Raw genomic sequence first — 144,179 nt, 5'->3', positions numbered from 1 at the left:
AGCTCAGCTAGATCTATTGGTAGAGAGAAACCCTTGAGGTATTACCTTGTCCAGAGGTGGCTGTAGCTCCAGGGTTCCTCTACCACCACCTCTGGACAAGGCAGTAGCTCCAGGGTTTCCTCAGCACCCTGTGCCAATGGGTGCATGAATTACTTATATGGCAAATATAGGGGATCAGAGGACTCTTTTCCCTGTTTCTCTGTCTGTGACATCACCCAGCTCAGTTACAGACTGGAGAGAGATATGATTGCTGGGAGCCCCAGTGCATCTCTGGGAGAAAAGGAGGATCCAGGGAGCGCCTGGCTGGAGCCAAAACACAGGTCGGGCCAGCAGGTTATAAAGGGATCCCTGCTGCAGTGCCAGCTAGAGAAAGGGACTGATCCGGAGAGCTGTGAGAGTGTAAACAGCTAAGGGGTGCTCTGCTTGGTAGAAGCATTGAGCTCCAGCCATATAAAGAGCGAGTTCTGCTTAGCTGTCACAGTGAGTAATCCATCTGAGGGAGAGGTATTGGAAGGCTCCAGTATGTGTCTACTGTGTAAGGACAGGTGTTTTTTGAGTGCCTGCTACGTGAGAGAAACTGCCCATCCAAAGGGAGAGGTACTTTGGGGCAGGTAGCACTACCTGCAAAGCTTAAGAGCTCTTGGGAAAGGGACTTTTCCAGAGACTGAACTGGGCAAGGGTATTTCCACCAGGAAAGGAGTGTGGGACTGTGCCCTGCCAGAGACTGTGTCAGAAGTTTGACTAAAACCACAAGGGTTTCCCAAAGCAGGAATATATTGTTTGCATTTTCTAGTTATCACATTTTCTAAACTGCTATATAAAGTTTATCTTTGCTGCAAACTGTGTGTGATTATTTCCTAGTGAATTCCCCTGAGATGTGCTCCTCAGTGTCCACTAGGTAGAGGTACTGTGCTGTAAATTCCAGTTCCCAGTATCTTTTATATACAAAGGGGTTTCAGGGGTCTGCTGATTGAATGAAGAGAGTGAGTGTAATCCACTTCTACAAGGGTGTGCCAAAAAAGGGTTACACAAACACTGGAAATTATGGCAAAGTTGATACGTCAGCTGCAATTGCATCAGACACAATGACAGTTTGAAACAATACTGGAATTCTATGGGAAACACATGCCGTTTGCACTCAAAATTGCTTATTGCTCTCTGCACTTGTGGTTGCAATTGACTTCTTTGGTATCTCATTGTTGGCCATGTTCATCCTAATAAAACTGGGGCTGAATTCCCAGTTTCCTAGTTTTTGTAAATTCAAGGTAATTAGGGTTTTACCCTAATTCATAGGTAACTGAATCCCCCCCCCACCCCGTCATCCCCGACCCAAATACTGTGCAGTGTCTAGGTATCCCATATGGGAAAGATCGCTGTAGACATACGTTAGAATTTTCTACCAGCTTATGGAGGGCCAAATCACATCTCTGATATAATCAAGATGGCATATGGTCCAATGTAGATGCTCCACCATAGCAACCACCGACTATTGAGTTACTCTTCCATGAATGAACCTGTTTACACTCTTCTAGTAAGTGTACAGTCTGGAGAAAAACCTGCGTGTGTGTTGATGGGAGTCTCTAAAGGGCTGTGTAAGGAGAGTGGAACATTTACAGAAATGCTAGCGAGCAGATCCTCCAGGTTCAGAAGGACAGGAAGGTGACATTTCTAGCTAAATCATTTCCGCCAGCTCGGCATTGCCTGCATGCTGACAGCTCTTCCACTTCTGTAAAATACAGACAAGGGAAAAATAAGCAGCAGTAATCAGCTTTCTGTCTGCCCGGCTCGGCAAAATAGAAATTGATCTGAAACCACAGATGCATGATTGTCATAGAATACGCCAGCCCCACAGAGACACTTTAACACACGGGGAACAAAAAGTCTATTAATTAGAAGCTTTACAGAGCAAAATGCGTTAAGTTATAGTTCAGTGATATACTGCTCCTTCTCCAACAAAGAGAGCTTTTCTCATCAAAGAACAAATCTAAGGCTCTTTCTACTTTTATTTACATCTCAGGAGAACAGTCAGTGTTTAGCGAGTTTCAAGCCTGACCTATTTAAACAGCCTTTTTGTGAATTTTACTCAAAAAACAAATATTTCTAATATTTTGACATCTGCTTTGTTTGCAAAGGCTTTTATGTACGGGAATAAAAAAAAAACAGTAAATGCACAGCAAAGGTGATTTTTCTTACTCCTTCCCCATAAAACAGATGAAACAGGATTGTCAGATGCAGCCGCCACACATAGAACTACATATTTTCTCCTGGATAAATCAGGCAGCGCACAAGTCCAACAGTGACCACTCACCAGGTAAATCAATAGAGTGCTGTCCTATAGAAATTCTACATTGCGCCTTTCAAATCTTCAAATGTACCTTTACTTATATAATGGACACTGATTAAGCCAGCAAAGCAACTTTTTAGGTCCTCAAGGGTCTCTTATCAAGCTTATTATGCTATTATAATATGAGCCAGACATAGGATGGATGGTAACCCAGTAACCCATGGTACTAACCGACACTCATGGTGGGTATTTAGGATGTTGGCTTGGCTTTTACATTTAAACTAGAGCAATTTTCCCATAATTCAGTGTTAAATATGACAGGGGCACTAAATTTTGCCCCACAATAACATGAGACTTGACCAGTGTTTGGCATCTCTGGTAGGTGGCTAGTTCCAAGATGGAACCACAATTCAGGTCCTGTCTCTTCTATTCTAGCCTGATGAGAACACTGAACTTCAAAATGGGATTATTATGCCATGGAACCTCAAGCCACCTGTAGTAGGGGTGGGTCCTAGAACCAAAAAGGCCTTCTGTAGCCACATTATTTCCATCTGTCTTTCTGTTCTCTCTCTGTTCATCTATCTATCTATGTATCTATCAATCTATCATAAAAAATACACACAAAAAGTGTATAAAATACTGTTGTCATCTCAAAATACATCTGTCTGTTATCCCAAAAGATCCTATCCCCTCTGCCGGCACAGTCAAGGAACCACACCAAGACTTCCAATACTGTTTCTGCCTGCGGTTTGGACTGTGTAAGGTCCTATTAAGTTTAGAACAGATCCTTAAGACTGTGCAAAATGCAGTCAAGGCTCTCACCCCACATATAAAAATAATTTATTGCATGTCAATGGAATGTTGAAGGACAGTGTAAATAAAAATGTTTGCATTATTGACATAATGTTTTAAAGACATCATATTTGACTTGATGGAAATAGGTTAGGAAAGAAGAAAGGCAAGGAAGGAGAAAGAAGAAAGTAAAAAAGAAAAGCATGAAGGGAACGCTCAAAAAGATTTGTTGTCAGAAGGCAGATTTCTAAACATGACGAGATGCCAAGCTACTTGAAAGGATAAGTAAACCCTAGTAGGGGGGTTTGTGTGTGCAATGATTACTACTTCTCAAACTCTGATTTCAGGACACGGAGCTCACGCTGGCATCTGCCGCTGAGAACGCCTGCATAAGAAATTTGGATCTGCCATTTTATATCATTATTTTTGTTGAAATGCCTGTGTTCTTTCTGCAGCTTTTAATGGAAATAAAATGTATAGCCACCACATTGTGTTTGCCTTCAGGGAAGCAATGAGGAGGGGATTTCTGCAGAGTGTAGAGAAAACGGAAATGTTGTTAAAGATCAATCAACTTCAGAAATAATGTTGCTTGTAAAAAAGATGCAGGTTAAGTAGCTCCTACGTGTGGGGCTATCAGTCTGTGTTTGTCTGAAATGCACATTTGGAAACTCAGTACTGGAAAAAGTTAAATGGGTTCAGTACTGTAGGGAGGTAAAATCTGTAACTTGCTGTAAGTTGCACAAACAATGTAACACGAGGGTGCCTTTTGTATTGTTTTACATGACCCCCATTTATGACTTAATAAAAAAACTGAGCCCTGGACTTGGCCATTCCTGGCTTTCTTGTTTGCTCTATACTATTTCAATCTTCTTTACTCTTCATCAGATTCACAATAATTGCCCCTGTGGTCAATGTGGGTTGATGGGAATAAGGTCCACACTTTTTATTGCACTAGTTGCCACAATGCAAATATTTTTCTATATGGAGTTGTTAGAGTCAGGGTCTGACTGGACCAGCGGGACAGCGGGAAAATACTGGCCCTCATGGACCTTGCCTGCTGGTCCAGGCTCAAAGTTAAGAAAATAGTCTGCACCATTTCGATTCGCCATAAAATTTTCGAAATGGCAAGAAATTTAGTGAAACGGCGAAAAATTCGACAAACTATTTTGTCAGGCGTCTTTTTTTGTCGCCCGCGCCCAAATTGATGCAACCGCCATTTTTGATGTACAGCAAATTTTTTTGCGGCAAATTTTCACGGAAGTTTTGCAAAACAATTCGTCAATGGTAAAATGTGGAAATTCGCTGCGAATTCATGCCCGGTGAAAGAATTCACTCATAAATGGTTGGCGATACACAATGTGGCAGACAGTGGGGGCCGAGGGCCCTGGAGGTTGCAAGGAGGACCTGGAGGTTGCAGGGAAGGCTCTTGAAGTCACAGCCCCATGGGTTCCCGTTGGCCCAGTCCAACACTTGTTAGAGTTGGAGATCAATAAACTCATAATCGCTGCCTTGTACGTGTCAAGGTTAAACTGCCATGTTTACCAATCACATGTACCTAAAATATCAGCAGTGCTCTAAATTCCCTTTTCTTTAATTGGTCTGTATTCCAGTTCTTCCAATATCCCCTGAGGCATTAAGCAAATACTACTGAATGCAAACATTCTTTCCCTTAAGCCAGGGATCCCCAACCTTTTATACTTGTGAGCCACATTCAAATGGAAAAAGTGTTGGGGAGCAACACAGGCATGGAAATAGTTCATAGGGGTGCAAACAAGAGCTTTAATTGATTGCTTGGTAACCCTTATGTGGACTGGCAGCTTACAGGAGGCTCTGTTTGGCTTTACACAGGGTTTTATGCAACCAAAACTTGCCTCCAAGCCAGGAATTCCAAAATAAGCACCAGCTTTGAGGCCACTGGGAGCAACATCCAAGGGGTTGGTGAGTAACATGTTGCTTAGAAACCACTGGTTGGGAATCACTGCCTTAAGCCAAAGTGTACTTCTCAGTGTCGTTCTACACAAGTCATTGTATAATATTTGTGGTAAAAGTGAAGATCTTGACTGATGCAAAATATTGGGCTCATTGCAGTATTGTAAGTAGCAGTACCATATTGCAAATCCAGTTTTGCAGGCTTCAAACAAAATCCCAGGGGATATGATGAGTTAGATGCTGAACCATGGTGCCAGCTGTTCATAGTCCGCCAGCAAATGAACCATACCTTATTAATGCATCTGAGTTATCTGGGGCACAGCACACCATTCACTTCAATATGAAAATCCAATGTAACCCTCTGGCAGATGCTTCGGCATGTCTTGCTTTATCTCTTCCTTCCACATGGCCTGGTACTGCCAAAAACATGCAAAACTATTCATTTACAGTAAGACCCAAATTAATAAGTGATTTCAGTATATATTGGTCGAATAGGTCAACTTATCAATGTTTTTGGACCCTAAAATGAACTTGCTGTGGGGCCCAGTAACATCTACGCCACTGCCTGTAGCAACAGTTACACTATCATCCAGCATATGGTACCTTCCCACCTGCTGTCTGTCTGTCTTTGTCTGTATCTATCTATCTATCTATCTATCTATCATCTATCTATCTATCTATCTATCTATCATTTGTATGTCTATGTATTATCTGTCTCTATCTATCTATCTATCATTTGTATGTCTGTCTATCATCTGTCTCTATCTATCTATCTATCTATCTATCATCTATCTATCTATCTATCTATCTATCTATCTATCTATCTATCATTTGTATGTCTATGTATTATCTGTCTCTATCTATCTATCTATCTATCATCTATCATCTATCTATCTATCTATCTATCTATCTATCATTTGTATGTCTGTCTATCATCTGTCTCTATCTATCTATCTATCTATCTATCATCTATCTATCTATCTATCTATCATTTGTATGTCTATGTATTATCTGTCTCTATCTATCTATCTATCTATCTATCCTTTGTATGTCTGTCTATCATCTGTATCTATCTATCTATCATTTGTATGTCTATGTATTATCTGTCTGTATCTGTATCTATTTATCTATCTATCTATCATCTATCTATCTATCTATCTATCTATCTATCATTTGTATGTCTGTCTATCATCTGTCTCTATCTATCTATCTATCATTTGTATGTCTGTCTATCATCTGTCTCTATCTATCTATCTATCTATCTATCATCTATCTATCTATCTATCTATCTATCTATCTATCATTTGTATGTCTATGTATTATCTGTCTCTATCTATCTATCTATCTATCTATCTATCATCTATCATCTATCTATCTATCTATCTATCTATCTATCTATCATTTGTATGTCTGTCTATCATCTGTCTCTATCTATCTATCTATCATCTATCTATCTATCTATCTATCATTTGTATGTCTATGTATTATCTGTCTCTATCTATCTATCTATCTATCTATCCTTTGTATGTCTGTCTATCATCTGTATCTATCTATCTATCATTTGTATGTCTATGTATTATCTGTCTGTATCTGTATCTATTTATCTATCTATCTATCATCTATCTATCTATCTATCTATCTATCTATCTATCTATCTATCTATCTATCATTTGTATGTCTGTCTATCATCTGTCTCTATCTATCTATCTATCATTTGTATGTCTGTCTATCATCTGTATCTATCTATCTATCTATCTATCTATCATCTATCTATCTATCATCTATCTATCTATCTATCTATCTATCATTTGTATGTCTGTCTATCATCTGTCTCTATCTATCTATCTATCTATCATTTGTATGTCTGTCTATCATCTGTATCTATCTATCTATCTATCATCTATCTATCTATCATCTATCTATCTATCTGTCTGTCTGTCTGTCTGTCTATCTATCTATCTGTCTGTCTGTCTTTCATTATATATGTATATATATATGTAGAAAGGTAGATAAACAAGCTCTGCATCTCATAAAAAGAATCACATCTTTATTCTCCACAATGAAATGCAAATGAACATTTGAAGGGAACATCCTGTGATTGTGCATTGCTGCTAATTGCGAGAGCCAGCCTGACGGTGCAAGTAGAATGAGCACATTTCAGCAACCTAATGTGAAGTCTTCCACTTCCCCTCAGCATCGCTTGCCAAAGTGCCATAGGGAATATTCTCAGAATGTTGTTGATTGAGTTGGAAAACAAGACATAGCAGGTGTGTGTGTGCAGCATAAGGAAGTCACTTAGAGAAGCTGAATGGATCAGAAAGGTAATTTAGAAACCGGGCATATTGGCTTCATCTCTGAGGTTACAGTTTTGTTCTGTGAGCTGGAGATTGAAAGCTTCAGAATACAATAAATAAACCACAGACAGACGGTGCAGGAGGATGTTCTAACGCATTTTGCCTTATAAAGTTTCATTAAAAGTAAGAGAGTAGAACATTAAAGAAAGTTAAAAGTTGCTTCCCAAATATATTAGTGATACCTACGCTGCATTTCTTTTGCTTTTATTTATCCACAACTCTAGGTCCATTTATAAACATATGGTTCCTTGCAGAAAAAATGACTCTTTGGGACTTAAGCTAGCCATACATTTGGGGAGTGGATCCTTCCCCAATATTCCCACTTTAAGATGAGCGATATGGGATTAATCAGGGCCAAACAATCGTATCACATGACAGGATGCAAGGGTCGCATCAATGTGCTCCCCACCCCAACAGAATTTTTAAACCAGCCTGATCTACATCAGCCCAGTTTTCAGCCATATATCGGTCAGGCAGGCCCATCTGAGGGCCCCATACACAGGCCGATAAGTTGCCAACTCTGTCCATCAGCTTATATCAGTCTGTGTATGGCCACCTTGAGCCATAGAGTGGATAAGGTTTATTCCAGGTCCAATAATCCATAGTAATTAATTAATAGTTAGCTTTTACTAGTCTAATGCTAGTAGTTTAATGTTACCAAATAACCCCCTTTTTAAAGACCAGATTCATCCTATTATAAAAACCCTTATGCAGTTATGACTCCACCAATATCTGACAAATGCAAGATGATATTTTTCCCACCATTCAAGAAAATTGCAGAAATAAATACACACTTTTTTTTTCAAATTCGAATTATTAAGATATGTCAATTTAAAAAATTGTAACAATGTAAATGAAAAGATTTGGCAACTAAAAGCTGGTGAGCTTCAAGAGAATTTAGTAGGAGGTGTACAAATGGAACAGTCTCATAGCGACTGAATGCAATTGAATTTTTTTTCATAAACATGCTATCAAGGAAAAAAAAAATTATGACTGCAAAAGCAACTCAATCAAGTTAAATAGCAAGTCAGAAAAAAATGAATTCCAAAATGAATGAATCAGCCTTCCAACATCAAGTATAAACTAATTAATTGTTAGACTGCGTGCTAATTCTCACCAAACAGGAGGATCTTTGCCCAGTATAGCCCCCTATGGGAGAGGAGCATATCAATGTGCCAAAGCTGTTCCTGTTTGGCGGGACTTTCAAACCTGCCAGAGAGATATCTGCCTGATATATAGGGGAGGTCACTGGGGAGGGCCCATACATGGGCAAATAAACTGCCAACTTGGTCTGAAGGGCCTGAATTGGCAGATTAAGTCTGCCTGAGTATGGCCAGCTTAAGTGGCAGCTGTATATGGTTACATGAAGGTGCAATGGGTGGAAACATTGCATAAGCAAACCTTTATTTCTCAGCCCAGCCACTAAATTAATTCAGTACAGACTTTGCCTTACTGTGTGCTCTGATGCTTGAAGTGACTGTCAACTCTATCCCCTATAACATCTTAATGCTAGAGCAGGTGAAAATAAGTATAAAGGGTATCCTTGGTAATTTAAGAAACCTGTCAACTGATTTCTCATTGGCTCCAAGGTTTCACATCATTAGAATTCTTTCTAACTTTCCATAGCCTCATGCACCAGAAGATTTAGAAAGTTTCTTGAAGATATTGATGTCAGCATCCTCTCTCTCAGTTCTGTGCTGTCTTCACTGTAACTAACCATCTCGTGTATGGGACCTGAGAATTCTTCTTCCGTGATAATAAAGGGCATCTGCATGTAGATTGTGATATAAAAAAACATTTCCTCAGATCTCTTAATGCCATTCCTATGTTCTTGTCAGGGCCTGCTCAGCTTCTGCCGGGATTGGAGTCAGGACCAAGGAATGTGTTCAGGCAGGCAAACAGTCCAAAACATGGTATCAAAAGTGTTATTGAGAGTCTGTTTCAGGCACAGGTCAGGGCTGGCAGCAATCAGGATAGTCATAAAAGGATAGCAGAGTCAAAAACTAGTAGATCAGATCAGAAAAGCAATTTTTCACACCCGGAAACTTCACAAAGAAAGACCTATATCTGGGCATTGAACCAGGGTCTATTTTGAATTTCCAAGCCAGGCACAGCACATTGACATGGCCCAGGTGGCGGCCATGGGCACTGTCAGTTTTGCCAAACTTGTAAAACACCTGCCAAGGCCGGGGATCTATGAGACTACTTAGGATTGTTAAGTCATCACCTATAAAGGGGCAATGGATCGTGATGGAACTCTCTATCCAGGAAGTAGGAAGCAGGAAGCAGGGTACTAGTGTGTGCAGTTTTGAGAGAGCTAATAAAGAGAAAAGGAAAATAAACATGAATGTATTACATTAGGACTTATTTGCCCTAACAGTGGATTCACTATACAAAATTTTTTAAAAATTCAAACTTTCAGTGTACCACTGGTATCAGAAAAATGAACTTTCATTTTTTGTAGCATGTGCTACTGTATAAAGCTGGAAAATGCCTTGTTTTGTGGGGGAAAAACCAACACAGGCAAATACTTGCTTAAAATTATTCTGGAGTTTGCTGCCCTTTCCTTTGGAAATGGTATTATCAGTCCTGTTGGTTTGGAACCCAAGTAATTCTAATGAAAAGTGTCAATACGCACAATGACTACATCCTTTTTTGCACGCCCGGGTTGTGAATGAGCCCACAGGTTCCTGACAGAGGTAGAAAGAGCTGTTCCATAAATGGAGAGAAAATTGAAAGTCATGTTGAGGTTCATCAGATTTGCAACCAACAACTGAGAAAGTCACAACTGAAAAACTGTCCCAAAGAAAGAACAGGCCTTTTTGTCCCAACAGGCTTTGGCCACATTTACTGACTATGCCTGCCCCGCTGCCTCCTGATTTTGCTTTATGATGTACATGGATCATACATTATTTTCGGCAATGGTTAATATCATTAAGGTGATTTCAAGAGCTTAAGATACAGCTTAGTCTCTCTAGTTATATCCTTAAGCCTGGCTACTTTATGCACCCTTAATCGATATAATACAGAAATAATAATAATGTTTTTGGAAGGTTGTTCATCTGTTTGGCAACATTAGGGCATGTGAAATATAATATTTACTAAACAAATATAATTATAAGCAAATAGCAAAGTTCCTAATGAGCACCTGTCACCTATTGAAGTGCATTTGTGTTTGTAATGTACTGTATATACTCGAGTATAAGCCTAGTTTTTCAGCACCCAAAATGTGCTGAAAAAGTTACCCTCGGCTTATACTCGAGTCGGGTGCCATGGGTCCCTCCAGACTAGCACCCTCTGTCCTTTGTGTGCAAATTAGACCACCCGCAACCAGACCCTCCAGTTGCTGATTGAGCTAAGAGGGTAGTACTTTTAAGGTATCATTGTTGCTACCAAATTGTTTTTGTTGACCCTCTTCTCCACTTACAGAGCTAGTTTACTGTTTTTCTTAGAAATAAATATTCAAAAACATATACCCCACTACTGCCTCATTTAATGTAATTGTATTGGTATTTATTTTGATTATTGAAACTTAGCAGTAGCTGCTGCATTTCCCACCCTAGGCTTATACTCGAGTCAGTAAGTTTTTCCAGTTTAATTAGGTAAAATTAGGTACCTCGGCTTATATTTGGATCGGCTTATACTCGAGTATATACGGGTAATTCTGACTAGCTGAACTGTGTAACTTGACTGCTTCATATAGCGGTTGCACAGACCCGTGCACAAAGCTATCCATTCTAAAGATGGAGCCTCAGCATTCCAGAACTTCTGATGGATCCAGAAATGCCACATGAGAAATCCTTTTCTAATGCACAACGTTTTTGTACTTTGTGACAAAATTTATGCGACAAAATTGACTGCTTTATGAGAAATCCTTTTCTAATGCATCTAAAATGGGTCCCGTGGAAAAAGGATGAGGATAAACTTCCCTTCAGGTACCATTTGCAGTGAGTCAGAAATGTAGGAAGCCTAAGGCAAATGTGAAAGAGGCCAAGGTTATCATGTAGGGCAGAGTTGTTAGCATTATGTGTGCTGCTGGCACCAAATACTGTACTAATGAAAACCAAGCAGCTCCCAAACATTTCTGATGACGTTTTTGATGGCTCTACTTGCTATCAAAAAACGTCATCATGAATAAGCAATTTTATTAACTACTAGGTGCCACATATGTCATTCTTTCTAGGACGAGCTAAGGATGATGGAGAGATTTAAAAATGTAAAAATCAGTGACTATGCAAGGAAAACCTGGATAATAATTTATTATTCTATTTCCTAGTACAGGTATAGGACCCATTATCCAGAATGCTCGGGACCAAGGGTATTCCAGATAAGGGGTCTTTCCATAATTTGGATCTCCATACCTTAAGTCTACTAAAAAAATTAATAAAACATTAATTAAACCCAATAGGATTGTTTTGCATCCAATAAGGATTATTTATATCTTAGTTGGGATCAATTACAAGGTTCTGTTTTATTTCTACATAAAAAAAGGAAATCAGTTTTAAAATTCTGAATTATTTGCTTATAATGGAGTCTATGGGAGACAGGCTTTCCGTAATTCGGAGCTTTCTGGATAACGGGTTTCCGGATAAGGGGTCCAATACCTGTACAGGTATAGGACCCATTATCCAGAATGCTCGGGACCAAGGGTATTCCGTATAAACCATTAATTAAACCCAACAGGATTATTTTCCATCCAATAAGGATAATTTATATCTTAGTTGGGATCAATTACAAGATACTGTTTTATTACTACAGAGAAAAAGGAAATCAGTTTTAAAATTCTGAATTATTTGATTAAAATGGAGTCTATGGGAGACAGGCTTTCCGTAATTTGGAGCTTTCTGGATAATGGGTTTCCGGATAAGGGATCCCATACCTGTATTAAATGACTAAAATAAATTCTACATCATACCAATTATTGGCCCATTTCTGTGCCTGCGATTATTTACGCCACCCCCAGCCCCACAGTCCATGTAAATTCCATAAAAATCCTGTTGAGTTTTGCTAAATATTTGGTGCAATTGCCTTTTTTTTATCTGACCTGAATCACACTCATTATCTGCAAGAAGTAATCGGGTTTCATATTTACTGTAGCACTAAAATGATTATTGGAGCAGATACATTCATTTTCCATTTGCTGGCTATGAGTTTAGCTGAAAGCTTGTTCTTTTTATCTCCCAGATCTAACCGTGATTGATTTGTTTGCTTTTATCCAGTATATAAAGCTAAATTGAATGAAGAAATCCCCATTTTATGGCTTCTCTAGCAAATGCACTTATATTTAACCACTTACTTTTTACATTAGCTTATGATAAGGCAATATGGTTCATTCCCCAAGAAAAATGCTTAGTTTTAAATGCACAAGTAAAAAAAAGGGCATACTATTTTATCATTTGTTCTTAAAACTCTCTTGTTCCACTGGCTTTAAGCTTATTTGTGCTTTTTCTGAAATGTAAAGTTTCACATAAAAGCCTTTTTATAAAGTTTAGTGCCCTGCAGGTATAAAGAGGCACCGTATGCACTTGTATTTAAAAGGATCAGGGTATTATGCTGTTTCCATTTTCCTTTTTGTATTTTTTTATTATTTTTAGGCCACTAAACTTAGGCTATCAAGGGCTTTGCCCCCCCCTCGGCGACTATATATACGGGAGTAGGCACTAAAGAAATAAGCCAGTTATTAAAAAAACACCCTTAGGGGCACATTTACTAACTCACGAACGGGCCGAATGTGTCCGACTGCATTTTTTTCGTAATGATCGGTATTTGGCTATTTTTAGGAAAATTGTCGCGACTTTTTCGTTGCCATTCCGAATGTTGCGCAAAATCTGGCGATTTTTTCATAGCGTTACTACTTGCGCAAAAAGTCGCGATTTTTTCGTAGCCTTCGCGCCGAGTACGAAAGATTCGGATTCATTCAAGCTTCAGTATGGTGACTTTTCTTGGGCCAGGTTGGAGCTGCAGGGTGCCATTGAGTCCTATGGGAGACTTTCCTTGGGCCGGGTTGGAGCTGCAGAGTGCCATTGAGCCCTATGGGAGACTTTCCTTGGGCCGGATTGGAGCTGCAGAGTGCCATTGAGCCCTATGGGAGACTTTCCTTGGGCCAGGTTGGAGCTGCAGAGTGCCATTGAGTCCTATGGGAGACTTTCCTTGGGCCGGGTTGGAGCTGCAGAGTGCCATTGAGCCCTATGGGAGACTTTCCTTGGGCCGGGTTGGAGCTGCAGAGTGCCATTGAGTCCTATGGGAGACTTTCCTTGGGCCGGGTTGGAGCTGCAGAGTGCCATTGAGCCCTATGGGAGACTTTCCTTGGGCCGGGTTGGAGCTGCAGAGTGCCATTGAGCCCTATGGGAGGCTTACCTTGGGCCGGGTTGGAGCTGCAGAGTGCCATTGAGTCCTATGGGAGGCTTCCAAAATCATGCTAAGTCTGAAAGTTTCGCCCGCGGCTTACGAGCGCTCAATACGAAAAAGTCGCGACAAGATACGAGCGTTTTTTCGCGCAAATCGTATTGGTAACGAAAAAGTCGCGACAATTTCCGAAAAGTCGTAAAGGCGCCGAAAAAATTGCAAAAATGCAAAATGTTCGTTTTCCAATCTGAATTTTTCCAATTCGGATTCGTGGGTTAGTAAATGTGCCCCTTAGGGTGCCAGGTAATTCTTACATTTCATAATGAGCATAACTTATTATAAAGGAGTGAATAAGGTGCTAACACTAACCAGTTCTAATCAATACAATAGGGGTTAAAATTCATTTTTTTTAAAAAAGACCAAAAATATAACAAAAATGCAGAAAGAAATATTATATATAAAAAATAAAAACAACAACAAAAAAAATAAAAAATGCCAGTTTTTAAAAAACATCCTTATGAGCCCATTTATCAAAGTATGAATAATTCTGAATACAAAAAATGGTATTTTTTCTAATTTATATTTTCTATGTTTTTTTGTTAAGTTGCGCAACGTTTTTGTACTTTGCGACAAAATGTACGTGACAAAATCGTATTTGTCGCAACGAATACAACAGTTTCGGATTCATTCAAGCTTCAGTATTGTGACTATCTTTTGGCCAGGTTGGAGCTGCAGAGTGCCATTGAGTCCTATGGGAGACTTTCCTTGGGCCAGGTTGGAGCTGCAGAGTGCCATTGAGCCCTATGGGAGACTTTCCTTGGGCCGGGTTGGAGCTGCAGAGTGCCATTGAGCCCTATGGGAGACTTTCCTTGGGCCGGGTTGGAGCTGCAGAGTGCCATTGAGCCCTATGGGAGACTTTCCTTGGGCCGGGTTGGAGCTGCAGAGTGCCATTGAGCCCTATGGGAGACTTTCCTTGGGCCGGGTTGGAGCTGCAGAGTGCCATTGAGCCCTATGGGAGACTTTCCTTGGGCCGGGTTGGAGCTGCAGAGTGCCATTGAGCCCTATGGGAGGCTTTCCTTGGGCCGGGTTGGAGCTGCAGAGTGCCATTGAGCCCTATGGGAGACTTTCCTTGGGCCGGGTTGGAGCTGCAGAGTGCCATTGAGCCCTATGGGAGACTTTCCTTGGGCCGGGTTGGAGCTGCAGAGTGTCATTGAGCCCTATGGGAGACTTTCCTTGGGTAGGGTTGGAGCTGCAGAGTGCCATTGAGCCCTATGGGAGACTTTCCTTGGGCCGGGTTGGAGCTGCAGAGTGCCATTGAGCCCTATGGGAGACTTTCCTTGGGCCGGGTTGGAGCTGCAGAGTGCCATTGAGCCCTATGGGAGACTTTCTTGGGTCGGGTTGGAGCTGCAGAGTGCCATTGAGCCCTATGGGAGACTTTCCTTGGCCCGGGTTGGAGCTGCAGAGTGCCATTGAGCCCTATGGGAGACTTTCCTTGGGCCGGGTTGGAGCTGCAGAGTGCCATTGAGCCCTATGGGAGACTTTCCTTGGGCCGGGTTGGAGCTGCAGAGTGCCATTGAGCCCTATGGGAGACTTTCCTTGGGCCGGGTTGGAGCTGCAGAGTGCCATTGAGCCCTATGGGAGGCTTTCCGTGGGCCGGGTTGGAGCTGCAGAGTGCCATTGAGCCCTATGGGAGACTTTCCGTGGGCTGGGTTGGAGCTGCAGATTGCCATTGAGCCCTATGGGAGACTTTCCTTGGGCCGGGTTGGAGCTGCAGAGTGCCATCGAGCCCTATGGGAGACTTTCCTTGGGCCGGGTTGGAGCTGCAGAGTGCCATCGAGCCCTATGGGAGACTTTCCTTGGGCCGGGTTGGAGCTGCAGAGTGCCATCGAGCCCTATGGGAGACTTTCCTTGGGCCGGGTTGGAGCTGCAGAGTGCCATCGAGCCCTATGGGAGACTTTCCTTGGGCCGGGTTGGAGCTGCAGAGTGCCATCGAGCCCTATGGGAGACTTTCCTTGGGCCGGGTTGGAGCTGCAGAGTGCCATCGAGCCCTATGGGAGACTTTCCTTGGGCCGGGTTGGAGCTGCAGAGTGCCATTGAGCCCTATGGGAGACTTTCCTTGGGCCGGGTTGGAGTTGCAGAGTGCCATTGAGCCCTATGGGAGACTTTCCTTGGGCCAGGTTGGAGCTGCAGAGTGCCATTGAGCCCTATGGGAGACTTTCCTTGGGCCGGGTTGGAGCTGCAGAGTGCCATTGAGCCCTATGGGAGACTTTCCTTGGGCCGGGTTGGAGCTGCAGAGTGCCATTGAGCCCTATGGGAGACTTTCCTTGGGCCGGGTTGGAGCTGCAGAGTGCCATTGAGTCCTATGGGAGGCTTCCAAAATCATGAACTGAAGGTTCAAAGTCAGAAATATTTTCCCGCTGTTTACTATCATTCGGATACGAAAATTTTGTGACTTTCGGATCACCAATACGATATTACCGTACGATTTTTTCATAAGCATTTTCTGCTCATCAGAAATTATCGTATCTAATCCGAATTTTACCCATTTCAGGATTTGAACTCATACTTTGATGAATCAGCCCCCTAGGGTACTAGGCAAGCCTTACATTTCATAATAAGCATAACTTATTATAAAGGAGTGAATAAGGTGCTAACACTAACCAGTTCTAATCAATACAATAGGGGTTACAATTCATTTTATAAAAAAAAGACCAAAAATATAATGAAAAATCCAAAAATAAATATTTAATATAAAATATAATAACAACAAAAAAAAGTGGTTTTAAGAGCAAATAATAAAAGTTACGTTGTGTTGTGTTGGTTCTGTGTTGTTTTGTATGTAAATAAAAATGAACCATTAAGCGAAAATTAATTAAACCTTCTATACTGTATATATTCCTTTTCAATTTTACGAGTGGAAGTTCAGCTTGTGTACTCACTAAATATTTATACAGTGGGCTGAATGTTCAGGAGATGCTGGGGTGGTGTTACATGGCATAACGTGTAAGTCAGGGGTCCTCAAACTACGGCCCACGGGCCAGATACTGCCCCCCAAGGTCATTTACCCAGCCCCTGCTGTGTCCTTACCCCTAGCCAGGGCTGAGGATGCAGTGGGGGTAGGAGGGGTGGCGTAGTTTGAGGACTAACTATATTCCAGTCCCCTAACTGTTGGGGGGCCCTGAACTAGCCCCCTGTTTAAAAAATTTGAGGCCCCCTGGTGTAAGGGACCAAATCTTGTGGAACCACATGCCTGCTCACATACAACACATACTTTTATATGTTCAGGCCAGCTACTTAATCCAACAGCTTTATTTCCAACCTGACTACAACATAGAGGCGGAGCAAGCAATATATGATTGACAGCTGGGATATTTAAATGCTTTTATAATGGGTATGGATGTGTTAATAAAAAAGGGAATTTGGATTCCATGTTTAATTTGAGCAGGACTCTTATTATACAGCTTTTTATGGCTGGGTGACAGGTCTATTGAAAAATCATTTAAACCCAATAGGATTGTTTTGCCTCCATTAAAAGTTAATTATAGCTTAATTGGGATCAAGTACAAGGTTCTGTTTTATTATTACAGAGAAAAAGGAAATCATTTTTAAGAATTAGACTTATTTGCTTATAATGGAGTCTACAGGATAACAGGTTTCTGGATAACAGATCCTATACCTATTACTTTTCTGGCTGAATATCAGTAAAAAGGCCCCTTATGATTTATGTCAGTGTCCTGGAAAAACAAGAGGTCATCTTCCCCTTTAGTAGGAGAAAGGGAATAATAACTAAATGCCAAAAAGGCAGAAGCTCATCTCTATCGAGGCGAGAGCCAAATTAATTTTTGAACAGTTTATACCGCAGTTTGAAAGCATTATATTTACAATTCTCATTTTATTTTATTCCGAATTCCTCCCAATCATCGGACGGTCTCCCCATTAACACAAGATATATTAGCACATTCGAAACCATTGACGTGACATTAACATATTCCGGCAATTATAAAAATAGCAATTTGTGAATGTACCATATTACAATATTTATGTACTCGAAAATGTTTTATTAACCTTTTTATGAGAAGTTCACACAGCACAGAAACTGACATAAATGTGCGCATTTCCCCGAAACTGGGAAACAGAGTGATTTCGGCCTAAATGAACGTGCCGCCGTTAGGTTCATTAACAGAGGAAGCCTATATTAGCGTAAACATTTAGATAATTGATTATAATCCATCCGGTTATACGTTAATTATTTTCGTTTGTGAAGAGAACATAAATTAATTATCGTAGAACAAGAGATGGCAGGTGTTTGTGGAAGACAAACAACTGATTTCATTTGGCCAATTAACGGCATGATATAGGGAGAGGCCTAGCGCATTCCAGATGTTTGGTAACAGCGCAGCAAAGAATGTCTGTCTCTGGTGCTACCATTTCTAAAAAGCCTTCATATGTGGTTAGCTTTATTTCCTATTAATAACATTGGCAACAAGCATCATTTTTACCAGCCAAACCAACAAACTGGCTGATCAGATGGCAACCTTAAGGTGGCCATACATGGGCCGATTCTAGTTGCCATTATTAGTCCCTTAGACCAATCCGGCAGCTTATCGGCCCGTGTATGGGCACTAACGACAGGCCTGCCCGACCGACATCTGGTCTGAAATCGGCCTTGGTGACCTCGCCAAGTGAGCGGATCTTAGCGTTTATGGGCACCTTTAGTCTTCGGTAAGATGGATCAGAAAAGCTTGTGTTCTACTTGCAACAAGGCAAGCTATCAAGCAGCAGGGGAATGCGTCACTGGAAGAATTCATAGAGGAAAGACCTCTCCTACACCTCCCACTGAGAAAAAAAGTCGCTGGAATTGGAATAGGACTGGACCAAGTGGAGGAGTGGCAGGAGTGCCAAACCAGGCGTCTGTAGCAAAATCGTGAGGTGAAAGGATGGTCAGACAGGCAGTAAGGTTCAGAGTCGAGGGTCAGGCCGGGTCAGAAGATCAGAGATATCAAGTAGTAAATAATGCTTGGTGTCTACACAAGGGAAACGATCCCTTCGCAGTGATGTTAGGCCTCTGGCGTCCTTTTAAGCGCAATGTGCATGCGTCAGTGTCAAAACACATGCATGCGCGCATCAGCGTCAAAACGGACACGCCCGCATGCACTGGCCTCAAGACTGGCGCCATGTGCACCGGCAAGAAGACACGCGCCATGCGCGCCCGCAACGTCACGCGCCTGCGCTGTCTGGGTTCTCAGATCCAGTCATACATAGTTCTATGCTGTGGTTCTTAGAAACCCAATAAAAAAATAGGAGTGCCGAAGGTCCTCCGACACGAAGACAACTTCCCGGTCAATGCACACAGGAATTCAAGCACCCGTCTTTTCGCTGTGCTGCTATGGAGCAGTCAATAAAATTCTACATGAAGCGTTTAAAAAAGGCAAGGGGGGAAAGGCTAGTCCTAATGTTAGAGATGTTTTGTGACTTATAAGGTATTTAAATATTTTTGTATTAATGTTCCTTTAAGAGTAAGGGTCACTGTTTGAAAAGGATTTCAGGCTAGTGTAACTCCCTGAAAGGCTTCAACTGGAGGGAATCCATTACATGGAGGTGAGCCTGGTTGGTGAGACTAAAGTTGGGCATACATTATAAGATCTGCTCATTTGACTATTTGTATGTATGTATATCTTTATTTATAAAGCGCTACTTATGTACACACGCTGTACAGTATAATACATTAATACAAACAGGGTGTTAAAGATAATGGATAAATACAAAGTACAACAATAAATACAAATAAATACAAGGTACAGTTGCAATAAGAGTTATAAACACAAGAGGATGGAGGTCCCTGCCCCGTAGAGCTTACAATCTATATGGGAGGGGTAACTAACAGACACAAATGGGCAAATATACTGTAATGTCACCCACTGTGACCTACAGCACTTATAAGTGCCAGTTTCCAGATCAGGTGCTGGGCGAGTGCCCCAAAAGGTAGTCTTTAAGATTAGTTTTAAAAAGACTGAGGGAGGATTCTCTCCGGAGGAAATCAGGGAGGGCATTCCAAATGTAAGGGGCAGCAAGGCAGAAGGGTTTAAGGCGGGAAACCGCAGTAGTAGTGGGGGGCGCAACCAAGCGATTGCTCTGCGAGGAACGAAGGAGTCGGCCAGGAACGTACGGAGACACAAGGGAAGAGATGTAGTGAGGAGCAGAGGAATGGAGGGCTTTGAAGGTTAGGAGAAGAAGTTTGTAAACTATTCTTTGTTTAATAGGAAGCCACAATAAGGACTTTAGCAGGGGAGGGGCCTGAACTCTCCTGGATGAGAGGAGGAGAATTCTGGCAGCAGTATTTAATATAGACTGTAGTGGGGAAAGATGGAAGTTAGGGAGGCCGGTTAGCAGCAGGTTACAGTAGTCAAGTCGGGATAGGATGAGCGCGTGCATGAGCAGCCTAGCTGTTACAGTAGAAAGAAAGGGACGGATTTTGGCAATATTGCGTAAGAAAAAGTGACAGGTTTTGACAGTGGTGTTAGTATGATCAGAGAAGGAGAGACTGGAGTCAAAGATCAATATTGATATTAGTCTGACACATTGCCCCTATAGCCAAACAATTGAATGACAATGACAGAGATACAGGCCATTGGGTGAGGACCACATCAACAAATCCATGCAGTCCTCAATCAGACAGGAAAATTAAACCTGCCTGACCAACATATGGGCGATTTTTGCCCAGATATTAGTTAAATAGGCACGTTGGAGTGCCCCTTACATGGCCTAAAGGAGCCAGATCGGCAGCTTAAATCTGCCTGTGTATGGCCACCTTTACTCTTTTCATGTTCTGGCTTCAAAGAGTGTGGGTGTTCTAGCCCTTTGCTATGCCACTTATTCTGGATTTTTCTCAGAACCGTACTGTATACAGTACTAAAGAGTTGAGATTTAGCATTAACGCTCCTTCACTCAATTGTGAGGCGTCGCAGTATGTAAATGTAGACTGCCTGAGAGCAGCTAGAAGAAAGTAATACTGCCAAGAAAGGGTTGCAAATTATTTTCAAATGGCAACGATTACAAACATTTTATGGAAGGTTTTTAGCAAAATGATACATTTCCCTCATTTAAAAAAAAACTGCAAATTTAGACATAGGTTGAAAAAAATATCCCCCTTTTTGTGCAGCTTAATATTAATACTCAGTGAATCATGGGTAGAAGTTCGGTTCTTTATCCCTTGTAGTCAATTAAAGCAGAACAGACCATAATGGCAGAAAATGTCTCAGCATGCCTTTCCATCAATCTTTGTCATATAAAGCAGGGAAACATAATTAATCCTATTAGCTACAGAAATTACGGCTGGATACAAAATACATGTTTTCTCTTATGACAAGTGCTCAGAAGGGCTTGCATTCAGCTGAAGTACCTCGAATGGGGCTTGAAGCAAAGGTCAGCAAACAATGATTTGCTTTAAAAAAAGCACAACTCATAATATTTATGTTATCAGCAAAAATATTAGCAGTATTTATTTATATCTGCAGGGATTAGAAACAGAATGAATATTTTGTATTCGGGTACCATTAACAAGATACTGGTTTGGATACCCTTAACCTCCGGCACCCAAATCCCCCCCTATGTTTCAGCCTAAATTTTAAAGCATATATATAGAGTATATAGCAAAAAGTAGTCACTCATATATCTATAAATGTTTGTAACAGTTGGTAGAAGGTGGTAAATATATATATATATATATACAAGTTGATATTTTATATGTAATTACTAAAGGAATTTACTATAATCTCCAATGGCCTGGGAGTTTTTCGTTTCTCCAAAAGGATCTGTCTCAACAAGGCACTTTCTCCATGCACTGATAGCAGAGGTGGAAGACAAGACACAAGGTGAAAGAGCAGAGTTGTGAAAGCCCAAAGGCTCCTGTGTACCCCATACAAATGGTTGCTCCATAACATTCTTGTCGGAATGACACGGGCAGCGTTGTATTAATGGAGAGAGCGCACCTGAGGCATGGATGGAGGAGCAGGGTGCAAAGTGCAGAAAACATAGCACCTTGCAACTTCGTTCCCTGCCACACTGTCACACAGTGACAATAATAGTTTGGTAGCACTCACCCATATCATTATAATAAGTGTCTTTATGCCCTTAATATAGTGATAATGTCAAAGCTGGCCCATGTAGGATTGCCACCCAAGGCAATACTACCTGGCCTGCTGCCCACTCACACCATGCCTTTTTTCCACCACTAGCCCACTTTCAAACCCATCTCTCCCCGTGCTTACACTGTCACTATCATTACTTTCACCCACCACTGCTACTCACTTTCTGCTTTGTCCCTGCCAGATGTTCCCTTCTGAATTGTGCCCCCTTCGACCTGTGGCCTAGTCAGGCGCCAGTCCTGCCAACCCCTAGTCCCACCCTGGCACCCTATTTTCTCTTTTTATTCATTTCAGTTTAGCAATGAACTCTCTCCCCTACCAAAGAGACTTGTTAACTAACATTTTTTATTGAAGGATTGGGGTTGTACAGAAAAAAGAAGGGGGGTTAGCAGATTCAACTACCTTCTGGTAGTATACCGTTCAAAACATTGATTTAAACATGGTTAACATAGTATGCATTGTACAAATATATAATATTTATTGGCTGGTAGTTGGTTGCATGGTGCAAGGAGATCAGGGTGTAATGTGATGTTGCCTTGTAACTCTTATGGGCTTATTTCTCAATTCTCAAATCGAAAAAATGTGCATATTGAATGCTCGCTTACTTATTAATAAGGAAAACTCGTTCGAATACAAAACTCTAATACCTCGAATTTCCATCGAATGTTTCCATAGAAACTTGCAAGCTTTTAGATGACAAATTTTTACATTCCAGTTTTCAGGTTTTTTGCATAAATAACAAACATTTAGCACACAAAAAACTCAAATTGTGACAAAAATTGAACATTGAGAAATCTCCCCCATAGTGATGAACTCTGCCGGCAGCTACAAGTATAAAGGCTCATTGGGGGACCTTCCCATTACTGTCCAGCTCACATAATTCTGCAGGGAGACAGATAAGTAGCACTGAGATTTGGGGGAATCTAGTTCCTTAAGGGCAAAGACACACTGAGCTACTAGTAGCAGCTACTTTTTAATGGTTACTAAACACCAGAAAATACCCTGCCATAGACAATATTGAGAATTGCCTCTGCTAAAACACACGTAGAGACAATTATCAGTAAATGATCAGCATTGTCTATTTTAGTAGCTACAACAAGTAGCTCCTACTAGTAGCTCCATGGGCCTGATTCACTAACGTGCGATAAAAATTATTGCGCGCTTTTTTGCGTTAAATAAGTCGCGATTCACTATAGTATTATTGCGTGCGTTAAGTCGCCATTTTCGCATGCGGTATTTTCGCGCTAGTTTTAACGCATGCATTAATTTCCGCGCTGAAAAGAATACGATCGCATGATTCACTATAACTTAGGCGCGGTAAATATCGCATTTGGCTATGCGAAAATTAACACCTACTACAGGCAGGCGAAAAATTAGAGAAAAGTACAGTAAATTAGTTTTTGGCAATAAAATATGGACTTACAGTGTTATTTATTCAAGTATGTGTCTTTTTACTCAATTTTACTAAAGTCTTGCCATGTATGGAATTTCGCTACTAATATACAGTATAATAGTGGTAAAAATGTAGTCGCCAAAATATACAGTACAATAGTGGTAAATATTTAGTCGCGATATTATACAGTACAATAGTGGTAAATATTTAGTCGCGATATTATACAGTACAATAGTGGTAAATATTTAGTCGCGATATTATACAGTACAATAGTGGTAAATATTTAGCCGCGATATTATACAGTACAATAGTGGTAAATATTTAGTCGCGATATTATACAGTACAATAGTGGTAAATATTTAGTCGCGATATTATACAGTACAATAGTGGTAAATATTTAGTCGCGATATTATACAGTACAATAGTGGTAAATATTTAGTCGCGATATTATACAGTACTATAGCGGTAAATATTTAGTCGCGATATTATTCAGTACAATAGCGGTAAATATTTAGTCGCGATATTATTCAGTACAATAGCGGTAAATATTTAGTCGCACAAAATACATTACTAGGTATAATAATTATAGAAAAGTACAGTTAATGAGCTTTTGCCAATAAAATATGGACTTACAGTGTTATTTATTCAAGTATGTGTTTCCCCTAGAGTGACGCAGCCGCCAGTTTGCAGGGAAATGGGCATTTTTAATACAGTAATTTTACAAAAGTATTGGCGTGTATGGCTAACATGGCGTGCGTTCATTTGCGCGACTATTTATATGCGGCTACAAGTGATGAAATGTTTCGCCAGGCATGGATTCGCAGCAAATTTTTGGACGTGCGGTGAATTTTTCCGCAGCAAATTTTTATCATGCGTTTCGCAAAACAATCCGCCAATGGCAAAACGCATAAAAAAAATCGCCGATTGTCGCGTGCGTAATGTCGCGACAATTAGCGCATGCGATAAATAGCGTGCATGCGAAAAATACCGCGCACGCTATTTATCGCGACAAAAATATCGCATGAAATACCGCGCGTAAAATAGCGCAAGTATGCTTATAGTGAATCATGCGAAAAGTCGCGGGAATTAAGACGCAATAAAAATTTTACCGCAGGCTATAAATAGCGCACGTTTTATCGCACTTTAGTGAATCAGGCCCCATGTGTCTTCACCCTAACAACAGAACAGGAATTTACCGACCTTATAATACAGCTGGAGAATCCCCCCAAATACAAATATCAGAGAAAAGGAAATTACTGCCCAGGCTGAACAGCTGAACATTTCATGATAAAAAAAACTGGACCTACAAAATACAATTAATGTAAATTGCAAGTGCTCATAAGAGCAATTTTAAATTATTCACAGACGGTGCAACAAGTGCCACCTACTTATTCTGGAAAAGTGGAAAGGAAATCAGTGTTGTTATGTCTGGGTGCTGTGTGTCTGTATATTTCATGGCATTCAGATGCACCCACAGTACTGCATCAGCAATATGCACTCTTTATTTTATTTATATTTGGCAGCCATACCTGTGCGTCAGCGAGTTGGTGCATACAGGTAACTATGGCAACCAGAAGGCATTTAACTTGCAAAAAGTGCATGTTTCCTACATGTTATTTCAGTATGTCAGTGGCACAAACCTACAAGCAGAATAAGATATATGGCTTCATGGTAAATCTGCTTTCAGCTGACAATGCGCAGGAATTCAGGCTCGATAGAAGGACAGAAGCTGACTGAAGCTTGTCTGGGAAAGGATCATTCCTAGTCTGGGGATAACACAGTGGGATTTCTCAAGAAAAAAAACAATATTTACTAACTTTACCCTTTAAACAAGGAATTTGATTCTTCTAAAAACGTTTGAAGCACAGACATTCTATTAGTCTGCTCATAAATAGGAACCAATAGATCATGTGGCAAATTTTAATTACTCACACGAGCAATCCAACAGAAAAGCAGACTGTCCCATTGATACAAATGCTCAGTCACTTTAGGTTCAATGCCCACAAGGAAAAACAGCAGTCTCACCTGTGAGACATTATCCACATTGGTCATCTTCTGGTCAGTAGCAGCACTACTTGATGTCTATGTGTGGGGAGGGGCCATTTGTCCTTAGGACCTCCCACCTTATTTCAGCTAGCAGCATCTGTGTACTCTGCGAGTAGTCAGGAATGTTTAGGAAATAGAGAACAATAAAATGAGTTCATTACAACATAGATTACTTCTTGCCAGAGCCACTGGCCACTACTCTGTAGTAGTAGTTTGTGAAAGCTAGAAGCAGGCAGGGCAGGCAGCACTGGCAAGGCTGGTATTATGTAACAACTGGCACTGGCAAGGCTGGTATAAGGTAACAACTGGCACTGACAAGGCTAGTATAAGGTAACAACTGGCACTGGCAAGGCTGGTATAAGGTAACAACTGGCACTGGCAAGGCTAGTATAAGGTAACAACTGGCACTGGCAAGGCTGGTATAAGGTAACAGACAAAGCAGGCAAGTCCAGTGGCAAGTGTAGCCCACTTTTTAAACGGTTGTGGCACTACCTGCTGTTTTACTTTACTTGGCGCTACAGGAGTCCTGAGTCCCCACTTACTATGGGGGTTTACAGGGATTTTTCCCCTATATGGCGTGCCTCCACCCAGGGATGGCCTTGTGGAACTGTAATCCACCCCCTGGGAAACGATTAGGATGCTATGCCCCTTCTGGGACCCACGTACTCTTGGTGTAATGTACCCCACCCTGGGGTTATACCTTACCAGCTAGGTAGTGGTCCTCTGGGCTTGATAGATCTCACAACATGGTAGTATGAGTGAAGCAGATGAAATGGTTTATTGGACGGAAACCTCTCCAGGAGCGGCATATCATTTATACACAGTGCAGGGCATACCTCCTTACGTCTCATTGAGAACCTTTTCCTGTTGGACTACCTCACGGTACTCAAGCTCATGTGCTCCCCTCTAGGTGCTCTCCCCGGTACTCTCGGCAGAGACACTCTCTCATAGAGTTCTCCCCGGTACTCACGCTAGGACGTTACACCACAGGGACCCACACCGGTACTCTCGCTAGGCACCCTCAGATCTGGGCTCCTGGACTAGCGGTGACCTTGTCCACCTACCTAGCCACTTGTGGCCCTGCACTCCAGCAGATGTAACGCTGGGAGGTCTTAATCTCACTACCACTCCTGGAGGGGCCATATCCGCCCATTCTAAACTCTGGTGTCCTACATGTCACTCCTAGAGCGACCTCTTATGTAACTTCTATCTATGAACTGTGACAGGGGCACTCCACTACTGGAGCAGTCCCTGAACTAACAAACCTAACTGCACATGGCTGCTTCCCTTATAAGGGCCTATGCACCACCCTGTGGCCATAACACAAACTACAGGTATACTCCCTGTTAACTATTTAGCACCCAGTCATCCCAGTGTCCCTGTTTACAGCACCACCCTGTGGCCTGTCCTAGGGGTGTCTGTCCTAAGGGCCCATTTTTGGTAAACCCCTTCACAAGGCACAAAGGTTTGAAGCAAAGTTTGTGGACAAAGTTCAGATGAAGATTTAGACAGGCAGTGATCAGGAACATAAACCAGGCAAAAAGTTGTAACCAAGAATTTCAGAACAGAAGCATGTTCAGTCAGGAACAGGCAGAATAGACCTATGAAATGGCATTGGTGACAATGGGGCTTTTAATAATCGATATTCACATCACTGTTCCTGCGTTTATGACTGAGCCTGAGCAGGCGCTGGGGCCACCCTTTTTAGAAGAAGAGTAGCAATTATAATAGAGATGGAAGAATCAAAACTGAGAAATGGGAATCTATTTATCAGGAAGGCTTGATAGAGAGGACCCCTCCAACACCTCCTAGGGTTGCTACTATCCCCCCCCCCCCAAATACCAGCCTTTGGGTCAGGGATGGGCAGGTCATGACATAATGTGGGGGTTGGTCAATGATGTAAGGGGCAGTAAAATGGGTGGACCAGGAGGGGAAAGGGTGAATGTATAAACTGGGTGGGGAATTGGGCAGGGCAGAGAGAGGCCTTTGATTATATAGGCTGGTCAGCAGCAGAGAAGGTGAGGAAAGGGGGAGATGTATAGGGTATTACAAATTGCATTGTAATACGGGTGCCTGCCCTAGACACCGCAGCCATACATACACACTAACGTCATTCTAGATGTGCCAAGTTGCTGATGGGCAGATATGTGCCTGAGAGTGCACCCAGGGGCTCCTTACACTCTTCAATCACTTAATATGACATTTAATGCTATATGCACAAAGTATGTGTGTTTGTAAGAGGGGGTGTTGGTTTTATGTGAGACACTGAGGGGATACAAAAGGTGGCATCACCTTTGACACTAAACAAGTAGCGTATTTGGCCCCTTGTACAGTGTGCTGGAATGACAGGTAGATTGTAGATCAGAGTCTAAATGACCCTTATATTCTGAGCAACTTTTCCATTAGTCTACACTTTTTATTTTGTATCCCTGTTTATTTTCTACTGATTATTTCCACCTGCAAATGAAAATGTTTGTTGAGGTCACTGCAACCACAACAACAACCTGACTGCAAGTTTTATTGTTATTCTCATTGAAGTCCAGCTGCAAATTCTGCTGTCTACACCATACTATTTGCTTTTATTATGCCAAAGTTTATACAGGTATTTAGGATTGACAACCTTAATACAGAGATTTCATGACAGGTCCATGGAGTAGCGTGCCGCTGCGTTCCCTACCCAGGTACTTAGCAAACCCTTTATACACTGCAAATGTGAGCCAGCGCCGTGTAGATGAAGGGTTGAGAACAGAGCAGGCAGCATTCCGCAGAGGGAAGGGGCATATTGATCAAATATTCAACACAACGTAATTGAACAACAAAGCAATTTAGTTATGAGAGACTCTTACAATTACTTATGTATTAAAAATTCATCAAGGAAGCTTGGCCAGCCACCAGAATGAGAATACCTAATATAATTGTAAAATACAATGACAAATTAACTTTCAGTTAATCTTAAAAATACTTTGAATATGTCAGATATCATATTTACCAGTCTCTCATATTAATGATCCCATATAACCACAATTAAAACACTGGCTGTTTAGAGCTTTTTTATACATATTTTATATTCTGCATTAAAATGACTTGGCACAGCCAACATCCACAATGTGATAAAAATGATGAATGTTTAACTTTCTTACCCAGCGCCCTGCGCAATCAGTACTGGTTACATGAGGAACGATGGTTAGGCATTAAATGAAAATGCAAACTTTGCCATTGGACTTATAAGGTACCCCATATATAGCAATGGGATTCTTACTGGCTAAATATATCCAGGATTACTATCTAGATCAGGGATCCCCAAACTTTTTACCCATGAGCCACATTTAAATGTAGAAAGAGTTGGGGAGCAACACAAGCATGAAAAATGTACATGGGGTACCAAATAAGGGCTTTAATTGGGTATTTAGTAGCCCATATGTGGACTGGCAGCCTACAGGAGACTGTTTGGCAGTATACTTGGATTTTATGCAACCAAAACTTGCCCCCAAGCCAGAAATTTGAGGCCACTGGGAGCAACATCAAAGGGGTTGGAGAGCAACATGTTACTTGCAAGCAACTAGTTGGGGTTCACTTATCGAGATCCTATTGGCTATATTGGGGGGCATAAAAAGGCAACATGTGTATATAGGTATGGTACTGGGAGAGTCCTCTGGCCTCTGGAGGAAACATGTTGAATTGTCACTTTACCACCATTAGTAGTGTGGCACACTGTTAAGGTGGCCATACACATTAAGATCCGCTCGCTTGGCGAGAAAGCCAAGCGAGTGGATATTCTCCCAATATCCCCACCTATGGGTTGGCGATATCGGGCAAATGTAGGCCCTGGGGCCAAACGATCAATTTATAGCGGCGGCAATGGATGCAGTCGGGCAGGTTAAAAGAGTTAGTCGGATCGGGGACCGCATCGGCTCATTGATGCGGTCCCTGATCCAACTTAATCTTTTAATCTGCCCAATCGATATCTGGCCAATTTCAGGCCAGATATCGGTCGGGCATGCCCGTCGTTCCTGCCCCTCCAAGGGACTGATATCGACAGCTACAATTGGCCCGTGTATGGCCACCTTAACATAAAGTGGAACTGTGCCCATTTTTATGGCAGAAATACTATTTATTCTGGGTTTCTTTACCTCACCAATCATCTTCATAGTCCCTCCATAGACAAAAAACCTCTTCTCATAACTGTTATGTTTGATGGATGTTTCGAGGGTTTCTGGTACCTCATTAGACCTTTTGCTGGAACTCGGAGGCCTAGGAGCCACTTGCTCGGACACTGTTATTTGTTGAGAAACATTAGTCCCTTATCTTAACTATTACCTTAATTGCATCCAATACTCAATTTTATTTAGGTTGTTATTCATTTCCCATGCTATTTATCAGGAAGCATCTAGCAACAAGTAAACTGCAGTAGAACATTTCAATTAGATTGCTGTGAGCCAGCTCATTTACCTGCACAGGATAACAGGAAAAGAAAGATTTAATTGTCTTCATTATGTGGAGATGAACAAGAAGTTGTGTGTATCAGCAGGCAACCTGTATATTGTTATTTTAATTTGTCCATCAATGACCTTCAGTAGCCTTTACCCTGATGGCCCATTGCACATCTCAGCCAATGGGGAATATACCTCATGTGCTAATGGCCTTAGAGTGCACAAAGTCACACTCCATTGCCCCCCCCCCCCTCGATTGACTACAAGCAACAATAATAATGCTTCTTAGCTTAAAAACACTACAATTCATAAATCAGAGGGGATTTCTGGCTGAAATAGCTGGCTAAAAAGTGCAGTTGAATAAAGTGCAGTGTTCCATTGGCCTTAGGGCTATGGCTCAAATGGTGTTTAGACCACCGCTAAAGTACTGGAATGAGAAATGTCTTTTGCCATTTCCCATTAAAGCAATTAAGAAGTGATCAGCGGATCCATTCAAGTAACTGAGAAGTGATCAGTTAATGAGAAGTTGCCACAGATAAAAAAAATGCTTTACTAGCTTACTGCTAATATTGTACTATAGAACATAATATAATATATTATAAAATATATACTGTACATTATTAGATATTAGATTATTAGATACCAGAAGTCACCTAAAATGTAGACCACAGGCCAAGTTTCTTCATACTGGTTATGGTACGCTGAGATGACTTTGAATATTTAATGTATTTAATTATTTATTATACTATGATATTTATGATACTTGTGGTATGTCTAAGTATTATGCAGTGCTTTACAGATATTGCTTATGAGTCCCTACCCATATTTGAAATTCCTTATCACATTTACTCAACACAATTAGGTCAATTTCAGTTGATCTTCATATCAGTTATAGGGTCTATGGAGAAGACGTGCAAAAAGAGAATCATTATTATTGCACCCCTATTATTATATATTATACAGTCCATGATGTTCATATTTTTCATCTCTACTTTTTTAAAAATACATCAAACCTTGCAGTTGTGTGAGCAGCAGTCCATGCATGTATGTCGTAGGCTTCAGTAAGAAACGTTCATGTTTCCGTGCACATTCTGACACCAGTGCCCTGTTTTAACCCCCACGCTACCTCCTGTACTTCGCTTGGAAATGGCTTTTGTGTCTTCCCACCCAAGCTCTCATGTTTAAAGAAAAAGATAACTTGTTACCGACTGCTGGCCTGTCTGATTACCCTCTTGGATCACCTTTTAAAGTAACTGCATGCCTGACCACTCCTTCTGTATCATCCCTGAACCTTGTCCCGACTCTTTCTTTTTGCAAGCCGCCAGCCCTGACCCCTGGCTTGTTGTAAATATGCCTGTTGCTCCCAAGTTTCTAGTGAACTCTTTTCATCTCCTGAGGGCCCTTTTCAGTCTGTCTACTCTCACTTATGATGGCTCCTTTATCCTATATTATATTATTATTATACCTCTCTGTTCACTCTACGGGCATACTACCTAGGGAGCTGTAAGGGCAGCACATTCCAGCAGTTGAGTTCCAAGCACCCAGTAAACTGTATAACTATAGAGCAGTGATCCCCAACCACTGGTTCATGAGCAACATGTTGCTCACCAACCCCTTGGATGCTCATTTTTGAATTTCTGGCTTGGAGGCAAGTGTTGATTGCATACAGTACAACCCAATGTAAGCCAAACAGAGCCTTCTATAGGCTGCCAGTCCACATAGGGGCTACCAAATAGCCAATCACAGCCCTTATTTGCTTTTTTGTTGCTCCCCAACACTTTTCCATTTGAATGTGGCTCACGGGTATATAAGGTATAGATAGAGTATTGTACTGAGGGCATTGTTGTTGATTTCATACTTCTGCCTCCACAATAGATTCTCATTATGTAATGTCTTTCTTTCTTACTGACTCATTTAGCATAGCTAGAGTTTTGCTCTCAATTAATAATGATCTGGAGGTTATGACTGACACTCAGTTAATGATCAAAATCTGGCATCAACTTGAAAAATTGCCCATTCTCATTAAGATCACTTTTCTCATTTAGAGACTTACAGAGCAGTGATTAAGTGCTCCCTACAGCATCCCTGCTTGTCACAAAAATACAATTGATTTCCCCCGACACAATTGCCTTTCAGTAACTTGGACCGCATTCTAGATACTTGCAGTTTCCTAAAATGACATATGATAAAGCGCATATTATAAGCCCAACAACCATCCCTGCTACTTACTTTGTTAAAGTGCCCCCGATTTTCCAAGAAATTCAGCAATGTTAGCAGAAGTATAACTTGATTGCGTTGTTTTTGTACTGCGTTCATCTTTTTTTTTTTGCAGCAAATGTATGTAATTCCAAAAAATTTTATTATTATACCTTTAATATTTTTTATTATATGAATCAAGGCATGAATATGTGACCTGTCTGATTGCTAAAGCCTCTATGTCATTGTTTCCCAATGGGAGCCCTGGCACAGGATGGGGGTGAAGGCCGGTTATTTTGAGATCCTTGGAAAATGCTTATTTTTCTCTCCTATAAACACCTAAAGGCCCAGCTTGGAGGCCAATTAATGTAAGATTTGGGGTGAAAATGATTCCCTGCCTTAGATGTTTTTGGAACTAGTGATACATAGTGATGGGCTAAATGTTTTGGCAGGCATGGATTCGCGAAAATCCATTTGCGAAATGGATGAAGAAATTTGCCGCAGAAAATTTTGCCACACGTCCAAAAATTGTCACAAGAATAGTCGCACGTCCAAACATTGTCGCAAGAATAGTCGCGGGCGTCAAAAGAATAGTTGTGCATCCAAAAATTGTTGCAAGAATAGTTGCAAGCGTCAAAAGAATAGTCACGTGTCCAAAAATTGTTGCAAGAATAGTCGCGGGCGACAATTTTATTTTTTGCCGCACAACATTTTCGCCATTTCGCAAATCTTTAGAAAGATTCACAAATTTTTCGGCGAAGCAAAACAAAACAGATTCGCTCATCTTTAGTGATACAGCATCTCTACCCTTGTTATGGTATAAGGGGAATACTAACCAAAATGTGGACCTCCAAGTGGGGCTTGAGCTGAAATAGGCCAGCAACCACTGCTCTGTATTAAAAGGGAGGGGGAGTACAGAATGGCCATATCCTTCTATAAAAACACTGATAACACATATAAAATAATAAAATTGAGATGTTCTATATTACCCCCCTGAAGGAATGATATATTAAGCAACTTTGGTTTGTTTCAAGTGGGTCATAGATGAAAGGTATGATACTGTAACTGCAACTTCTAGTTGGCTTGTAGATCAAAGAAGCGGACACACAGGGGTGTAACTACAGGGTGCTGCCCCCCTGCAAAAAAAAAAAACTTTGGAGGGGCCCAGTGTGCTTTGCAACCCCTAACCAGCAGCTCCTCACCCCCACCCACCCTCTAAGGCAGGATAGTGGCCAGGGAGGGAGGATTCTCTACAGTTATAGAGGAAACAGACCCCACGGTTCAGCCCCTCTGTCTCCCAGGCCCCTGTGACCATGGGGTTTGCTTTCTTTATAGTTACACCACTGCACACACAAATACAGGTATGGGACCTGTTACCCAGAATGCTGGGGACCTGGGGATAAGGGATCTTTCTGTAATTTGGATCTCCATAATTTAGGTCTGCTAAACATAATTTAAATATTTTATAAACCCAAAAGGCTTGTTCTGCCCCCAATAAGGGGTAATTATACGTTGTATCTTAGTTGGGATCAAGTACAGGTACTGTTTTATTATTACAGAGAAAAGGGAATCATTTAACCATTAAATAAACCCAATAGGGCTGTTCTGCCCCCAATAAGGGGTAATTATATCTTAGTTGGGATCAAGTACAAGGTACTGTTTTATTATTACAGAGAAAAGGGAATCATTTAACCATTAAATAAACCCAATAGAGCTGTTCTGCCCCCAATAAGGGGTAATTATATCTTAGTTGGGATCAAGTACAGGTACTGTTTTATTATTACAGAGAAAAGGGAATCATTTAACCATTAAATAAACCCAATAGGGCTGTTCTGCCCCAATAAGGGGTAATTATATCTTAGTTGGGATCAAGTACAGGTACTGTTTTATTATTACAGAGAAAAGGGAATCCTTTAACCATTAAATAAACCCAATAGGGCTGTTCTGCCCCCAATAAGGGGTAATTATATCTTAGTTGGGCTCAAGTACAGGTACTGTTTTATTATTACAGAGAAAAGGGAATCATTTAACTATTAAATAACCCCAATAGGGCTGTTCTGCCCCCAATAAGGATTAATTATATCTTAGTTGGGATCAAGTACAGGTACTGTTTTATTATTACAGAGAAAAGGGAATCATTTAACCATTAAATAAACCCAATAGGGCTGTTCTGCCCCCAATAAGGGGTAATTATATCTTAGTTGGGATGAAGTACAGGCACTGTTTTATTATTAAAGAGATAAAGAAAATTATTTTTAAAAATTAGAATTACTTGCTTATAATAGAATCTATGGGAGATGGCATTTCCGTTATTCGGAACTTTCTGGATAACGGGTTTCCGGATAAGGGATCCCATTTATTACATTTAGACACCTTTGATTGTATATATTATTAGAAGTGTCTTTTTAAGTACACTGATTAAAAGAATTCACACTGAAAAGAAACTATAACATGCAAGCCAAACCAGGCTTCAAACTAACTGCCTTTTTACCTAATTACACAATGTCTATCAATTTACTTGTGAATAAAGAGAAGTGACAATGACAAAGAGCTCTTTTTCCCTGGCCAAACTCGCAAGATCCAAATTTTAAAGATGATAAAAAAAAAGCTTCTTTGTAATAATTAGTTTCCCTTATCTGCTATAATACATTCAGCCTTGCTTTCATCATTTAGATTTTAATCTACATCCCAGTTTGTAAAAAGTAAAATAGGAACCTTTATCTATGTTTATTAACATTTTAATTATGTGCATTAATTGCACTGATAAAAGAGTGAATCTAGTGAAGATTTAGTGGTGGGGATCATGTTCATGTTTGGATTAAATGAGGCGAAGAAAGAGGACAATCTTTATCACATTCATTATTCTATAGCAAATGGGAATTTGAGGGAAAATAAGACTATACAGGTGTATATTTGGCTTCAGGCTGCAGGTTGACAGGTGGTAGAAATGGTAACAATAGGGCACTGGGAGTTGTAGCTCACAAAAGATTCAAATTACAGGTCTGTGGTTTGGTGAATTTCAACTGTAATCATTGCTGACACTGAAAGAAAGGCTCAAAAGTCATTGTAAAAAAACCCATAAAAAGTTACAAATATGAGTTTTAATACTTTTGCCCCCCTATAAAGTCCCCTATAAAGACAACCTAAGGCAAGTGAGAAGGGAGTTTAAAATAAAACAGAAAGGTTATATATTTATACACATTTAGCAGTTTGGATTAGTGCTGGGCTTTAAGATGTTTATTAAACTAAACAATGTAGGTCTCTATAAAAATATATTGCATAAACAAGCCCATATGTAAAACTCTGCTTCACCTAAATAAACCATTTTCATAAAAATATACATTTTTAGTAGTATGTGCTATTGGTTAATCCTAAATAGAAAATTGCCATTTTAAGAATTAAGGGCCGCCCCTTGGGATCATAGGATTCACAGTGCACACAAACAAGCCAAGGCACACATACATGCTAGGCCCCATCAGCCAATGAATGGACAGAGTTCTGTCTTTTGCTCCCACACTACTTCCTGTTACAGCTGCATTATTTCTGGTCATGTGATCTCTGAGGGAGCACACAGCCCATCACTATATGGTGGCTCAAGGGAAAAGATGTAAAGGAGCAACATTTACAAATATATATATATATACATATATTCCAGATTGTTAAGATTTTTTAATAGGTAACTTAATATGATATAAACCAGGGGTGCCCCAGAGGTAGATCGCGGCCTACCAGTAGATCACTTTAAAGTTATTGGTAGCCCACAAGGTGGGATGCCATCTTGCCATTCCCCCCCCCCCCCCCCCCCCCAACATACCAGAGCTTTTTACTGCAGCCATACTGCTGTGTTGGCACTTGTATAATGTTAAGTGGGTATTCAATGTGAATTTGCCACTGCATTTATATATTCCAATGTGTAATTAAGTTTTAAACATCAAGAGTGATACTTTTTCTAAATGATAGACGTTGCGCTATTTTTATTAAAGTAGATCTCATGATGGAGGCCAGGTGGCAAGAGTAGATCACAGGTTGACAAACTCTGGGTACCACTGATATAAGCTATCTGTTGGTTAAAGTATTCATTCTGGGGTATAGATGTCCTTTAGTTTTCTAATTTAAATGCCCACTAAGGCATGGATGAACACCATCACCTGTGGATACTCTCCTGCCTCACTGTGGTGAGTTTGTGAATTACAGTCTTCTTGCTGAGTTGTATCCAGCAGAATCATTTAATGTGCAGTGCAGAGGTACTCCAGATATCAGATGTAATTAATCTAGTCCCATCTGTTGATGTAAAGAAGGAATATAATCTCCACTAATTTTATCACAGGAGATGGTACATCATCAGGGGAGTATATGCAGCCATGGAGTCTCAGCAGTATAACGACCCAGCTGCATTGTCCCCTAGCAAATTTACTCCAAAGACCTTGAGGGCTGGAGGCCTAAGCAATGGTGATTTATATCAGTATATATTCATTAACATAATTCGTATAAACAGGAAATTAGTATCACAAACTGGGACAAACTAAAAAGCTTCTGTAAAAGGAACTGTGCCATTTGCCTACCTGCACACTGGGCCAACCGCAGTCTGTAATGGTGCCTGCAGTCAGGTAAGGCCAATGGAATGGTAATACGGAACAGCTCAAAGTCATTCTGCCACATATTCCTGTTTAATGACTGTGAAGATGGGATAATTGCTTATTTGAGAATTCAGTAGCACTTCCAGCTGCACTAAAATGTGCAATAACTGAAAAATCGAGCATGTATTGAAATGAGAGTTTGTAATGTGCGGCGTATAGGTAATATAAGTACGAGGTGGACAAATGCAATGACTGCTGAGGAAAAGACTATTCATATAGAAGAACAAAACAATGCAAAACAAATAAATGTATGACAGACATTAAGCAGGAAACGTATCATTGAATTTATTGACACACCATGGCCATAACTTAATATAAAGGGCATATAAGCATGCCATAGAACAATGACTGCATCAATCCACCAGTTAGGGTGACCAGATCGCTTAAAAAAAAACCAGCTAGCAGGGCTGAACTGATTGCAGTTTATTTTAAATAAGGATGGCGGATGTAGGCTGAAGGCAGGCAACTACTGTTACATTGTTTTTTTGAGTCTTAAAATAGTCAGCCAGGTCAGCAGGGGAACAGGGGGCAGGCTTAGGTAATTGTTTCAAAACACATTATTACATAAAAAGTAGTGAAAAGGCTGCATATTTTTTCCTTAATGTATATTGCAAAGGTGCAAAATAATGCATAAACCAACATTTATTATAAACAGTAACCCTGCCCTGGGGAACCTGTGTGTCCTGCCCGGGGGAACCCATATCAACCCCTGGCACAGTCTCCCAAGGTGCCACAGTCTCACACTCCACTCTGGATGGAAAAAGGAGATTCCTTCTTAGTTCAGTCCCTGGCAAAATGTCTATTCCCAAAGAGCTCTTTAACACCCCAGGTAGCGCTACCTACCCCAAAGTCCCTCCCCATGGATAAAGCAGTTGCTCCCACGTAGCAGGCACATGATGAACACCTGTCCTCACACAGGAGACACACACTGGAGCTTTCCAATACCTCTCCCTCAGATGGATCACTCGCTGGACACTTACACAGTGGTAAAGGCACCCAACAGCAGCTAAGCAGGACTCTCTCTTTATATGGCTAGAGCTCAATGCTTCTACCAAGCAGAGCACCCACAGCACTTTCATAGATGTCAAATTACAAGGAAGCTCCTTTACCCTCCCTAACTAGACTGTCAGTGCTAGGAACTGGTAAGTGTAGCAAATTGCTATTTGATCATTAATATGTTAGGAGCATCTTATCTGTGAAATTTCTTCTGACGATGCACCATATTGGCCAGTTCATGGCGCACTTGGAGATTAGGAAGTCAAGAAGAGCCGCTGCTCCTCTTTACTTCCTGCTATTGTGGTTAGTACTCTTAAGCTGGCCATACACGCATTGATAATATCGTATGGAACCTCGTTTCATACGTTATTCGGTGCGTGTATGCTAACTCGGGGAGACAGAAGGCTGCTGATATCGGTCGACTCGCCGATCGGGCAGGTCAAAAGATTTTAATTGGGCACCATTGAAGGTGCCTGAGCAAAATCTGCCTTCAGGGCTGAATTGGAAGAAGGAGGTAGAAATCCTATTGTTTCTACCTCCATATCTGAAAAATAGGAAATCGCCACGTGTTTGGCCAGCTTTAGTATGAATGATTGAAACAATACCAAACCATGTGTGGCTGCTTTTACTCTCTCTGTCCATTCAGCCCATAGGCCAATCATTTGGAGAGGGTGCCCAGTGACCTGTATATGGCCACCTTAAATATCACATTAATGCAAAAGTAATATCTTTGACATTGACACAGTAACAAATATCTGCAAAGTCACTCGAAAATAAAAAAATATATATATTTTTGATGTTTATCACATTTTTTTTACAACCATGATTTCATTTTCTGGGTTTAATTTTTCTTATCAAAAAACACCCTTGTATAAATCTGTATGGTGCATTAAAATAAAGACTGTAGCTCATTTTGGCATTGTCTGTGCCTTCCAACTGTCTTCCCACCAGGCAGGAACAGATGAGAAATGTTTGCTTGATTATGCACAAGAAAACTCCTCCATCACAGTTGTGTGTCCCTGGATACAACCTAGATGTGTACTTTGTGTACAGCAGATGGAAGCCTTACTTTTATATCACCACTACTAGTATTTGTCCTACAAAAGTCAAGAAGATGGGCGCTCTAAAATTAAAAATACATTTAAGTTGACTAAACCTGTAGACCCATACATGAGATGACCATCTATTACAACTTCGGATAACTAATACATGGCTTTATTTAAAAACAAAACTTTTAATCAGTTTAGCAAATATCCAAACACCAACATATCAATAATGTCATTTTTTTAAAAGGGAACTCTACCTTCTGAACCAAAATTTGTTAAAAGCCCCACACACCCCTAATATACCTATCACTGTAATCTGTTCCTTTATATGATTTATGAATAAAGGTTATTTTTATATGTTGAAATCCAGCAGCAAAACGGTTCTTCTCTTTCTGCATCATTTGAAATCCTGGAAGGGGGAGTAGGGACTAAAACATAGATGTTACCACTTCCCCCACAGCTTACATGGGAACTCTGGAGGCTACCTCTACCGTCAAAGGTTCCCCAGCACCAAAAGGCACCTGGCTTATGTTTCACCTGAATAGCTATAGACGTAAGTACCTTTAATGAATGACATTGATTTACACAACCTCTCCAGCCATCTTTACATGAAGCAAAGTCCTATCAGCCATATATTCATTTCAGCAGTGAAGATATCTTATCATAACTTATTTTACATAGCGAAATGGAGACTCTATCTACTGGCAGCACTTGGATGGCAATGCACAGAATTATACCAGCTCATGTGCTGATGATCTAAAAATACAATGATGAAAAATACACATCAGGGATCCCCAATCTTTTTTAACTACAAGCCACATTGAATTGTAAAAAGAGGGAGCAACACAAGAATGAAAAGGTTCCTGGGGGTTCCAAATAAGGGCTGTGATTGGCTATTTGGTAGCCTCTATATGGAGTGGCAGCCTACAGGAGACTCTGTTTGGCAGTACACTGGGTTTTATGCAACCAAAATTTGCCTCCAAGCCAGAAATTAAAAAATAAGCTTCTTTAAGGCCACTGGGAGCAACATCCAAGGGTTAGTGAGCCACTGGTTGGGGATCACTGTACTACATACACAAACATCTCTAACAAAACCATATTATATTATGTACAGTTACAAGAGGTTACCATAGTGGCAGTGAACAGCCTCTTTGAAATAACTACCTGCCACTCCGGTTGTTAAAAGGTTAATATAGTTGTAAGGCTGCAGCATCCCCTTAATCACTTGGGATTCCTTCTCCTCCTCTAATCCATTTAGCCCTCTCCTTTAAGAATTGAGCTCTTGGGTAACCTAACTTGCTCATTTCTTTTTAACTCTAGCAGCCAATGAAGATGGCACTGTTGGTTTCCATAGAAACTCTGCATAGAAACTTCTGCCTGTGTAAGCCTGCATTCTTGGTGCATGAACTTTACAGTGCACATGTGCTGTTTGCCGATGTAAATGTCAATGATGATGTCAGCGGGGAAAATGGCCGCTGGGTCAAAGCTGCTATTTGTTTTAGGAAAATATGATGGTGGTGGAGAAGGCAGGGATATATGCAATACAAATAGTGTGGTTTGGGTGGGGGAGATGTGCCCAAATGTAGGCTTTACATGTCCTTTACATTATATATTAAAAATTTATTTGCTTAGCCTTGGGTCAGCTCGAAATAATGATACCCCCCAATAATAAAAGGGTATCTAGAAGCAACACTCTGCAAGTGCATAGCAGCAATTCAAATCCAGCATATATACTGGCAGCATGCAGAGTACTTACATTTCCCTATTTGATGTTCGTTTTGCATTATTAAATTTTAGTGCAAATCTAAACGACTCTTATGTCTGTAATGCCAGGCCTCGCTACAAAGATAAACGAGGGACTTGAAAGGGATAAATGAGGGGAAGCAACGAGTTATTGGAGATAATTAGTGCGCGGTTTTTGCATTCCATAGACGTATGGCTCATATTTTATTGTGACCTCACAAGGTGATTTCATTATAATTCTTGATAAAATGTTGCCGGACTCAAAAAACGAAAAAGCAACCGGGTTTAATGGATCCGTCGATGATATACGCTGATTACTGCCGTGTATTTACTTATTAATGACCTTAAAGTTGGCATAAACTCAGAGGAGAAACAAAATTGTCATCTGGACTAGTGATGAGAAAAGCTTGGCCATTTTGCTTTGCTAAAAAACCTGTAAAACCACAGAAACATTTATCAAAACATTATCATAGAAAATAGGCCAAATACATGTATGGGACCTGTTATCCAGAATGCTCGGGATGTGGGGTTTTCCGGATAAGGGATCTTTCCGTAATTTGGATCTCCATAACTTAAATCTTCTAAAAATCATTTAAATATTGAATTAACCCAATAGGCTTGTTTTGCCCCCGATAAGGACTAATTTTATATTAGTTAGGGCCAACTACAAGGTTCTGTATTATAATTACAGAGAAAAAGGAAATCATTTTTAAAAATTAGAATTATTTGCTTATAATGGAGTCTATGGGAGATGGCCTTTCCGTAATTTGGAGCTTTCTGGATAATGGGTTTCTGGATAAGGGATTGCAGTTAAAGGAAAACTATGCCCCCAAAATGAATACTTGAACAAATAGTTTATTTTATATTTAGTAGCCCATTAAAGAATCTTACCAAACTGCACTATATCAGTAAATATTGCCCTTTTACATCTTTTCCCTTGAGCCACCATTTAGTGATGGGCTGTGTGCTCCCTCAGAGATCAGCTGACAGGAAATAATGCAGCTCTAACTGTAACAGGAAGTAATGTGGGAGAAAATGGTTTATTTAGATGATGCAGGGTTTTACATATGAGCTGTTTTTTGCTATATATTTTTATAGAGACCTATTGTTTGGGGGTATAGAGCATTTATCTCTGTAATAGTATATAAAAGCTCATTTCCAGTTTGCTACAACTGTTCTTCATTGAACAACATACCCATGCTGCTAATTTCTTCATCATGGCCCCCAAGAAATCTCATAAGATAGGGAGTGGCCCGCTGTTTTCCAGCTAAACAAAACACATTGGAAATTCTACCACTGCATTTTTTCTGTGTTTTTTCCAGTGCAAAAAAATCCTACATTTAGCCACAAACTGTACAAGGTGAATAAATTTGCACAATTCTAATCTAGACAAGAGCACAAATACAAGCATACACTTCATACACACAGTGCTACACAGGTTATTTTCACATCAATTGTGATCATTTGCCAAAAACATTGAACACTTAATTATTACTAATATATAGTGAATAATGTACCTCCTGTTGTAAAATATAGGGATATTATAAGTCACCAAGGCGTTCCATGTCCATATAAAATATGCTTTTATGCAAGTCATGGAATTAGTGATTGCTAAGATCCTTATATTTTAAAATAAGCACAGATTATAATTGATGACATCACAAAGCACAATTTATAAGGATATCATTCATAGGATATTCATGGCTTTTGTTGTAGGGCCCCCAAGATTTGGGCCCCTTTGCCTGGGTTCGCCTTTAGACAGGCATACCAGTGGGTGGCCTTTGTTGGGATATGGACACCTAAGGGTGGTCCTAATAGTGTGTGTACTATAATTATTCTTTCCAGGTTAAAAGAGAGTTTCTCCTGTAGTTCAGCAGTGACCACTAGGTGGTGGTGCTCTACAGTATAAAAGGGGATAACTCACAAACCATGAGGTCTTCTTCCTCTCTAAGAGGTAGCTACAGGAGCCAGTTTAGTTAATTTAGTTAGGTGGTTTCTAGGAGTGAAAGGATAGCTAGTGGTATTTAGTTGGGCAGCTTGAATCCCCTCCGAGGTGATCAATAAAGTTATCACCTTCCGGCATTACTGGCCGTAGTCCAGGGAAATTCAGTGGCTAGCTCAGGGCATAGCATATTCCCAAAGAGGGGAGATTATCCGGAGAGAGCGAGAGAAGCTCCTGGTTTGGATACTGGGGAGAGATACCTGAGTCTGCATTTATTACCACTAAATGCTGTTTGGAATAAAGAAGTTTGTTTGATTAACCAGCAATCTCAAGTCTTCTGGTCATTCCTCCCCAGTCGGGCTAGTTTACTGTAAATAACAGATCACTGTATATCACTGAGCAGCTACAGAAGAAGAAGAATTGTCTTAAAAAGTCTAGAAGGGAGAACAACATGAGAAGAAAGTATTCTTATTTTGATTCAGCATCTTGGTTAATATGAAAGGCTGTTTACAAAGATTTAAAAAAAAAGCCTTTCTAAATGGCAAAGTGACTAACTAGTAGGACATGAAATAGGCCATGGTTAATCATAGGGTGGTGTGTTTGTTTGAGATGCTATGTACTTATCCGCTATTGTTTAAGGTGTATGATAGATACAGAACTGCTGAACTCTTATCAGAACCCTGTTATTATAACAATCAAGAGTCAGGATTTTAATGTCTTCATTGAATTCAGGCTGAATGATGACACAGTGAAAGATTGTAGCGTTTGCTACTCTGTCATTTCCAGTAAGCAAATTGATTTCAATTTATTGTTTGAGAGATTGGTTTATAACCCTTCTTCAGTTTCCCTGCCAACATGCACTGTTACTCTTTTCTTCTGCATGATAAGTACGGAAAAGGGGGGAGGGGTTGTTTATACCAGTGCTACACTTATTATTTATATTTCGCTATATTAAATTCTTGAAGGCACACTATTAATATAGCCAAACTGAAATGCATTGAGATATACTAAAACAGCTTTAATTTTAAAGGAGAACGAAAGTTTACCAAAGAAACAGGATAGAAATGCTGCACAATATGTTTTGGGCTTCTGTACCAGCCCAAGGTACCCACAGTCCTTTATCAGGGCAGATCTATGAATCCAAAGATCCCCCCATCTTCTTTTCTGCTGATTCCCTGCACGTGCTCTGTGCTGCTGTCACTTACCTGAGCTTAGGGACCCACTCACAATATCCTGTATATATAGAATATAAATGTCACAATATAAGGCTGGTTAGAAAATAATACAGATGCTCATTACAAGGCAGCTCAAAAACTAGTTCGATTAGCAACATTTAATAATTAGTCCTGTAGCATCAGCTTATATGACAGACAAACCTAATTTTCTGTTTGATACTTTGCAACGAACCCTAAGCTCAGCTTCTCAACATCTGCCCAGAACGCACTGAGCATGTGCAGTGTCACTGACACTCCTAACTAAATCCAAGATAGTAATCCTGCTGCGACAACTTTGAAGTAGTAGATCATTACTGTTACAGAGATGCTGAACCTTTAGGCAGTTTAGTTCTCCTTAAATCTGTATTTTGATTTTTGTGGTGGGTGAGCTTATCTAGCAGGGTCTGAGTCGGTGGGAGACCGGGAATAAAAAAACACAGTGGGCCCCAGCCCTACTGGGCCCTGCAGCCCCCACCGCCCAAGCCCGCTCCCCGCCTTGACTCCGCCAGCTCGCTCCTCGTGCTCCCCAGCTGGAATCAGGAATCAGCTGAGGTGGCCATACACGGGCAGCGTCCTTCAGACCAAATTGGCAGCTTAACTGCCTGTGTATTGGGCCCTCTGACAGGCCTCCCCGACTGATATCTGCCCAAAAATCAACCAGATATCGATCGGACAGGCTTGATTTTCACATGGTATCGAGGACAGCATCCGCTCATTCATGCAGTCCTCGCTCCAACAACTCATATCCCCCTTTTTGCAATACAATTGTTTGGCCCTAGGGCATTATCATGAAAAGTAGCCTGAAAAGCTGCTAATATAGCATGGATATCTACACCTTGCTTACGGTCAGGCACTATATAGTAACAGTGACAGTAATCAATGGACTGGTTGCACCTGATAGTAACCCTGTTGTACACTTAGGCCTAGTGCTTGCTAATGTAATACAAACACCGATTGGAACTGGAGTACTTCTGTGTTCAGTGCAACTATATAACTAAAAACTTAATGAAAGTATTTTTTTTTACTGATTTCCTACTTTGAATATCAATATAAGTATTTAATCCATTGTACACTATAGGTCAAAGAGAACACAACAGCTGAGCTTGTCTTTAAATGCAGGGATTTGTTACAAAAATTATTATTTTTTTTTGTTTGCAGACAACTTTATTTGAATTTTTAACCTGTGTAAATTCTTTGGACTTGATCAATATGACCTTGAACAACTTTTCTCTTGGCTGATCAATTACATGAATGTGCTTGGATTCTTAAACAGCCAAATGCAAGGTCTCCAATCACTTTATGTTGTGTGCAATAATCTGCAAGTGTGGCTCAGAAAAACAGGTAGAAATAGGTGTGTTAAATTGAGAAAATTATAGTTTTTTTTTTCAATTATACTTCATATCATGTATATACAGAGATTTTTATCATTTATATTTGTCCCTGTTCCAGCTGAGCTTGAAGTCTAATGGGGTAATGTAATAAGTGCTAAAGGAGCAGTTCAGTATAAACATGAAACTGGGTAAAATAGACTGCGCAAAATAAAAAATGATTTTAATATAGTTAGTTAGGCAAAAATGTGATCTATAAAGGTTGAAGTGAGCAGATGTCTAACATAATAGCCAGAACACTACTTCCTCCTTTGCAGCTCTCTAAGCTGTTAGCAGTCAGTAGCCAATCAGTGACTTGAGGGGGGCCATATGGGACATAACTGTTCAGTTAGTTTGCATTTGAATCTGACCTGTATGCTCACAAACTAACTGGACAGTTATGTCCCATGGATCCCCCCACCCCCTAAGTCACTGACTAAGAGGTTAGAGAGCTGTAAAGGAGGAAGTAGAGTTCTGGCTATTATGTTAGGCATCTGTCCACTCCAGCCTTTAAAGATTACATTTTTGCCTAACTATATTAGAAACATTTTTTATTTTGCACAGTCTGTCTATTTTACCCAGTTTCATATTTACACTGAACTGTTCCTTTCAGATGTAGCCAAAGGAAACCGTCACATAGATATTAAAAGGAACATGGGAATTGTAGTCAGAATCAAACCCAGGGCCAAAGTTCTGCAAGACGGCTATACAAATCATTGAGCAACAACACCTCGGAAATTTACACAAGACTGGTCTCCTTCAAGAGTGGCTTGTGAGGGTTTTTTTCCTTGTCCTTGGGAGAATAATAAAAAAAAAGCAACAATTCTAAATATATTTATTATTTTTGTTCTAAAAAAAAATTGAGCTTGGGGTCCCCTACCTTTACGTCTTAATAATCTCTAAAAATAATCTCTAAGTCTCACTTTTGGAGCATAATACTTGACCTAGTTCTGGCACATAGCCACCCACTGTAGACTTACTATCTTAATATTGCGGTCCTCCAATTTCCCTGCAGTCGTTTCCATGTAAATCCACTTCTATCATCAAAGGTACATGCATCAAAATGCACTCTGTGAACTTTCACATAGCTTGGCATTGCTCCAGCCTTCTGTTCCTAATCTAGAGCTTCTGCTTCTATTGATGTAGGGCAGGGGTGCACTGACTTTTCCCTCCCATCGACTGACTTTTGGCTCCTCCCCAAGTACGTACGCGATGAAGCGTACGTACCTGTACCCAGTAAATGTGCAGAACCACCGCACTTCCCGGGCTTCGACACGGTCCACCAGAAATCCACAGGGGATTGACTGGTGGACCACAATCAACGTTTTGCCCACCCCTGATGTAAGGGAACCTTGAAGCTACCAACATCTTTTCACTAGGTAACTCCAGGGTCCCCTTCATGCCCAGTGTCACTAGGCATTGCACACTTGCACCTGAAGAATTAGGCCTAGACATAGAAACATTTGTATGCAGAACACTGGAATTGATGCCAGACGGACTTCCCCACTGTTGTGTCCAATTTGCAACTAAATGCGAATGCAGTTGTGGTAATTTTGGCAAACAGGGCACAATTATGCCAAGTGCACTACCCTCTTGTTCATTGTGGCGTTTGAAATGGTATTTCGCTTACTGCACTTGTGAACGTAAACACGTCCATATGTGTGGGCATATTTCAGGGAAACTATAGCAAGCAACATAGGCTAGAAATGTGTAGATAAAGCAGAGCATCTTGGCCACAGAAAGGCCGAGTATCTGACAAATTTTGGAGCTCCTGGGTTGCACACATAGTAACATAGTAACATAGTAAGTTGGGTTGAATAAAGCCATATGTCCATCACGTTCAACCATAATGCCTATATATAACCTGCCTAACTACTAGTTGATCCAGAGGAAGGCAAAAAACCCCATCTGAAGCCTCTCTAATTTGCCGCAGAGGGGAAAAAATTCCTTCCTGACTCCAAGATGGCAATAGGACCAGTCCCTGGATCAACTTGTACTGAGAGCTATCTCCCATAACCCTGTATTCCCTCACTTGCTAAGAATCCATCCAGTCCCTTCTTAAAGCTATATAATGTATCAGCCAGTACAACTGATTCGGGGAGGGAATTCCACAACTTCACAGCTCTCACTGTAAAAAATCCTTTCCGAATATTTAAATGGAACCTCCCTTCTTCTAAACTGAGTGGGTGCCCTCGTGTCCGTTGGAAGGACCTACTGGTAAATAAAACATTAGAAAGGTTATTATATGATCCCCTTATATATTTATACATAGTTATCATGTCACCTCTTAAGCGCCTCTTCTCCAGTGTAAACAGACCCAACTTGGCCAGTCTTTCTTCATAACTGAGACTTTCCATACCCTTCACCAGCTTAGTTGCCCTTCTCTGGACCCTCTCTAACTCAATAATGTCCCATTTGAGCACTGGAGACCAAAACTGAACAGCATATTCTAGATGGGGCCTTACCAGCGCTCTGTAAAGGGGAAGAATAACCCCCTCCTCCCGTGAATCTATACCCCTTTTAATACAGCTCAAAACCCTGTTTGCCCTTGCAGCTGCTGCCTGGCATTGCTTGCTACAGCCAAGTTTATTATCTACAAGGACTCCAAGGTCCTTCTCCATTATGGATTTGCTTAGTGCAGTCCCATTAAGGGTATACGGGGCTTGCATATTTTTACATCCCAGGTGCATGACCTTACATTTATCCACATTAAATCTCATCTGCCACTTAGCTGCCCAGATTGCCAGTTGGTCAAGATCCTGCTGCAGGGATGTCACATCCTGGATAGAATTGACTGGCCTGCAGAGTTTTGTGTCATCTGCAAACACTGATACATTACTCATAATACCCTCCCCCAAGTCATTTATGAACAAGTTAAACAAAAGTGGACCCAGTACAGAACCCTGAGGGACCCCACTGAGGACCTTATTCCAAGTAGAGAATGTGCCATTAACAACCACCCTCTGTACCCGATCCTGTAGCCAGTTTTCAATCCATGTGCAAACGACTTCACTAAGACCAATAGACCTTAGCTTAGAAAGCAGTCGTTTGTGGGGAACGGTATCAAATGCTTTGGCAAAATCCAAATAGATGATATCTACTGCATCCCCACTGTCCAGCTTCTTACTTACCTCATCATAAAAAGCAATTAAATTGGTCTGACATGACCTGTCCTTCATAAAGCCATGCTGATTACTGCTCATAATGGCATTCTCCACTACATAATTTTGAATGTGATCCCTTAACAAGCTTTCAAATAACTTGCCCACCACGGATGTCAAACTTACAGGCCTATAATTGCCAGGCTGAGATCTTACTCCCTTTTTAAATATAGGAATGACATTCGCCTTCTTCCAATCCCTAGGTACCATACCTGATGAAAGAGAGTCTGAGAATATCAGAAACAAGGGCCACTGCAATTCTGCCCATAGCTCTCTCAGTACCCGAGGGTGTATTCCATCTGGCCCAGGTGCCTTGTTTACATTTATCGTGTGTAACCCTTTAAGCACCATATCCTGTGCCAGCCACTGTGTAGATGGAGCTGAGGCAACAGTGCAGCTATTGGGTGGGACTTGGCCCACTGGCTCCTCTACTGTATACACAGAAGAAAAGAACTGGTTAAGCACATCTGCCTTTTCTGTATCCGCTGTAACCATATTGTTACTATAACTCAATGGGGCCACACCCTCAACCTGCATCTTTTTACTATTAATATGCTTAAAAAACTTTTTGGGGTTAGTCTTGGCCTCGGCCGCGATGCGCTCCTCATTTTCTATCTTTGCGTTCCGGATTGCTGTTTTACAACACTTGTTATAGTGTTTATAATCATTAAACGCAGCTACTGTCCCCTCTGACTTATATTTCTTAAAAGCTTTCCTTTTTCTCCCTATTAACTTCTTTACCTCAGAGTTAAGCCACATAGGGTGATTCTTAACACTTCTACTTTTTCTTATTAATGGAATAAATTGAGAACAGTAATGATTGGATGGCATGATGGCCCAACACAAACACCCAATAAAATCATCTGTCAGCCCATTTCTCTGTTTTGGCTGATCAACTATTGCTTTTGCACCAGAGGTTTGTTCAAGGGACCACATCCAGACACACAATACTCAATGGCAATAGTTAAGCTCTGAAGTCGAGAACTTGCTTCATTTTACCTTTTATTTTACATAGTTTTTTAGCTGCCAATTGATTTTCTCTCTTGAACTCAATGCAAGAAAACAAAATTGACTGAAAGACTGAAAGTACTTCATACTGTAAATGTGCGGAAATATGTTTAATTATTTCAGCTGAGCTTATTAAGTACAATACTGCAACTTAACTGTCTCTTTAGGGATTAGTAGATTCATAGAAATTTAGAATAGAGGTCCAACTGAACAGCAGACAATATTCCACTTTCCTGTGTATGAAACATAATTACAACTGCAACTTTAATATGAGAAAGTCTCTGTGTAGCTGGGAATATGTGTTTTCTTTTAGCTGAACTGTAAATTAGCTTTTAAAATGTTGTTTGTCCTGAATAAATTATCCCTGGATATGGTCCTGGGAAAGCTTTTGTGATTAAGATGTTAATTATAGAAGTAACGTCATTTAATATTCTCAGGAGAACCTCAATTTTTTATATGCTTTCATGAACATAAAATGAAAAAAAGATGAGCGATTTGCAGAAAGAGACTGTGTAATGTTGCACAAAGTAAACGCACAGATGGAGCAGAGCTTTCCTGAGCACCTCCAACAGCTTTTACAACAACATTGCTTTTTGTATTGAAGAATGTTGTATAGTGAAGATTTGTATACTTACACCATGGGAAAATCAAAGGGAACAAAATACAGGTATTCACAAAATAAATAATAAAAAATACATAATTAAGATAAAGTTCCATAATAGACAAAATATCAAACTAGAAGAATGAACCACCGTCATACAGATGCAGCCAAGATCCTTTACCATGTTTTGTTATATCTCTGGAAAAAAAAAATACCAAAATTCACCACAAGGTGGCACATGGTCTATGGCATTTTCTACTGTGTATTGCTGGCAAGTTTCTTTATGGGAGCCTTGACTGTAGAGGCTGGGGGTTCAACTCCTTCAACTAACCAATGCTTTATTATGTTTTCTTCTTCTACCCCATTACTTTCTCTTCTGTTCTTTATTTTGCCACCATATGTTTTTGAAGGTACAGCAATATGTAAAATCTGTATGGCCGTGATCTTCAGGCCTTCAAGGTGGCACTGCCTTAAAAAAACAGACACGGCCCTGTAATGGAAATAGCATGGCTCCGTAGTAAGGGATTCTGGGTACTAAACCGGTCCCCTGCCTGCAGTCCAGACCTGTCACTTTTCGCACATTATGAAAGGAAATATATGATAAAGACCCCAAACTGCATGCCCTTTGACCAACTGAAAATGAGCAGATATTCTTCAGAAAATTATATTATTTCTCACTTTCAACATCTGATAGGTCGTCTTTGTGCTGTCTGTAATTAAATATAGGGTTTCAATGATTTGCCAATCATTCCTTTTTGTATTTTACACAGGGTCCCAAGTTAGTGCTACACTCAACATGAGATTGGGGGTCGCCTGACTGCCAAATCCCAAATGACAAGGCAGGGGATTACGTCTGTTTAATAATCCACTCATTCCATGTGTCAATAAATACACTAAGGGAGAGCAAACAATTATCATTATGAGATGATTACTTTAGCGAACAGATCTGCATGATAATTTCTCAGCTATAAAAAAAAAACAGGACAAAAATAGTTGTCCTTTAAGATGATATTGAACCACTACTATTCTAAATGTATTCCATTAGGGAAAGACATATTAAAGCAGTAAGGACAAACCTATGTATATTAACTTAGAAGTAGGGAATTAAATCGCAGTAAAAAAGGAAACATTTATAAACTCTATGTCAGTGGGGTCAGGCACATCTTTTAGTACCTATTAATATTACATCTGTTGTAAAGCAGCAATCAAAAATGAAAAAGTAGAAAACAAGTTAATGACTTGGAAAGGGCACAGAGAGCAGTGTATACACATTGGTCATGAGATTCTGTGTCAATAAGTGTAAGGTAAGGCAACAGGGATTTTAAAAACATGCTAGCCTACTGTGGCAAAGATGGGGGAACCCTACATGGGAAGTATGCAACAACCCATACTAGTAAGCAGCAGTATTTGCAATATATTGTCCTGTATAGGCTAAGAAGCCCCATGTTCCCTTTACAAATCCCTTTGGTCAAACAGTAGTTGTTTATATTAGAGAATATTCAAATAAAAGCAGTATAAAAACTAAGTATTAACATTTAAGGACCCTATGTAATAAATTACTCACCAGCATACCCTTCCAGAGGACACAAAGACATCTCTTGAAATGAGAAGTCAGGACAGGAGATTATATCTTAAAGGGATCCTGTTGTGATGCTTATGGTGTAGTTTTTATTACTAAATTACACAATGTACATTGCAAATAATTCATTCTACTATTTAAAAGTTTATTCTTGAACCATTAAATTTATTTTTTGTTAGCTGTACTGTTGGTGTGTAGGCGCCGTCTCAGTGCAATGTCCTTGATCCTGTGCTTTCAGAAGGAGCCAGCACTGCATAATGGAACTGCTTTCAGGTAAGCTGTTTCCTGCACTCAAGTCATGGACGGATTTGGGTGTTTTACTATTCAGCGCTATTCTCATACCTACCACTAGGTGGGGCATGGGAGCATTTTTAGCAATAGAGGTGTCGGGGAGCTGCTATCTTGTTACCTGCCCATTGTTCTGATGATCAGTGATATCTGTCCAACTTGCAGTACTGCTGTGAAGTGTGACTAAAGTTATCAGAGCACAAGTCACATGGCTGGGGCACTTAGGCAATTAAAAATCTGTCTAGCCTAAAGTCAAATTTCAAATTGAAATGTGGATTTCAATGCAGGATTCTGCTGGAGAAGCTCTATTAAATGCATTTTGTTAATGTTTTCTTGTGACAAAATCCCTTTGAGGAGCAAAAACAGTTTTGTTGGGGTCAGCAAGCAATATTTCTAAGAAATAGAATAGAATAGCTTGCTCTGGATCATTTTGAAGATGTTAAGAGCAATCAAATAGGTTCATGCAGTCATTTTTTTTTTTACCATGAGTAGTCAACTATATCAAACTATATCAAAATATCGTAATGCATGTATAATGCCTTTTCTTATTTAGGCATTGGAAATATCCTATTTTAAACCATGTAACGAATGAAAACACAAGGACTGTTACGCGATTAATGTGAATATATATTAGCTTAGTCAGCATCAAGTAAAAGAAGTTCTTATTACAGAGAAAAAGAAAATGCAGCACTGGTTTGTATATATAGTGCCCATGTCTGTATGGGGGCGGAGGGCACTGGTACGTATTTATAAATCTACTTAATACCTGTGCAGGTGTAAATACAGGGCTGCTCAGTCACTGTACATGGTTCAATAAAACAGAAGTGCAAGGGATCCCCAGGCTTATAGAAAATAAACCCCTAAACGTTTTTTCAATTGGTGGATCCATCAGTATCAGAGTTGCTGTGCTGTTAGTGTGCCAAGTCCACTAAATACCAATGAGACTTTTTAGTGAGTTGCACTAGATGCCATTTTCATTTCCCAAGCACACAAATTATAATATATATATATATATATATATATATATATATATATATATATATATAGTAAAGTTTTGGGCAATCAGCCCTTAGCAGGAGGAATACAAATGACTCCTTCAAATTCTTCAGAAATTTTTTCCAATTTGCATCTGCATTCATCTTGCAGCCTTTGAAACTCTGCTTCCAGTTCAGTGCAAGCTTTTTGTAGTTCTTTACTCAGCTCCGTAGCATAGAAAGCTCTTGTGTAAAAGTTCTTGTTAACAGAGGCATTCTGAGTGCCGCTACCTTCTCTAAAGACCAGCCTGAATGGCCCATGCATATCTCTGGCTTGTGCATTCTGGGATTTAACATCCTCTGTGTTCTTTTGTACTTCTTGCTTTATTTTCTTAAACATCAAGCGCTGTTCCTTTTCAGTGACATTCTTTTCTATTTCTTTGATCTGTAAGAGACAAAAAAAAACAAACAAAAAAACAATTAACTGAAGTACTCTGTTATATTAATTAGAAGCTTTCTAGACAAATATGCTTGTAGTGCATGGCTCTGTGTTCCTACCCAGCCATTATGAAGTATTCTATTAAAATGCTGTAAATAGCCTGAAAAAAAGATTATTGCTATTAGGTATTATTGCTGTATTTCATATACAGAACCTGTACCGATGCAGAGGTTCAGTAGCCCTAAAACAGTAATGATTTTTGCCTTCATATAGATATCCACAGTACCTTCTCCTATTAGACCTTGTTAGGCAATCTCTGCGTGTCGGTGACACTGCACATACTGTGCATGCTCTCGGCTGCTGTTCAAAAGCTAAGCTTAGGGGGGCTGTAAAGAGTATAACTTAATTTTTAAACACTGCAAATTTTATATTCTTTATCTATATACAGTAATATTGTGACTGAAGCTCCGGTAACTGGCAGCAGCTCAGAAGAAATAAATATAGGGAGTTACCGGGGACATCTATGGAGTTACAAACTTTCCCTGCTAAAGGGCCCTGGAGGCCTTGGACTGGTACAGAAGCTCAAAACATTTTGTAAAACATGTGTAGACTACTGACTTGTTAAGTTTTAAGATGGCCATGCATGGGCCGATGGTCTAAGTTGGCACCTTATCAGCCCATGTATGGTGCTCTCAGACGGATCTACCCGAAAATCGTCCAGATGCGGATTCGGCAGGATTAGAAATATATCAGCGCACTGATGCTGTCCTCATCTCAATGGCCTATATCCCATCAATGTGATTCCATTGTTTGGCCCTTGGGGAGCTCATATCGGTGTGGCCCTCAAGGTGTGGAAATCTGTGAAAGATCTGCATTTGGTAGCTTAGCCAAACAACCGGATCTTCACTTGTATGGCCACCTTTAGTTCTCTTGTGCTTCAGTTACCTATTAGCCTTGAATATCTGTAGTCCCTTCTCTGCACTGCTGACACGGCTCTGTTTGTCATGCCACACCAAGCACCTACAACACCAGTTGTTGCCCTGTTCAAGCAGAGCATGATCACAGACACAAAAAGAACTAGCTAGGTCAGGGATCCACAACCTTTTTTGTTCATGAGCCACACTCAGATGTAAAAAGTGTTGATGATAAGCAGGACACATAAGCAGGAAAGCAAATTATTATATGATGCCAAATAAAGGCTGTGATTGGCTATTTGGTAGCCCAAAGTGGACTGCTAGCCTGCAGGAGGCCCTGCTTGGAGTAAAACTGTGTCTCTGTGTTTGCAAAGTTTGCCTCCAAGCCAGAGATTTATAAAAGGGCACCAGCTTTGAGGCCACTGGGAGCAACATGTTGCTCAAGAGCCACTAGTTAGGGATCACTGAGCAAGGTGATCAAAACAGAAATGTCAGAACTTATATTGAGCAACAATTGTTGCTGCTACACATCAGAGACTGTACAGAAGCCCTGTAGATATATAAGCCTATTTCTCAAATCAAATAATTATTTTGTACATGGCTGAAACAATGTTTTCATATATCTGTAATCTTGTAATGAACTAAAGGACACTGTGATCAAATCTAATACTGCAAAGGGTGGCTCCACGTCTAAAACCCACCGCTCTATTGGGAGAGAAAATGTAACATAAATTTACTAGAACATGAAAGAACTTTATAACGTTTTTAAACATTTAGACAATATGCATGATGATAAGAAGCACTAATAGTTTTATCTTTCAACATATTTAGCTATGCAGTAATAGAGTCTACGGCTCAAGTGGAAAGGTTATAGAACAGGGAGTATATCTGTGTTCCATAACAACTTATGTGGATATCACAGCCCCCACTGCCCATATCTATAACGTTACATCTAGACAAGTATTTATTAAAATAACTGTTCTTGAGTGAGTTGGGAAATTGGACCAGTTGATCATTTTGATAAATGCTTAATTACCATGCATTCGGCAAAGTAAATGTCCTGTTTAGAGGGGGAAAAGAACATTATGAGGATGAATCAATCCATTAGTGACAGAAATGACTTTCCTTAATGGCAGTTGATTAAGTAGCCTATAGCGAAGCATAGCATTCATGGAGACTACAGAAGAAGGTCAGCAATTACTTGTTCACGTGACATTCTATGGGTCCAGATGTTCATCATAATGGATTGGGAAATGAACCGTCTTTGAAAGCATTCATGAAATTCACAAAGACATAGTTAACAGGTCAGATGGGATCAGACTGAAGACATGTGGCTGTTTACTTTAACAGAGCAAACTTTAGTCATTTTACTGTATATAAGGTGAATGATGTTACCAGAAATAGCCTACAATTTGCAATCTGGTGTTATTAAGAACTCCAATTAAAAGGTCAGATAGCAGTGAAATAAAATAATTCCTGGCAACTATGACCTGAGTTAGCAGGTACCCGCATATTTTGTCCACTCAGTTATGCCCCAAAAACAGTCATTTAGTCATTTTACAAACTAAAGACAAACAGAAATACATGGTCCAACAACAGTCTAGTCTTGTCACCCAGAGGCACGGTGCCGATCCTGACCCTCTAATGGGAACTTAATATTTATCACTGTCACAGGACAGAAAGAAACCCAGATAGTGTGGCTGAAAAACTGCGTGTATGTGTATATTAATAAGTTTGAGTTTTTGTTTTGTGCTTTATACTGATGTATATTATTGCCAACATTCACCACGCACAGCTGTTCACTAGTTCATTATGATGTTATCAATCTGTGTCCACTGTTCTTTGCCACAATGGGTTCATTAGGCTTCACTGTTTGTGTTCAGGCACTTTGAAAAAGACCTTCATTACGGTCAAAACATCAGTCTCCAAATAAATGTTATTTCACTTCCCATGTCAAGATACTGTAACACTTAAATCTAGCATTTTATTTATTTATATATATATATATATATGTCACCAAACGGACTGCAATACAAGCGTACAGCACAGAAAAGATTGTATGAAATCAGTAATGTACCTAGGACCTACCGGGCCCTGTCGCAGGAAATGCCAAGTTCAATGCACTCCCAGGTCTAGGTTTAAAAATAAAAATCTACATTATTAAGCTACAAAATTCAACACGTTTTGATCCTCAAGGGATCGTCATCAGATTGTCACATCCTGACAACAATCCCTTGAGGATCAAACATGTAGATGTTTATAAATACATTTTTATTTTTCATTTGTTTTTTAACTTAGATCTGTGAGTGCATTGGACTTGGGAATATAGGATTTATTAAGTTGCACCCAGGACATTACCGGATGTTCTGGTGAGTGCCAGATTAAAGGTGGCCATACACGTAGCAATTTCGATCTTTCATGCCACCATCGGCACCACAAAAGATCGTTCCCACCCTTCACTGACACTCAGGGCTGAATCGTCAGATATGGAGGTAGAAATTCTACCTCCTTCTGCCGATTCAGCCCTGAACGTAGATTTTGCTACGGGTGCCTTCAAAATCTTATAACCTAGGCGATCGACGAGTCGACCGTTATACACAGCCTTTTGTGATATTGGTTGCCTCGTCGAGCCGCCATACACGCACCGAATGTCGTACAAAACGAGGTTTTGTACGATATCACCAGTGCGTGTATGGCCAGTTTAGGAGCATATACAGGTATAGGATCCCTTATCCGGAAACCCGTTATCCAGAAAGCTCCGAATTACGGAAAGCCTGTCTCCCATAGACTCCATTTTAATCAAATAATTCAGAATTTTTAAACTGATTTCCTTTTTCTCTGTAGAAATAAAACAGTACCTTGTAATTGATCCCAACTAAGATTTAAATAATCATTATTGGATGCAAAACAATCCTATTGGGTTTAATTAATGTTTTGTTGATTTTTTAGTAGACTTAAGGTATGGAGATCCAAATTACGGAAAGACCCCTTATCCGGAATACCCTTGGTCCCGAGCATTCTGGATAATGGGTCCTATACCTGTATATATATATATATATATATATATATATATATATATATATATATATACAGTCCCAAAATCGGCACTCACCAAAATAGCGAATTAGAACCGGGTGCTAACCATAACTAAACATATTCTCCTTCAGAAAGCACTCACGGTATTTGCAAAAACAGCAAGTATTTATTTACACAAAAATGTCTACGCGTTTCGATCCATATAGGATCGTCATCAGGACATCATCAGTCCTGATGACGATCCTATATGGATCGAACCGCGTAGACATTTTTGTGTAAATAAATACTTGCTGTTTTTGCAAATACCGTGAGTGCTTTCTGAAGGAGAATATATATATATATATATATATATATATATATACACACACACACACACACACACACACACATATAATTTCTTAAATGTATTAATTTACTGTGTAGCCACTATTATTCATCACAACAACTCAGATTATTCCTTGAGACTCTAAAAAATAGTCACCAACTTGCCGCCGATAACCAACCATTCTCTGGGCCCAACTGGAAAGGGGTGTGACTAGTATATTAAATTCTTCAAAAGGTCTATACTGAGCCATGAGTTTGCCCAGCCGCTGCAGCGGATGTGTGGGCAGCAACATGCCAGTGTGATGCTCTTAACGTAACCCTAGCCAGTGCGATTTTTACAAAAGACATGCACCTACTCAGGGTACATGGTTAGCAACTTTAGGATGTCAGATATATTAGCAGTGCTTTAACCTGTACTTCTCCTTTAATATATATCTCACTGATAGTTGAATATAGACATATTGCATGCTTTGCATTGACCAATAAAATCAATATTTAACAGGTCTAAGCAATTATTTCCAGTACAGCTTATTAATAGAACACAGCATTAAGAATAACTGTTCTATGGCATAATGTATAGAGAGAGTATTTCCTATTAATAGTAGGGACTTATAATATCTGTGAAATTTGTCAAGCCTTAATTAGCATTAGAAGCTGCAAAAGGTCTCTGTTGAACTAATGTATAATTACAGTCATTAGCTGTGAGCAGCGCTGAACCCAAATCTGTAGAGTCCGCAGTTAAAGTTTTTGCTGTACTCTGAAAGCACATTTGCTTTTTAAGGACAAATTTACTGACGGAATCAGATTAAGCTCACGAATAAGATGGGGCTGTATAAACACGAGGCGCAAACGGCTAATGAAAATGTGTAAATTTACAGGGTCATTTACGACGGCATAACAATTCTTGTTCTAATCACATTTAGGAATACAGCAGAAAACTCCCCAAATTAGATCTCAACATTATTCATGCCAATTAAAATTGTTCAGCAGACAGCGTCATCATAGTTAATTATGTATTTAATAAGCTTAAGTCCTCCAGAGCCTTATAATCCTTTATTATAAAGTTCTGAATTTCTACTTTTTAATACATAGACACTATATATTTTGGATTAATATTCTAGCTTTCTTGCTATTCTGTTGTAAATGAAAGAACTAAAAAAAAAAAAAAGAATAAAGATAAAGACATATAAAATTCCCAGCAGGGAATGATTTCCCTTAAATGTGCCTGCAGCTTTGCATAGCATTGCTCGTTACCTTTGCAATGGCCAATGACTGTTGTATGCCCGCTGCTGTCTGCTGCTCTTCAAGAGTTTTGGGGTGCAGCAAGTGGGCACCATTGCCAGTTGGTACTTGAAGGAAAGCAGCAGTGAAGAAGGAGCAAGGATACAGATTTGCTACCATGTCTAGAACTGATTAGCTAGTGGACTAAATGGGCTGATTTTTATCAAGTAGTCATTCACATGTATGGACATCTTCCTGTTGTTTGGGATCAGAACCTAGGCATGTATGGCCAGCTCAATGGTCCACTGAGGTTTTGTTTAGTAACAGCTAAAAGATAGCTAAAAACCTGTACTTCTGATACCAAACAGACTGCAATACAAGCATACAGCACAGAAAGGATTGTATGGCAATCAGTTACGTACCTAGGACCTCCTGGGCCCTGGCGCAGGAAATGCAACTGGCCCCACCCCTGCCTCTGGAAGCACGCTAGCATTAAAATGAATCACGATGCAGCCTCTGCCGGACCAATAGGTGGTACGGACACGGTTGCAACCCCTCGCTACCCCTGTAGTTACGCCACTGATGGCGATCAAAATGATTTTCAACTAAACAAATCAATAAATAGAAATTTACAGCAAAAAGTTTTTAAATTGCCACTGTCGATTTAGGCTAATGCCGGACAGGGCTGATTCTCGACCAACAGATAAAGGCTGATCTCAGCCCCTACACTGGCATCAGTCTTTCCCTGTGCCTGCACCCAAAGCCATTGGCTCAGGTAGTTCTGGACCAAAGTAAGTTCTGCCTGAATAAGCCTGCCTTCTTCACTGCATTAACTTTGCACATGTGCTGTTGTCAGAGGGAAAATGGCCACCTCATGAAAGCTGCTATTTGTTTTAGGAAAGTGTGATGGTGCTGGTGAACAGAGGGGATATTCGCAGTACAAATGGTGCAGTTCGCGTGGGGGAGATGTGTCCAACTATGATACACTGTAGAACAAAGTAGGGTTTACATGTCCTTTAAGTAGCTAGGACTAAACATTTTCAAAGTTTCACTGCAAAAAAACATCCATAGACTTTAACGGCTGCAAAAAATGGTTGTGCAGAACAGAAAAGGTCGCTAACAAATAAAGTCCATTGATGTCAATTGACTTTCAGCAAAGCAAAATGGGACAGATTCACTAGTAAGTAAGTATAAGTTATTTTTAAGTTATTCTTTGCTCAACAGGAAGCCATGATAAGGATATCTGTGTCAAAAGTACACTTGTACATCTACCTTGCAAGAACCCAACATGGAGTAGCTTCAAATAACCTGTTTAGCTCAGAAAAAAATAAAAACCATTGATTTTTTTGTCAATAAAACAATAGCAAAAAATAGGCTCAGCACAAGCCCTGTTTAGTGCCCTCGTGTTGAAAGAAGGGGGTAATATCCCTTTAAAGAATACCTTTTTTTTTTCTATCAGTAAAATTACTCTAAACAGCCTCCACAATTACGTACCTTTGTCCCAGCATTCTCTCTAACTTGGTTTTTCTTTGCTTCCTTTTGCAGAGTGAAGCCTCGCCCCCACTTCCTGTTCAGTTCTCTCTTCAATTCGACTTCAATTCGACCCGGAGAGCATTCTGGGCATGCCTGGAGGCAGCAGGAGCCAGTCTGTGCATTAGCAGGGTTTTTTTTTTTCGATGAAAGACCTGAACAGGAAGGGGGTGAGGCTTCACTTTGCACAAGGAAGCAAAGAAAAACAAATAACTTCTAACTGAGGAACCAGGTCAGAGAGAATGCTGGGACAAAGGTAGGTAATTCTGCAGGCTGTTTAGAGTAATTTTACTGAAAAAAAAAAAAAAAAGGTTTACTTATTTAAATGAAATTGAATTATGCTCAGGGACAGTATACTCCCTTGTTCAACAGGAGTGCAATGAATAGGGCTTGTGCTGATCATGCTTTTTTATTTGGACTATGCTCATTACTTTTTCTTTAATTTGAACTATGGTCAATATAATGACTTCAGACCATACCTGCTCATTCCAAGAAGACTGTCGCCGTTGTAAGAGTTCTTGAAGATTCCTGGATATTCCTTCCAAGTCACCGTTTAACTTGTCGATATCATGCTTAAGATTGTTACTCCACTGTGAAGTTTCATACCTTTTGTGATCTTGATCTTGCATAGAGAGTACTTGTTCGTTTTCATAAGTGGATTCCAATACACTCACCTTAAAGACAGCAGAAAGACATGTTCAGAAATACCATGTTTGAGTGCACAGAAAAAAAGAACAAGTGTGGCTCTCATATAAGCTATTGCATTAACTCCGTAGTAATTGGAAGACAAAAAGAGTGGATTTGATTTTACAGTTTGGGTTATTATTGGCGTGAGTCCATCAGAGATAATTAGTTGTGATACTCACAAAATTTATATTTAAATACATTGTAGCAGGCTGTGCATCTGACTTGCAAAGCCACAGCAACGTGTGGCAGTTAAAAGAAATTCTGTGCCTTTTTACTGTGTATGTACTTGACATCGCTTTAATAGATTTCCCAGAAAAACCTTTTTTTCTGGAATTTACACCATTACTTTCTGTTCCCCTGCAATAACTAAAATGGGTGTTTTACAGTATCACGTCAAAGAAATTGGAGATTTGTAATGTGAAACCTTTAAAAAGTTGTACTGCTTGCAGTATGAACCATAGTTCATAATGTAATTTCTCATGTTTGGTGAAATCGGGGCTAAACGAGGCAAACTTTTGCCTTCTGTTTATCATTAAAATTAGGGACTTGGTTCGGGATTCAGACGAATCCAGGCTTTTTTTAAGGATTCGGTTTCGGCTAATTAGCATCCGGAAAGGGTTAAATGGTCGAGTGAAAAAAAAAATTTCGCCACGCGCACCCCTTCCAATCCTAATTACCATATGTTAATTAGGATTCGGATTTGGTTCAGGATTCGGCCGAATCCTTCAGAGTGGGTTCGGCCTAACCCAAAAAAGTGGGTTTGGTGCATCCCTAATTAAAATGCACATAAAAACGACATGAATAGGAAATTCTGGCAACAACGTGATAACATCTGGTTCTGATAGATGTCATCAATCACCCTATAGTGATTGGTCATTGAAAATGGACAGTGCCGGGCCAAGCACCTAGGCAACCTTGCTGGCTACCTTGCCCCCCTGCGCACGTAGTGACAACTGCAGTGTGGTTCCACACAGTGCAGAACTGGGACAAGTTTTAGAACTCAGTAATATCTTCAGTTTCCAAGAAAGTCAATGCATACAGTAGGTGGCAAGACATGCATCTGTGGTTAAGCCAATTACGCAAGTAATCTAAATGCATTTCTTATCTATGGGCGGATGGTGTATGGAACGTTTTCCCAGCAACATTCTGGCATCACTTGAAAAATGAAGGATTCAATAGAACAATAATTTGTGCTGCCATTATGACTTGTAGCATTTACTTCATTCTGTCGAGAAAAGAGTCGTCTAGTCGTGTTTTATGACAGCGCCTCCAGACGTGTTTTATGACAGAGCGCACAGATGAGCAATAATCTGAGCAAAATCATTGGCGGCCTGTCAGCTCGACCCAGACGTCCTATTGTTTACAGCACTATAAAAAATACAACTCTAATTACGATTAACTAGTACGGTGAGTGAAAGGAAAAAGGTTAGCGAAAGTAAAGTGCGAATGATGGAAATACCTCAGAATGTATGCAATGTGATTCAAACCAGAATATTTGTACAGATAATTCCATAGCAATAGTTACGCAAATGTTTACTCATTCAATGTAATTTAATGCAAGGCCAGTATTACTTTAATATATTTAAAGCCAAATGAAACATAATGGAGTTTTTTCAACTGTCCTAAAGACATCAATGTAATCCTCCAATGAATGCTTTAGCAAAATTATATGTTTTTTTTTCCTTAATAGTTGTGTCTTACGATAGAGTATCCAGCCCCAAAGGTGAAGTTTTATGAGAAAAATCCTAAACTGGACGGATAGCTAATGTTTATGTATATCTGCATTTGTTTTTCCTTTGCTTGCATTATTAGTTAGAGCACCACTTATTAATTAGCCGTCATCAGTAATTTCTTCAGTCAATAGCATCTGTCCTTGGAAAAATTCAAGCTATTTAGTCAATTCAAATATTTGGAGGTTTGGTTTTTTTTGAGCTTGTAAATTCACAAATTCAAGGTATTTCAAGTTTTTATTCAATCAAGTCTTTTATAATTGGATCTTTTTAATTAATAAGCAAGCATTCACAATTTTTTAAATTGTGAGTTTATTCCAAGTAGAAAAAAACTCACAACATCGAATTTTGATTAATATGCCTCCAAATATATAAAAACAGTAAGGATCAAGTGGGTTTAATGTATATTTTAGGCAAAACATTTTTACGAAAGTATACAGTATAGTAAGTGCTGTGGTCAGTGGGCTATTCACCGAATAACTCACACAGCATTATTAAGCCACCAACTGCCCACAAAAGCATGGTCCATAGACCAAAGTCCAGTGGTTCTACTGGATTTCTCTGGGATTAAAATGGTCACACAGTGCCTTTGGCCTCACTCACAAAGCGATGGTTGGCCAGTTAATGCAAAACTGGACTGAACTGGCTTTATTTAATAGTGTCCAGCTATCCTTAAAGGAGACAAATCATATAAAAATTAAGAATGTACCAGTGAATTATACTCCTCTAGATATAGAAGGATTCTGCTTAAAAAAGTTGTGTTTCAGACTGATTTATTGAGAAATTCCACCAAAACCCCACTAGTCCCGCCCATCTTTTCCACTTCCTGCTGGCTGAATTCTCTGGATGTGCAAGGGAGCCAGCGGCTCTCAGTACAGGCACTGTAGGATAGGAACCAATCAGCAGCTGGGCTGACCTGATAGGGAACTGAAGCCTGTCTGTGCTTGTGTGAGTGCAAGGCTGTGATTGGCTCTCCCCCTCCTACTGTGCTTCTGGCAGGGACTGTTAGGACTCACCCACCCTTCATTTCAAACACGGACAGAGAACTGATTGGGTGTATAGGGAGCTCCAATAAAGGGGCCATTTTTACAGATAGGATTAATGTTTAGCACAAAGTGAAACCAGCACCGTATATTATTCAGAATTGCCTACAAAATTAGGGTTTTCCCATTTATCCAATATATCTACTTTAAAGTAATTCAAAGAGAAGTTGACTGATTAGGATGGGCCTTTAACTGAATGGCATCTCCTAATGACCAAACAAGTGTAAATCTGCTGTATTATTAGACAACATTGTTGCACAAAATGGAAACTGTTTTCTTATTCCTGAATGTAACCAATATAAAATGTGCTTTCTGTGGCAGCGCACAGCTGTTTTCGGTGATCAAAAGATAAAATGTCACCGCCAGAATAAGCAGTAATTTGCAGAAATCTTATTCCAAGAGTTAAATGCCACATCAAAAATCACAGAGCTATTCTCGTTTCCTACTTTATTAATATGCGCAATTTCACTTGATCTTAAATTGACTCTGGCATGCCTTTCTTAAATGTAAGGAACGTGCGTCAGCATAAAGCAAAGAGCTAATGAACCGTAGCCATATTATTATAACGTGCTTATTCTTTTTTAAAATGAGGAGTGAATTTTATTTCACCATGAAGCGGCACCTAAAAGCCTTCTCCTGGCTTAAGTCACAGCAGGGGAACTGTTATGTTATCACTCACACTGGAGAGTATCAAGATGGCAGCGGCTAAGAGTCACCCCCTGCCGTTGCTTATAACGCTAATGTCAAGATGACAAAAATATATATATTTTTTTTTTGGAACAAAACTAAGTTTAAAGAGAATAACAATTAAAATAATGTGGTTAATGTTCACAAGCTTGCTATTTTATGCCGACATGATTTCCTCATGCTATAATATATCATTATAATAGTACTGCTGAGCACAAACATATATAACATTTTACCTGGAGAACAATATTACTCTTTTTGATTATTCCATGTAATACAATACAGATTTCATGAACATTTTAAGTTCAATCATTTGAACACAACACATGAACATTTCCAGTGCAGGTACAGAACAAACTGCTACAATATCATACTAAATTGTAATTGCTTTATTTTACCCCCAGCTTCTATGAACCTATCACTAAGTACAATAAGAGGGATTCTGCCACGGGAAAACTTTTTTTTTTTTTTTTTTTTACAAAATGCCTCAGTTAACAATACTTCTCCAGCAGCATCCTGCACTGAAATCCTTTATGTAAAAGAGCATATTTTTCATATTTAATTTTGAAATCTTAGTTTCCCAGGTGCCCTCAGCCATGTGACTTGGTTTAACAACTTTACATTACATATGTAATGAGACATTGAGTTTGCCTAGGTGTTGTAACCAATAGCAACCAATAAGATGATGGCTTTAAACAGGGGGTTAAATGTTACTTGCTGATTTGCTACTACAGTATATGTTTAGACCTGTAGCACACTTTGCACCTGGTTACTTATTAACAGACCTTACCATCCACTGCCAGTACACTGGTTCAAGGTGCTTCCATTGCACATATGCTTCCAAGTTTGTATTTTCAGATTCCAGCACCTGCAATAAATGTTGGGGAAGAGGGAAACAAAATAGATTAATATTCAACATTAAAATAAAATCTATGTATAAATGTACATCTTATTAAAATCTTGGTTAAAAAATTGACACATATTAACACAAAAACTGTTTTCTTGGAAAAGAAAATGGTGGTCCTTTCATGGGCATCCATTAGGCTAACAGGCTGTACTCTAGATGTAGGAAACAACAGTATTTTTCTTAGAATATCCCCTTAACAAAAGTTCTGGCCCCCCCATCAGGAGGGAGTGTGGATGCCATGTTGAGGCGCATACATGGCGATCTGCATTAGGAGCTCCATCCCAGACTCAACAGGGGGCTTTTCTTAGAAAATTATGTTTTTTCTCAATCTAAACCTAAACAACATACCATGTCACTCCATACTGATATGTTAACTATTAAAGGTACAATAACACTATTTCCCCTTGATTGATTCCCCATAATCAATTCTTGATTAATGTGGTTTTTCTTTCTGCTGTCTCTGTGTATGGTAATCTCAAACAATAATAATGTTAATACAGGTATGGAATCTGTTATCTGGAAACCTATCCTTCAGCAAGCTCCAAATTACGGAAAGGCCATCTCCCATTAGAGTTCATGTAAATCGAATAACTAAAATTGATTTCCCTTTTCTCTGTAATTATAAAACCATAGTATTTGGTCCCAACTAATATATAATTAAAGGAGAAAAAAGGTAAACACTAAGTAAGCTTTATCAGAAAGCTCTATATAAATACTGCCATACACACAGAACTGCTGCTCTGAGTCCTCAGTGAAAAGAAACACCACATTTTTTTTCCTTCTATTCTGTATACATGATCTTCTGTGTCAGACTAACTTCTCTCGGCAAAATCCATCAGGGCACAGCACAAGCCTACTCAGTTTGCTCCTCTCTCCCCCCCCCCTCCCATTCCCTCCTTCCTCTCTGCTGTAATCTGAGCCCATAGCACAGAGATACAGGCATGGAAGTGAAGTCAGACCAAGCTAAAATGGCAGCTGCTATCTTAAAAAAACAGAGGGCTTCTACGGCTGTTTACTCAGGTACTCTATGCATTCTGCACAATAAAATGCCTCAGTAGCTTTCCTTAATCCCTATTGGAGGCAAACAATTCTATTGGGTTTAATGAATGCTTAAATTATTTTTTAGAACTAAAGTATGGTGATCCAAACTATGGAAGGAACCCTTATCCAGAAATATTCCCGAGCATTCTGGATAACAGGTCCCATAATACCTGTAATAATAGTTCTTAACCAAAGATACATGTAGCGCTACCTTTAACTATGCAGGCTGCATTACAGAAGGTGCAACCCCGTCTTAATTTTAAAAAAATTTTTTACTTTTTTTTAAGAATAAAATAAAAGGCAGAAGCTATGAAGGGTGCTGGTAATTTTTTCTTAATGGGAATCAGTCTATTTTGTTAGCTAGAATACTTTTTTTCACTATGTGTATTGAGGGTGGCCCAACAAATATCAGTGGTCACCACCCATACCTACTGTAAAATGTGTTTTTTTTAATGCAAAAAAAACCCTAAAATAATTATAACAACAGATTGGATTCTCAAAAAAACAATTGTGTGGCATTTACATAGATCAATGTAGGCAAGTTCTAACAACCACAAGCTACCACAATGCCTAATGGGGAATCACCAGTGAAAGATGTCTTCTGCTTAGCATCTGCAGTAATCCACGGATGACAATGCAGTAGAGTAATAGTCCCAAACAAAATGTTTCTGTGAGTGTCTCAAAGCACCAGAGAAGCAATGAATTTATATAGAACTTCTCTCCCCCTTGGAACTCAAATCATTTTACAGGATTAAAGCAAGATCAGAGATCTGAACCAGGTTCACTAGTTTGAAATACAGTATCAGAGTCCCATCATTTAAGCTGTAGGCCAGCTCCTCTTCTATCAGATGAGAAACATAGGTCTCCGTGCTCTCAGTTTTTTAAATTAAGGTACTCTCTAATATCCAATCTGGCTGCTTTAAAACTCTCCAAATCCCAAAGCCCAGAACACACAGGGTCTCTCTGATACTAATAGAAACACTAAAGTCAGATAAAATACAGGTATGGGATCCATCCTGTTAGGCAGGATGCTCCAAATTACAGGAAGGCCACCTCCTATAGAGACCATTTTAATCAAATAATTACAATTTTCAAAAATGAAATTTTTTTCTCTGTAATAATAAAACAGTACCTTGTACATGATCCCAACTAAGATATAATTCAATTGGGTTTAAATGATTTTATTAGTAGACAAGATATGGTGATCCAAATTACGGAAAGACCCCTTATCCAGAAAACCCTAGGTCCAGAGAATTCTGGATAAAAGGTCCCATACCTGAATACAATTAGAGGGAAATGTGCAGCTTGCAACTGAAATTTCAGTTTAATCAACATCTGTACAGAAGACTTTAAAACATAAGAAAATAAACACAATCTCAATGGCTTTATTAATTCTGCAAAGATATTTCTGCTGTATTAGTCTTTACAATAATGTAACGTTGCTGAGAGCTAATATAATTATAGGGTAATTTCAGAGTAGCTTAGCAGAAAGCCTGAGGAAACAGTCCTGAATCTGTAAAGTAACTCAAGAAGTAATGATAAAGCATGATCCCCAAAGATTAACTGAAGATTTACATCTCTTCTATCCACCAAATGACAAACTGTCGTACATCAAAATATTTTAGAGACGCGAGTGTCTATATTTTTGCTCTGCTCCAGGCTCATGAAAGTGTCACCGAACCATTTAAAAAGCCACAAACTGCATTGAAATTCCATAATCATGCCTAACATTGCAAATACTAAAAACGAATGTGAAGAAAATTCACGCTCACGCATTCTCTGCTTAATGCCAGTCAGTAACAGTGAGAGCAAGCACAGGAGGTGAGTGTAAATCTTTGACTTCATAAAGCACTAGTAAAGCCAGCCATACTCATATGATATTATAGTACAAAACCTCATTTCGTACGATATTCGGTGCATGTATAGCGGCCCGAAGAGGCAACTGATATTGCAAAGGCTGCTGATATTGGTCATCTAACTGATTGACCAGGTTGAAGGCGCCATTAAAGGCACCCAGGGCCGCCATCAGGGGGGCACAGAGGGTACAATCGTCCCGGGCCCGGACGTTTTTAGCTTTAAAGTGGGCCCGGCCGCGCTAAAGTTATCTTAGCTCGGGCCTCCTTTAATCAAGTCCAGGCCCTCGCTTCCTCGGCTCTGGCGGTGTCCTGCGGTATGTGCCGATACTTCGGCGCTTTTATAAGGTTGCGCCCGTGCGCACTGACGTCACACGCACGGGGCGCAAGCTTATAAAAGCGCCGAAGTAGCTTGGAGCCGCGGCACATATCGGAGGACACCATGGCAGCAGGCAGGCAGGCCCTGGGGGAAGCTGGAGAATGCTTTGGGGTGGGGGCCTAGGGGAAGCTGGAGAATGCTTTGTGGGGTGGTCCTGGGGGAAGCTGGAGAATGCGTTGTGGGGGGGCCCTGTTGGAAGCTGGAGAATGTTTTGGGGGGGCCCTGGGGGAAGCTGGAGAATGCATTGTGGGGGGGCCCTGTTGGAAGCTGGAGAATGTTTTGTGGGGTGGTCCTGGGGGAAGCTGGAGAATGCGTTGTGGGGGGGCCCTGTTGGAAGCTGGAGAATGTTTTGGGGGGGGCCCTGGGGGAAGCTGGAGAATGCATTGTGGGGGGGCCCTGTTGGAAGCTGGAGAATGTTTTGTGGGGGGGCCCTGGGGGAAGTTGGAGAATGCTTTGTGGGGGGGCCCTGTTGGAAGCTGGAGAATGCTTTGGGGTGGGGGCCTAGGGGAAGCTGGAGAATGCTTTGTGGGGGGACCCTGGGGGAAGCTGGAGAATGCTTTGTGGGGGGACCCTGGGGGAAGCTGGAGAATGCTTTGTGGGGGGGCCCTGGGGGAAGCTAGAGAATGCTTTGTGGGGGGGCCCTAGGGGAAGCTAGAGAATGCCTTGTGGGGGGGGCCTGGGGGAAGCTGGAGGATGCTTTGGGGGGGGCTTTTTAGGGGGGCACTGGCTACCAAAGTTTTAGGGGGCCCTGGGCTGGCTAGCAATGATTTAGGGGGTACCTGCCCTGGCACCAATGCAAAATGTAACTCCTGGACACCAATGTTTTAGGGGGCCCTGGCTACCAAAGTTTTATGTCCTTTGTATTGATGGGAGGGGTCTCTGGGGGAGAGGCCATTGGGGTGTGGGAGGAGGGGGGGGGCCAGAAAACTTTATTATGAGGGGCCCCGTGATTTCTGATGGCGGCCCTGAAGGCGCCCAAGCAAAATCTATGTTTTGGGCTGAATTGGCAGGTGAAGGTAGAATTTCTATTGTACTACTTCTATTCTATTGTACTACTTCTGCCTCCATATCCGACGATTCAGTCCTGATTATCAGTGTTGGGTGGGAACGATCTTTCCTGCAACCAATGGTCGTACGAAAGGTAGTTATTGCTTTGTGTATGGCCACCTTAAGCCACTGTATAGAGCACTCAGTCAAACTTTTTCAGTTCATGTCCCACTTAAAGGTCCAAAGATTAGCTAGGCCCTCCCTTAAAGGGGTTGTTTGCTTTTGAATTAACTTATAGCCTTATAGAGTGATATTTGCAATTTGCAATGGTTTTTTTAGGTATTTAGCTTTTAATTCCGCAGCTCCACAGTTTGAAATTTCAGCAGCTATGTGGTTGCGAGGGTCCAAATTACTCTAGGAACCAGGCAGTGATTTTAATGAAAGACTAGAATATGAATAGGAGAGGGACTGAACAGGAAGACAAGTACAGAACAGTTGTCTATTAGATGTCGGGGTCAGAAAGAGTCAGAAGAAGTAGTCAAATAATTAAAAATGCCTAGAATTAACCATTCTATAACATACTAAAAGTTAAAGAGTACAGGTATCAGTGTATTAGTCATTGAAGCAAAATTTTATGAATATATAGGATTCTCCTTCAAGCTGTGACTTCAGACACCATATATCACGGAGAAAAAAGTTAACTTAAAGGTGAACCACCCCTTTAACTGTCCAAGCTTAGCTCATGAAAAGAGTACAGGTATATTCAGTGTATTAGTCACTGAAGCAAAATTCAAGCTGTGACTTCAGACACTGTATATCACGGAGAAAAAATGGCCATTCTCCCCAGTTCTCGCCCTAAAAGGCCTTCAAAATGGGCACGTACTTTGTGGGCAAAGGGAGCAACATTAAAGGGGTGGTGAGCCACATGTTGCTCACAAGCCATTGGTTGGGGATCACTGCTTTATTGCAATATTTGCATCAATTTGTGCCTCACCATTTAAGCCCAAAACAAGAAGCAGTTTTACACTGGGATCATGGGCTGGAATTTGGCATGCTAGGCATCATGAAAATAGTCTAGCTCTAGTTGTTGCAAAATATTTTCCATTCTTTGTGCAAAAAATAATCGTAATTCACATTTACGATAGTCTTGAAAGAAGAACTGTATGAAATTGGCTGACTGAACATAACTACGTTGCATAATGCCCAGTAAAATCACCTTGGGAAAAGCCAATTATTTGCACTGAATATTTTATTTTGGACGTAACAGCATGGAATTCTAATTTCCTTAGCGACATGTAATGATTATAAATAAAGATGCACAAACAAAATCACATTTGAATTAATAAACCCGGTACCCTAGAAATGTTAGGACACACTAGCTCCCGTTTTATTAGGCTGAACTCAATGCCCCCGGCTTTTCTCAGTCAGCTCAATGCTATGCTTTCTAGGTAATGTCGCCCCCAAAGCTGTGTGTTCTTGTGCCAACATTCATTTTGAGGTAACACACAGCAAGTCCTGGCGCACAGATAATCTTGCATGGAATCACATCATTTAAGTCAATTTTTAGCATTGCACTTGAAAAAGAGTTTTTTGGCAAACGATTTTGGGAAAAAAGGCAGTAAATGTAGCTCTTTTCTTTTTCTTAAAAAATGGCCTTTTAAAAGTCTGAATAGGGAAGTGAAGGGAGTACGAGCAAGAAAGTGGTTAGCTACAGACTTCTTTTTATCAACCAAAATTCAATAAAAGCTCTCTTCTGATAAAAGATAATAATTGAACAATCTGACTTCACAAAATCATGGGCGATTAAATAGTAACGCTGAAAGCGGTTTCTCTATGGGCCTGTTTAGAAGCAACATCAATATGTCATTGAGTTTTTCTACATTAAAGTGACACTAGACCATTTGGAATCCAACCTTCAGAAACCCTACTTGAATTAACAGCTTTCTATTGCAGACCTTTAACATTTGTGTATGTGCTTTTCTTTTTCCCTCACGTCTTTAAAGCAAACACGACTTGCTGATGACTGGTGCTAATTTACTATACTCTTTACTTCTATACTGTGTGTGAATAAATCTTTTAGAAACCATGTCACATATATATCCATGGTTATTTTGTAGCCCTGCCTACTGTATACATTCAGTCTATGAAATTTGCAAGCTTCACACACAGAATCCACAAATACAACAAAAGGAACAGACACAAGATACTTACTGTAAAAAAAATCCATTTTCCATTTTTGTGGATTTGAGTTATACAGGTATTAAAATGCAGTAAATTATGCAAGAAATATCAATCATCTACCCAACCAACTTTATACATTACAACACTGTATACACCACAATAACCTATAACCCCCAATGCAGCAGATTTTTCCTCTTTACCTTAGTGTAGTTATCAGGATGCCGCACAAGGTCGGTTTCCAATACAGACAAATGACTGACACTCTGATCAACATGACAGCCTTGTGTGTACAAATGAATCTGGAAAGAATAAAACAAAAAATTAGATTATGACATCCTTCATTCACTATCTACGACATCCTTCATTTCACTCATCTTATGAGCAAAAAACACCACATTTACTGCATGTGGGATAATTAGTTTCCACCATCATCAAAACTTGTTCTTATTCTGAATAATCTATGTGGCCACATACTATATAGTCCCATAAACCAAGTTTCACAGATTTATAAAATAACAAACTTGAGCAGGGGAGTGGAGTCCTGCAAAAACTGCACTAACAGGAACTGCTTCCACAGAACGTCATTCAGAGAGTCTTGTGTGTCTTATTCATAGGAGTGACAGTTTATGGCTAAGATCAAGAGTATCCAGCTACTTAACCAGCTAGAATTACAAATATATATTACATATACAGTAACATTCTACTAACCAATTGTAAATATAGATGAAGCTATAGCTCCTCTTTTTCTCATCTGAAGATGTGCCATCCACCATGATGGATCGACAGATAATCTGTCAAAGCCCCTTCTCAACTTGGCGTACATTTCCAGAGAGTTGGGCAGTATGGTTGCAACTGCCCATACGGGACATGAATGGCCAGCCTAAGGCTATAGCTACAAAAGGCTGATCTTCGGCCTGCTTATAAACGCAGAACATAAAATCAGCCCCTATGCTCCAAACGGCCTTTCCATGTGCCTGCACCCACAGCCACTACGTCTGCCCGGGTACAGGCACACAGAGCGGATTTCTGCTTTGGTGCAGAGATCTGCTTTATGTGCCTGGCCCTAAATAGTGTCTCTGGATACAGGAACACTGATAACAATTTGAGAGTGTTGGGGATTATTACCTGCAGGCCAAGAATCAGCCATGTGTGGCTTATGCCTTAGACTAAAATTGCAAATACAACCATTCGAGAAGCTAGGGACTACATAATAAGAGGAAAATATTTACACAATTCTTAATATAAGCATTAGCCTATACAAAATACAAAGAATACAAAATATATTTTGGTTTAAATAAATACACAAATTCCATTTATAACATAAAACCTGCATATGGAGACCAAGCCTATGTTTGCTGAAACGCCCGGAGATCTGTTATTTAAAGGAATGTTTTTACATAACTCAGTACAATCGCCTTGAGTACATATGTGGTTGACTGGCTCTGCTTTGAATGCAGCATTAAAATTAAATAAAAGCCCAGAGAGATCATCCTGGGAAAAGTCAATTATTTCCAGTATATATTGTGCCGCGTACTTAACAGCATGGAACTCTAATTTCATTATGCGCATTCAATGAATTTGAACAAATAAGCACCAATAAAAATTCAGTTTGAATAAATAAGCCTCTTATGAAAATCATTCCTGCAAATGAAACGTGTATGTCATTGCTGTCAGCTTTGGATGAAACATACAAAAGCCTACCAGTATTATTCCATTTTATTAAACATAGCATAAATTAGAGTAGTAAGTATTATCGTATTCTTATTAAGACAAACACGCTTAAACAGCACAATGAAGAACTGCAACGTTTCAATATTATTGCATCCTTACAAGTCTCAAAAATAAAGTTTTCATGATATCCTAATTTTGATCCTTAATGACTTTATTGTGCTTTGATTAATATGTCGTTAAGAGTTATGAGTAGGTAGTTCAGCAGAGAAACAATGTAGCTTTCTACATAAGAACATGTTAAATGCCAAATGAACAAGCACTTGTATAAAGTTCTGTTTCGTGTCGTGCCTTTCTAATTCAGCTACAAAAGTCAAAAGGCTTCTTCATTAACGTTATGTGGTAATGGGAAAAAGCAAATTTAAACAGCTTATTATTTTGGAAAATAAAATTTATTTCTGAAATAATAAAATATCCATATAGTTGAAAATGGATGCATATATACCTCTAGGTTAAAACATATATACAGGTATAGGATTCCTTATCCGGAAACCCGTAATCCAGAAGCCATCCAGAAACGTCATTATAAGCAAATAATTCTAATTTTTAAAATGATTCCCTTTTCTCTATAATAATAAAACAGAACCTTGTACTTGATCCCAACTACAATATAATTAATCCTTATTGGAGGCAAAACAATCCTATTGGGTTTAAATGATGTTTAAATGATTTTTTAGTAGAGTTAAGGTAAGGAGATCCAAATTACAGGAAGATCCCTTATCCGGAAAGCCCCAGGTCCCGAGCATTCTGGATAACAGGTCTTATACCTGTATAAAGAGGAAAATGCCCACAATATGGACGATATTATTGAAGGGGCAACGAGATAAGGAAAGAAAGGGAAGATTATAGCATAGTGGGAAGATTATTCTGCTTGACAGACACAAAGCCAGCACTAGACACGCAGCTAGAGTTTGATATGTTATAGAAGTGACAGATCCTGTTATAGGGACAATCATAGTGCCAAAGGGAGGTGCAGAGAGCTAAGCAGTGAAAAAGTAAAGAATAAATGGGGGTGCTGGGATAAGATGTTCTGGAAAAAGCAAGCCATTTGCTAAGAGAAGAATGGCCTGAAACTGTGTGTGGAGGGGAGAGACTCCTCCTGGAAAAAATCAAACACCCACCAGCACCTGAAAAAGTAAAAATAAATATTTTAGCATATTGTGAAAAATAACCATGCTGTGTTCACTGAGTGGTCATAAATCTTAAATAAAAATTAAACTAATATTGCTCTTTTTTTAAGCACTTAAGGGCTCTGGCACACGGGGAGATTAGTCGCCCGCGACAAAACTCCCTGTTCGCGGGTGACTAATCTCCCCGAGTTGCCTTCACCTGCCATCCTACCGGCGAAAATGTAAATCCCCAGTGGGATGGCACACGAGGCGGCGAGATTTCGCACAAATCGCCGAAAAAGCCTTGCGAGGCAACTTCGGCGATTTGCGCAAAATCGCGCCGCCTCGTGTGCCATCCCACCGGCGACTTACATTTTCGCCGGTGGGATGGCAGGTGAAGGCAACTCGGGGAGATTAGTCGCCCGCGAACAGGGAGTTTTGTCGCGGGCGACTAATCTCCCCGTGTGCCAGAGCCCTAAAGGAGAACGAAAGTCATTTTGGCATTTTACTGTTAGTGCCACCTAGAACAATATATTTATTCTGCAGAAAGCATTGCAACACCTGAGTAAAACAGCTTTAGAAGCTTTATCTGTTTGCTTAAGATAACAGCTGCCATTTTAAGTAGCTTCCTTCCTGGAGTCTAGCCGTTATAGCTCAGATCACACATTCCTAAGGGAGGGAGTTCTTAGCATTCTCGTGGGAGAGGATTGCAGGAGAGGGGAGAGAGAAGAGAACTGTGCAGACTCTGGCCACAGGAATTAAGGATGTTTCTGAGAGAGGAAGTCAGACACTGGAATATCATGTTTACAAAAAAAGAGACAAGAAATCCAGTGTTTCTTTTGATAGAGGACTCAGTGCAGCATTACTGTAAGTGCTTATGGCTGTATTACCATAGGCCTTTCTGATAAAGCTTACTTAGTTTTTACCTTTTCTTCTCCTTTAAGCTTTCATGAGTAACTGAACTGAATCTGGGTGTTTTTGGCCAAAACATACACACAGTAATACCATGCCACCTTGCTTTGTCTCTAATGAGTGACTAAGGAAAAACTCTTTAGATGTTTTTCCGATACGGATGAAGTAACTTTTACATAGACATTTTATTCGGATGGCTTACTATGTCCTAATGCATCATTCCATATAAACTGATATTATGATGTTACGACATCTTTCCCATTATTATTTATATAATAACACCGGCGTCTCCTGCAGGAAGGAATACAAACACAAGACATAACAGTTTAAATATACAGGTATGGGATCTGTTATCCAGAATGCTCGTGACATGGGGTGTTCTATATAAGGGATCTTTCCGTAGTTTGGATCTCTACTTTACGGGGCCCATTCACGATAGCAAAAAATTCGGAGCAACTACGATCATTTCTGATGTTTCAAAATGTCACGAAAATTCTTTTAATGGTCGTACGAAAATATTGTGGTTGTGTTCCAAAAGTCATTAAATTTTCAGATCTGAACATTCGTAAACGGCGCGAAAACTTCGATGCATGATTTTGGAAGCCTTCCATAGGACTCAATGGCACTCTACAGATCCAACCTGGCCAAAAGATAGTCACGATACCAAAGCTTGAATGAATTCCAAAATGGTCGTAGTCTTTGCGAAAAATACAACTTTTTTTGTGGAAATAACCAAAACACAAATTTTTCTCAAAAAAACTAAATCGTGGTTTAGTGAATGGGCCCCTAAGCCTACTAAAAAAATCATTAAAAAATGTAAATACAACCAATAGGATTGTTTTTTATCCAATAAGGATTAATTGTATTTTAGTTGGGATCAAGTACAAAGTGCTGTTTTATTATTATAGAGAAAAAGGAAATCATTTCTAAAAATAATTACTTGTCTAAAATGAAGTCCATGGGAAATGGCCTTCCTGGATATTGGGTTTCTGGATAACGTGTCCTATACCTGTGCAAACATTTTACCAGAATGGACGCACAGTTAAGGCCCCCATACACGGGCCGATAGAAGCTGCCGATATCGGTCCCTTGGACCGATATCGGCAGCTAATCGGCCCCTGTATGGGCAGAAATGAGCGGCCTGGCCGACGGATATCTGGCCTGAAATTGGCCAGATATCGATCGGCCAGGTTAGAAAATCCAGTCGGATCGGGGACCGCATCGGCTCGCTGCCCATGGCCGCAAATGTAATCCGATCGTTTGGCCCCAGGGATTATTTTTTTTTAAAGCAACTTGATACCCGATATCGCCCGTAGGTGGGGATATCGGGTAAAGATCCGCTCGCTTGGCAACATCGCCAAGCGAGCGGATCTTATAGTGTATGGGGACCTTTACCATTGCATATTGTTAGAAGACAACAGGAAAAAGGCACCAATTGCGAGAATACATGGTGTTTTAACTTTGTTCCAAAATATTCAAAACAAATGTTCATAAGCGGCAAGAGCAACCACAAGCTATAGGGCTCTACTTTTATACACAGGTCACGTCCCCATGAATGTCAGACCGACTTGATGGCTTCTACAGTGACAATAAGACATCAATCAAACTATAGCGAGGTGAAGATAGATTCTAAGGGCAAAGGAAGCGTTAGTCACAAGTGACAACATTCAGTTGTAGGTGAAAACACATCAAGATTTGTCTGCTGATTTCAATGGTGTTTTGTTCAGATAAAACACAAATGAAGCTATAATGTAAATGAATCTAGCCCATAACATTAAAAATGTACTCTTACACGTTCTGCAAGACAGTTGTGTATTACCTCAATATTTTTATATTATTATAACATTTATATATATCATTTCATATTATTATATATATTTTTTTTTTGTGTGTAAAATTAGCACAATGGGTGCATATGGTAAGCGTTCCTACTTCGATAACCCTCATTCGTTTAATTATTATAAGTCCCTGAAACCATACCTCCCAACTATCCCGATTTTCACGGGACAGTCCCTCTTTTAAAGGAACAGTAACACCAAAAAATGAAAGTGTATTAAAGTAATTGAAATATAATGTACTGTGGCCCTGCACTGGTAAAACTGGGGTGTTTGCTTCAGGAACATTACTATAGTTTATATAAATAAGCTGCTGTATAGCCGTGGGGGCAGCCATTGAAGCTGGAAAAAAGGAGAAAAGGCACAGGTTAAGGTCCCCATACACTATAAGATCCGCTCGCTTGGCGATGTCGCCAAGCGAGCGGATCTTTACCCGATATCCCCAGCTATGGGTGGGCGATATCGGGTAGGAAGTTGGCCCTGAGGCCAAACGATCGGATTATATTTGCGGCCATGGGCAGTCGGTTCGGGGACCGCATCAACAAGCAGATGCGGTCCCCGATCCGACCGGATTTTCTAACCTGGCCGATCGATATCTGGCCAATTCCAGGCCAGATATCGGTCGGCCAGGCCGCTCGTTTCTGCCCATACACGGGCCGATTAGCTGCCGAATCGGTCCAAGGGACCGATATCGGCAGCTTCTAACGGCCCGTGTATGGGGGCCTTTACAATGCAGATAACAGATAAGACACCATTGTATTCTACAGGGTTTATCTGTTAGCTGCTATATAACCTGTGCCTTTTCTTCTTTTGAATGGCTGCCCCCATGGCTACACACCAGGGTTTATATAAACTCTAGTAATGTTTCTGAAGCAAACACAATACTTTTACCAGTGCAGGGCAGCAGTACACTATAGTTTAATTTCTTTAAAATATATACATTTTTTGGTGTTACTGTTCCTTTAACAGCTCAACCCGCAGTCCCAGATTCTTACTGAAATGTCCCTCATTTCCCTTTCATCTCCTGCATTGAATGCTAAAAAAGATACAAACTTAATTAAGAAGTAACTTTTGGCATAAAGTCCAGAAATCTTAACAAGCTTCACCTGCACTTAGATACATTGTTTCTCCAATTTAATTAATGGGCTTTTGGCAGAGAGCCCAGAAAGTTAACAAGCCCCACTTGTACTTAGATACAATTGTAACTAATAAGCTACACAGGTCTCTTGGGGGAACTGAGACTTGCAGCTTAAAGGGCAATTTCAGCTTTTTTTTTTTTTAGCAAAACTGTAATAACACATAAAACAAGACCCCAAAACCCCCAGAAATGTTTTCAAACTTTAAATAATCTGCCAAATTTTGTAAAATGGGAGTGGTATTTAGGGTGTGTGGTCAAGCTGCACGCAGCATTTCTTTCTGTCCCTCTTTCCTTTTTCCAAATGATGGGAGGTATGCCTGAAACTTGCTTGCGCAATATAAATGAATGATAATGATGAGGATAAGGAAACTGGTAAATGCAGAATAGCATGGGATGCTTTACTGGACGCAGGAGACAAAGAATGTAGTTTCTAGCAAGAGAAGCTGTATTTGGCACAGCTGGCATACTCTGTACTACATGTAAATAATGAAGCTGCAGTTTAATGAAAATGACTTAGTAAAATCTTCTCTCTCAGCTCCCTGGCTCCAGTGTTAAAATATTAAGCAAGAGGCTAATGCAATAAGGGAGGGCTGCAAACCTAAACATGTAATGGGCTCAAAAGTAATCTTTATAATCCCTCTACACATTAGCAATATGAATAAATGATTCAATAAAGTTCAAATACACACAAAGAATATATCTGAGCAAAAAGCAATTGTCTTTGTTTGCTATTAGATTACACTGAAGATAAATGAGGACTGTTGGATGCATTTTTGTACCTTTAGGCCTATGGTACGGCTGACTTTTGGCCCACCATTGTGCTCTTGGGGAGAACTGTAATGGTCAACATAGCATTCCCCACCTGCAGTCTTTGCACATTCAAATAAATGGGGAGAGCTGCCTATGGAAGATTTTAGCCTTGTCAGGTGGGAAGTACACTGTACACAATTACCTCTGTAGCACCTTCCATGGGAACAGAGTATCCAATTTTTATGAATGTTAAAGGGCTGCAGGCATATTGAGCATCATTATTCCTTATAACAGGGATCCCCAACCTTTCTTACACGTGAGCCACAGTCAAATATAAAAAGACTTGGAGAGCAACACAAAAGTTCATGGAGGTGCCAAATAAGGGCTAAGATTGGCTATTAGGTAGCCTCTATGCACACTACCAGCTTACAGGGGGCTTTATTTGGTAGTAACTTTTGTTTTTATTGAACCAAAACTTGCCACCAAGTCAGGAATTCAAAAATAACTACCTGGTTTGGGGGCACTGAGAGCAACATCCAAGGGGCTGGGGAGCTCACGGGCCACTGGTTGGGGATTACTGCCATATAATAACACTAGTAGTCTTACAATTGTTTTGTAATTTTCACTTATATATTACACTGGTATAAGGAATTATTCATGAATACCTTATGTAGAAGACAGCATTTCTCCTGATGAACTGCATGAAGGGTTCTCCAGCAAAACCGTAATTTTCCATTCAGCCATTGCAAATATCGAACATCCACTTCTCGACCGACAAGAGATTTTGAATCTTGGTTTTCTTTTAGGTCTAGTTTGCATGAACACTAAAATAATGAGGAAGAAGAAGAAAGCAAAATCAGTGCCTTTGCCATTTTAAATTTGGCACAAAATTCCTGGAGATCCCCCTCAATGCCATAAGAAAAACAAACACCAAACATGCATACATGCAGCATTTAATCTACAATTATTTACTGCTATGACAGAGACCTATGAGGTTAAAAGGAAAAATAAACCCACAACTAAAATATTGTATAATGAACACAAATTTAATTATAGACAACTTTCTAATACCCATTATTATATATTTTCTTGATTTTTTTGTTATTTGTATACATACATTGGTATTCCCTGCCCTGCTCACTGTAACTACATCTACCATTAAAGGACAAAGGAAGCCTTCATTTTCCTATAATGTATATAAGTTGGGCACATCTCCCCCAACTAAATGGCATTATTTATATATCAGTACCCTTTGTTTGCTAGTGCCATCCTATTTTTACTATTTGACACATCATTAGTGACATTTACATCTGCAATGCAATCACGAATGCAGGCTTACAAAGGCAGGATTGACTTTAATAAAAACTCCTGATTGGACTGAGCACTGTAATGGCTGAGGAGAAAAAATAGGGGCAGACCACTAGAGTAGAATTTCTATGGAAACCAGGAAAGCCATGTCTTCATTGTCTGCTAGACAGGAGAGCGTTTTTAGAAATCTGAGCTGAGAAGAACTGAGAATGCTCAGTAGCCAACAGCCAACGTAAATTCCTGAGGGAGGGGGCCAAGTGGGTTAGAAGAGCAAAAGGAATCCTAATTGACTAAGGGGATGATGCAGCCTTATCATTAACCTTTGAACAACTGGAGTGTCAAGTATTTAAAGATTTCAAAGAGGCTCTTCACTGATTACATTTTTTTACATGTAGCGGGTTTACATGTCCTTTAAAAGACAAAACATGCAGGGCATTGTGGCCCATGAAGTCTTAGCTGGAGAGGAGATGCCTCCTGCCACAGACTTAATAGTCAGGAACAGTAATACAAAGAATAACAAGGTGCAGACAGCAGATTTACATTTGTTTTCATAATGCCGAATTTTATATTTGGGTTTCCTAACCTTGTGATTCCACTCCAGCTGTTCAATGCAGGTTTGGATCTCCTTAATAAGCTATATCTTTATTCCAAATATTACTTAAAAAGGCAAGCATTTAAGCAGCACTTTCTGCTCTATACTAAATGGCTACAAATAAAGGTCATGATTGGAGCACAACCTACAGACAAGCGTCCTACAAATTATTTTGGGCTTCTTTTGCCATCTGCTGCAAGCTGATAGAAGCAAGTCTCACCGGCGCTCTGTTAAATATGCTTTAGTAAGGTACTGGACCTCTAAATAAATAAATGGTACCTAGGAGTGAAAGTGAAATAAAGGTCTCCACCAGATGTTCCTTAACAAAAAGAAAAAAAAAATGCTAACATGTTTAAAAATGCTAATATGTTTACTTTGTAAAGGCAATTAATGGGGGTATAAACCAAAATATATGTCTAACAAAAAAAATGCAAAGTCACGCGCAAAGTCTATCTCCCATAGACTCCATTATAAGAAAATAATTCTAATTTTTAAAAATGGTTTCCTTTTTCTCTTTAATAATAAAACAGTACCAAGGTACTTGATCCCAACTAAGATATAATTAATCCTTATTGGAGGAAAAACAACCCTATTGAGTTTAAATGATGTTTAAAGATTTTTTAATAGACTTAAGGTACGGAGATCCAAATTATGGAAAGATCCCTTAACCGGAAAGCCCCGGGTCCCGAGCATTTTGGATAACAGGTCCGATACCTGTATATAAAATATGGCATTTCTAGCCATATTCATTTTTAGAGATTAGTTCTCCCTTAAGAAGGCTTATTAATCATTAATCCTGCATTTTTTTTTTTATATATAAAGGTTTACCCGAATACCACCACCCCTGCTTTTACATAGAAATCGTTCTCCTTAATACCTTTTAAGTTTTTATTTAAGATAATAATAATAAAAAAAAATAAGCAGCTGTATATTTTTATCTTTCAGCAGCGAAGGCCCAAAATAACTTTAGCCAGGAGAGGAATGGGAGTTAGACTTGAAAACTCAATTTTGGCTTTATAATAATGAAAAAATCCTTTAAGAACAAGCAGAACAGTTTGTAATCCTGTCCACGTACAAATGAAATCCCAGGCAGCAATGTAGCTTTTCAGGTGCCCACTCTTTTTGCACAGCTTGACCAAGCACAAAGGCTGGGTGAGTGATTCATACTAAAACATAAGCATTACAGTAGGCGAAGCCCATTTCACATTTTTTAGCTTCTATAAATGGAAAATGCTAACATGCCTCTGCATCAATAGGAACAGCCATTCAAACATATTCCAAATAAAATGCCTTGGGTTTCTTCTCTTATACATAAGGGTATTTTATTGATGAAAATGCATTGCTATTCTGTTCAGCTGCTTGCAAATAATGTGTTAATAGTTCAGAGCCATACACGGTGGCATCGGGAATGAAACAGTTAAAATACCTCTAAAGTGGGAAAATATAGAGCAATAGATAAAGAACTAAAAAAAGGCAGGCCTAGTAGGGAGTGAGAGGTCAGCACAGTGTTATCAGTCAGCAGCCAGGGAAGCTGTCACAAGAACACCTAGGTTTTCCAGCGATGCTGCCCTAGATATAATATTCCCACTAGGATTCTGTGCCGTTTGAATAGTACTAGAAATGCCAATCATGCCATTCATCATCATCGATTGCTCCAGCAAGCTGCGTTGTACTGATCTCTGCAATTGGCACATGATTTGATATTATTGTATTTTCTTTCACTATTCACATTTTACAGTCTGGGGGGGTTAGCCTTCTTTCAGTACATTTACAAAAAAAAAAATGAATAAGAGCAGGTATACGCTCTAGAGCTCTGCTGAAGTCAGTGGGGTACATACGCAGCAACACCCCAAGCATGAAGAAAAAAATCTTCAGAGGGCAGCAAAGTACACAAGGCAATATCTGGCCCTATAGACCTAACAATTGGAACCAAAGTCAGTGAAGAGTAACAGAAGAGCTGGCCAACATAGTGTATCAGCTGATGAATTTTCAAAAACTTGAATGACAAACAGACCAATATCCATAGTACACAGATACACAACATTGTAAAAAGCATTTGGATATGGCCAGCATGAAAAAAGGAGGAAAGCTAATGGGGGGCCCAAGTTGTTAGGCACCCTCCATTAATTTGAGTTGCTTGTCTGCTATCCCAGGCTGGTGCTCCTCTTCTTACAAAAACACACCACCTGACCTTGTTCCAGGCACCCCCTACTCTTACTGAAGGTGGGCACATACACAGTACTGAAAGAAGTTCTGTAATGCACAGGGTATTTCTCAAACAGTACTACAGGCTGGTGCACTTTTTAAAGTAGAAGAGTGCAAGCCTGGGGTAGCAGGTAAGCAACTAGAATAATTGGGGTATCTAACCAACTTGTGACCACCCGGTAATTGTCCTCTTCCTTCTCTTTTAATGCAAACAGTACATTTTTTACCAATGAATAGTGTATTTTTTTACCCAAAGGGACCCAATACGTCTTCATTTTCAAAATGTTAATCTTTCTAAATATAGACTTTATCTATAACAAACTAAACATTACATTAAAACTAAATATTCTTGAAATGGTTATTCTTGCAGTGTTCTACTAAAGTACTGTACAGTTGCTGCAAATTAATCTAAAAGCAAGAGGAATAAAAGTCAGTGGGGAGAATGAGGGGAGATTGCAGAGGCTAGGGCTACAGTACGCTGAAATTAGTTTTAAATTACTAAAAGAAAAATTCTTTATACCTATCCTAGCAGCGCACAATCCCTTGCAGTAGTTTTGTCAAGGCTTACCAGGGCACCAATACCCCACACCTTTAAAGGCCAACATTTGGTCAGGGATAAGAATTTAAGGGGGATGTTCACCTTTTTCTTAACAGTTTTGGAAAATAAATAGATACTATCTAATTTTGTTTAATTAAAAAACATGTTGATGTCAATATATCTACCTGGAAAGGTAGTGATGCATAGAGTTCTCCTCTCTGCTCAAGCCAGGGGATCACCGACACCACCAGAGAGGAGGAAGTGCAAATATTAATTTCTACTGAGCATGCCCCTTGCATTTGACTTACCTGATTTAATTGGCTGATGTTATTTAATTGGGTCAATGATTAGTATAGGATTGCATCCTAGTGAGAGCTGCCTGCACCTCCCTGCAATATTACTACATAAGAGTGGGAAGCAGGCTTACAAATGAAAAAGACTTAAGGATCTCTGCATCGCTACCTTTAATTAAACCAAATTGCAAATATTGTTATACTGACAAGATCTATTTATTTACCAAAACTGTTAAAAACGGTGAACATTCCCTTAAAAACATTGATGTTTTTAGTCATGGTTCCAGAAACATCTAGGACAACAAATAAGTGTTTAATGGACATCTCACCCTAACTGGTCTTCTGTCTTAGACCCCATGGCCACTCATCCAGACCCCCTTAGCCAAACCCCACATTTTGAGAACCACTGGCACACAGACAAACTGCAACACATCTGTAGATGCAGTGACAAAAGAGAAAGATGATTAAAATCTAACATGAACAACATGTCCCCCTCCTATTGTGGTAAATTTATTAAAATATGCAAGATATTATATGATCATATAAAGATGCAAAGCTGACGGGTGAATGGTTTTATAGGAAATAGAAGGTGACTTTTAATTAAAGTTTGTGGTACATTATTCCTTATAATGCCCAGGTTTTAATGAGTCATGTGACAGAAGTGACACTGTCTAGCACTGTGTGTGTGTATATATACACATTTGTATCTAGAGATGTAACATAGAATTCCTTAAGTGCAATACTAACCGTACAAACAGATATCTCATCCCCTACTGCGGCCCTGTTCATCTGAAGGATTCGCTCTAGAGGCTTCATTTGGAGTAAGAGCCAAGAAAATGACAGCAGTAACTCCCTACTGCCCTGAGACCCATCCAAGGGTAACTGGTAGAAGGCTGATCTTCCATATCCTTGATGCCGCAGTACAGTTTTTACATAGGAAATTCTGTTTCCTAAAATGATGGTATAAAAATATTAGAAGCAGTCAAAATGGCCAGAAAGTGTCTGCATTATAAAGCATGTAGAACACAAGAAACATTAGGGCTTAAAAAAGGCAAAATCTTTATTCTGTGTTACACTGGGACTGTTTTAAATTGGTTTCTAAATCACTTTTGTGTAATTTTTTTATTCAAAGTGGGCCCTACAGCCCTTTAATGGACATCCCAGTAATTACAAAAAAACTAATTCATCGAAACTATATTACAGCTTCTGGTGCAAGCATGTAATTTTTATAAATGCAGGGTAATTGTACCTTATATTTAAATGTGAAGTCCTTGCTTTTTGAATGCTAGCAAGAACAACCCTTTAACTGTTGGCACATTATGATGTATCTTATAGGGCATGAACGATTAAGATCAATTTCACAACAGACAGAGGAGGAAGCAGGTTGTAATGACAGGTTGGGACTGAAAAGTTAGAACAGCAGAAAAGCAGAGTAGAAAAGGGAGCTTCTTTTCTACACCAGTCCCACTGCATGCTGGGTGACGTAGTTTTACATTATCCTTGGAGGCAAAGGCTAATTGTTAAATACAAACTGCAACATGCACTGGGAGAGGCACCCTAGATAAAAAAAAAAAAAAGTTGCCTAGTTTTCAGGGTACAGACGTGCCAAAGCTTCAAGAAGTAGCCCAAATCTGTACCTTGGTGGGTTTGTACTTTGGAAACCTGCCCAAGATTAAAATTAGTAGCCCAGTTTGGCAGAAAATACTGCAAACCTGGTAACCATACCACTGGGGTCCTGCGTTAAATTCTGGCCCGGGGCACTATGTTTACAATGATCTTTTTTGTGCAGGGGAGGTAAACTGTTTGGGTATATTAAGGTTATCAAATGGTACAGAATGCAGACAGTGTGGGGGCATCTGACTGAAAAGGATCCCTGTACAGTTAATTAACCCCTTGACTATTAAAGCTGTAGCATATAGGGAAGGAATTCAGTGTTTTATTATGTGGAAACTGCTGATTAAAAAATAACCATTAAAGTAAATGGATTACATTTGTACCTTAGCTTTGCCTGTAGCTCACAAACAAACAGCACTTTTATAGTGTAGAATAACATCATCTCATTTGTGTGTAAAACAGTAGGGATCCTGGGAAGGGAATTGTTTTGCTTCAAGGTTTTCCCATTTTGCCATGTTCAACGTGATTTTTAATGATAAATGTCACTGCTAAGCATAAAAGATCAAAACTTACCTAAGTTTTCAGTTTCATCTATTGTGACTGATGCACCATATCTCACTTGGTAGATCTTCGTAAGCAGGCAGTATAGCAAATTCCAAAACTCTGCCACCTAATTTTTTTTTAACGAGAATGACTAGATTATTTATTTATTTATGTGGGAATTGCAAAGGATAACTATCGGTTTGAGAATCTTTTGCACACGATTTGATTAGCTACAGAGACTTCACTCCGAAAGGGAAAAACAATAGTAATTTATTAAGCTAATTCCCCTATCGAGTGCTCTGGCTACTGCACTGGGCAGGAGGACTACGTGAAAGCAGCCATCTTGGGTCATCAGTGCTTGGATTGGGGTGAAAAAAGTGGAGGGATGCTATGTGAACCACGCACAGCACGTGTGCTAAAAATAAGACCCTCCCACAATTGTAAGCCACACCCACTTTTATATTACATTAAGGAAGGCTATTTCTTCCTTAATTGCATTTATTTTTCTGATCGTGCGCACCCACATGTATTCACTTTTTGTGGTTTCACCCACTTTAAAGCAAAGCCATTTTGCTACTTCCTTTTAATAAACAGTTTGATGACCGGCATGCATAGATCTGCCTAAGTATGTGGGCATGTACGGACACCAAAATAAAAAATTGTGCATTTGACTTTTCTTGGCTGCCTATCCAGCTTCAGCAGAGCACCTTGCCTATGTATTGGGTGTCATAACACAGCACAACCTCATTTATTCTATATTACCCCTATTTACCCTATTTTCTTCTCTCTTGTTCTCTATAACCAGATGCCTTCACCTTCATCTGTATAACACTTCTCCACAGGGTTGGACTGGGGGTGTAGGGCCCACCGGGCTTCTGCCCCAGGGGCCCTGCAGCTGCCCCCGCCGGCCGTGTCCCCTAACCCCCCCCCCCACAGGGTCCTCCACCCGACGTCCTCCCCTGAGCGTGCGTAAGTTTAACACATCAGTGGAGGAACTGCTGGGCAGGGGGAGCGCAAAAGCAGGGGGGACCCAGCCTGACCCTGCTTCTCCATGTCTTCCAACAATCCTTCTCTCCTTTTACCTTCTATATGCTCTTTTGAGGAAGTGGGGAGGAGCAAAATAAAGCTCCAGTTTTACAATAAAAAGTTCCTCCAAGGGGATGCAATTGCACTGAAATCAATAAGTAGAGGGATGTCATCCCTTCCTAATTCTAGCAGTGGGTCACATGCATGTACATAATGAGCGTGCCCCAGCTCACTAGCACCCCCCATCAATCCTACATTACTTATTATACACATGCATGTGCATGACCAGCAAGCTAGGGCAGTATGTGATGGTGTGCCCCAACATGGCCACCTGCACCGGCAGCTCTCTGAAGGTGTGGTAACCAGTTTGCTAGAAATGGAGCTTTTCTTACTATTGTGCAGGCTCTGTCAGTACCCCTTTACAAGGAAACAGTTTTAGGTAATAGGTGCCCTTTAAAAATCCAAAGAATAGGATCACACAAAAAAAAAATCCTGTGTATAAGAGCCCTTGCTGTAATGCCCCTAGTTCTAGGGGGCCCATGACAAACACCTTCTTCTCCCTAATCAGGTTCCCACTTTTTTTTCCCTTACAATACCTGCCTTTGGGTTAGACTTAAAGGAGAAGGAAAAGTAAAAACTAAGTAAGCTTTATCAGAAAGCTCTAGGTAAATACAGCCATAAGCACTCACAGAAAAGCTGCACTGAGTCCTCTATCAAAAGAAACACAGGATTTCTTGTCTCTTTTTTAGTAAACATGATGTTCCAGTGTCTTACTTCCTCTCTCAGAACCATCCTTAATTCCTGTGGCCAGAACCTGCGCAGTTCTCTCCTCTCTCCCCTCCCTTAGGAATGTGTGAGCTGAGCTATAACAGCTAGACTGCAGGCAGGAAGCTAGCTAAAATGGCAGCTGCTATCGTAAGCGAACAGAGAAAGCTTCTAAAGCTGTTTACTTAAGTATAGTAATGGTTTCTGCAGAATATATTGTTCTAGGTGGCACTAATGAGGCAGTAAAATGCCTTTCCTTCTCCTTTAAAGGCAATGGTGCAACAAGGGGCAGGGCAATGATGTTATACAGCATGGAAATAAGCAGGGGGTGGGGCTATACTTATAAGGATTGTAATCCAAATTACATTGCCAGTAAATTTCAACTAAAGGTCCCCATACATAGGCCGATTGTAGCTCCCGATCTCAGTCCCTTGGACCGATTCGGGGCAAAAACAAGGGGCCTGCCCGACCGATATATGGCCTGAAATTGGCCAGATATCAATCAGCCAGATTTGAAAATCCAGTCGGATCGGGGACCGCATCGGCTCGTTGATGCGGTCCCCAAACCAACTGCCCCATTGCCGCCAATATAATTCGATCCTTTGGCCCCAGGGCCAAAGGATCTAATTTTTTTATTTTTTTTTTTACTTACACGCTCTCCGATATCGCCCACCCATAGGTGGGGATATCGGGTGACTATCCACTCGCCAAGCGAGCGAATCTCAATGTGTATGGGCCCTAGCTGGTAACCATAGGTGTGAGCAGAATAGTCTTGCCATAAACTCTAGCATTTGATTGCAATAGCCAGAGATTAGCATCAGTGCCAGGCCAAATGTGAGATGCACCAAAGCCAAATGAGCACTGTTTTATTTTACATTTTTCTGATTACCAAAATTACCATTTTTCTGATGCGTTGCTATAACAGGCTAACATTGCCAAGTTTTTTGTTTTAACAGTATGAAGTATGGGCCCGCAATGCAAGCTGTAGTAGTTCAGTCCAGCGGGTCTTATGCACAGAAACGCCTCATTCCGGGCACTAACCGTTTCCGGTCGGTCAAACTTAGCCCTCCTAAACGTCTCAGGGTTGAGCCCAACACCGCAAGCAGAAACTAGCCGGCACAGAGCGCATAGGACCTCTTTCAGCTGCGAACTCCCTCCCCGCTTCATTATGGCCTCTGCTGTTCGAATTACCGCCGAGGCCGCCAGTTGCTAGGAAACCAAATGACGCGGACAGGAAGAGGGGCGGAAGTCGCTAGAACTTGTAATGTAAAGAAGTGGCTGGAGGCCATATTTGTTTCTGGCAATTTAGTTAGCGTTGTCGTAGCCAAAGTGTACCGCCCGACAGCCCCGCTTCTTCGATTTTTATGACACAGCCCATAGGGCCGTTATCGTTCGGTTTCTTTAGTCCTTTCAGACAAGTGTCATATTAAGCGGCGGGGCTGTGACGTCACCCTATATCAATACTAGGGATTCTGCGCATAACAGTCTTGAGGGTGAGGCGGGCTAGAAGGGCGAGTGTTGCTTTAGGTTCAGTCTGACAGAATTTACAAATAGACGAATAGCTGTACATAAAGTTTATACATTAAACAGTTTATTTGTGAGTTCCTCACCTATTTTTTTATGACTGCAGCCAATACACCTATGCTATGAGTTGCTTATTAATTCCCCTTGATTAATTGGCCTTTTCCACCATGAGAGAATAATTAGCAATGCACTGATGACACGCAGCATAAGTGGGTTGTTTGTAGTAAATAAATGTCAGACTGAGGAAGGACGCTAATAAACCTTTCACATTTCAACATTTATTTGTGAATAAATATTATTAAAGGGGAATAAAGCCCAAAAAGGATTATAGATAGATATGTTGTAGTTTATATTATGAACTTACTGTAAAGGTATGGGATACCTTATCCGGAAACCCATTATCCAGAAAGTTCCGAATTATGGATAGGCCGTCACCCATAGACTCCATGGTAATCAAATAATTCGCATTTTTAAAAAGTATTTCCTTTTTCTCTGTAATAATAAAGCTACCTTGTACATGATCCCAACTAAGATACAATTAATCCTTATTGGGGGAAAACAATCCTATTGGGTTTATTTAATATTTAATTAATTTTATTAACATACTTTATCCAGAAAACCCCAGGTCCCAGTCATCCTGGATAATGGGTCCTATACCTGTACTAGCCCTAAGGTTTTGCAGCTGTATAACAGCAATGATCCATGCCTTCAATGTTGTCCAGAGCAGATCTCCATCTTCTGATCTCATAAAGTGTCAGTGGCATTGCACATGCTCAGTGTGCTGTAGGCTCCTTTTGAGAAGCTAAGCAAAGGGGTAGTCTATAAAAACAGTGAAAATTGAGACTACGTCTGTCATTATAGCTGATACCCCAGGAGGCTGAAAATTCTAACTAGGGTTTTGCCAAGTTTTTTCTGGCGACTTTTCATGGATTTTTACTTTAATAAATACAGGTATGGGACTGTTTATCCAGAATGCTCGGGACCTTGGGTTTTTCGGATAAGGGATTGTTCCGTAATTTGGATCTCCATAACTTAAGTCTGCTAAAAATCATTTAAATTTTGGATACATCGAATAGGCTTGTTTTGCCTCCAATAAGGATTAAATATATCTTATTTGGGATCAAGTACAGGTACTGTTTTATTATTACAGAGAAAAGGGAATCATTTAACCATTAAATAAACCCAATAGGGCTGTTCTGCCCCCAATAAGGGGTAATTATATCTTAGTTGGGATCAAGTACAGGTACTGTTTTATTATTACAGAGAAAAAGGAATCATTTAACCATTAAATAAACCCAATAGGACTGTTCTGCCCCCAATAAGGGGTAATTATATCTTAGTTGGGATCAAGTACAGGTACTGTTTTATTATTACAGAGAAAAAGGAAACAATTTTTAAAAATTATTTGCTTATAATGGAGTCTATGGGAGATGGCCTTTCCATAATTCGGAACTTTCTGGATAACGGGTTTCCGGATAAGGGATCCCATACCTGTATTGACTATTCGTGGTTTTTAAGAATATTCTCAAGTATATTTGAGGTTGCATTTTTTTGCCATATTTTGTCTCAAAAAATCCACAAACACGATTTTTGAAATCAGCCCCTATGTATATATAAAAAAATAAAAAAAATGCCAGACTCAGAAGAACTTGTAAGTTCCCAGTGTGATAGTGAAGGGTTCATCAATACTTCACAGAGTTTAGGTATAATTCCGTAGACTGCTTTAATATAGTAGACACTTCTTGAATAAAAAATATTTTCAGGCGCTTTTTATGGTGTACAAATGCTTAGAATATACAGGGGAGTTAAGGCTGATAGCTGTCAAAAGCTGATGGGAAGTTTATCTACCTTACACATCTGAGGGAGGACTTTTTTGGCTCAGCATGTTTAAAATACTTGTCAGGTAGCGTCTAAGTCCTCCGGTAAATGTTTTTTTCATGTCGTTGCTGTATCCCATGTGACTCCTCTCTATTTTTGTCTCTGCTTGCTATTAAAAAAGCCTTGGGTTGTAAAGTGATACCTCCACCAGATCCAATGAACATTGTGTGTGTCTGACATTTTCTGTGGCCAGAGCTACAGAATAAAGGGGAGAAAGAAGGGCAACATCGGGAATCGTGGATTTACCTTGACTGGAGAATGTCGAAGAAAACTGTCCCTTTCTCCTCGTTTATGTCAACTGTCAAAAGGTCTGACCTGTAGTGTATACTAAACAACTTCTGTGCTAGCTCTTGAATTATGTGTTTAAACTTATTGCACTTACCTGTATGAGCAATGATATGTCTAAAACTTCTAATATTGTAATATAGCTGGGAATTCTGGATTGCTGTGTCTGTGGGGAAACTTCCAATCACATACACACACACACATATATATATATATATATATATATATATATATATATATATGTTGCAAGATATTTTTTGTTTCACATTGTCTTTGAGAAAGGCTGTGGATGCAGCCGAAACGTTAGATGTTGATTTGAATAAAACCTCTATATTTTCTTAAGACCTGTGAGTGCGGACTCTCTCTACAGCTACTCTATATATATATATATATATATATATATACACCTATATTACAGGAAATCAGATCTGCACTCACATATAACATTAAATAGGTAAAATTAATATATTCTTCCCATTGAAGAAGGTTTCTAAGTTTGTATATCAGTGTACTAGCTTAATCATGCATTCAGAAGTATATGGAAGTGTCCCTACTACGTTTCAAGCACCTACCTCTGATACATTTGTTATTTGACTCGTAGCTTTTCTGATATATGTGATATATGTGTTGGTTGTTGTTTGACTTCCTAGTTTCTTACACACATGCGCAAAAGGTAGAAAAGAGTTTGCACCCATGTGGTATGTATCAATAAATGGGACTTACATTTTTGCAATACAGAATTAATCACTTTATTAAATTATATTATTATATTTATATATATATATATATATATATAAACTAACATGTTGCCATGCACCATCCAACAACCATACTTAGAAACCCTTATGGGTACAGAACCTTTGAGTGAAGTAATCACTCCAGAAACTCAGTAATGGCTTAAAATGGCTTGATTTTCTAAATTTGGAGCAATTATCTTTAACCATCTCCAGGTTAATACAGTATGAGCCACAGTCACGTCAGTGATAATTGAAGTAATTTACTGCTCCCATGTCCTTCTGTTGTCATTGCCGTGGATTAAAGTATTAATAAATAACAGACATTGCTCCAGATTATCGAGATAATTTCACTCTTATGTAATTTCTCATTAATCACTATGGTTTTTTTCCTCCTGAATGCCATGTCTCGAAGCCTCCTTAGTTACATAGTTAAGCTGGGTTGAAAAAAGGCCAAAGTGCATCAAGTTCAACCCTTCCAAGTGAACCCCAGTGCACACACGTAGACCCATACCAACACACTGTATCTATCCACTCACATACAGACCCATACTGACCTATCTATACACTCACATACAGACCCATACTGTCCTATCTATACACTCACATACAAACCCATACTGACCTATCTATCCACTCACATACAGACCCATACTGACCTATCTATACACTCACATACAGACCCACACTGACCTATCTATCCACTCACATACAGACCCATACCGACCTCTCTATATATTCACATACAGACCCATACTGACCTATCTATACACTCACATACAGACCCATACTGACCTATCTATCCACTCACATACAGACCCACACTGACCTATCTATCCACTCACATACAGACCCACACTGACCTATCTATCCACTCACATACAGACCCATAGTGACCTATCTATCCACTCACATACAGACCCATACTGACCTATCTATACACTCACATACAGACCCACACTGACCTATCTATCCACTCACATACAGACCCATACCGACATATCTATACACTCACATACAAACACATACTGACCTATCTATCCACTCACATACAGACCCATACTGACCTATCTATGCACTCACATACAAACCCATACTGACCTATCTATCCACTCACATACAGACCCATACTGACCTCTCTATATATTCACATACAGACCCATACTGACCTATCTATACACTCACATACAGACCCATACTGACCTATCTATACACTCACATACAGACCCACACTGACCTATCTATCCACTCACATACAGACCCATACCGACATATCTATACACTCACATACAAACACATACTGACCTATCTATCCACTCACATACAGACCCATACTGACCTATCTATACACTCACATACAAACCCATACTGACCTATCTATACACTCACATACATAAACCATATATACCAACATCAGTACTCAGCCCTCACCGTGAAAAAACCCCTTCGCTGCTTCAAATGAAAGCGCCGTTCCTCTAATCTAAAGGGGGGCCTCTTGTGCGTTACTCCTTTTTATGGGAAAAAAGAACATCCCCTTACTGCAAGCGCAACCTTAACTTTGACAATCTAACCTCATAGTTTGAATATCCTTAGCCCAGTAAAGGTAGCTCCAAAAACAATTAAATGCAGCCCCAATTTGTTTACATCAACACTTCTGTGGATCACATTTTGCATTGCTAGCCCTAGAGTATATTCCTGCGCTTCAACAGTCATTTGTGAGAGAATTTTCTATGGCAAACACAAGGCCCAGATTATCCACCATCTGCCATAGGTCTCAGTAACATCTTGAAGTTGCTTTTAAACTTGTCTGATGCCAGTGACATCAATGTACCCTAAGTATATATATACACTGTTCCCATATTTTACTCTACAGACCTAGTTGAAAGCCCATGTTAAGATTTAAAATACAAAGACACACGTCCTAGATCTGTAACATGTATTGAACTTCAATACTCAGCCAGTAATTGGCAACTTTGTTGCTTATTTATCCATGTTGCTATCTCATATTACAATATCTATTTCAAGCAACATATTGCCTTGATAAAGCTGTTGCGAAACGCGCGTCGGCGTTCACAACCTAGATCTGTACATTTATGTGCCGAGGTAATAGAAATTGAGTAGTAGGCACATTAGACTTTGTTAATTTGGAAATCTAACCTTGGAGGGTAGTCATTCTGTCTCCAAAATAGGCACGAATTGGGTATTGATATTCTAGATCTGCTTATCTCTGTGCCGAGGTAATGGAAATTGAGTAGTAGGCACAGTAGATTTTGCAACGCGGCAATTTGATATTGGGGGGTAACAAACCTGACACAGGCGTTCGATGTATTTTGCGGATTTAGTTTAATGGACGGTAACCCGATGCCGAGGTACTGATTGGTAATAGTAGGCACAGGTTCCGTCTTATAGTTGCGGCACGCCGAATGGCAGGAATCGTAGGGGAGTGTGTTTATCGGAAGTAATGTTGACAGTGATTGGTTATTGCTGAGGGGTTAACCTGATGCCGAGGTAAACGATCCGAGGTGGTAGGCACAGGTATCCCGTCTCCGAATTTTCAGTGAATAAGTGAGCAGACTAGATATGTTGACCGTGAAATTATCAGACCGGTACTGACAGGTAGATCTTGAAGTAATAAGCAGGGGCACTGTTCCAGTCCGGGAGCTCATAAAAGGTTAATTACTAATAGTACATGCCCAGTAATGTGGAGGCAAGTACAATTTCCCCTGACTGGGACCCTAGGGTTAATCATGTGTGTATAGTTAGAATGTGGTAGTGATTATAATTTCCCTATGGAGAGGGAATATTACGATCGAGCACAAGGATTATAACAATAGAACTGCGTACGCAAACATCACAATTTAGCGTCCGAGTACGGAGGTTAAAAATTCCCTATTGCCCCAACAATTCCTTATAGGCAATTTGCCTGCATAGCTTCTCGGCAAAATGATTCCCCTGTTTTAAAACACTATTCGCGGGATTGATCTGTCCAGGAGGGGGGAGGCTATGTAGAATAAGGAATTGGCAAAACATACACCGATGTAAGGCTTCCTCTCCCGGCCGTTGTGGATGTTCGCTGTATTGGCGTGGGTTGGTGTTCTTCAGGGGAACAGTAAAATATACAAATGCTGTTCTATGGAATGAAGGTATTATTATATACTTACCAGTACGAAGTACCCAGTAGAGTTAATAAAGATCGTATTCTCAAATAAATAAATGAGTCATATTGGGGTACGTACCTTTATTCCTTTATTTGAAATTTAAAATCAGGTTTAAATAATTCACACTAATACTTACCTAAGGATCGTGCCCAGTCTCACTAAAAATCCGTTGTGAGTCATAAGTGAGAGGAATAAGGTTTTCCAATAACTGCTACATATGTTGCTTGAAATAGATATTGTAATATGAGATAGCAACATGGATAAATAAGCAACAAAGTTGCCAATTACTGGCTGAGTATTGAAGTTCAATACATGTTACAGATCTAGGACGTGTGTCTTTGTATTTTAAATCTTTCCTTTTTTGTTCATTTTAATCTTAAGGTTTTAGCCAATGAATTAAATTAAAGGTTATATTTTAGAAACTATACAGGTGTGCCAGAAAACTGTGTCTTTTCTTTCTCTGTTGTATATTAATTATATTACACAGTGCGCACCCTGTACGATAAACTAGGGTAGTGCGAGGTTTCATTACTTATAGTATAATAGGCAACGCACATAGGATGAAATGATCCCAATAAGTGCTCACAGTGTTAAATGGACCCTGTATATAGACACAGAATTGTTGGAAATTATCCATAGGAGTGGCCCAGCTTTCAAAGATCAAGCTCTCCTGAGGGTTAATCACCCATAAGCCTTATAATAGGTAGTGCACTCATACATCTTTGTTAAAATACTCGCAAGGCCTGATCAGGCAGCAGTTTTACAGAGATTATTTTGTTGTGTTAAGCAATTATATTCTTTAAGAATAAAGGAGTAGGTTTTAAGTGACTTTCTTTGGAAGCCAAATGGCACATGCCCAGCATTGACTTGCATTTTCCTATTTCTCCTAATCTTTTGATGTCAGTCTTTGCCAAGAAATTCTAATATCACACACACAACCTCTTCCTCCCTCCTATAAATCCAACAGTGATAATGCAGTCTTACTGTAAGAGCCTGGAGCAGATGTATGTTCCATTGCCAAGGCCCTACAAATCACACTGGCCTATGGCTCTCAAAAAGGTTGAGTAGGGTTTATAAGAGAATTGTATGGATATTTAATTTCATGTGTCAATAGGGAGCACAGGTGTAAGGCGGTGATAGTGTCCAGCTTCAGTATCACTGAAGTGTGTTATGATCATAGTAAATAAAATTTTATGTTAGGGTATAAATAAAGGCATATGAGTGCTATCTCTCGTGTTGAAGGCTCTTGAGTTGCTGTGGCGCTGATATACCACTGAAGAAAACAGAATTAGGAGGCTGATATTGAGAAAAAAAACTTAATTGCTTAATTTCTTGTTAGACTGGAACAGAGACTGGAGGATCTACAGGTTCATTTTGACTTTATACAGAAAGCAGCAGATGAGTTGGATCGACGTCTGGCTCTGCAGGGAGATTCTATAGCGAAACAAGAAGGCCAGAACGAGACATGGAAATCTCTGATGGAAACCAGGTGAACCAAATATTTATGTGCTATAAAAAATTAAGGACCTAGCACCTATTCGTGACATGCTAAGATTAGAATTCCAATAAGGAATAACAAATCTCAAGGTTGAAAGAAGGGCACACATACACATACTCTGCATACTGTGTATATACACACTCATTCCTTGTAAATAACTTCACACCTTTCTTACGTTCTCTTATTTTCCTTTCTAGAAAAGCTACGGTTAAAGGGGTAGCTCATCTTTAAATCAACTTTTACTATGTAGACAGTGATATTTTTATTTTTTAAATTAGTTTTTGACTTGTTTAGCAATTTGTTCAGCCTAGTAACCAGGCAGTGGTTTGAATCACAGACTTAATATGAAGAGGAATGGGCATTTGCTTCATTGATCTCGAAAAAACAATAAAAAATTGCATTGCAAAGTTTGAGTAAAAGTCACAAAGTTTAAATTGCCTACTGTGGGTCAGTAAACCTGGTGCACATTTTGCAATGTTTATTACATGAAGTGCTATATCAGCTGAAGTGATGGTAACTTCCAAGATGGAGTGTATGAGTGAACAGACTAATAATGTAATATCTGTGCATTCTATTCAACTATGTGGGGTGTGCTAAATGCATTTTCTGTGCAAACAACTGCCCCTCATCTGCCAAATGGAAGTCACAGCAGTGGTAAGGTAGCAAGAACTTGTGATGCAAAATTGTGAGCAGAGAGGCAGTGGTTGGGTGATATAACACTTTAGAATCCTATCTAAATATGCTCAAAGTATGCAGAGACTCTTCTTTCTTTGGTTTAACTAGTTTGGGCCCTTGAACTTGTAGAAAGTAGGGGCCCAGGCATGTCATTTCCAATTGCTTCTGTTGTCTGGACCAGATTTTTCCCATTGAATTTTCAACCTGGGGAACCCATTTGTAAAGTGATTTTTCCTTTTGAAAAACATACGGCACACTACTCATAGGTGTGTGAGGAGCAGTCTACAATGAAACATAGGGAGAGAAACTTAAAGAAGCATATCAAACGACTTCAAATGACCAAGTACCAATTTTTAGCCAAATATTACACTAAAGTTAAAATCAAGTGTACATATTCAAATATGTGCAACTAGTTATCTGTAATAGTAGTTATCTAGTAATATCTGAAAAAATTGGTGTTTAGTTCACTGGTGGAAGTTTGCAGTATTTTAAAGTCAGTTTAGCTGAATACAAAGTATTCAAAGGAGGCCAAATCCTGCAAAAACTGCAGGGCTTCAGCAAAATCAGGGCTAAATATTGTATTTTGTTAAGGACATAAGAAAAAGTGTAAGTGTTATTAAGCTTATTTTGTTGTATACGTGACGGTTGTGCACCCCTTGAATATCAGAAATGCAACATGAACCTTTTTCATCATTGCTCACACAGCTTTTCACCACGGGAACAGGACCTCTTGTACAGCTACACTGTGGATGCCCTGGGCTTTCTGCGCAATCTGGTGAGAGAGCAGTTGCCAGAACTGGAAAAAGACCTTCCAACACTGGCTTCCATATTGAAACTAAAAAGCCGAAATGAGCAAATAAAGCAGGCGTACAACACTGCTCTAAATAATCTGGGCCTTTCCGAGGACAATGTGAAGTCTCTGTGTGTTTTTCTCATCACCTGCTACTATGATGCAAAGTATATACCTCGGGAGGAACGAAAAGACTGGGCAGGGAAGATGAACCATATGATTGATGTTGTTGTTACCAATCAGGAGATGCAGAAAAGCTTTAAGAATGCATTGCTGGCAACAGAAAAGGCCCAACTTCTCAAAGATACAAATAAAGAAGGCTAGTTGTACCCGTGCTCCAACATCATATACAATCAATGAACTTGCTTCAGAGGAATATTTACTGTAGCTATAATCTCATGGTGTATCTCCTCTGTACAGGTTAGGAGTAAAATAATTATGATATAGAAACCACAGAAGACTGTGTTTATTATTGTTTGTATCAAGATACGAGTGTACTTCAAGCAGATATACAGCTGTAGAGCACTTCAAGAGGAGATTCATTTGCAGTAAGGAATGTCTACCATTATTTGAGATGCACACTTTATATCTCCAGAGATTACTGTCTCCCTGCTACTAGACTTTGCAATGAATAGCACACATTAGCTATAATTAGAATGTGTTATTTTACTCTGTGTAAGTAGAGCAACAAAAGAACTGCCAAATACACAGACTGTTCTTGTTAAAGCCATGCATTGCTGAGCTGTACTGGCTAATGAACCAAGGACACACTAAGGACTCACAGCACTTTGTATGCCAGCCCCAGCTTCCCTGGTTTGCTGCCCTGCCTAATATAGACTCAGCTACTATATTAACTATACTTCAAACAAAGAATCACACATAAAAAGCCCTAATTTGTCTGCAGATGTTAGTTATACCAAAACCTGCTCTGCATATCATCAAGGTGGATGGAGTGGTTACTGGCATCTGGCGTTTGCCTCTGTATGCTCTACAGCTTTTGGCTAAAGCCATCCCAGTGTAGGAACAAGAATTGCCATGATACATACAGGGGATTTTATTTTGTTGTTTAATCATATATGTGAAAGATTGAGGTAAAATAATATCAGCTGTAAAACTGTAAAGATTTTATTCTCTTAACTGAAAAGGTGCCTAATTTACTATTGTCTGCTCTGCCATTCCATGCAGTTTCTGTGATTTTAGCATAATGACACTAGGTGGCAGCATTGCTTCATAAAGCCGCAGCCACACAGCAGTCCATAAATATGATAAATGTGCCAGGATTATAAAGCTGTCAACACTAACATACAGGAGGCCTGATCTGAAAGGGATTTCTTTGATAAAGTGATGTGAGACGGAACAAGGGATTGCTATAGCATGGTGAAAGCAAGCGGTGGTAAATAATATCATCACCATTAATAAACACTACACCACTGCTCATTCATTGCAGCTTCATTGCTGGTAGATTTTGTCTTTCTATTCGGCCATAATATAGACAGATGCTTTCAGACTTCATAGCTATCTATATTACATAAATACATCGGTGGCACTACACCTTTCCTTATTTACAGATCTCGCCAACACTTGGCCTCTGCCATTTCCCTAGTCCCTCTCTAAAGAGGACAAGAATCATACAAGTGCAAAAGAGGTGGGGAATAAAAATAAATTTATTAACTGCAAGGGGATCTTCATATATTTACAACCCTCCTTACTGTGAATTAGGTATGGCTGGGCTTTATTCCAGAACAAAAAACTTGTCATGGGAGGATTCATCGTCCACGGCACAATTAGAGGCACATTTAATAAAATCTGATTTTTGGGGGGCTTAAAACATGATATGGTAAAAATTCGGAGTAGCCACAATAATTTCTGATGCTTTTATCGGTCGTACGAAAATAATGTAATTGCGTTCCGAAAGTCATGATATTTTTGTACCGAAAAGTTTGTTAAGCCACGAAAACCTTTTTTGCTTTAATGCCTTCCATGTCTGGATTTGGAAGCCTTCCACAGGACTCAATGTGACTCGACAGATCAAACCTGGCGAGAAGATACTCCCGAGGAAAGTTTAACCAAAGCTTTACGGAATTCTGAAATGTTCATAGTTTTTATGCAAAATATGTTTTTTTTTGTGTTTTTTTTAACGAATAACGTGAAAAAGTTGTGGAATTTTGACAAACTTTTCGCATACATTTTCTATAACTTAGAAAAAATACGAATTTATCTCATAAATGCTTAAGTGATACACGCTTCCCTAGGTTTCTAAGTTATAGAAGCAGCAATGCTTGTGTTCTGCTATCCATAATGGATCAGTATTCCCCCTTTGATGAATTTCCCAACATCCCTTTATATATACAGTATATATATAATGTAATTTTATACATTTAATGCTTTGACCTCTTTGTCTTCTGTTATGGATCCAACTAAAGATCCAACCAAAACCAAGAGTTTTTGGATATTTATATCCAAAGGATATATAAGGAGAAGGGGGAAACCTTTAGTGCGAAGACACAACTTTTTTAATAGACGTCGCTGCAATTAATTGCTTGTGCATTTTCTCTGCCAGATTAGACTAACCGCCCCTTGTGTCTTTGCCCTTAGGGAGAAGTCACACTGAGCTACTAGTAGCAGCTACTTTTTCACGGCTACTAAACTCCAGAAAATACCCTGCCATAGACAATACTGAGAATTGCCTCTGCTAAAACCCACATAGAGACATTTATCAGTAAATGATCAGCATTGTTGCTACTAGTAGCTCTATGTGTCTTCACCCTTATTATCCAGACCAGGGCTGCCTAGTTAGTGGAAGGCATGGAGGGATTTGTTCAACTTATTTCTGGGGCAAAGATGTTTAGAGGAGCAAGGAACAACCTAAAGGCCAAACAAGTTCCAAGGCAAACAATTGTAAGCAGGGCTGGGGATATAGTATGTACTTCAGGTGTTGTCCATTTATTCCTCTTTTACCGGAGGGCTAGATCAGTTCTAGGTTCCTGACTAGGTTCCACATAACTCGGTGACCTTAATTATCAAAAGTAATCATTTTTCCCAAAGGTAAGTTATACATTAATTGTGTTTTTTTTTTTATTATTATTATATATTTCACAACTGATCAGATCATATCATCCTTTATCAGGTAATTGGTGCTGGTTTTGTCCCTAAATAGAAATGTTTGTGGCACTCTGTGGCACACACTCAACTGTGTTTAGAGAATCCTGCCATTAAACATTTGCCAGATATCCAAATTAGTAAGCAAAGATCTTCATTCATTTTGATTCTTGTCTTATATTATGGAGGCTGTTTATCAGTCTAAGCATTATTTAGAGTTTGGCACAGCACAGAATTTAATCAAAAAATTCATTTCATTAATTTCATATTCAAATTCATTATAGAAAGTGCATTCAAGTGACCATACTGCTCAAAATGCAGCATCAAAACCTCCTAAATCTCCTCCTTTCATGCTATCTACAACTAAGGGAATCACATGAAATTCTGGGGTGGGTTTTTAGTAAATCTGATAATAGCTTTCTCTTTGTTCAGTATGTGCCAGGTCTTGAAGTCCACATTGTGAGTTAAAGGGGATCTGTCACCCTACAAAATAATTCCAAATTCTTTTTTATTGTTTATAGTCAAGCAAAATAATTTATGTACACTATATAAATGATATGAATCTTGTTTCCTTCAGACTTGGAATTCACAATCACAGCCAGAAGGAAGGCACCATTGTGCGGCACTGTTATTAAGGCAAGCTTTGTATCACCCCAAAATTGTGTGTATGTGCCAGAGAGAAGAACCTGACGCCCATGCCCATAATACACAATTACATGGGGGCGAGGAGGGAGAAGGAATGTCAGGAGTGCTGGATATCTAGGAAGTGCAGAATGGAAAGTTAAAGTATTTGGGTTTGGGTTTCATGTTTAATTTGTAAAAGATTTTTTATACAGCTTTTGATGTCTGGGTGACAGGTCCCCTTGAAACAGCGATAATACTTTGGCCCTTTTGTCTGCCCAATAACAATTCCCCCTGGCAATTAGCAAAATTATTAGCAGCCATTCCTACATGGTCAATAATACAATATTTTATACAATGCTCAATGTTCCTTAATGCTCTGTGATTTTGTGCTGGGGGGGAGCACTAACAGGATCTGTGCCTGAGACCTCAGTTGGATAAATTGATTGTGTGAGTAGACATGCATGAAGCCAGCGAGATCTGAGATAGGTACAGATAATGTGGAAACAATACATGCTTGAGCCAGTCCTTCCCTACCTACTTGCCTGGGCTTTATGTCATATCAGCAATTAATACATCCTTACATCTATAAGAAGCCTACCCAGCACGATATTAGATTAGATACCTATGTATGTCTCGCTTGCTATATTTGACTTCCCTGTGGTATGAATTACCATTGGGTGGATAATAATACCTTTTCATTAAAGACCCCAGAGATTGCGCTTAGGCAATAATCACTATTTACATATATAAATGTCCTCTTTAAGAGGGGATAGAAATCATATTTAGATATTGGGCAAATTTCCTCCTTTAACTAAAATGTTGCCAAGATCAAGGCATCCAAGTGTACTTAGATTCGCAGTGCAATTTCTTATAATGCACACATGTTTGAGGATTGAAAGAACACAGCACAAAACCCCCAAAGAGTGGAAATTACACAGGGCAATAGAGAATTTGTTTGCACTGCGGTTTAGTTTGGACGATTAGGACAAGCTATGTGTCTGCCAGAGTAATATTAACGCGGCTCAGAACAGCAAATTGGTAACAGCTGCATAGGACATTGTTTATAACTGCACTTAGACAGACTATAAAGCACATGGATGCTTATGTCACAGCTGAGTTAGAGTTTTGATAAAGGGAAGCCAAGGGAAAAAATAAATCCAAGCAATGAAAATTCTTTTGATTATGATGAATAGATAGGTTACAGTTCCATTGAGTTCTTATGGAACCCCCAAAAGAAAAGCACACTGGCCTTTCCAAACACAACCTGGAGGGGATACAGTCCAATCTTGAGAGGAAGACTTGTGGGCGAATACTGGTTCAGAGACCTCCAGGCCTTAACTGGGTTTAAAGAGGCATCACCTTTAAAAATGGTTGGGTGCCGAGGGTGTCAGGAACTGGTTGGTAGGCAGGCATGGACTACAGACTGGCATGTAGCACTTGAAAAGAGCTGTTAGGAAGGGCAAGGTGGGCTTCCAGCTGTAAGGAACTAGAGCAGTAGCAATGCATGGCTCTTAAAAAGATAGTTCTAAGTAACAGCAGATATAACCAAGGTGCTCATAGTCCATACCCAGTGATATAAAAGGATTATGCCTACCATAGATATTCTTCATATGAAGCCAAAACATAGCCCTTATATCAGAATAGCACTTTCACAGCTACCTCATCACTAACCAACTTCTTTTTATTATGATGAGTGATATGAGGCAATTTGGGATAGGAATAAGAAACATTAGTTGTGAAAAAGGGGCAGCTGGGATGTGCAGTTTAGGATTGCTGCCTTGTTAAACTGTGGTACCGGGTTCAATTCTGACCAAGGTCAATATTAGCATGGATAAAGTGGTTTTAGAAAAAAAAATCAGATGTTATGCTTTAGTTTATTTGCTGATGGTCATGGAAAATTAAAATCACTGATGGGTGCCTAAGAAAGCCCAGTTAGCAAAATTGATATACCTTTTATCCTGGGCCAGTGCATCTTTCCTATAAAAAGCAAACTGCCCTTGAGTACATTGCTGGGGAGCACTGCGGCACCATTGTTTCTCTTTCAGGTGTTCCTTGTGCATACTTGGGCTGGGTACATGCACCGTTTAGTTATTCTTGAAAGTGTTCCGCACCTTCTGGGCAAATGACCTATTGCATGTGCCTAACAATACTCCTGGCTATGACTAGGATTTTTAGCTGTCTTTCTAGTACAAAAGAAAAACACTGTTTAATTCCCATGGTCTCCACGTTGGAGAGGTTAAATGAAACATGATGTTTTGATCAATGTATTATTGTGGAATGTCCAATGAATGGAGCTCCTTCCTACTTAGGAAAGAAGAAGAGGCATCGCTTCAAACGCAAGTCTAACTTTCCTGTATAACAACTATTCTTGCCTGGGGGGAAAAAAGAGTAGATTATACATGAAAGATTACAAAAATAAATGTGTCATTTCATTACCGTGTCACACAACTCTTCTAGAACCTGGGCCCCACCATGAAGAACCAGTTATATATGCCCCTCAGTACACTTTGTTTACATATTGTTTTAATATATCCCTGCAACAGAATCCAAGCTACACAGCCCCTCTCAGAAACTGGGAGCTTAGCAGACAAAATTAGTCATGCTGTCCCATGGAAAATGGCCCGGGCTGTTTTTTTAGTTTTACGATCTTAATCTGTTTCCCCTTGTGGTCTTTCTGCTGAATGAAAACTACAGCGTCCCACTGTGTTTACTGATGAGCACCGAATGTAATTGTCTGATAAGAAATACGTTTTACTCTAAAATGGAAAAAGCCAAATTGGATTTCATTTTTATGGCATGCCGGAAAATGGGCAAAAGATTTATCTAGACTGTGCCAAAGTCTGACTTTTTTTTGTGCAGCACCAAAGTAGTGATATATTTTGTTATTAATCGTAGCAATATAGATTGCTGCAGTGTTCATTTTTTCTCAGGTCTCCAAGATACGTGGGTCTGTTGATCAAAGGTGAGTAATACATTTCATATTTCCTTTTATTTCTTTCTCCTAGAAATATATCAAGAGGTCATAGACAGCTTTTTTATGTGCTCGTTGGGTAAGACGACAGGACTTTTTCAACGTTTTGGGAACTGTTTTGCTCTTATGTTCATGTGCTAATAATCAGCTTGATATATTGTACAGATAATTACAATGATGTCATCTGCAAGGGTCAGTTATTGGCAAATTATCCTGGATTTTATCACTTGTATGGACTAGTTGAAACAACTTCAATATTCTATACACCTTAATGGCCTGCCTGATTCCAGAGATGACATCATTCACTGTTGGGGTGGATTGCATAACCGGGCAAGGGGATTTGATCCTGTTTGAAGTGGGATATTTGAGCCTGGGAAGTATCATGGTCTTTGTGACAGCTCTCTCCATAACTCTAGAGAATGTAAATATTATGTTGTAAATTAGCTGTATAACTGTATATAACACTATAACTAGATTCTGTGTTACGTTGTGTGAAGGTAATCTCCAGGCCAATTCACTTTTCTGTTTTCCTTTCCTTTCTCAATTTGTACATGGGTATAATAATAGGGATAAAGAGGTGCCTGTAGATAAATTGAGTAACCAACATTTCTTTACATATATGTGTCAGATAACCTAGTTTTTCTAGGACTGGGTAGAAGTTGCATTGTACGTCATGAGAATAAATCTCTATCAAGAAAGCCAAATTTGTTCCCTGGATTCTTGCAAGGTGAGGGAGACATATTCCTTTGTTTGGATATTTGGGAAGAGCGTTTAACTCTCTGATTACATTTTCTCTTTTCCCTTCTCAGTTTGTACACTTGGCATAACTACAGGGACAAAAATGATAAAGAGGTGCCCATAGACAAATCAAGTATCCATATGCAGGTATCCTTGCATATATGTAGCAAATATTCTAGTTTTTTTTTTTTTAATGGTACTGGTGCTCATTGTTAATGGGTAGTCATTGTGTGGTCCTCTTATAGGACTCTAAAGCATGTCTAACAAGCAACTGGCAGATAACAGATCTCTACCAAGAAACCCAAGTGTGTTCCCTGGATTCATGCAAGGTGAGGGTGATATGTTTCTTGGAAAGAGTGTTTACCTATCCAATTAAGTTTTCTATTTTCCCTTCTCAGTTTGTACACTTGACAACTACAGGGAGAAAGGGATAAAGAGGTGCCCATAGATGCATCCATATGCAGGTATCCTTGCATATATGTAGCAAATATTCTAGTTTTTTTTAATGGTACTGGCCCTCATTGTTAATCAGTAATCATTGTGTGGTTCTCTTGTAGGACTCTATAGCACAAGTAACAAGCAATTGGCAGGATAACAGATCTCTACCAAGAAAGCCAAATGTGTTCCCTGGATTCTTGCAAGGTGAGGGAGAAATGTTCCTTGGAGAGAGCTTTTAACTCTTCAATTGAATTTTCTGTTTTCCCTTCTCAGTTTGTACACTTGGCATAACTACAGGGAGAAAGGGATAAAGAGGTGCCCATAGATGCATCTATATGCAGGTATCCTTGCATATATGTAGCAAATATTCTAGTTTTTTTTTTTAATGGTACTGGCCCTCATTGTTAATGGGTAGACATTGTGTGGTCCTCTTGAAGTTTCTCTAGCACGTCTAACAAGCAATTGGCAGGAGAACAAATCTCTGCCAAGAAAGTCAAAAAGAGCCGGGTGAGATACCTGTTTTTTTTCCTGGACTTCCCAGCATTAAAGGGTCACTATACAACCTTTTCAAGCTACTCCGTGTTTGGTCCACACAAGGCATATAATAAGATTACCACTACACAGATTAACTAAAACCCATTATGCAGGGTGATTTTATGAACTGGATTTAATCTGCCTCGTAAGGACCAAACATGTAGGAGCTTCAATTTCCATGTTTGCCCTGCTTAGCTGAAGGAAAAATTTCCAGCACAAGTCCTATTCATTGATCTCTTTTTAAAAGGGAGGTATACTGCTAATTATTGTATGGTGATGTAGGCAGAATATTTTATTGTATATTTAAAGAGTAAGTTTAAACACTTTTTAACCATTATTTAACATTTTTGCTTAACTTTTCTCCCATTTTCTGTTTATTTAAAAATGTAATGTACCTAAATTTGCAGCTGTGTGTGTTATTCATTATCCCTGTAAGTGTCAGATAGTGTGCCCGATCTGGCACCTGGTGGTGCCTAGCAATGCATTCTTTCCATTTTATATCAGAGGCAGTATTATTGGGTATCGAGTGACATAACTTAACACAATTACTATATATATATAACATATACAGAAACACAAAATAATTTCAAACCCAAACGTATTAGGATTGCATTAAAGGTTTCCGACATTCTAAGCAGATCCATAACCTTGGGCTTAGCCAAATTAGTCTATGAAAACACATTATTCTCTCTTTTTCCTAACAAGGTATTCATTCAGTAAGGAGAGCCTAATGAATTCATAATAACGCAATCAGACTGTCTAACAAGCGAAAGCACAATATGCTAAATATAACTTAAACAGCTCGATTTTAGAAAAACATCAAGAAATGGTAATTCTAGATTTATTTCAACATGCCAGATTTTAAGTAATCCTTTGAAAACATTTTAAAAAGTAATGTGTGCTGATGTCGTATATAAGACAAGCTCCTCTCTGTCTGTGTGCCCTGTGCTACTACCACCCTGAAAGTTTGTGGTAATTCCAGGTTTCTTACAGTCGGTTGTGTCAATAACTGCTGCACATTTGCCCTAGGTGAATTAGGTGCTTAAAGCCACACATATTGGTGCACCAAAAGTGACACAAATCACCCAGAAATTGTTAGCCATAGATTGCACCCCGTTCATGAAAAATGCTCATGCGTCCAAACCGCAATTCCCATGTGACCACAATCACACTGTGGGAACATTGCTGGTGAAACCCTGGTGATCTGCATCTGAAAAGTGTACTTTGTGCACTGCAGTGTCCTCATAGATTCCTTTTAGCGTGTGTTAGATGGTAAATATATAAGTGGATCATATAATAACCTCTCTAATGCTTTATTTATCAGTAGGTCCTGGTAAATAAAGCATGGATGGCTTTTTAGTAAGTAAGGGAATACAGGGATTATGGGAGATAGCTCTGGGTACAAGTTGATCCAGGGCCTGGTCTCTGCGGCAAAATAGTTAGTTAGGCAGATTATATATAGGCATTATGGTTGAACGTGATGGACGTATGTCTTTTTTCAACCCAACTTACTTTGTTACTATGTAAATAACCTTATGAAAAATATATAGTTAAGCAAATGAGATATCATTCTTAAATGCCATCTGACTTACATATCCTATTACTATTAAACAAAGACCTTGGGGTCATTTACCTACAAGCGCAAGAAATCTAAGGGGCAAAACCACAACCCTTAGTGCTCACTTACAGAGCATTTGCACCCCCAGGGGTTGCTGGTCTCTGTACTAAGCACCAGTCAGTTCAGAGAGCAGCATCAGGAGGAGCAGCTCAGCCCTGTCCTAAGGTTACATGGAAGGGTCAGTGCCCCTAACTTGCGAATGTAAATGACACAAAAGTTGGGGGTAAACCTATGTGTTCCCCCCCCCCCATCCCACTTAGACTGAGCACTAATGCAGTCATCGCTTGATCCATGGGTCGAACCGCAGGTCTCTCTGGTCTGAAAAGGAGCACAGGGGTCTGTGCCAAATAACTCAGTGCAGGACGCAACCTGCAAAGTGCAAAAAGTTGGCCAAGTTCAACCTTTTTTAGCACTTTGCATGCTGTGTCCTGTGTTGTAAATGAGGCCTCTTAACTAAGAAATATAGCATTTTTAAAGACAAACTCAATACTTTAGAGCACAAACAAGATATGAGGCAAACGTAAAAACATAAAAAATCAGCAAGATAATATTTAAATCTGAAAGAAATATTTCTACATAACCGTTACTTAGCAGTGATAAGAACACTTGGAAAAACATAGGTGTGATAGCCTTAAATGTGAATTGAGGCAGTAGTGCAAAGCCGTCTTTATATTACATTTTGTATCCTGTACTCACAGCCAAAACCTGACAATCCTCTCGCTGAAAATCGAAATGCTACATGTAGCAGAGAAATTCCCAATAAATGTCCTGCAAGCAGACATTCTAATACATTCCATATTGTGTCATGTCTTCTGCCTTTATTGAGGAACAATGAATCATTGACAAAAATGTGGGCTTCATTTGTTTTTACTTTGTACTTTACATCTTGTTTTTTATTATTGTTTCCAAATATATTACATTCTAGTAAAATATCTTAAACACGACAGAGTAAATTGGTAGAAAGCAGTGGTGCTTTTCAGCCAAAAAAAAGCTTTTGTGTCAATGAAAGCCCTAGAAGCAGATTTTGTTTCAGGCTGAAAAGTACCATGTGAGCCATCAGCTATGCTCTCAGGTCTAAGGCCACCATCAGGGGGGTACAGGGGGGACTGCAGTAGGAGTCTATAGCACAGAGGAGCCCCAAGATGGAACATATGAGTAATGAAAGGGGTGAGGCTTGTTTGGGGTGTGTGCGGTTTCATTTGATTGTGGAAAGAGATTTGGGATAATTGGGGAGTAGCTAGGGCATATCAGGGGCATAACCATACATGTGAAAGGCTTTACTTTTTTTATTAGGGTCCCATTTTACTTGTTGGCATATCAACATTTTACTTGTTGGCTCCACACAGGGGGCCCATGTATACTAATAACAGCCAAGCTAAGGTCCTTTTTGAAGGCTAGCACTGTACATATTGTGACACTTGAACCTACAGGGGGATCTGGTTCAGTGTCTTAGGGCCGCTTCCCACAGTCTTTTAGGGTAAACATAGCAGTCACAGAGGTTGCTCTCTTAAAGGCAAGTGCCAGCAGTTTATTTTGTTACAAAACTTCAGTAACAAACACAAAATAAGAAACAGGAAAATAAACCCTTGCACCAGAGCGCTGGCTAAATACAATTGGCAGCCTAACTACAGTTGGGTGGCTTTTCCAACTCCAACTTAATAGAAGCAAACAAAATCAGAAATCATAAGTACCTTTCCCATGCAGCGCAGCTCCTGCTACCTGTGTAGTGGGGAAGAGACTCTCCCTCCCCCCACTGGAGTCTTTTTAAAAGGCTCTCAGCTGCAGCAATCACCTTGCTGCTAAGGTCTGTATTAAAGGGCTGGGTTTGTGATTAATTATTCCATGTTCCAGGGTACCAACTATGCAAAACCCTGGGAGAAACATATCGTCCATCTACAACTAACCCAGCCATTTTATTACACATCCCCCCACCCAGCTCTGCCCTAGAGGGGTGAGCGACCATGGACATTAAGGAATATAACCTTGAGAGCCCATCAGCATTGCCTTGTTTAATTCCAGCCCTGTGTTCTACAGTGAAACTGAAGGGTTGCAAACTCAGGAACCACCTAGTAACCCTTGCATTTTTCTCTTTGTTTTGGCTCATCCAAGTAAGCGGGGCATGGTCTGTAATGAGCCTGAACTGTCTACCCAAGAGATAATATCTTAGGGATTCTAGAGCCCATTTTATGGCTAAACATTCTTTTTCTACAATTGAATAATTCCTCTCCTGGGAATTAAGTTTCCTACTCAAGTAGTAAACTGGGTGCTCCTCACCATTAATCTCCTGTGACAGAACAGCTCCTAAGCCGACATCTGAGGCATCTGTTTGCACAATAAATCCCTTCCTAAAATCAGGTGCCACCAAAACTGGATGGGCACAGAGGGCTTCTTTTAATTTGACAAAAGCTTCTTCAGCTTCTGTTGACCACCGTACCACTACAGGGGCTTTTGCTTTAGTAAGGTCAGTTAAAGGGCTGGCAATAGTAGCAAAGTCAGGTATGAACCTTCTGTAGTAGCTAGTTAAGCCCAGAAATGTCCTGACTTGTTTCTTGGTGGAAGGCCTTGGCCAATTTTGAATAGATTCCACCTTTGTGACTTGTGGTTTAACTAGTCCCCTTCCTATTGAGAACCCCAAGTATTTGGCCTCTTCAAGCCCAATAGTACACTTTGCGGGATTGGCAGTTAAACCAGCATTTCTAATTGAGTCCACCACAGCCTGAACTTTTGCTAGGTGTGATTCCCAATCTGTGCTATGAATGACTATATCGTCAAGGTAGGCAGCAGCATAACGACCATGGGGCTTTAGAATTCGGTCCATCATTCTTTGAAAAGTTGCTGGGGCCCCATGTAGCCCAAAAGGTAGGACCTTATATTGGAACAGCCCATCTGGGGTGGAAAATGCAGTTTTTTCCCTTGCTTGTTTTGTAAGAGGCACCTGCCAATAACCTTTTGTCAGGTCAATAGTTGTGAGGTATCTTGCTTTGCCTAACCGCTCTATCAGTTCGTCAACCCTGGGCATGGGATAAGCATCAAATTTAGATATAGCATTTACCTTGCGGTAATCATTGCAGAACCTAATTTCCCCATTGGGTTTTGGGACAAGGACAATGGGACTACTCCATTCACTTTGGGATTCTTCAATCACATCAAGCTCCAGCATTTTCTTTATCTCTCTACTAACAACCTCTCTACGAGCTTCTGGTATTCTGTATGGTTTAAGATGTACCCTGTTACCCGATTCTGTAATAACGTCATGTTCAATTATTTTAGTTCGCCCTGGCATAGCGGAGAAAACATCCTTGTTACGGTTAACAAATTCTCTGACCTCACGCTTTTGGGGAGTTGACAGGGTGTCTGCTATATTAACCTCTGGTACTTCTTTCATATCAATTGGAGAGTCTGGAGACTGTGTTGCCATTAAGACTTCCCTGTCTTTCCATGGCTTTAGCAGGTTAACATGATATATCTGTTCAGGCTTCCTTCTACCTGGTTGCCGTATTTTATAGTTAACCACGCCAACTCTTTCAATTACCTCATAAGGGCCCTGCCAGGTTGCTAGAAATTTATTCTCTACAGTAGGGACTAAAACAAGTACTCTGTCCCCTGGCTGAAATACACGCAGCCTAGCGTTTCTATTGTATGAGTTTCTTTGAGCTTCCTGTGCTTTTAGCATGTGCTCACGTACAATAGGTATAATGGCCTCAATCCTATCTTGCATCTGAGCCACATGTTCTATCACACTACGGTGAGGGGTAGTTTCATGCTCCCAGGTTTCTTTAACTGTGTCCAGCAACCCTCTGGGGTGCCGACCATACAACAATTCAAACGGGGAAAAACCTGTTGAGGATTGGGGAACTTCCCTGATTGCAAACATTAGGTAAGGCAGCAAGAAGTCCCAATTTTTCCCATCCTTATCAATCACTCTACGGAGCATGGTTTTTAAGGTTTTATTAAACCTTTCGACAAGACCATCTGACTGCGGGTGGTATACAGATGTCCTGAGATGCTTTATTTGCAACAATTTGCACAACTCTTTTGTAACCCTGGACATAAATGGTGTCCCTTGGTCTGTCAGAATTTCCCTGGGGATACCCACCCTACTAAACATGAACATTAGTTCTTTCGCTATACTCTGCTGTAGTATTGCGTAGGGGAATAGCCTCAGGGTAACGTGTGGCATAGTCCACAACAACTAGAATGTATTGGTGACCCCTAGCAGACTTTATAAGTGGACCGACCAGGTCCATTGCTATCCTATCAAACGGTACATCAATTATTGGCAAAGGCACAAGTGGGCTCCTATATGCTTTCTGGGGAGCAGTACGCTGGCAGTCAGGGCATGAGGAACAATAGTTGCTAATGGCAGCAAACACCCCGGGCCAGTAAAATCGCCTTAAAACGCGTTCTTTTGTTTTCTCCACCCCTAAATGCCCTCCTAATACGTGACTGTGTGCAAGCCTTAGCACAGTATTACGGAAGGCCTGGGGAACCAACAACTGTTTATGTATGTCATCACCTCTCTTTTCTACACGATATAGAAGGTCATTAGACACTTCAAAATAAGGATAAGAAAGGGAGCCATCTGGGTTATTTCTAACACCATTTGTCACCTGAACATTACGCCTAGGTTCCAGCAAAGTGGGATCTTCCCACTGTGCACTCTTATAATTAACGGGGCTGACTTCTAAGTCAGCTAATTCCCTCTCAGGCTCATCAGAGGTGCGGGGCTCTGTATCACTGCTTGTATTGTCCCCTACCAAAACCTGAAGCGGGGTTGGGGCCTTGCAGCCTACCTCACTACGTAATACCTCATCAGACTGCACATCAGCAAAGGGAAATGCATATTCAAGGTCATTTGTACCCCTTAAGGACTCTTGTGACTTATAGGTGACAAAAGCCCATAAATTCAGAAAATAAGGAAAATCTCTCCCCAAAACCACTTCGTATGCCAGCTGGGGAACCACTCCGACTTGGTAATCCATAGACCCAGATGGGGTAGACAGGGTGACCTGGGCGGTAGGATAATCCTGTCTATCTCCATGTACACAGACAACTCCCACTTGTTTTGCATGATTAATTTTACTTTGAGGCACAAGGGACCTGGTTACTAGGGTTACCATACTCCCTGAGTCAAGTAATGCTTGTACCTCTTTCCCATTTACTTTTATGGTACACCATTGTGGTTTCCCCGCATAACAACTTACAACATCTGAACCTGCCTTTCTTGTAAGCAACGAGTGGGGTTTACCCCTGTAACTCATATCACATTGCATAGGTTCAACATTTAAAGGGCAGTCTTTAGACATATGTCCATATTCAAAACATTTGAAACATTTTACTGTATTATCAAACTGCCGTCTAGTGCCAAGCTGTTCCCCATCGTCCTTTAACTTTGAACCAGTCTTACCAGACCTAGTGTGACTTAGGATCTTGGTACCAGAGAACCGCTCTGCTCTCGGTGGGTTACTAAGTTCTCCAGCAGCAATGTATCTTTCGACCAAGGCGACCAACTGGTCAACATTCTGGGGGTCACTTTGACTTACCCACCGTCGTAGTGAAGCTGGTAAAGCCCTCAGGAAGCGATCCATTACAAGCAACTCTACAATATGGATGGCAGAGTTGATGTCAGGCTGTAACCACTTCCTAGCCAAATGTATCAGGTCAAACATCTGCGATCGGGCAGCCTTGTCTGGAACAAAAGACCAAGAGTGGAATCTTTGGGCCCGGACTGCAGCTGTCACTCCCAGACGTGCAAGAATTTCTGCCTTCAATTTATTGTAGTTGCTGGCCTCTGCAGGTTCCAGATCATAATATGCCTTCTGGGGTTCTCCACTTAGGAAAGGCGCTAGTAAACTTGCCCGCATCCTCCACCACGTGTGACACTTGAACCTACAGGGGGATCTGGTTCAGTGTCTTAGGGCCGCTTCCCACAGTCTTTTAGGGTAAACATAGCAGTCACAGAGGTTGCTCTCTTAAAGGCAAGTGCCAGCAGTTTATTTTGTTACAAAACTTCAGTAACAAACACAAAATAAGAAACAGGAAAATAAACCCTTGCACCAGAGCGCTGGCTAAATACAATTGGCAGCCTAACTACAGTTGGGTGGCTTTTCCAACTCCAACTTAATAGAAGCAAACAAAATCAGAAATCATAAGTACCTTTCCCATGCAGCGCAGCTCCTGCTACCTGTGTAGTGGGGAAGAGACTCTCCCTCCCCCCACTGGAGTCTTTTTAAAAGGCTCTCAGCTGCAGCAATCACCTTGCTGCTAAGGTCTGTATTAAAGGGCTGGGTTTGTGATTAATTATTCCATGTTCCAGGGTACCAACTATGCAAAACCCTGGGAGAAACATATCGTCCATCTACAACTAACCCAGCCATTTTATTACAATATATTAATTTACACAGCAAAAGTATACCATCGTAATTCCCTTCAAATCCTTGCCTAAATTAGTAACCTTAGTTCATGTATGTTACATTTGTTTGATGAATACAGTATAGTTTTAGACTAGATTGCAGGGTCTGCTAGGAAACCCAAGAGCCACTTACACTTCCCCCCCCCCCCCCACTTTATTTCTTTCTTTTATTATTACATATGTCTACTGGGCTGTGCTGCACCTCTTTTTTTCAACCATTTTTTATTTTATTTCTTATCCAGTTAAACCATTGTATCTTGTATGAACTTGGCTTTTACTCTCTCCCTTCTTTCCCATTTTGCATTTTCCTTTTTTTATTTACACCTTTTTTCTTCATTGTGATGTTTTACCTCTTTTTTTTACCCACATTCAGCCTTTATGTTCTGTTTTCAACATGCTCCTTTCTACTGTTATTCTCCATTCCCATACTGGATTTCCATCCTCCTAGTCTTTTCAGCCCCTTTCTTTAAGAGAAAGAGTATAATGAAAACACACAAAATAAACATTTATTTCATCAGTCATGTAAAGGTGCTCAGGAAGAATGCTGTCTCCATTTATAATACATTTGGGAGAATGTTTATATTGGCAACAGAGCATATGTAAGGGGTCCACAACCTTTTAATATACTTGAGTCACATTCAAATGGAAAAAGTTTTAGGGAGCAACACAAGCATGAAAAAAAGTTCTGGGGATGCCAAATAAGCTATGATTGGCTATTTGGTAGCCCCTATGTAGACTGGCAACCTACACGAGGCTCTGCTTGGCATTGCACAGGGTCTTTATTCAACCAAAACTTGCCTCCAAGCCAGGAATTCAAAAATAAACACCTGCTTTGAGGCCACTGGGAGACAAATCCGAGGGGTTGGTGAGCAACATGTTGGGGATCACTGTATTAGAGCCTTGTGGTCCCTATATTTAGATCTGCTATAGAATACAAAAAGGAGGAAAGCTGATGAACTAAATGTTCAAAGGAATCCGTGGTGGGGGTAAATGCGCATAAATGGTATTATTGTTATTTACCTCACCCTAAATGAGACTCGTGGATAACCATTGTCTTTCTGCAGTGCATTTATGGGAACACCGCACACTTATCTTGAAAACAAATTCTTCAGCTCCATGTGGTCTGCTCACTTAGTAAGTAGATCTAGACCAAAGCCTAAGTTACACCAACTATTCTTTATACCATTTATTGATTCAAATGCCTTAAAAATAACTCTGATGAGTTGTCTGAAAAAATGGTCTACTACTGTACTTCTCCACATTTTGTTATTCGTTAGGTGGTATAAGTAACTGTAATTATATTGCCTTAGCAACCTGTTGCAATCTTAGTTATATTTTATCAAGATTCTTTAGTACATATCATGATGCTTATTATTAATTTTTAGTAGTTTCTACATTATAATTTTTTAATTTCATGGTACTATGTATTAATGTGCTAATAATGAGTCTTGCACTTTAATTAAACATTTCTTCATGAAATCTATGAAAAAAATATCAGCTGCAAGCAGAATGGATACATTTTGGCCACACTAAAAATGTATTATAGAGATATACAGTCAACATGATATGGACTGGTTCAATCATACATGTTGTGGTTTTGAGTCTTGCAGTGAGGCAATTATCAAAAAGAGATGTTACTAAAACCAGAGGTGTTGCTGTGATATACACGGCTCACCCTGAACTCTGGCCAAGCTATTTCTGACTAATGTTTGGTAAAATTCCATGGCCACATTTTGACAGAATTGAACTCTTTAGGAAAAGGCATTTCAGTCTCAGTTTTGCAAGAACAAAGTGACACAGCATGATGAAGAGCTCTGAATGAAACTTGATGGTTCAACTAAATGTACATTAAAAAAGCATTAAAACCTTGGAATAGGATAGAAACAAAGTGATTACATTTCTTTAATTTTCATGTGGCCAAACAGAGTGGATACCTATCTGTCACCAGTTCTTATTATGTTTGAAAAATGATTATCATCAATCATTAATGGTAAAAAAGTAAAGGTAGATCCTTAGCCAAACACCTGGAAACACTTGAGATTGGAGGAGAACAGCTGGTTTTGGGCAATTTGCATTTTAAGTGAAGTACCGTCTTGTTGTATGAATGCATTCTCTGCCTTAAATGGAATTATTCTTTAGTAGTGTTACTGTAGAATGGTGGTAGGTAATTAAAAATACAGTGACTAAGTAAAGGTGGCCATACACAGGCCGATTGTAGCTGCCGATATTGGTCCCTTGGACCGATTTGGCAGCTTGTCGGCCCATGTAGGGGCAGCAACGAGGGTCCTGCCCGACTGATATCTGAAATTGGGCAGATATCGATCGGGCAGGTCAAAAGATTTATTTGGATCGGGGACCCCATCGGCTCGTTGATGCGGTCCCAGAACCGACTGCACCCATTGCCGCAGTTATAATTCGATGGTTTGGCCCCAGGTCCAAACTATCGAATCAGTCTAAATTTGCCCGATATCGCCCACCTGTAGGTGGGGATATCGGGAGAAGATCCGCTCGCTTGGCGATTTGCTGAATAAGGGCCAGGTAAGAACACATATTCTGAAACTGAGTTATAAGCTTTAGAGCATGGATTGATTGCCCAGTTTGGCCATTGGTATATTTTCATCTTGTAGTTATGATGAGATATGTGTTATGTGGCGGTACTTTCTTACAAAGTACTGTCACATAGCACATACAGATATCGGATCCCTTATCCGAAACACGTTATCCAAAAAGCTTTGAATTAGGGGAAGGCCTCAACCCATAGCATTAATTTCAAGCCCATAATTAGATATTTTTAAATTATTTTCTGCTAATAAAACAGTACATTTTACTTGAAGGTAATTCAGCTGCATAAATCTATATTGGAGGCAAAACAATCCAACTGGGTTTATTTAATGTTTAAATGTTTTTTAGCAGACTTACAGTAAGGTAGGGTGATCCAGATTCCCTTATCTGGAACGCTCCAGGCCCCAAGCATTCTGGACAACAGATCCTATACCTTTATCTCATTAATAAATACAAGATGCAGCAGTGGCCAAACTGGGCAAGCATTAGCAATGTGACGACTTTTCAAACTGTGCATGGAGAGTTACAAAAAGTTAGAGAAAACATAAGAATGTTTTATATCCCTTGATACAATGAAATAGAACATTATGTGAATTATTGCAGTAAATGTTTAGAACATACTATCATTTGCAATGAGTAATCTGAGTAGTTTACCACTCTGTAAAATGAACAGAGATCCCTTGTTGGGAAATGGAGGGTGGAACTCTAGTCGTAAAAACATGCTCATATTTTGCATAGAAATGCAAAATAGAACTGCAAGGATGCTTCTATTAGGATGGGATCATCTGACATATTATGTTAGATAACCATGGATACATGTCCATTTGTTTTCAGTACAGGTATGGTACCCATTGTCCAGAATACTCAGGACTTGGGGCTTTCCGGATAAGGGATCTTTCCATATTGTGGAAATTTATTGTATCGCCATACCTTAAGTCTACTTAAAGATTATTTAAACATTAAATAAACCCAGTAGAATTGTTTTGCTTCCAATAAGGATTTATTGTACAGGTATCTTAGTTGGGATCAAGTACAAGGTACTGTTTTATTATTACAGAGAAAAAGGAAATCATTTTTTAAAATTAGAATTATTTGCTTATAATGGAGTCTATGGGAGATGGCCTTTCCGTAATTCGGAGTTTCAGAGTTTCTGGATAACGGATCCCATACCTGTACTGTATTTATTCCTTCCCCTTGCCAGTCATGGTGTGGCACTGTAAGAATGAATGGAACAGGGGAATGCCTGAAATAAGTGCAGTAAGCAACACAAATATCCCATTTTATTTGAATTTGTTTGCCCTCTAGCTGCAAGTCCCAGTAAGAGATTCTTGTTAATGGGTTAGTTTATATTGGAGAAGGGAAACTGGCTGAAATAATATTGGATCATATAAATTGTAGATGAAAGACTACGTTATAGCAAGCACTGTGAAATACTATCCTGCTTTCCTTCTTCAGTCAAGGCATCTGCTTTACTGAGATACTATAGACGTTATTATTACCTTGTATTATCTTCCTTCCACAGCCATTTACAAATATTATATTCATATATATTCAGTTTGTGCTGCAGCAAATTAATGCTCAAAATAAAAACAAAACAGAATGGAATGATTTGCAAATCATTTAACCCCTCCCCCCCCCCATATTTAATTGCAAATAAAACAAAGACAATATATCAAATGTTGAAACTAAGAAATGTTATAGTACAGGTATAGGACCCGTTATCCAGAATGCTCGGGACCAAGGGTATTCCGGATAAGGGGTCTTTCCGTAATTTGGATCTCCATACCTTAAGTCTACCAAAAATTTAAATAAAACATTAATTAAACCCAATAGGATTGTTTTGCATCCAATAAGGATTAATTATATCTTAGTTGGGATCAAGTACAAGGTACTGTTTTATTACTACAGAGAAAAATGAAATCGGTTTTAAAATTATGAATTATTTGATTAAAATGGAGTCTATGGGAGACAGGCTTTCTGTAATTCAGAGCTTTCTGGATAATGGGTTTCCAGATAAGGGATCCCATACCTGTATATTTAAAATTTGATGCCAGCAACATCTCAAAAAAGTTGGGAAAGGGTCAACAAAAGACTGGACATGTTGTGTGATGCTAATAAAACAGGTCAGTAACTTGATTGGTTATTATAATATATATCATTATACAGTATATAACATTATATATTAAAAAGTGGATCCCAGAGAGGCTGGGTCTCTTAGAAGTAAGACGGGGAGGGTACCCAACTCTGACGACACACTGTATGGGGAGCAAATATTGCAACAATTTAAGAATAACTGTAAAATTGCAAAGAATTTGGGGATTTCATCATGTACAATACATAATATCATTCAAAGTTTCAGAGGAATCCCTGTATGCATGGGACAAGGCAGAAAGGCAATATTGGATGGCCATGTCAATGAACTAAAAACAGGCACTATTCTGCAGTAGAAATTACTACATGGCCTTAGGAACACTTCTAAAAACCATTGTCTGGGAACACAGTTTGTTGCTGCATCCACAAATACAAGTTAAAGCTCTTAAATGCAAAGAAAAAACCCTATATAAACATAATGCAGGAACACCACCACCTGCTCTGGGCCCAAGCTCATATAAGGAGGGAGGCAAAGTGGAAAACTGTCCTTTGGTCTGATAAATTGAATGTGAAGTTCTCATTAGAAATCATGGATTCTGCATCCGGCTTGTCATCAGTGCTCAGCTCAAAAGCCAGCGTTTGTGATGGTATGGGGGTGTATTGGTATGGGGGTGCACCATTTGTGATGGTATGGGGGTGTATTGGTATGGGGGTGCACCATTTTTGATGGTATGGGGGTGCATTATTGCACATGGCATCATTTGCTACCATCAAGATGATGGCTTTTCAGCCAAGACTTTGCTTGTAGTAGTAAGACAATGCCCTTAAAATGGCAGTTTTCTATTTAGGATTACCTAATGGTGCATACTATTACAAAAATATTTTGGTTTATTTAGATGAAGCAGGGCTTTACATATGAGCTTGTTTATGCAATATATTTTTATAGAGACCTACGGTGTTTGGGTATAGTTTTCCTTGTCTGCAGTGGGAGTCCTGCCCCTTGACCAACTTATTTGAAACATGTCACTGGCATCAAATGTAAAATGAGCAGATATTCTTCAGAAAACAATAAAATGTCTCAGTTTCAACTCTGATAGGTTGTCTTTGTCTGCAATTAAATATAGGGTTTTAATGATTTGATAATCATTCCTTTTTATTTATATTTTACAGTGTCCCAACATTTTTGGACACAGGCTTGTATATTCACACACAAATACACACACATCAGTATTTTGGGGAATTAACCCTCCTTTAGGTTTTTGGAGTGTTTGAAATCCTACTTTTACAACCTTAATGACAATATTTCAAGCTGCCAAGGCACAAAGTATTGATTCCGTACTTACCATTTCTTTACAGTATGCACAGAACAGTTAAATAATGTTATTCTAATAATAACTTTGTTTTTTTAACAGAATGCCGCATCACTAACAAAGCTATGGAAGGACAGTGTAGCAGATAATATCACAAGGGGGCAGTCTGAGTCTATGGAACGTAAGCAATGTCAATCTTTTTGTAGGAACTAAAATAATTCAGGTAAAAAATAATGAGAAACCTGCTGAATGCCAAGTTGTTGTCTGACTACAACTACCAGCTGCTGAAAGCTGTTGTATATTGCAAATTACAGCTCTACGCTATATTTTATTAAAATATTCATTCATTTGAAACATGATTAATGATACCTAAAACGTACTTGTATTTTTAGTTCCCTATAAACCAAATTATGCTGGTCAAACACAATTATGGAGAACCCTATATAAGGGGGTTGACCTTCCAAGAGTAGATTATAAATTACATTTAAAGGAACAGTAACACCAAAAAATGAAAGTTTTTTTCAAAGTAATTCAAATAAAATGTACTGTACTGTTGCCCTGCACTGGTAAAAGTTGTGCGTTTGTTACAGTAAAGGTCCCCATACACGGGCCGATAGTAGCTGCCGATATTGGTCCCTTTGACCTATACGGCAGCCAATCGGCCCGTGTATGGGGACTTTGACGGGCCTGCCCGACCGATATCTGGCCTGAAATCGTCCAGATCTTGATCGGGCAGGTTAGAAAATCTAGTCGGATTGGGGACCGCATCGGCTCGTTATAATACCCATCGTTATAATTCGATCAAATTACCCTGAATTCTCCCGATATCACCCACCCGTAGGTGGGAGATATCGGGAGAAGATCCACTCGCTTGACGGCATCGCCAAGTGAGCGGATTTTATGGTGTATGGGGACCTTAACAATATTATAGTTTATATAAATAAGCTGCTGTGTAGCCATGGGGGCAGCCATTCAAGCAAGAAAAAAGAAAAAAAAGGCACAGGTTACATAGTGGATAACAGATAATCTCTGTAGAATACAATGGTGTTTTATTTGTTATCTGCTATGCTACCTGGGCCTTTTCTCTTTTGAATGGCTGCCCCTATAGCTACTCAGCAGCTTTGTGTATACAAACTTCTTTCTGAAGCAAACACACCAGTTGTACCAGTGAAAAGCAACAGTACATTATATTGTAATTACTTTTATGGACTTTCATTTTTTGGTGTTGCTTTTCCTTTAAACTTGCAGCGACCACACACCCTTGTTTCATGTTATGTTTATAATTTCCACTATCTCTTTGTGAAAGCAATTAAGAAGGAGAAAAGAAAGATAAGACAGAGGCCCCAGTGGTCACAAACTAACTACTTATAGAGGTCATTCCTGACCCCTGGGGGCACAGGTTCAAGAGCACTAAGGGATGCAAAAGTGCTAAAAGAAGGTTTGTCTTTTGTGTGGCTTTATTCTTTATGTGTTTCTGCAAAGGGGCCAAATCTAGCTGCCTATATAAATCCCTTAGACTAATTCGGCAGCTTATCTGCCCATGTATGGGCACGAACCACGGACTGACGGGGCCAGATCTTGAACAGGCAGGTTTCAAATTTAGTCAGATCTGGGACCGCATTGCCTCATTGATGTGGTCTCTGAACTGACGGACACCTTTACCTGTCGTTCTAATTTGATCACTTGGACCCAGGACCAAATGACTGAATTGGCCCTATATCAACTACCCATAAGTGGGGATATCAGGAGAAGATCTGCTCGCTTGGTGTCCTCGGCAAGCGAGCGGATCTTAGTGTGTATGGCCACCTTTAATCTTCAAACAGTTTACCCCAAAATCTCATCAACCAATGTCAATCCATGGTATCAAATAACTACCAAAAAGCACCAAGGAGTGCTAAGCCTGGTTATGTGCTTCATTTGCCTGGAAATGCTGGGTACAGGTCTACCATATTTTAAAGCCACTGGTGGCCTTTTCCTGGCACAAAGGTGCACAAAAGGTGGTTAACATTCTAGCCCATGACATGTATTGCATTTGATTATTGTGGAAAACCTTAGCCATGATCCTTCATCCCTGATCATCTCTACTAAATCCCTCTTCCATAGTCTTAATCACCAAGAGCATTTTTCATATTCCTGATGGCTACAGGAAAAGTTTCTAACAACGAGGAAAGTGTTAAAACTGTAGTCTTAATCAAAAACGTAGCCTTAATCACCGGGAACATTTTTCATATGAGGCAAGGCGAGGCCGAACATTACATTACACAAAACTCTCTCCTGGTGGCTAGGGAAAAGTTCCTGACAATGAGGAAAGTGTTTAGAAAATGTGGTAAAATTTGGATTGCTGGAAAAGCACCGGGATTTCCTTGTCTCAGTATTAATAAATCTGCCCATGGACTTTGGGGAGTCGATACCCCTCACTTAAGAAATCCCTTTTATAGCCTCTCCATTTTCTTCCAAAAGCCTCAGCATATATTATAGGTGGCTGCCAAATCTCATATCTTGCTTTCTTTGGCAGACATTTGCCCATTTTTTAAAATTGAGCCCACCTTTCATATATATATTATTCCATTCACAACCGAAATATCCCATGCTGCACCGCTGCGTGTTAAAATAAACAAGTCCATTACTTCTTGTCCTGTTATGGCATGTAGCCTTTACACTTGGTCTCATTGATGAGATCTCTTTTCCCATGAAATATGAGGATAACATAACGGATTTGAAATGGTGCATATAATTGCAGATTTTTCAGCAAATCCCTTCCAATAAATTAACGCTTGTGGTGAGAGATATGCCGATAATACTGCAAGGCGCTCTCAGTTACTTACGTTTTTATTGGCTCCAACATGTTAAATTGTAAAAATTTGCTAACAAGCACCAGCATAGACGTGTAAGCCTTAACACAGCATGGGAAACGTGTATAAAGTGAGGGTAAAGAACTTATGGTCCATAGCAATGGTATTTATAAAAGGTTATACAAAGTAATACAACCTTTATTTTAACCAGAACTGACCTACTAGAACTTTTATAAAGCTCACCCTACATTTACAATCAACCTGCATTTTTAATGTTACATTTGCCTTTTTACAATTAAATAAATTAAACTGGACCAGTTAAGCTGCAGACATTGCCAGCTAGCTAAGGACATTCCTTGTTATGTGTCTAGGGCTGAAAAAAAGCCTCAGTCCAACCTTTCCCTGTTGATTCAGATGGAGAAAAATCAAATGCCACCAATTTGAACAACCTTGTGACATCAAGAGCAAATTATAAAATGAACTTCTCCTATAAGGTCATTTTCTCCACTGTAAACATTACCAAGACTGGCTAGGTTGGGATTGTGTATGCTGGATAAGGGGGAAAATGATCACAATATATAAGTAAATAAATAAATATAGGGACCATGCAAAAAAAAAACCTCTTTCTAGAAGACACAATGGCATCCCCCGAGATCAGAAGGATAAAAGTTTCTATTGTGAGATGGGGAAAAGTTTTTTTTAAATGAGAGCTGTGATGTTGTGGACTTAAGGTGCCCATACACATTAAGATTCGCTCGCTTGGCGAGATCGCCAAGTGAGCGGATCTTCACCCGATATCCCCACCTACAGGTGGGCGATATCGGGGAGCCGATCAAATTATATTGGCTGCAATGGGGCACTCGGTTCGGGGACTGCATCAACGAGGCGATGCGGCCCCCCGATCCGACTAGATTTTCTAACCTGCCCGATCGAGATCTGGCCGATTTCAGGACAGATTTCGGTCAGGCAGGCCCGTCAGTAGTCCCCATACACGGGCCGATTAGCTGCGGAATCAGACCGATATCGGCAGCTAGAATCGGCCCGTGTATGGGGACCTTTACCTCTCTAGTTGTACTGGCAGATACATTAGATCAGTGTTTTTCAACCTTTTTTGGGCAAAGGCACACTTGTTTCATGAAAAAAATCACGAGGCACACCACCATTAGAAAATGTTAAAAAATTTAACTCTGTGCCCAGCAGCAGTGCCCCCCTAGTACATTGGTGCCCAGCAGCAGTGCCCCCTAGTACATTGGTGCCAAGAGCAGTGCCCCCCTAGTACATTGGTGCCCAGCATCAGTGCCCCCCTAGTACATTGGTGCCAAGAGCAGTGCCCCCCTAGTACATTGGTGCCCTGCCTACGGCACACCAGGCAACATCTCGCGGCACACTAGTGTGCCGCGGAACAGTGGTTGAAAAACGCTGCATTAGATAGCTTCAAGACAGGGTTGGATGCTTGGTCAACATCTCTTTATACTCATGTTCTCAAACATTGAAGTTTTAGTTGGTTCAGGGCCCATAATGTAGCCATGCATTCCTTCTCTACTTTAGCACAGTGTATTTCGGTCATCCATGAACACCCATTAAGATGAATGTGTCATTCAATTTTGGGCCTTATCTATTTTGTTAGTATGTGAGTTATTGTAAAAGAAGGGAAAGCAGAACATGCTGAAATGGTAACCAATAGAAAAGAGCACTGCACCAGTCACAGCATAGATCCTAAAACAGTGGCAGTATGTCCAACTCCCCATGGTTGTACCAGGACTGTTAAACGAAGCTGATGCAAAGCAAAATAAAAAAACATAAGCATTAGCTTTTCAATTTATCTAGAAGTCTTGTGAGATGAATGTGTTGGGCAAAGGACTTGGGCACCATCCCACACATATCGGACTGGATGTTTTCAATCTATTAAGATCTGATAAACATAACAGGGACACTGAACTCTAAGACATATTTGGAATCCTAGTCTTACTTGCCTTATTTTTAAACAAAAACCAGTAGAAATAATGAATGTTTCCCCACTGGCTATTTTCCATCTTTGAGTTGGCTTGAAATATGAGGTCTCTTAATCACAGGCAAATAATTCAACATATTGTTTTGCAATGGGGAAAAAATCATTAAAGTTTGTACATACAACCCTAATATTGTTCAGCAGACGCAGCAGGAATGAGGTTGTGGTCACTTTGCACAAAGGTGATGATCCCTAAGATGCATGGAGGCAATTACAGGATAAATCTTATTATATGAGATTGGAATACATTCCCACGGAGGAGTAGGGAAGGAAATGAAAGGGGCTGCTATCTGACTATGTAATAAATGAGGTTATCACTGATGGGTTTTAGAACTGCCTTTATTAATCACTCCATGCAGACAATACATTTCTCTTTGGCCAAAGTCTCATAAAAGTCTGACGCCCCCACCGGGGAGGACTTTAGCGTCTGGAATGAATTACAGATTATAGGGGTGTACACAGAATTAGTCCAGAAATATAACAAGGAGGTATATGCTCGAAAGACAAAAGCAGTTATTTACTTAAACCCAATATGAATACTCACTGGGTGGGAATTTTGGTGTTTTTTGGAAACAAATACATATATTCATCCCAATGAAAGAGATGCATGGTATCTATTCCAACACTGGTCAGGAAGATAGGGACATTATTTGCTACATTATTTTTTACAGAATAAATGTAAGGACTACTAAATTTGGCTACAGAGGCTAATCAGTTGGGTCAATATGTGTAAACTGCACAAGGGTGTCTAAATTGCTTTTATTTGGATTGGGTTGCTCAGCCTTGAACATGCCAGTCAGTTAAAAAAAGAACAGAGAATGCACATGCATCTGCCCTTAAGGTTGTTCAACCCATTTGTTTCCAGTCGTGGGGTTATAATAAAAGGCACTAAGTTTGCCCAGGGGCAGTAAACTACTGTATAGCAACCAATCAGCAAGTAGAATTTACTGGTCACCTGTTTAAAGGCAAACATCTTATTATTTGCTATAGGTTACTGCTCCTGGGCAAACTTATTGCTTTTTATTACATATGGGGATTGAGTGTGGTAGCTTTAGCCAAAGCATCCTCTTTTCGGTTAATGCTAACGATCAACTTAACATCATTTTTTACAAACATAATGTAGCCATGCATTTCTTCCCTACTGTAGCACAGTGTATTTCGGTCATGAATGAACACCCATTAAGAGGAATGTGTCATCTTAATGGATGTGTTTTTTGGGCCTTATCTATTTTATTAGTATGGGAGTTATTGTAAAAGAAGGGAAAGCAGAACATGCTGAAATGGTAACCAGTAGAAAAGAGCACTGCACCAGTCACAGCAACGATCCTAAAACAGTGGCAGTATGTCCAACTCCCCATGGTTGTACCAGAGTTGTACCAGGACTGTTAAACGAAGCTGATGCAAAGCAAAAGAAAAAAACACAAGCATTAGCTTTTCAATTTATCTAGAAGAAGTCTTGTGAGATGAATGTGTTGGGCAAAGGACTTGGGCACCATCCCACACATATCGGACTGGATGTTTTCAATCTATTAAGATCTGATAAACATAACAGAGACATATTTGGAATCCTAGTATTACTTGCCTCATTTTTAAACAAAAACCAGTAGAAATAATGAATGTTTCCCCACTGGCTATTTTCCATCTTTGAGTTGGCTTGAAATATGAGGTCTGTTAATCACAGGCAAATAATTCAACATATTCAGCAACTCTATGGTGGTACCATAATAAGAACTGTGTCGATATGACTAAATAATAGACCAGATCTCTATCTAAAGGATCTGACACCAACACCCTTTTCATGGAGGTATACTGTATGTTTGGTAGTCACATTGGGTTAAGGATGGCATGAAACTCAGATTGGCTGAAATACAAATTTAAACAGTACTTACCCTACTTTCAGCTCAGCGTGAGCGACAGATCCAAACCTGCAGTGAGTGTGCTGGGGTCTCAGAGTCCTACTGAACTGTGGGAAATTATATTTCAGTAAAAACCAACTGCCTAGCCTATTACATTTCATATAACTAATGTCTTTTTATATATTGGGTGGAAGCAGTAAGAATAGGAGTTTGTTAAGATGGTGTTTGACTTACTCTCTTATAAATAAGGCAAAACCATCATAAGTCTGTAAACAGATGAGACAAGTCCAGACTGATTGCAAATGGATCTCCACTTGCCCGTGTTGAAGTCACCATACTGGCATCATAAAGGGATGGCACAGTTGACCACTAGTTAAAGTGCACTTCCAAGAAAAGAAGACTCACTTGGATAAGAACAACATTTGTGCAAAAGAAGTTTAATGTAGATTTATCAAAATTCAAAAGGTTCTTAATTTTTCTCAGTGGTCCCACAGAACGTTCCATTTTTTTACTGAAACAGTTATCGTTTGTCTCTAGGATTTTCTTTACTGGATGAAAAAGGCTGAAAATAAATTCACGCACTGAAGGTTCCTGCAGTGGTTCATTTGGATCTGAGATATGGGAATTGTTCCATTACTCGGCCCTTGATTGTTAGTATGCTTCATGGCCATTTTCGTTTTTCTGCTAATATTTAGGTTTTGGTCATGTATTTTTTTTTTTTTTTCTTTGTTAAGTGTGTCCTATCCAGTAGGTGCCAGTCATTTACAATTTTGACTGCCGCCTTGTGGATAGATATATATATATTATTGTCCTTGTGGATTCTGTATTATAGTGATTGGTTCTGATAAACCTTAATATTCTATTGCTGTATTTTAAACAAAATAAATGCCTTTACCATGTTGGGTCTTGGCCAGATTTGTCTGTGTGTGGGAGTCAGAGAACGCACTCATGTCATACATTGGGTGGTATTACTAGACTTAAATAATGATAATACAAATTAAATAAACAACGATAATATAGTAAAATTGGGTTTTATACTAATCCCTCTGCAGATCAAAGCATATACAAGCCCAGTTGCTTACAAACAGGTTAAGCGTGTTACATGCTAAATAAATAACCTCTGGCGGCTCGTTAAGTTCCCAAAAGACGAGTTCTGATTATGACAAACAGCTGATCAAACAGTTGGAGCGCTTGAAAAATGAAAACCCATATGAATAAGCATTTTTATGTCATGGAACTTGGGTACAAAGCGGCAACTTTGTCTCAATGTGGCTTTTTAATTGATTTAAATGTTCACAGATTTTAGTATTTTGCTCAAGAAATGTAAACTAAAGGCAAATCCAAGGCTGAAGTCATTCAAATGTACGTTTCTAATTATTCCATGTTAAATCATAGTTGCCATTGTGTATGCTGAATGTGCAAGCAAGAATTCCTTTGCTAAAGGCCACTCTTATCCAGAATTCTGCTTGTGTTTAGATTAAAGAATTTTAGTATTGTATATTATCCCTTAGGTCCCTTGAATGGCCTATTGAACACCATGAAGAAGACATGGTGGTTTTTTTATCTGGCCACCGCGATACTACAGTTTCTTGCTTGAAACAGCAAATCTGCCTGTTGTCTCCTCTGGGTATGGGAAGGGGAAGGGATGTGGAGTTTGGGATTTACATGAATATTTAGGGCAAAAACAGATACAAAATAGGCTTATACTGTTCACATTTCTTCCAAAGCTTTTGGTAAAATAGTTTTTTGCTCAGTTCAGATTATACAACATGGAGACCAAACAGATATTTATCTGATCTGCATCAATCATTGCTCCAAAGACAAAAGATAAGCGTAGACGCCAAATAGAAAATTGGAGAACAATAAAAAAAAGAGAAAAAAATTATGACGTAGGGTTTAATGGATTTTTATAATAATGGTTCCTTTCAAAATAAGAAAGTAGTAGAGAGGACACCTTAAGAGTAGGAAAAGCAGAAAGATTGGAAGTAAGCACAATGGGAAAAGCAGTTGAATAACCAAATGCGAGAGGAGCATAGAGAAATGCTGTGCAAAGTACATACATCTGTTTCTTCTCAGTGTGCCTATATATAAACCCTAGCTTAATATAAAGGTTAATACATCGACTACAGTAAACAATAAAGAAATGAGGGATGAAGAAGAGACAGAAAAATTCACAATGAAGTACTAACAAATCAGACACCGAGAAGGAGATGTAAGAGAAAGGACTTCTAGTGGACCTTGTAGAGATGACAAGATAAACAGGCCATTGCTGTAATTATGCTGCTGAACCTTTATGATGGGCAATAAGTTCAGTATATTAAATTATGCATTTCTAGCCATATTCATTTTAAAGGGTTTAGTTCTTAATTGCTGCTGTTTATTTTTTGAACAAGCATAGTATCCAAGGCCATTGTGATACTAAATTGATGTTGGTATTGTAAGCGAGATCAGACATACAGACAGTCCTTTAGGTGAATACAGTCCATTTTATTGTGTACAGTGACTGACTCTGGTATCCAGCAGAAGCATAAGTAAAACAAAAGTAAACAAAACCCTTGCCACACTTGGGCTCTAACTAATACACAGGGTGCTTCCCTCTCTATTACCGGTCCCCTACTGGGATTGCCGGCTAAACCAAAAACACAACTCCCCAGAGTCACAGTACCTTGTGAGAGTCCTTCTCTTTGGGAGAAAATGCTCCAAGCTGCTTTAGGCAGGCACAGACCCTCACACAGCAAGTTCAGTTCACAGTCTCAGCTCCAGCCCCTCACTCTCTCTGACTGCAGGCCTATCTAGCCTGCTAATTATTCCCCAGGTGTGATTCCTTTGGGGAATTAACCCACTCAGCACCACTATACATGAGGGAGTAGGAGATGAACCTAGGGGAAATATATCTCCCTTCCACCTGTTTACCTGTTACCGGTTCACATATCCCCCCCCTCTGCTTCAGCCCGTAGGGCTGAGCACAATGAGCCACCTGACAATAAACTCTTGAGAGGGCATCTGCATTCCCTTGCAATGCCCCAGACCTATGCTCCACTGTAAACTTAAAGTTCTGCAGAGCCAGAAACCATCTGGTGACTCGAGCATTCTTTTCCTTATTCTCTGACATCCATCTAAGGGGAGCATGGTCAGTGATCAACCTAAACTTACGACCCAGTAAATAGTACTTCAGGGCCTCCAATGCCCACTTAATGGCCAGGCACTCCCTTTCTACAATGGAGTACCTCCTCTCAGCCGGTGTAAGCTTTCTGCTTAAATAGACTACTGGGTGTTCCTCACCATTTACCACTTGGGAGAGGACAGCTCCCAGTCCTACATCTGAGGCGTCTGTCTGTACCACAAATTCTTTCTTGAAATCGGGCGTTATCAGTACCGGCTGTCTACACAGGGAATTTTTAAGCTCTATAAAAGCTTTCTCAGCCTCTGCAGACCACTTGATCATCACTGAGTTGTTCCCTTTTGTAAGGTCTGTTAGAGGAGCTGCAATGGAAGCAAAGTTAGGCACAAATCTGCGATAGTAGCCCACTATCCCCAGGAAGGCACGAACTTGCTTCTTTGTCACTGATTGGGGCCACTTTTGTATTGCCTCTACTTTATTTATTTGAGGCTGTACTACCCCTCTTCCAATCACATAGCCTAGGTACTTGGCCTCTTCCATCCCTATTGCACACTTTTTAGGGTTGGCAGTAAGTCCAGCTTCTCGTATTGAGTCTAGCACCACCTGCACTTTTGCTAAGTGAGACTCCCAATCTGTGCTGAAGATGACTACATCATCTAAATAGGCTGAGGCGTAGGGTCTATGTGGCTTAAGGACACGATCCATTAACCTTTGGAACGTTGCAGGGGCCCCATGTAAACCAAAGGGTAACACATTATACTGAAAAAGACCCTCTGGGGTAGAGAAGGCTGTCTTTTCCTTAGCCTGTTTAGTTAAAGGTACCTGCCAATAACCTTTAGTGAGATCTAAAGTGGTGAGGTACCTAGCAGGGCCCAGCATCTCTATAAGTTCATCTACCCTGGGCATGGGGTAGGCATCAAACTTTGAGACCTCATTCAATTTACGGAAGTCGTTGCAGAACCGTAGACTTCCATCAGGCTTGGGAATCAAAACAATGGGGCTAGACCAATCACTGTGGGACTCCTCAATTACCCCCAGTTCTAACATTTTCCTCACCTCTTCGGAGACTGCCTGTCTCCGTGCCTCAGGGATCCGGTAGGGCTTCACGTTTACCTTTACCTGGGGTTCAGTAACAACATCATGTTTAATGAGATTGGTTCTCCCAGGAAGGTCAGAAAAGACATCCCTGTTTCTCATCAAAAACTCTTTTACTTCCTGTTTTTGTGAAACCGACAGGGTTTCTGCGATTTTTACTTCAGGAACCAGATTATCTCCATGAGGCAAAGGTACTGGCTCTGATGCCAGGACCTCTTGCTGCCTCCATGGCTTTAACAAATTCACGTGATAAAGTTGAATTTGTTTCCTCTTATCAGGTTGTCTTACTTTATAGTTCACCTCACCCACCTTTTAGATGATTTCATATGGCCCCTGCCATTTGGCCAGGAACTTACTCTCAACTGTGGGAACCAGTACCAACACTCTGTCCCCAGGATTAAAGGTCCTTACTGTTGCAGACCTGTTGTAAACCCTGCTTTGGGCCTCCTGTGCCTGTGCCATGTGTTCCCTTACTATGGGTAACACAGCTGCAATACGCTCTTGCATTTGAGCAATGTGTTCTACCACAGTCTTATAGGGGGTAGCCTCCTGTTCCCAAGTTTCCTTGGCTATATCTAGCAGCCCCCTTGGGTGTCTACCATATAGTAGCTCAAATGGGGAGAACCCCGTTGAGGCTTGAGGTACCTCCCTGATGGAGAACAACAGAAAGGGTAACAGACAGTCCCAGTTTTTCCCGTCTTTGTCTACAGCCTTTTTCAGCATGGCCTTTAGGGTTTTATTAAACCGTTCAACCAGCCCATCAGTTTGAGGGTGGTAAACGGACGTGCGTAAATGTTTAATACCCAAGAGGCGACACAACTCTTTGGTTACCTTGGACATAAATGGGGTACCCTGATCTGTCAGGATCTCTTTCGGTATCCCCACCCGGGAAAACAAATGTACCAACTCCTTGGCAATACATTTTGACGAAGTATTTCTTAGGGGGACTGCTTCAGGATATCGGGTGGCGTAATCCAGAATAACCAGTATGTGTTGGTGCCCTCTAGTGGATTTTGGCAGGGGCCCTACCAAATCCATGGCAACCCTCTCAAAGGGAACCTCAATGATGGGAAGGGGAACCAACGGACCTCTGTAATGAGGCTTGGGTGCATTTATCTGACAGTCTGGGCAGGAGTTACAGTATCGCTTAACATCCCCCGCTACCCCAGGCCAAAAGAACCTCTGGAGGACTCTGTCTGCAGTTTTATCAACTCCCAGGTGTCCCCCAAGCACATGTCGGTGTGCCATATCTAACACCACCCTCCTATATTGCTGAGGCACCACCAGTTGCTCTATAATTACACCCCTTATCTTGCTCACTTGATATAACAGATCCTGGTCCACTACTTGATCGGCCGTGTTGAGGTCAGGCTGCAGCCACTTTCTTGTGAGATACAACAGGTCATGCATTTGCGCCCGTGCAGACTTGCCTCTGGTGTAAACCCAGTCATTGAACCGTTTGGCATGAACAGCCAAAGTGACTCCAAGGTGGACCAGGATTTCCTCTTTCAACTTATTATAGTTATGCGAGTCCTGTTCCTTCAGGTCATAGTACACCTTTTGGGGTTCGCCTGTCAAGTAAGGGGCTACCACCTCTGCCCATTCCTCTGGCGGTAACTTTTCCCGTGCTGCAACTCTCTCAAACACAGCCAGGTAGGCCTCCACATCATCCGCTGGCGTCATCTTTTGCAGAGACCTTTGCACAGCTTTGCGGATATTTATTGGTGCTTGCACCAGGGCGGTACTACCCTGTAACCTCTCCACCAGTGCTTGGATGCACTGCTGTAAATGCAAGTTCACTTGCTGCTGTTGTTCTAAAGTAAATTTACTGGCTTCTGCTTGTGCATTTATTTGTGCAACCAACAACTGATTAGTTTGTTGCTGAGTAGCATTACTCTGCTGCTGGACCCTTAACGCTTCCTGGTGATTTGTATTAGCTTGCTGCTGATTAGCATTGTTCTGCTGCTGGGTTTGCAGCATCACCTTTAATTCTTCCTCCATTTTAGTTTTGGAGAGGGAAAAAAAAACTTCACCTTTAAGAGTGTCTGTCTCTTTAAATTTTTGTCTTCACTATTTCCAAGAGAAAATAGCCATTGCCCGCATCCTCCACCATATGTAAGCGAGATCAGACATACAGACAGTCCTTTAGGTGAATACAGTCCATTTTATTGTGTACAATGACTGACTCTGGTATCCAGCAGAAGCATAAGTAAAACAAAAGTAAACAAAACCCTTGCCACACTTGGGCTCTAACTAATACACAGGGTGCTTCCCTCTCTATTACCGGTCCCCTACTGGGATTACCGGCTAAACCAAAAACACAACTCCCCAGAGTCACAGTACCTTGTGAGAGTCCTTCTCTTTGGGAGAAAATGCTCCAAGCTGCTTTAGGCAGGCACAGACCCTCACACAGCAAGTTCAGTTCACAGTCTCAGCTCCAGCCCCTCACTCTCTCTGACTGCAGGCCTATCTAGCCTGCTAATTATTCCCCAGGTGTGATTCCTTTGGGGAATTAACCCACTCAGCACCACTATACATGAGGGAGTAGGAGATGAACCTAGGGGAAATATATCTCCCTTCCACCTGTTTACCTGTTACCGGTTCACAGTATATAGGGTTATGTATGTGAGTGTATAGATAGGTCAGTGTGGGTCTGTATGTGAGTGTATAGATAGGTCAGTATGGGTCTGTATGTGAGTGGATAGATAGGTCAGTATGGGTCTGTATGTGAGTGGATAGATAGGTCAGTATGGGTCTGTATGTGAGTGGATAGATAGGTCAGTATGGGTCTGTATGTGAGTGGATAGATAGGTCAGTATGGGTCTGTATGTGAGTGGATAGATAGGTCAGTATGGGTCTGTATGTGAGTGTATAGATAGGTCAGTATGGGTCTGTATGTGAGTGGATAGATAGGTCAGTATGGGTCTGTATGTGAGTGGATAGATAGGCCAGTATGGGTCTGTATGTGAGTGGATAGATAGGTCAGTATGGGTCTGTATGTGAGTGGATAGATAGGTCAGTATGGGTCTGTATGTGAGTGGATAGATAGGTCAGTATGGGTCTGTATGTGAGTGGATAGATAGGTCAGTATGGGTCTGTATGTGAGTGTATAGATAGGTCAGAGTGGGTCTGTATGTGAGTGTATAGATAGGTCAGTGTGGGTCTGTATGTGAGTGGATAGATAGGTCAGTATGGGTCTGTATGTGAGTGTATAGATAGGTCAGAGTGGGTCTGTATGTGAGTGTATAGATAGGTCAGTGTGGGTCTGTATGTGAGTGGATAGATAGGTCAGTATGGGTCTGTATGTGAGTGGATAGATAGGTCAGTATGGGTCTGTATGTGAGTGGATAGATAGGTCAGTGTGGGTCTGTATGTGAGTGGATAGATGGTCAGTATGGGTCTGTATGTGAGTGTATAGATAGGTCAGAATGGGTCTGTATGTGAGTGTATAGATAGGTCAGTATGGGTCTGTATGTGAGTAGATAGATAGGTCAGTATGGGTCTGTATGTGAGTGGATAGATGGTCAGTATGGGTCTGTATGTGAGTGGATAGATAGGTCAGTGTGGGTCTGTATGTGAGTGGATAGATAGGTCAGTATGGGTCTGTATGTGAGTGTATAGATAGGTCAGTATGGGTCTGTATGTGAGTGGATAGATAGGTCAGTATGGGTCTGTATGTGAGTGTATAGATAGGTCAGTATGGGTCTGTATGTGAGAGGATAGATAGGTCAGTGTGGGTCTGTATGTGAGTGGATAGATAGGTCAGTATGGGTCTGTATGTGAGTGGATAGATAGGTCAGTATGGGTCTGTATGTGAGTGGATAGATAGGTCAGTATGGGTCTGTATGTGAGTGTATAGATAGGTCAGTATGGGTCTGTATGTGAGTGGATAGATAGGTCAGTATGGGTCTGTATGTGAGTGGATAGATAGGTCAGTATGGGTCTGTATGTGAGTGTATAGATAGGTCAGTATGGGTCTGTATGTGAGTGGATAGATAGGTCAGTGTGGGTCTGTATGTGAGTGGATAGATAGGTCAGTATGGGTCTGTATGTGAGTGTATAGATAGGCCAGTATGGGTCTGTATGTGAGTGGATAGATAGGTCAGTATGGGTCTGTATGTGAGTGTATAGATAGGTCAGTATGGGTCTGTATGTGAGTGGATAGATAGGTCAGTATGGGTCTGTATGTGAGTGTATAGATAGGTTGGTATGAGTCTGTATGTGAGTGTATGGATAGGTTGGTATGAGTCTGTATGTGAGTGCTGGGTTCACTTGGAAGAGTTGAACTTGATGGACTTCAGTCTATTTTTAACGCAACTTTACTATGTAACTAACTGTTGCATCTACCAGTGCTTTTTGTATGACAATTTTTTTTATAGATGTATATTAGTGCCTGTATTTCAAATTTGCACTGCACCTGTTCTTTTGACATGATGCCTAAAAGTAGAGTTCAGACTATATTCTTAGCTTTACAGATTTTTTCCTTTTGCGGTATTATTCCTGGCTTGATTGTAATCCTTATATTGTTTCAGGCTTTGAAGTAAGAATGCCAGTCTTTAATCTTATACAAGGCAGGGCTACTTAGAGCTCTGAGAATATATATTGCATGTATTTTAGATTAGCAGCCATTGATTAGGATAGTTCCCTGCTTATTCAGGGATCACTAGAACCACATTTAGGTCCTATGACATCTGGAAGTAGGCTGTGCTCAGTAGGGATCCATGTCACTGAGGTATGAGTTTGGCTCTAATGATTAATGATTCCCAGATAGGTAAAGACTCATCAAGGAGCATAGCAAGAGCTCAGTGACCCAGTCAGTGATCTGAAGAAGAAGAAGAACTTCTAAGAATGTCAATGGCTATAGGACCATGCCATTATGCCACTGCGCTGCTCTATTAGAAAATCAGCCCTAATAGGAAACTTAATATCAACAGGCAATATATTATATACTCTTCTCCCAGCACTTCCCCCATCTCTTGCCCTACACTGTTTGCAAAAGGAACTCCTACATAGCTCTTGGATAAAATTGTATCTTTTGATATATTAAATCATGTTGTACCTAGCTGGGAATACTTTATGCTTATTATTACACTTCTCTCAGGGCATAGCCCCGAAAGCTTTTGTGATCACTTTCTGCCATTGCAAAGCTATAGCCCCCCCTCCAAAAACAAAGTCAATGTAACCTTCCCTTTGTATTGTGGTATCAAGCATTGGCGGGAAGCAGCCTGGGAGGAAAAGCACCCAGATGTATATTGCACTGTGAAATATGGTGGCCCTTTATTACTTGTTAAAGGGGAACTCCACCCAAACACAACTTGAGCTTTGCAACTTTGCAATGTATTCATGATTTTTAATGTAATAATATGGTTTGGAACAGTTCCCTAAGCCCTGCCCCCTGTTGCCTTGCTGGTCTGGCTTACTACCTGGAGACACAGCATATAAAAATGGTATTTATTCATACTTTTTAAGGAAACGATTACAGTAATAAGTATATTAGGGGTTTCTGTGCTGTGTGGGACTCTAACAAATTTTAGTTTGGTAGCCGAAGTTCCCCTTTAATAAAGTAATAGACAATAATAGATCTGTTCTTGTAATAGCTTGTTTATTTTAGGTGTTTTTTGGTCCATTGTAACAAGGAGGGCCTCTCAAGGTTCTTTTCTTAATGACATATGGATCATATCTTAGTCTGTACAACTGATTCCATGGTTAAAATTTCAGAGACAGACGATACAATGTGAAACCATGGCAACAGACACTCCCCAGTAACAAAAATATTCACAAATTGGTACACGGATGCAGAATTCTGCTATAGCAACGCCAAAAGGTCATTAGGACTGTTTCACTTATATAAACTATTCACTAACTTCATTAGTGTGTCTCCTACTAATTCATCTTTAGAAAAAATCCCATCATTCCTCTGCTAACTATATTTGTGTTAAAGGACTATTTTAGAACTTTTCTTGGCTTGAGTTATTGCTCTTGTCCAATTCTTTCTCAGATTAGAAGAACCTGAAAAAACATAGCAAGCATATCCCACACAATGGCTGTAAAAATTACATTTGGGGTCAAAGACTAAAGCAGTTAATGTAATATAAGGTTTTCCTGATAATATTCAGCATGATCACTGTACAATAGGAGCTCACTGACGCGACCCAAGGCTGCAATATGTCCTACATGGCCCCAGAACCTGTATAACTACTGAGGCATTTCCACCGGGTCAGCTGTGACTGAGGACCCACTTGCTGAAGATATAAAATGATGATATGGAGCGTTGTTATGGTTGTCCCGGGTATAAGAAGAACTTTAACTGAAATGGAAAATTGAAGACTACATCCAAAGTGTATACTTTATGAGCTGGGATGGTATTACACATCCCCAACAGAAACATACAATGTAAATAGACACAAATTGTACAGGAAGAAACCATTATATACAGTAAAAGATTAATGTCAGAGTCACAAAATGAAAAGCTACTGTAGTGTTTCCTTTGCTTCTCCCCGTACAATTCGGAGAATAGTCTACTTCTCACTGATCAAAGGCTTCTGTCTCTAAGATTTACATTTGATAATTACGTTTTATAAACAAATTGCTCACTAGTTTGTATAGATACCACATGACATTCCATCCTGGTATTGTCTGGCACCATTTCCTTCTCCGGTTAGCCACTGATGGGATTTTGCAGTCTTCTTTAAATGCAGAACTACAGTATATAGAGATATAGTCTACTACTAACACATTCATTAATTACACCAATAACATTTTCCTGCAAAGTAAAACAGGTAGATGTAATGCCTATTCTTATACATCCATGCCAAATGCAGACAATTATTCAAGCATAACAATAACTCTAATATTAAGTGGACAGGCAATCTCATGGGAAGGTTTGGGGGCCATTTACCACCAGTGTAGTCACGCACAGCCACCATTCTACAAGAAAATGAAGAAGATACATAACTAGACTATTGTAAATAAGCCCCAAAGTATCAGCTTGCTCTCAGCAGGGCTTGCTCTAAAGATCCCATTATGATAGCGATTCTGTTGTTGTTATCACAACTAGTGATGAGCAAATCTGTTTTGCAGTGAATTTGCAAATCTTTCAAAAGATCCGTGAAACGGCGAAAATGTGGAGCGGCAAAAAAAATTGACACCCGCGACTATTCTTTTGTCGCCCGCAGCTATTATTTTGTCGCCCGCGGCTATTATTTTGTCGCACGGCTATTCTTTTGTCGCCCGCGGATATTATTTTGTCGCACGGCTATTCTTTTGTCGCCTGCGGCTATTATTTTGTCGTGCGGCTATTCTTTTGACGCCCGTGACAATTTTTGGATGTGCGGTGAATTTTTTCATCCGTTTCGCGAAACAATCCGCCAATGGCGAATGGCAGTTTTCTAAGAAAACTTGTTCAAATAGGAGCAATTTTTCTGAGCAGCTGTTTTGGATGATTATGAGAGGCATGTAGCTTGACTGTATATTAAAATGGTGATAATATTGGGAAGCAGAGCTTTATATTTTTTTTCATGGGTGGATGCTTATTGCGCTGGGGGTGATAAAGTGCTCAGCCCTGCTGCAACCGGTAGAATTTTCCTTTTTTGTTCCACATAATGTCAGTTGTCAGAGCCAATCAGCTGGTGCAATTTTATAAGACTTGAGTGCGGACTGTTGTTATTACATATGCAGTGTGAATTATAAAGCCATTATTTCATGTCTATTCAAATAGGGAGGTAAATTATCTCTGGGTGTTCCCCAGTTGTACCCCTTACTGGTACTACAGGTATGGGTTTTCTGGATAAGGGATCTTACCATCATTTGGATCTTCATAATTTAAGTCTACAAAAAAATCATTTAAACATTACATAAACCCAATAAGAATTATTTCTTAGTTGGGATCAAGTACAGGTACTGTTTTATTATTACAGAGAAAAGGGAATCATTTAACCATTAAATAAACCCAATAGGGCTGTTCTGCCCCCAATAAGGGGTAATTATATCTTAGTTGGGATCAAGTACAGGTACTGTTTTATTATTACAGAGAAAAAGGAAATTATTTAAAAAAAAAAAAATAGAATTATATTGCTTATAATGGGAGGTGACCTTCCCACAATTTAGAACTTTCTGGATAATGGGTTTCCACATAACAGATCCCATAATTAAAGCATAGTTCCTGTAATTAAGGCATGAAGTCCTAAAAACTTTGACTAATATATGCAAAATATAATTCACTTATTCCCACTTGCAAATTGGGAAAATCAGTGATTTTTGAGAAGTTGTAAGTCTTGTTCCTGTCTTCACATCTGTTGTGGATCATAGTAGTGGTACAATACTAAGCACAAGTAGGCCTGTAACTTCTCTGGTCCCATCTAGCTAACTGTGATGTCCCATCCAACAAACCGTGTGCAAAATGATCTGTTTTGCTCACAAATAGTGGCATGGCCTATCAATGGGTCCTTTGTTCTTGATGGCCCCATAGTTGCTATGCTTCTGCTTGACATGCTAAGCAACCTGCCAACAGTTCTGAAGGGGATATACTTATCCCCTGAAGATAATTAAAAGGTTAAAAGATATACCCATCAGAAGACTCCATGGATTTTATGTAAGGCTCTGCTGGGGTTTGCTCCTGGGGCGTCGTAGCTGCTCTCCCGAACCACTGGGCCAGGATAGCAGCTAGCAAGTGCTCATCTCTCCTGGATCCCACATTATGTTACATCACCCCAGCAGCCGTATTAGTGGGGTTGGCCAGCCAATCAGGGCTGGCTTTATATAAGCCCAGTTCTCCTCACATCCCATGCCCGAGCATTGGCCTATGCATTGAGCACTGTGGCATTACCCTAGCTTTCTGTCCCTTACTTTGGCTCCTGTTCCTGCTCTAGTTCTGCCCTTGTTCTCATCCCCATTTCTGCTCTTGTCTTGTCCTTGTTCTCAGCCCTGTTCCTGCTCCAGTCTGTCACTGATTCTCTACCCTCTCCATTGCATTCTGTCCAGCCACCGATTTTTTGTCCACTCCGTCCTATTTGGTCCAGCCTTTCTTTGTCCACTCCGTCCTGCTCTCGTTATTTACTGATTCTTGACCCTCGTCACCCTGATCTTGCTCCTGTTCCTTAGTCACCCCTTTTCCTGTCTGCACAATACCAGTCCCTGCCCTGAAAGACTCACATCTTTCTCACCTTTTCCTCCTTAGTGCCCCCTAACTATTCCTTACATTTGCAGAGAAAAAGGGGAGGGTTGATAGGGTTAAGAAGTACTTTCCTGGGACATTTTGTAAAATGAAAATAACATGAGTATTAGGGCAAGAAAGCTACAACAGAGCACTCCTTTGGTAGAAAGAGTGAAGAATGTTATTAATCTGCAATTATAAGGCACATTAGTCCATTATCATTAGGCAGGGATTCATTGAAGGAAGATATTAAAGACACTTGGTTACAGGAGTTCCATCATGCACTGAAAGGTACAGTACATGAGGCCTGTGTATTGTAGTCAGGGTATTGCACCCTAGGAGTGGTAGTACTACACCCAGAGGGCTGTGAACTACAGGACTATGCTGAGGGCAGTGCTGAGCTCTGTTTGTTTTGGGATCTGGCTAGTCACTGATCACTGAAGGCTATTGCTGCACTAATCATTACATCAAAAAGGTCTGTTATGATGAAGTATAAACCCTAGGATGTTAAAGGGTAAGTCAATCTTGCGCGCTATGAACCATGGAAGACATGTCTCTCCTTACAAATAAAGAAAACTCTGGTTTTGTACATGTTTTTTTACAGACTGTACTGAATAAATTAGACATATTTGTATATATGTGATGTATAGCATAAAGTTGTTTGACTAAAGTGCTAGAGAATTGAGGAGATGATGCTCTACATGTTTGTTATGATTGTTTAAATTAATGGCGGGTGAGTCTTGTTTCTATAAGCAAAGAAACCCATCAGTCTGTTTGTTTTATCCTGATGTTCCTGGGTGGTTTTCATTATTATCACTGCCACTCAAAGAGCAGAAGATATGCTGGAAAAAGTCTTGCAAAATGCAGATGGAGCTATAACATAGCCGTAGGACAAAACATAAGGGTTTAAATATTGTGACATGCTGACTGCCTGTACATGTAATGTTTGTGGAAATTAGCTATGGTGCAGAGGATCAGGAGCATAAGAGGCAGGGACACCACATGTGACATCATGTTTTTCTCTCAAAAACACAAGTTTTTTTGGGGCAAAACAGTTCATCAAACGTGTTTATGATTTGTCCCTTCTTCCGGGCTCTCACTTTCCAGGGTAACTCACACACACTGGAACCTTTTCCCGGGGTTTCTCACCACCCCCAATGACTTTCACACATCCACGGTGACTCTCACACTCGTGAACACTCTGGGCTCTCTCCCCTCCTGGGACACCAGCTCATCAGCTTCTGGCACACTCACCAAGCCTCAACGTTCTGGCACCCAAACATGTAGTCACGGCTCTTTCTGCTCCTTGCAGTGGCAGGCAGCACCCCCAGCCCCTCTGGGAGTTCCTCACACAGTCAGGCAACCTTCCTGCCCTGTGCCCTGCTTTGAGAGACCTTTTCTCTGGGTGACCCTTCACTTGGATATTTAACACTTCTCTGAGTGACTTCTCACTTGGTCACGGCTCCCTCTGCTCCTTGCAGTCGCAGGTGGCACCCCAGCCCCTCTGGGAGTTCCTCACACAGTCAGGCAGCCTTCCAGCCCTGTGCCCTGCTCTGAGAGTGAACCCCTCTCTGTCAAAAATCAATTAATCACCCGCTTCTCTATATAATCCCACAGCCCTTTGCTGCATACCTGTAGCCTAATCAGGCAGCTCCCTACCGCTGGCCAAATCAACATACTAAGTGGAGTACGGAATGGAGGGCCTATCCTACTCACCCTCCATTTACTCCAGGACTTACTTATCTGGCTTTTCCTAAGCCACTTACCTGAAAATAGCATTAGCTGCTGCAAAACCAGGCATTTTACCTGGTGCTAATGGTATCCCACCTTTAACACTGGGGGAAAATACACCAAACAGTGTTCTGATTCCATGTATCTTTCACAATATATACTAACATATACCTTTTTGTAACCCTGAATGACATACATGTAATGGGCTGGGTAGGAAGAGGGAAAGTGCCCCTCCTGCCCCTCATGAGTACAGCACTTCTGAGCACAGGTTGTGCTATATTAGTGAGAATAATGTAGAACCTGTGTGTTTGGGTGCTCACCCATAAGGCAGGGTGCAAAGTTAAAAAAAAAAATGGCAGCTTTTGCTTGTTTCTTTAACCCTGCCCCAAGTTACTGCACTTATTTGTTTGGGGGGGGGGCTGTCTATACAAATCCTTATTGCCAATAAACTTCTTGGACCTAGTACCGGCACCCCTTTACCTCTGTGCCTAAATCGCTTTCACTTGGACAGGGAAAAAGTGGGTGTAGTGTATAGTGTAAAGAGCCCAATTGCACATTTCTACATGACAGGGGCAGAATTCACAGTTAAAAGAAATAAATCAGAAATTCTACAGTCCCATCTGGATATCACTGGTAGAAAAAGCTTTCCCCCTGATTAAAATAACATACCAAGCCCAGGGCCGCTCAGAGAAATATTAAAAGATCTGGGAGTCCTGGCTAGTCACAAACCCTGATGCTCCAACTCAATAGTTTACATAATGATGGCATATGAATACTTATTCATGACTGGGTATTTTAGGTTATACTACTGAATAAATACATGCTGTATATGTACTCTGAATTCTCATGTGAATGGCAATTAATTTGTAAGATCCTCCATTCCGAAGGCCTGTTTACTTCTTATGACTCTACTGATTCTACTCTTTCTTTTCTGATCTTCTATTGTGTCATTATAAGATGTTTAAATGAATGAATAAAACTTAGTAGTCCCTTATTTACCCTTGGTGGCCAAATTAATTGCCAGTAATTATTGTAGGATTACATTTCCTTGCGGTGGAGCTTTAATGAGTTCCTCCTCAAGGAAACTGAGCTTTCCTGAGTGCCACCTTAAGGAAACAAGTAAATAAATGCAGCCCTGTTTTTCTATGAGTTTTTATCCACTGTGGTACAGGCAAGAGCCAAATGCAGGTGGAATGCAACACATGAGTAAATGCTGCCCTTTAGCATGAAAATGCATGAAAGTTCCACTACAGGGAAGCTCACTAGCAAATCCTTGAGCCAAGAGTTTGTTGCTTCTCTCCTTCATGGACTCATTTACACCATAAATGATCATGTTACTGTATCAAAAGTATTCCATCTTCATAGCCAGAGTTACATCTGTAGAAGTTCAATTATTTATGTACAAACAATTAACCTCACTGTGCCTCTTCCAAGTAAATGCCAAAGAATGGAGCCAAGTATGTGTCTGACTGCATTAAATTGCTTCTCAAACAACCTAGCACAGCTTGTAAATGAAATAACTGCATCGCTTTGGCAGCCTGAAGCTTCAGTCCCCATTGCACAGGTCTGGTGAATATCTATTTTTGGAGCTTATTTCTATACTGAAAGAAAAGCATACATCTTATGATCAGTTTGTGGTTGGCACCTGAATTATATATGTACGCTTGGTGTGGATAATAGCTTTAATATTTTATTAACCCAG

The 144,179-nt window shown here is 40.1% G+C and overlaps 2 protein-coding genes across 2 annotated transcripts; one reads left to right on the top strand and one right to left on the bottom strand.

Annotated features, from left to right (window-relative positions):
- Positions 1–52,101: 52,101 nt before the first annotated feature.
- tedc1 (tubulin epsilon and delta complex 1) lies at positions 52,102–89,031 on the bottom strand. Its single transcript, XM_031891654.1, has 9 exons — positions 88,826–89,031; positions 86,024–86,120; positions 84,584–84,786; positions 79,566–79,724; positions 71,629–71,727; positions 64,871–64,948; positions 60,413–60,607; positions 52,541–52,914; positions 52,102–52,508 (listed from the first exon to the last, which is right to left on the bottom strand). The coding sequence occupies exons 1-8, from the start codon at positions 88,949–88,951 to the stop codon at positions 52,558–52,560; spliced, it is 1,314 nt and encodes a 437-aa protein (XP_031747514.1). The 5' UTR covers positions 88,952–89,031; the 3' UTR covers positions 52,102–52,508; positions 52,541–52,557.
- Positions 89,032–91,202: 2,171 nt separating this feature from the next.
- On the top strand, positions 91,203–98,776 carry smco1 (single-pass membrane protein with coiled-coil domains 1). Its single transcript, XM_018096568.2, has 3 exons — positions 91,203–91,494; positions 96,703–96,852; positions 98,242–98,776. The coding sequence occupies exons 1-3, from the start codon at positions 91,445–91,447 to the stop codon at positions 98,648–98,650; spliced, it is 609 nt and encodes a 202-aa protein (XP_017952057.1). The 5' UTR covers positions 91,203–91,444; the 3' UTR covers positions 98,651–98,776.
- Positions 98,777–144,179: the final 45,403 nt, after the last annotated feature.

The sequence above is a fragment of the Xenopus tropicalis genome, chromosome 8 (assembly GCF_000004195.4).
Source record: "Xenopus tropicalis strain Nigerian chromosome 8, UCB_Xtro_10.0, whole genome shotgun sequence".
NCBI classification, from domain to species: domain Eukaryota; kingdom Metazoa; phylum Chordata; class Amphibia; order Anura; family Pipidae; genus Xenopus; species Xenopus tropicalis.
This window is presented reverse-complemented; position numbering and strand designations above follow the sequence as displayed.

Excerpts from the sequence above, each read along its gene's own strand:
- tedc1 (XM_031891654.1), bottom strand. The coding sequence starts at position 88,951 with ATGAAGCGGGGAGGGAGTTCGCAGCTGAAAGAGGTCCTATGCGCTCTG. Across the intron at positions 84,787-86,023 it reads AGATGAAACTGAAAACTTAG|GAAACAGAATTTCCTATGTA; the intron begins GTAAGTTTTGAT and ends CCATCATTTTAG. Across the intron at positions 52,915-60,412 it reads AGTCTTCTTGGAATGAGCAG|ATCAAAGAAATAGAAAAGAA; the intron begins GTATGGTCTGAA and ends TGTCTCTTACAG.
- smco1 (XM_018096568.2), top strand. The coding sequence starts at position 91,445 with ATGTCGAAGAAAACTGTCCCTTTCTCCTCGTTTATGTCAACTGTCAAA. Across the intron at positions 91,495-96,702 it reads TTTATGTCAACTGTCAAAAG|ACTGGAACAGAGACTGGAGG; the intron begins GTCTGACCTGTA and ends ATTTCTTGTTAG. Across the intron at positions 96,853-98,241 it reads AAATCTCTGATGGAAACCAG|CTTTTCACCACGGGAACAGG; the intron begins GTGAACCAAATA and ends TTGCTCACACAG.